The 143,483-nt window shown below is 48.9% G+C and overlaps 3 protein-coding genes, 1 long non-coding RNA gene and 1 pseudogene across 10 annotated transcripts; 3 read left to right on the top strand and 2 right to left on the bottom strand.

The window, feature by feature from the left end:
* Positions 1 to 17,199: 17,199 nt before the first annotated feature.
* Positions 17,200 to 29,660, bottom strand: TMEM179 (transmembrane protein 179). The gene is made up of 4 exons (XM_037835234.1): positions 29,310 to 29,660; positions 21,662 to 21,799; positions 19,869 to 19,947; positions 17,200 to 18,298 (listed from the first exon to the last, which is right to left on the bottom strand). The coding sequence occupies exons 1-4, from the start codon at positions 29,612 to 29,614 to the stop codon at positions 18,119 to 18,121; spliced, it is 702 nt and encodes a 233-aa protein (XP_037691162.1). The 5' UTR covers positions 29,615 to 29,660; the 3' UTR covers positions 17,200 to 18,118.
* A 31,395-nt stretch (positions 29,661 to 61,055) lies between these two features.
* Positions 61,056 to 72,927, top strand: LOC119531017 (annotated as a pseudogene).
* On the bottom strand, positions 68,634 to 123,799 carry LOC119531019. 7 transcript variants are annotated; one of them, XR_005216169.1, is made up of 4 exons: positions 123,693 to 123,799; positions 70,808 to 70,921; positions 69,775 to 69,956; positions 68,634 to 68,780 (listed from the first exon to the last, which is right to left on the bottom strand). It is a non-coding gene; the product is annotated as an uncharacterized LOC119531019 (long non-coding RNA). The 7 variants fall into 7 exon arrangements; XR_005216168.1 differs by having other exon boundaries at positions 70,808 to 71,271; positions 123,693 to 123,795; XR_005216167.1 differs by lacking the exon at positions 123,693 to 123,799 and adding an exon at positions 71,064 to 71,838 and having other exon boundaries at positions 69,775 to 69,967; positions 70,804 to 70,921.
* Positions 91,035 to 95,424, top strand: LOC119531016 (nuclear pore complex protein Nup153-like). Its single transcript, XM_037831697.1, is given in 4 exon segments — positions 91,035 to 91,637; positions 91,639 to 92,031; positions 92,033 to 95,177; positions 95,180 to 95,424. Coding segments are annotated over 4 exon segments (4,050 nt in total). The 5' UTR covers positions 91,035 to 91,355; the 3' UTR covers positions 95,410 to 95,424.
* On the top strand, positions 106,785 to 113,164 carry LOC119531018 (angiopoietin-related protein 7-like). The gene is given in 6 exon segments (XM_037831699.1): positions 106,785 to 107,422; positions 107,425 to 107,716; positions 110,173 to 110,273; positions 110,883 to 111,077; positions 111,745 to 111,943; positions 112,181 to 113,164. Coding segments are annotated over 6 exon segments (1,023 nt in total). The 5' UTR covers positions 106,785 to 107,356; the 3' UTR covers positions 112,351 to 113,164.
* Positions 123,800 to 143,483: the final 19,684 nt, after the last annotated feature.

Raw genomic sequence — 143,483 nt, 5'->3', positions numbered from 1 at the left:
CTAAAAGGAACTGTGCTGTTTTAAAACATCAATGTCTTAAAACACAACTGCTATGGAAATGCTCCGGATTAAAAAGGAAGAAAGAGACTGTGACACCACTACACAGGCGCGGCTGGAGGAAAGCAGACAGACCAGAAGAGGGCCTCCCCCGGGATCCCGTGTCCGTGCAGTCCTGGGCAGGAACGGCTCCGTGGGGGGGGCCGGAGCAGCAGCCTCTGCATGTGGGAGGGGGTCGGGGGGGTGACGCAGGGATCTCTGCGTGTGGGAGGGGGTCGGGGGGGACGCGGGGATCTCTGGGTGTGGGAGGGGGTCGGGGGGGGACGCGGGGATCTCTGCGTGTGGGAGGGGGGTCGGGGGGGAGACGCGGGATCTCTGGGTGTGGGAGGGGGTCGGGGGGGGACGCGGGTGTGGGAGGGGGTCGGGGGGGGGACGCGGGTAACCTCTGGGTGTGGGAGGGGGTCGGGGGGGTCGGGGGGGGACGCGGGGAACCTCTGGGTGTGGGAGGGGGTCAGGGGGGGGACGCGGGGATCTCTGGGTGTGGGAGGGGGTTGGAGGGGGACGCGGGGATCTCTGCGTGTGGGAGAGTCCGGTATCTTCACAGAGGCACAGTCACCCTGAGACACGCGTTCGTCATAACTTCTCCAACCGTACACATCTTATCTGTGCATTTCACTCTTTAAGAATCATACCCCAACTAATTAAAAAACACACTGAACTGGATGTCCTTCTTCATCTCTAAGTGGGACAACAATCTGTGAGTTTACTGATCCCCGTGAGGCTGTGGAGAAGTCACCACAGTCACAGCCCAGAGGGACCCAGGAGCAGCCACATCAGAATCGTCAACACATCCACCCTTGGACCCGCAATTCCACTGCGGCAAACAGCATTGCCAGCTCCCACGTGTGTGTGCACAGCAGTGTACGCAGAAGGCCGGTCACTGCAGCACCCTCGGGCTGGCAAATCGAACCCCGTGGAGCGCCAGAATCTGCACACCGCAGTGTCCTGCTGGGGATGCAATCACGTCCCGCACGGATGGCATCTTCAGGTCCCACCCCCGGCCCTGCAGGGTGGGCCGGTTTGTGCACTGGGCCTTCGAAGGTGTTCGGTCAGATGTACCTGAGCTGAGGGCGGGGGCCTGACCCAGGGGCTGCTGTCCCTGTGGGCCAAGGAAATTGGACCCGGTGCCTTCGTTTCCCGGCTGCTCAACAAATACCATGCAACGGGCCAGCTCAAACAATGGGATTTACAGGCTCACAGTTTTGAGGCTGGAAAAACTGCAAAGCAAGGCCTCATCAAGGCGGCGCCTTCTTCCCGAGGCCCAGCAGCCATCCCGGCTCCTCTGTCACATGGCCAGGCGCATGGCGGCGTCTCCCGGGCTCTCCCTTCCCTTCCGGTCCCGGTGATGTTCAGCTCCAACTGCTGCCTCTGGAATTTTCTCTGTCTGTCTGAATTTCATTCCGCTTATAAAGGACTCCACTAACAGGATTGAGGTGGGCCACACCCTAACTGAAGGAGCCTCATCAAGTCACACCCACAGGAGGGGATTAAGTTTAAGAACAAGTTTTTCCAGGGTACAGACAGCTTCAAACCACCACACATGGAAAGAAGAGACACCACGGGGAGCAGCTGGAAGCTGAAAGTAATGGACCAGAAGAGAAAGCAAAAGACACTGCCATGTGCCGTGTCATGTGACGGACAGCCAAGGAGCTCAAGACGGCCGCCAGAGATGCCCACCCCGGGAGGGAAGCCAACCTCCCAGCCTCTGAAACGTGAGCCAGTAAATTCCTGTGTCTAAGCTGACCCATCGTGCGGTATCTGTTTTATTTTTAGCAGCTGGGAAACTAAATCAACAACCTTCTGCATAAAAATGGGGTAAACAAGAATATGTTCATGTTTGTTTGTAATTGCTTAAAGAAATTGTGGAAGGTACTTAACACATGAACTACAGAGGTCACCGGTGGCCACGTAGGGTCTGTTGCCTGGAAGGACTGAATGAGTCAGGATTACCTGCTGACGGGGCAAGAGTCACAGGAAGGAGGACAGCTGTTGGGACAGGGCATTGGAGAAAGCGAATCAAAGTGGAGGTCTCTGCATGCACACCCATACCCACTGTGCAGTGCACACCCATGCACACCCATGCACATGTATACACATTCACACACACACACATGCATGCATTTCAGAAGATATCTCACTCCTCTTAAAGAGGAGCTACCGTTAGAAGTGATACAACTTCACTTCTGTGCATGAACACTTAAAAAAACACAAGATAAAAGGATCAAACATAAAAGACAAAGAGTATTCATCACGAGAGGAGTTGCCCGAAAAACATGAGGAAACTTCAGACAAAAAGATTTCCAATGCTTCAAGACAACCTGATCTCTCCAAGGGGGGGAAAGAACTCAAAGAAATCTGCATAGTTTCCAAGAAAAAATCAGAAGGTAACCAAAGTCGTGAGTGTTGGGAGCTCAAAAGAAGGTGGAACAGGGAAATCATTTTGGATGTTATTGGCCCATCTGAAAGAAGGAAAAAATACACATGACTGATAACACCTTTAAGGACGAAGTGGATGGGCTTGAGGAAATTGCACAGAATAAGATGAAAAGGACTACAATATAATAAGGAATTAAAAGAAGAAAGTAGGTGCAGATTTCAAACCAAAATAAAAAATATGCATAATTGATGTTCCTAAAGGAAATACCCAGGATATAGCAGAAGAAACGCTTCCTGACCTTAATCCCGAAGCTGCTCTCAAAGGAGCACATCCCCTGGGAGGTACTGCAGGTGGGATGGGGACAGATACAGCAGCAAGGCATAGTCTGCTGAAGTTGTTGAACTTCAGCGTCATAGAAATGGTCGTGCGGCACATCAATGAAATGTCAGAAGACAGTAGCTACAAAATCCTGAGGGTAAGGCCACAGGACCCGAGGATTCTGTAGCCATTAGTCCATCCTTACGTATGAAGGCGGCAGACAGAGCTTCTCCTGTTTGCTAGAACTTGAAAAATGCACCAGACATGCAGGAGGCTGGGGGTGCCCGGGGTGCCCTAGAACCCCACCGTGCCAGCACAGCTGGTTGTGCTTCACCCTTTCACGCCCAACAGTGCTCTAGTGTGAGGGGCACGACAGAGCCACTGAGAAAACCAGATATGGACATAAATTAGATAAAAGCACTGAGGCAAGTGCACGAAGCTGTGAGGGGATCGATCCCTCCATTCTTAGGAGTTAAAGGGAAAGGGCCATGCTGTGGGATCGCGACCTCAAATGTTCAAAAAAGTGTCTAGGTTTGTGAGAGTGAGTGTGCGAGAGTGCATGTGAGTGTGTGCACATGTGTGTGAGTACGAGTGTGTGCATGCATGTGTGAGTGTGTGTATGCGTGAGTGTGTTGCCTTTGCACAGGTGTGTGCATGTGTGTGCACATTTGCACATGTGTATGGTGTGTGGGTGTGTATGTGAGTGTGCATGTGTGAGTGTCTTTGCCTTGTGCATGTGTGTGTGCGTGTGTGTGTGTGTGCACATTTGCACATGTGTATGGTGTGTGGGTGTGTATGTATGTGCATGTGTGCGTTTGCCTTGTGCGTGTGTGTGCACATGTGTGTATGTGAGTGTGTGAGTGCATGTGTGAGTGTGTGTGTTGCATTTGCACAGGTGTGTGTGTGCACATTTGCAGTGTGTATGGTATGTGGGTGTGTATGTGAGTGTTGCATGTGTGAGTGTGTTTGCCTGTGTGTGTGAGTGTGTGCATGTGTGTGTGCAGAAGGAGAGAGCACACATGAGAAAGCAAATGGGGCAAAGTGTGTCTCTTCTCCTGGGTGGCCCTACTGAGGTCCCATGGTGGGGGTCCTTACACCAGCAGACAGCTCCCCTCTCTCAGCCAGGGCGGGGGATGCGGGGTCCACCCCAGCTGTGGGCCCACGGGGGGCCTGCCCCGCCCCCCAGCCCCCATGCCCACCCATCCTTGGGGCTCACGGCCGCAGACACCCCGCTCCCCTCGGCCTTCCTGTCCCCTCATGTCTGGGCCTGATTTCCTTTTTCCCGTGAGGACACTGAACGCAGTTGGACTAAGGAGACATCCTGACGCAGTGTGGCCGCATCCTAACCAATCCTGTCTCCAGGACCCTCTTTCCGAGTGCACCACGTTCTGAGGTTCAGGGTCACACCCCAACACATCCTTTTGGGGACACGACTTGACCCGTAACATGTGGATGTGGGTGAAGGGCCAGTGGCTGGTCCTTGGGTTAGTGTTGTTTCTGCAACTTTTCTTAAGTTTGAAATTAATTCCAAATAAAATGTTGAAAAAGAAGGCAAGTACTCCCAGTTGGATCATAAGTTATAAGGTCAGTGAATGCACGAGCCCTCTTTGACAGCTACTGGTGACAAAATCGAGCCAACCAAGAGCTGAATGAAAAGAGCGAGCTTGAGAACGCAGAAACCGTGACAAAGTCTCAGGACGAGTTTTGAGACCATTTGAAAGAAGCCGTAGAAATCCCCACACGAGAACAGAATTTAAAAGCTAAAAGTTGGCTCATTAAAAAAAAATTTAACAAAACTGGGGGCGTGTGAAGGGCGCGGGGAGTCAAAAACAGCTTCTAAACTTGGCACATTTGGTTTAAGAATACACACCGGCCCCTCCTAAAGCTTCTCGCTGCAGCTTTTAGCAGGATCTTCTGGGGTCCCAGGATGGGAGCCGCTTCTCTGACCTCAGCTTGTCCCTCAGCTTCACTTCGCTTTTGTTACATCCAAGCACGTGGCACTTAATGCCCACGTTACGAGTCACGACCCCGGGGTTCTCCAAGCATTTCTCCAGCTCTCCTGGGCACCTGGCGAGGGCCGTCTTCTGGTGAGGACAGCGGTGCCTGCCGGGCAGCGAGCTCGGGCGTGTTTCCAACTTTCTCTTGGTTCCTGTCGTCTTGGAGTCGTGGGTTGGCCGTAACAAATTACCACAAATCGGGTGGCTTCAAGTAGCGGAAATGCACCCTCCCACAGCTCTGGAGCCAGGGCTCAAATCAAGGCGTGGGGGCCGTGCTCGCCCCGCCTGCTCCAGTGGGGGTCTGTGCCCGCTTCCTCCTGGCTTTGGGGTGGCTGTCCCGAAGCCCACCACGGCATGTAGGGGCAGCACCCCAGTCTCCGCCACTGCCAGCCCCTGTATGCCTCCATCTCTGTGTCCCTCTCCCCTCTTATGGGGTCACCAGTCACGGTGGATTGAGCCCCTCTCCAGTGTGACCTCATCCTAACTACTTACCTCTGAAGAGACCCTGTTTCCAAAGACGCCACCTTCCGAGGTGCTGGGGATTTGAACATCAACATTTCTTCTTTGGGGGGGACACAATTTAACCCAAACATCTAAGTTACTTGATTTTCTTCTAACAGGGTGTGCTAGTTTGGATGTATTATGTCCCACCAAAAGCCATGTTCTTTAATGCAGTCTTGTGGGGCAGACGTGTTAGTGCTCATTAGGTTGGAATCCTTTGAGTGATTCCATGGAGATGTGACTCAATCAACTGTGAGAGAAACATTTGATTGAAATATTTGCATGTAGATACGGACCCCGCCCACTCAGGGTGGGTCTTAATTTAATCACTGGAGTCCCATAAAAGGGTTCACAGACAGAAGGAGCTCAGAGCAGCTGAGAAAGACATTTTGGAGACGGCCACTGAAAGCAGAATTTTGCTGACACTTTGGAGGTGCTAGCCTAGTGTTTGCGCCAGAGAAGCTAAGAGAGGACAAAACACCCCAAGAGCAACATTTTGAAGAACACACAGGAGCTGAGACAGGAGCTGGAACACAACCTGGGACCAGCAGATGCCAGCCACGTGCCTTCCCAGCTGACAGAGGTTTTCCGGACGCCATTGGCCTTCCTCCAGTGAGGGTAAACTGGTGTTGATGCTTTCATCTGGACATTTTCATGGCCTTCAGACTGTGAATTTGTAGCCAAATAAACTCCCTTTATAAAAGCCTATCCATTTCCGGTATTTTGCATAACGGCTACATTAGCAAATCGGAACACGAGGATAGAACTTTCTTACCAAAACAAAACCCTTATTCTCATTTAAAGGTCCAGAAGTGCCAGGACGCAGCCTCCTGGTCCCCAGGGCCTTCCTCACACAGCCGCGTGGCCGCAGGGATCTTCACCCAGGCATCACCCGCACCGGACGTGTGGTTTCGCAGCCAACGGGAGGGCAGGTGCAGCTGTTCACATCCTGGAATGATGCACATGGGCAACGGGGTCGGCTAACGTTTCAGCCCCACGGGAAAGGGGACGTGGTTTTTTAAGCACCAGAATAATGAATACCAACCTCTGAATGGCTTTCGTTACTGGAAAGTGTTCACATTTCATGCAAAAAAGTCCCCACGAGGACTGCTCCTCATTCCTAAAAGTGCCCGTCTCATCACATCCTGTCAAGCATGCAGTTTATGTTTTTATAAAATACTTTATTTTTAGAACAGTTTTAGATTGCAGAAAAATTGAAAGATTATACACAGAGTTCCCATATACCCTGCACCCAACTTGCCTTATTATTAACATCTTACATTGGGTCGGGACATTTGCCCCCATCACTGAACCAATATTAATACATTAGCATTGCCTGGAATATTTAGTTTTCCCTCAGGTCTTTTTCTGATCCAGAATCCCATCCACGACCCCACACTGCATTTAGTCCCCACGTCTCCGTAGGTTCCTCCTGGGGCAGTTTCTCGGACTTGCCTTGTTTCTGAGACCCTAGACTGAGGAGCATTTGTCGGGTGTCTCGTAGGATGTGCCTCTGATGCGACGTGTTTGCCGTTTTCCTCACGATTGTACTGGGGTTTGTGGTTTTTAGAAGGAAGCTCACAGAGGTCAAGTGCCCGTCTCATCACATCCTGTCAAGGGTGCGCGCCGTCCACATGACTCGCAACCTTGGTGTTGACCTTGATCGCCTGGCAAGGTCAGTCTGCCAGGCTCCCCGGCCATGAGGCGACTCCCCTCCATCCTTCCGAGCTGGCCCCTTTGGAAGGCAGCCTCCATACGCAGCCCCCGTCTTGAGGGCTGGGCATCCTCGTAAAGCAGTTGGAATTCTTCTGCAGTGGAATGTGTCTCTTCTCCCCATTTATTTGTTTATCCAATCATTTGTTTCTAACATATGGACTTGAGTATTTATTTTATACTTTGGATTACAGTTCAATGCTATTTAATTTTGTGGCTAAATTGTTCCAGCTTTGGCCATTGGAAACGCTTTCAGTTGGCTCCTGCGTCCCTTTGACATGTCCTGATCAAGGTAGGTTTGGGGTTTGTTTGTCTGTTTGTTTTTACTATTTCCTTACTCCAATGTTTCCTTACTTCTTATTTTTGGTATACTCCATTCTCTGCGTGTCATGCCCGGGTCCTAGAAGCAGCCATCCATTCCTCCAGTGAGGAATCCTGTGTTGGAAAATGGTCTCAGACACCAAGATGTGGATAGCGGGTGTGCTTGATGCTAACGGGGAGCCATTTCTTCTCCACCCTCCCAGCACAGGAGCACATATGTGTGTACTAACCTGCGTATACACACACGCCTACAAATACTGATTTACATGAAGCCAGACATGAGTTCGTACTGACGTCTCCAACTCTAACTGCTACCACGCGGTCCCTCCCAGGCTTCCCTGGCTTATCTGTAGCTCCCGCGCCAACGCGGAGAAGCCTGGCTCCCACTGCTTGCCGTCCACTTTCTTAACTGTTGAGCTCCAGGATTCGTGTCTATATCAGGAGAACTGTTAACCCATACCCCATACACAGGGAGACCTTCCTCTACTAGCATACAGCCCCACGTGCAGCCCCTTTAGTCTTACAGACCCCACCCGTCCCCAGAGTTGCTCAGGTCAGCTCCTTGACCCCCACCTCCTTCACTGAGGTTGCTTCAAATGCTGGTGACACAGATTCTCTTGTCACACTCTACATTCCTTCTGTGTTGCCCAACTTCCTAAATGATTTCTTTCATTTGCCTATGTTTAGGTTCACTCTCTGGGCTGCAACTTTCTATGAGTTTTAACAAACACATAATGTCATGTGCCCGCTGTTACAGACAGTATCGTGCAGAATGGTTTCACATATTCAACCCTCCCCCATCTCCCCAAACCTCTGACAGCTCTTGAGATTTTTACTGACTCCCTAGTTTTGACTTTTCCAGACTGTCATCTAGTTGGAATCAAACAGTATGGAGCCTTTTCAGACTGGCTTCTTTCAATAAGCAGCGTGCATTGAGGCTCCTCCCTGTCTTTTCACAGCTGGACAGCTCCTTGACTTTTATCACTGAATAAATATTCCACTGTAGGACCCACCACAGTTTATCTACTCACCTATTGAGGGACATCTTGGTTGCTTCCAGTTTGGGGCGATGTTCTAGTTTGCTAATGCTGCCGGAATGCAAAACACCAGAGATGGATTGGCTTTTATAAAGGGGGGTTTATTTGGTTACATAGTTACAGTCTTAAGGCCTTAAAGTGTCCAAGGTAACACATCAGCAATCAGGTACCTTCACTGGAGGATGGCCAATGGTGTCCGGAAAACCTCTGTTAGCTGAGAAGGCACGTGGCTGGCATCTGCTCCAAAGTTCTGGTTTCAAAATGGCTTTCTCCCAGGACGTTCCTCTCTAGGCTGCAGTTCCTCAAAAATGTCACTCTTAGTTGCACCTGGGATATTTGTCCTCTCTCAGCTTCTCCGGAGCAAAAGTCTGCTTTCAAAGGCCTTCTCCAAAATGTCTCTGTAAGCTGCAGCTCCTCTCTCAGCTCCTGTGCGTTCTTCAAAGTGTCCCTCTTGGCTGTAGCAGCTTGCTCCTTCTGTCTGAGCTTATATAGTGCCCCAGTAATTAATTCAGACCCACCCTGAATGGGCGGGCCAACACCTCCATGGAAATTATCCAATCAGACTCATCACCCACAATTGGGTGGGAACATTTCCATGGAAACACTCAAAGAATTACAATCTAATTAACACTGATGGGTCTGCCCACACAAGATTACATCAAAGATAATGGCATTTGGGGGGGACATAATACATTCAAACTGGCACATTCCACCCCCCTGGACCCCAAAATGACATGTCTTTCCATATACAAAATACATTCATCCCACAATGTCACAGCAGAAACTTAAATCATTTCAGTAACACTAGTTAAGTACAAAACTCCATCAAAATCAATATAGGTGTGGTCAGTCCTAAGGCATAATTTTCCTTTAGCTGTGGATCTGTGAACTTAGAACTAGTTATGTGCTTCCAATAGACAAAGGAGGGACACTCATAGGATAAACATTCCCATTGCCATAAAGAGAAAGAGTAAGGAAAACAAGGGTTAACAGGACCAAAAACAGTTCCTAAAACCCGCAGGGCAAACTCCATTAGATTTCAAAGCCTGAGAGTCATTTACAGAACAACGTTTGCATCCTTGGGGCTTGAGAGAGCGGGAGTCTAACCCTTTCTAAGGGCCTTTTTGGCAGCTGTTTCCTCTCCAAATGCTGGGGTGAGTGCTCCAACATATCCACACACTGGGGAGACCGCCTTCTCGGCCCCACCCTCCTTAAACATCGGGGCAGCTCCCAGATTCCCTTCCATCTCCGGGGCACATGCTTAACCCCTTCAGAAGAGTGTGGTGGCAGCCAGGCTCTCCCCAATTCCCCTGGGAACGTGCTCCACCCTCTTTGGGACTTGGGGATGGCAGAACATTTCCTGAGTGTCGAGGCAGAATGCCCACCCTCGACCTCCAGGGCAAACTCACCCTTTCCATGCATGTGGGCCACTCTGCTCTCCCAGCCCAAGGCCTCTTGACTCCAGACCTCAACCTCCATGGCTCTGTCTTTGAAGAAATTTTTCCTTCAATTTGTTCCTTGTCTGTCTCCTTCAGTACACACAGGCAGCAGCTCTGTCTATAAAGATCTTGTAAAAATTCTGTTGGCTTCGCATGAAGCACACAGGGGTCAAAGCCATCAGACAATAGCACTTTCCACAAATCCTTTCTGCTTAACTCCTTTTCCAATCTTGGCTTGTACTGAAATGGCAGCTGGGTTCCTTGTTTGGTAACATCCTCACGTTGGGCTGTAGCTTCTGGGATTCTACCCCCTGGAAGCCTGTAATTTTCCAAGCCATGAGCTTCTGGTTTCTTTGAACTCAAGAGTTCAGTTCTAAGTTTATCTCCCTCTGCTAACATTTTACTATAAGCTGCAAGAAGCCAGGATACATCCTCCACACATAGTCTGGAGATCTCCTCAGCTAAGTATTCCAGGTTGTTGCTTTTTTTCATTAGATCCCTTAACATGTTGATCATAGTTATTTTAAATTTCTCTCTAATAATTCCCAAATCTCTGCCATATCTGAGCCTGATTCTGCTGGTTGCATGCTGTCTTCAGATTGTGTTTTTTCCCTAACCTTGTAGAATATGTTGTAATTCTTGTTATAAGGCAGATATCACACATCAGGTAATAGGAACTGAAGCAAGTGGCTTTTAGTTGGAGGCTATATGTTAATCTGGCTGGAGTTGCGCTGCGTTTAATGTTTGCTGCAGCTGAGACGGCCAGAGCCTTCACTCTCCCCCAGTGACCTTGGTTTTTCCTCCCTGCCGTCTCTGGGTTTCCCTAAGATCCTCCTCAGATAGCGGCAGCACTTCACAGCTCCCTCAGCTACAATCCACAGTCGTTATTCTGGGGACCTCGTGGTGCAGGGGGTAGGTGTGAAGGGGAAGTGTCCTAATGGTAATTAATATTACTATTAAATCTCAGCCTTTCCCTGGGCCTGTAACCTTAGCAAGGGTTTCTTTGCTTCTTTCCCCCTTAGGTGAGATGGAAAGGCTGGCGGGGGCTGAAGTTTGGAAATTGCTGTCCTCCCAGGTGAGATAAGGCTCAAGTAAAGTCTTTCTCCTGCAGGGTGGGACTCTGAGCTGGAGAACACTCTGGGCGTGTTTCAAAACGTGTACACTTCCCCTCCCCTTGCCAGAATCAGGAAGAGACTTTCTCTTGGCTCTTCCCCATGGAAACTGTAGAGTTCTTGAGGGTAAAATCCACAAAAGTGTTGTCCCAAGCTGCAGCCCTTGGGAGATCCCACACTCACTCTAAGCCTCACTCAGCCTCCAGCAAATTGTCAAAAATTGAGTGTTCGTGTTAGTCAGCGCTCTCCAGAGAGACAGATCAACAGGCTATTTCTGTGTGTGCATGTGCATGTGCGTGTGTGTGCATACGTGTGTGCATGTGTGTGTGTGCACACAGAGATTTATTTTAAGGAACTGGCTCATGTGATGTGGAGTCTGACTGCTCTGGGATCTTCAGGGCAGACCAGCATGCTGGAAATTCTGGTAAGAATTGATGTGGGTCTTACGATAAAAATCTGCAGGGGAAGCTAACAGGCTGGAAACTCAAATAGAAGTAAATGGTGCAGTGCTCAGGTAGAATTTCCTTTTTTCTGGAACCTCAGTTCTTTGCACTGAAGGCATCAGCTGGTTGGATGAGGCCCACCTGCATTATGGAAGGTAGTCAGTCTCCTTTACTTAAAATCAGCTGCGTTAGATGCTAATCACATCTACAAATTACCTCCGCAGCAAAATCTAGGCCAGCATTTTACCAAACAACTGGTGCCATAACCTAGCCATGCTGACACATAAAATTAACCATCACAGTCTTTCTACCAGTTTATGGCTCCAGTGCCTTCTGCTCAGGTAAACTGATCTCACCTGTTGTGGTTTGCTAAAGCTGAAGAAATGCAATATACCAAAAATGGGTTCATTTTTACAATGGGAATTCATTAGGTTGACATTTACAGTTCTAAGTCCATGAAAATGTCCAAATTAAGGCATCAGGAGGAAGATACCTTCTCCGAGGACAGTCTGCTGGCATCTGGGGCTCCTCTGTCACGTGGGAAGGCACATGGTGACGTCTGCTGGTCCTTCTCTCCTGGTGCTGGTTCCAACGACTCTCTCCAAATGTCTCTGGGTGTTTCTCTCTCTCCCCTCTGGGCTTTCACTGTCTTTTATCCTCTTCACAAAGGACTGCAGTAAAGGATTAAGAACCACCTTGAATGGGCTGGGTCACATCTCAATTGAAGTAACCTAATCAAAAGTTCCCACCCACAACAGGTCTGCACCCACAGGAGGGGATTAAAAGAACATGGTCATTTTCTGGGGCACATAACAGCTTCACAACACAGCCCCCAGACCACCCCTGCCTCCCACCCTGCAGCCACCCACACGCTGAATGCCCCCACTAGGCCACCAGGTGGGCAGCAGACCTGGCAGGGCAGTACCACCCTCTCCTCCCCGAGCTCTGTGGGGGCTGAGATCCAGGCCCCTAAGCTCCTGGTCAGGAGGCCTCGGGGCAGGACCAGGCACCACTGCGGGGACCCCCGACCCCAACCCCGACCCCAACCCCAACCTTTACCCAGACCCCAACCCCAACCCTCTGACCCCAACCCTGACCCTGACCCCAACCCCGACCCCAACCCCGACCCCAACCCCAACCTTTACCCAGACCCCAACCCCAACCCTCTGACCCCAACCCTGACCCTGACCCAGACCCCAACCCTGACCCCAATCCTGACCCCGGCCCCGACCCCAATCCCAACCCTGATCCTGACCCTAATCCTGACACTCACCCCAACCCTGACCCCAACCGTGACCCCAACCCTGACTCCAATCCTGACCCCAACCCTAACCCCAACCTGACCATGACCCCAACCCGGACCCCAATCCCAACCCCGACCCCGATCCTGACCCTGACCCCAGCCCCAATCCCGACCCTGACCCTAACTCTGACCTGACCATGACCCCAATCCTGACCCCAACCCCGACCCCAACCCTGACCCCAATCCCAACCCCGACCCCGATCCCGACCCTGACCCCAACCCCAATCCCGACCCTGACCCTAACCCTGACCTGACCTTGACCCCAACCCTGACCCCCAACCCCAACCTGACCATGACCCCAACCCTGACCCCAATCCCAATCCCAACCCTGACCCTGACCCCAATCCAAACCCTGACCCCGACCCCGACCCCAATCCAACTCTGACCCCGACCCCGATCCCAACCCCAATCCTGACCCTGATGCTACCCCAACCCTACCCTGACCTTCAGGGCTACAAGGGCCCTGGGCCAGCGCAGGGAAACGCCCAGCGGCGGCACTTGCTGCGTCAGCCCTTCCCCGCGGGCCTGGCCGGGAGGAGGTGACCGTGTCGGTCCCACTGGCCCTGGCAGCCCTGACCCGCGCCCTCCGGCCCCCAGTGCCCGGCCGGCCCGCGGCCCGTGGGGTCTCCCCGCTGCTGCAGCTCTGCGCCTGCGTCCTGCTCGTCCTGGCGCTCGGCCTGTGCTGCAGCCGGGCCCAGCCGGTGGTGCTGGCCCTCGAGGGCCTCCAGGCCCGGCTGCTCGTCCTCGCCCTGCGCCTGCGGCACGTGCTCCTCGCCTGCTGGCGCTGCCTCCAGCAGCTCTGAAGACAGACGGACGGACAGTGCCAGGCAACCCCCTGGGCTCGGGACAGGGGACCCGGGCTGCCGGAGGAGAGCCCTGCTCTGCCCGTGGGCCCCGGGGCTGAGGGTCAGCAGCTGCAGGGGGCAGCAGGGAGGGGTCCAGGGCTCGAGGCCAGCGTCGGCCCCCCGCCTCGCTCTGCAGAGCCCCTCCTCCGCCACTCTTTACAGAGGGTCCACCGTGAGGTTTTCCCGAAAGAGGATTCCACGACCAAAGGTTGGGGCCCGTGTGCTCCAGCTCCCTCGTTCCAGGTGGGCCTGGTGGGCATGTCACCCCTCGAGAACGGGGGTCACGCTGGCCCCACATCAGTTAGAGTAGCCAGGGGCCTGGACCCCAGAGACCCAGCTGGCGGCTGGGCAGAGGACACCCCTGCTGTCCACGTCCCTTAGCAGCCCCTCCTGTAGCCACGTGTCCCCCTCTGTGTGTGGGGGGTGGGGGCCCCATTCCGACCCCCTTTCTGAGACTCACACCCAGGGGCCCACAGCACGGCTGGGGTGTGGATGTGGAGGGGGGCAGCGAGGGCTGAGCCGGACCCCCACAGCCTCCGGAACCCAGCCCCAGCTGCCCTGGCTCTGCTGGCCTTGCTGGGGGGCTCTGGGAGCGAGACCCTCCCGCGGCCGCCTCCACGCCCGGCATGGGGAGGGGGCTCCGACAGAGCTGGGAGCCCCAGGGCAGGCCCAGCGGGAGCTGCCGTGGCCCGCGGCCGTCTGCGCAGCACCTTGGGGTGGCTCTTCCTTAAATACCTGGTCCACACCGTTTACTGGGGGAGAAATTTCCTATTAAAACGCACTGTGGCCTCTTCCAGCCTTGGGATTTCTCTGGAAACGAGAGCGGCAGGGACAGATTTGCTGAAGTTCTGAGGGCCCCTGGAGCAGGCCCCCCGCTGCGGCTTTACAGTCTGCCGGGAAACCTCCTGGAGCCCCAGCCCCCAGGGCCACTTCCAGCTTTAGAATTTGGGGAGCACAGAGTGGGGGATCCCAGGGGAGGGGGCCTGATTCCACGAGCAGTAGCTCCGGACCCCTCCCACACTGTCTGGGCCTCAGGACCCCCAGTGGCTCTCCACCCATGCAGCAGGCAGGCCGACCCCACGTCCCCATGTTCCAGAGGGAAGTCACCTCCCAAAGGGCCGCCCATCCAGCCCTGTGTCCACCTGAGGTGCCCCATGGACAGCTGTGAGGGGCCGTGAGGGGCACCCTTTGGACGGGCCTGGCTCTGTCTCTGACGGCCAGGGCTGCTCTGACAGGCCGCGCTGGGGGCTCGGGCAGCAGCTCCGACTGTCACGCCCCGGGGCCCGGCAGGGCCGGCTCCCCCCGCCCCGAGGCCCCTCGCCCTCCCTGGGCCTCCCCTCTCTTGCCCCGGACACTGTCCGCTCCCGACCACCTGTCTCTGAATGTGCCTGTCCCAGGGCCTGACAGCCCACCCGGCTCACGCGGCCGCGTCCCACGGGGCCTTCCAGGCCTGACTAACAGCCACGTCCAGACCGGAGGTCACACCTTCCCAGGCCCCGGCTCAGACAGCTGCACCCAGGGCCACAGCCGGGACCGGACCAGGCCTTCTGGGGACACAATTCTGTCCCTGGCACCAGCCCAGTGGCTTCTGAAGAAACACTGCTCGGAGAAGGGCACGGCCACCCAAGAAGGAGCTCAGAGCTCATCCTCGCACCCAGGTCTCGCAGCCGAGCACTGAGAATCAACCCCCGAAAATGTACGGATGTGGGAGCAGAACCACGAGGAAAGCGACGTCCAACTCCTGAAACGCTTTCGAAACCGAAGAAATGAAAAGACAATGCAGTTCTTTGTCATCTTAAAATAAAATAGCTGAGACAATGAAAACGAGGGAAGGGATGAGCAGAGAGAACACCGTGACGAGTTCCACATTGTCTGGATCAGAGAGTCAGATATTTTTGCTTTTATTTTGACTTTGAAAAACAGATATATTTATGTTTATTACTTTCAGTTTAGACAGAAGTAGAACGAGAACAAGGGTGTCAATCATCAAAACCACGGCAGGGATAAAAGCAAAGGCATCTCAGAACAGCGCGGGTGGACCCCGTGGCCGCGGCCACCCCTTCCTGTCCTCTTCCTGTCTGCAGGGAGGACCCCAGCCCCCCGACACGCCTCCCGGGACCCAGCCGCCGCTCTCCTGGAGCCCCCAGAGCGCTGGTGCCTGGGGATGCAGGGGATGGGGGGGTGTCTGTGTGTCAGGGACACCCCCACTCTGCAGGTGACACAGGTAAGGGATGGGGGCTGCCCCAGACCAGCTCCTGGGAACCCACAAGCGGCAGGTGCCAGGAGCAGACCCAGGAACCTGCGTGTCCCCCAACAGGAGCAGAACCCCCTCCCGAGGGGAGACCAGATGCTCTCAGGGGCTCCCACCCCACCATGGAGCAGGGCTGGGGGACGAGCAACAGGCGGCCAGGAGCCCCGGATCTACTCTGGGGCCCACTCCGAGGACCTGTCTGCTCAGCCACAAACTGCCGGGCCGCAGGGCCACAGCCCCCCGAGATGCGGGGATGCCCCGGCTGGCCCAGCCCCCACCTCTCCCCGGGACCCAGCTGCTCCGCCCCACGCCCGGGACGGGGTGGCCTCTGCCAACTCCAGGCTGCCCCCTTGGAAACACAAACAAGGCCCAGGTGGATGGGGGAGAGCCACGGCGTGGAGAGCTCCAAGGGCCTGGGCGGCTGCAGGGAGCCCCCTTTGCAGCACGAGGGCCGGCCCGGGAGCCCGTGGGGTGGAGCAAGGGCAGGGGGACGAAGCATGGCTGGGAAGGTCTGGGGGTACAGGGGCAGCCAGCCCTGGGGGTGCAGGGGCAGCCAGCTCAGGGCCTCCTCACTGGGGGTCCGGGGCTCACAGGCAGCCCCCCGTCCCCCTGCAGGCCTCGGTGCCGCCTCTGTGAAGTGTGGCATGGGCAGGAGCAAAGGGGAGGCAGAGGCGCTCAGGGCCTCCCACACCTCCCCAGCCATGCACACACACACACAGAGCCACACACACGTGTAAGCACTGGCACATGCAAACACATCCTGTGCACATCTGCACACTCATGCACATGCTTCTATGCACACACCTTGTGCTCACACACACATGGTCATTCATGACTATTCACATGCACACACATGCATTTGCACACACAAGCATTCCCGTGCACACTCACATGCACTCACACAGACATTCCTGTGCATAGACATGCACTGTCTGCTGGTTTGGATGTATTATGTCCCCCAAAACGCCATTATATTTGATGCAATCTTGTGTGGGCAGATGTATTAGTGTTGATTAGATTGTAAGTCTTTGCTTGAGTGTTTCCATGGAGATGTGCCCCACCCAACTGTAGGTGATAACTCTGATTGGATAATTTCCATGGAGGTGTGGCCCCGCCCATTCAGCGTGGGCCTTGATTGGTTCACTGGGGCACTATATAAGCTCAGACAGAAGGAGCGAGCTTGCTACAGCCAAGAGGGACATTTTGAAGGATGCACAGGAGCTGAGAGTGGAGCTGCAGATGAGAGACAGTTTGGAGATGGGCTTTGAAAACAGACTTTTGCTCTGGAGAAGCTAACAGAGGAAAAACACCCCAAGAGCAACTGAGAGTCACATTTTGGAGAGAAGTTGAAGCCTAGAGAGGAACGTCCTGGGAGAAAGCCATTTTGAAACCAGAACTTTGGAGCAGACGCCAGCCACGTGCCTTCCCAGCTAACAGAGGTTTTCCGGACACCATCGGCCATCCTCCAGTGAAGGTACCCGATTGCTGATGTGTCACCTTGGACACTTTATGGCCTTAAGACTGTAACTGTGTAACCGAATAAACCCCCTTTATAAAAGCCAATCCGTCTGGTATTTCGCGTCCCGGCAGCATTAGCAAACTAGAACACACTCGCACACAGTCATTTCCATGCACACGCTCACATGCACTCACATACATTCCCGTGCACACACATGCTCACAGTGGCCTGGCCCCATCCCCCGTGTGTGCCCCCCAGCAGGTCTCCCCACCCTTGCCTGGCCTGAGTCCTCACAGCGAGTCCCCATGGCAGGGAACGGGGAACCAGGGCCACCCCAGCTCCAGGGTGGAGCCACGAACCTGCACTTCTGTCTGGTGCCCTGGAAAGGGCTCTCCTGGTGCCTGGAGCAGGGCCTAAGGGGGCTCGGGATGACCCTGAAGGCTGGGGCTCAGAGGTCAGGCTAGGAACACAGAGCGGGGTCGTCCCACCTGCAGGGCCCCTCTGCTCCCAGACAGCAGGTTCCCACAGGGATTGTGTCCCACACACCTGTCAGGAGCAGGGACCACAGGGAGCCCTGGCCGCTGCGGGCAGTGGGGTGGCGGGGGCTCCGGCTGCGGTCACAGCATCATGCGCGTACTGACCGGCAGCAAAGCTGCTTCACAGCCGAGCCGCTGACTCAGAGGCGGCGTCAGACGAGGCCCAGACACAGGGCAGCCCCTGCCAGCCGGGGCGAGGACCACTGAGGCTGGCTGCCCCCCAGGCTCGCCCGGCCGTCCTGCCCACGGGTGGGAGGGGCGCTCGGATGAGAGGGGCTGCCCGGTACAACAGGGAGCGCTGGGGGGACATGCAGAGCAGCTCGGCAGCTACGGGAGGCCAAGTGCCCCGGCGGTGGGGGGTCTGGGGTCCGGGCTCCCGCCGGCCTTGGCTGCCCCCCCCCATGGCCCCCTAGATGACGGCGTTCTTCTCCTCCTGGAGGGAGGCGCGGGGCGAGGGCCTGGCCAGCAGCAGCTCCTTCTCGTGGACGAGGCTGGCCAGCAGGTCCTCCTGGCGGGAGTTGTGGTAGACCTTGAGGAAGGCCAGGCTGGTGAGGGCGAGCCAGGCCAGCCACGAGGCCCAGAGGCCAAACTGGATGGGAGGAGAGGGCGGTCAGAGCGGGGAGAGCGTGGGACAGACGGGGGAGAGCGCACGGGTCGGAGGGTAGACGTGTGGGGGTCAGAGGGGGGAGGGTGGAGCCCCTGCTCCCAGCAGCCCCTGCTCCGTCCACATCCCCCACCCCCCGGCCCCACCCCCCAGGGTGCAAGGACCCCCCCCATCCCCCCACACTTTGGGGCCCTGTGCTGAGAAACTCTGCCCCTGCCACCCAGGGTCACCTCCCGGCTCCTGCCGGCCCTCCCCATACACCCCGGCTTCTGCAAAAGCTCTCGGCATCTCCGACCCCCAGTTGCACCCCCCAGACTGGGCCGGGGGTCCCCTTGTGCGAGGAACCATGGGCGCAGGCTGGCTCAGCTCTAAGGAGGGTTGTAAATAACGAAGCCTCCTCCGTCGCTGGAATAAACTGACCTTTAGCTGTTGTTTGCAAACAGGTGAAGGAGAAGCAATTGAATCAGAACCAGGCCGGGAAAGTACTAAACTGGTTCTCATTCGAGCGCGCGCGCCGTCAGGCTCCGCTCACAGCGCCCTCAATCTAACTGCAGCAACTGAGGCCCACGCGTAGCCCGCTAAACTGGCGTGAAGGTGTCTGGGGCAGTTGCAGCTCAGCCCAGCAAAGAGCCCCCGACCAGCCCAGCTGAAGCCGCCGGCCAGTGCCCACCCCAGAGGGCTCACGCCACGCAGGGGTGCCGCTCGGACAAGGCCATGGGTCATCGTGGGCCCCCAAGGCCAGCCTGAGCTCGTGACATGGGCCATGACACGGGCGGGCCCTGCTGAGAGCTGTCCCAAGCCCCCAGGCACAGACCCCCTCTCCAGGGACGGGCCAGGGCCCCCTCACCTGCCCGCGCTTCAGCAAACGGGCCCCAGGGCTGCACCCAGACCTCTCCTGCCACGTGTCCTGATGGGGGCCATGATTCCAGAGCTTGTAGGGGTGCAGACTGGGGCAGAGGGCCTCCCACCCACAGTGCCCAGGGGGCTTCCAAACTCGCTGGCCCCAGGCCCCTCACTCCCCTCCTCAGACCCCTGCATCAGCTTCTCCCGGCGAGGAGGCAGCATGTATCCTCCTGTGTTTATCCAAAACGGACCCAGTTTGTGCCAAGACCTGAACCCAAACTCCCTGCCTGGTGTGCAGCCCAGGACCCGGCGCCCAGGTTCGTCTGCACGGCCCCTCCCCACATCCCTCAGCATGCCCTTCCACCCAAACCGCCCCAGCCCCAGGGGCTGTCACACTTCTGCCCACTCTGGCCCCCTCCCCACATTCCGCCTACAAACTCCCCTCCTCCAGGGAGCCTGCCCTGACTGCTCCCTGGCACAGCCTCCACCCAGCCTGCTTCCCCTCTCCCTGGCACCACCTTAAGCGTCTGGGGTCCCCTCCTCCGGGCCTGGGGCCTGTGGGCTCCAGGAGCTGGTCTGCACCCCCGCATCTGTCTGCCCACACCCCTCACCCGGGCAGCCCTGACAGCCTCCCTCCCACCCACGTGCTGTCAGCGAGTGCCCAAATGCTTGCACCTGCACAAGCAGACGCCTTCCCCGGGCCCCCACCTACCTGGGCAATAGCAAACTGATCGTAGAAGGCCGAGTTGTCCACGCCCAGCTCCAGGTCAGTGTCCTGCAGCTCCTCGCAGCTAGAACGGCAGGACGTCAGGGCAGGAGGTGACATGGGGCCGCTGAGCCCCGGAAGCTGCAGTGCAGCCCGTCGGGGAGCAGCACAGCCCGGCAGCCTCAGACGCGGGCATTGCCCGCAGGTGGTGAGGGGGCTGTGCCCAGGAGGGGGACCCTGGGAGCCCTGGAGGGTGCTGACCCTTGTCGGGGGAGCGCAGCGGGGGGAGGGGCCTGCAGACTGCGACCCCACCCTGCCACGCCCAGCCCCTCGTCTCCTGCAGGAACCTGGCCCCTGTCATGGCCCCCACGCCCCCCAGCACTGCTGTAGCCAGGGGCTCTCAGACACTCAACTCTGAGACCCAGCCGGGAGCAGTGGCCCCTGCCCCAGCCGCCCACCAGCGACCCTGCTCACAGGCCCCTAAAGCGGCCCCCGGGCCCCCCAAGGCCCCTCCTCATGGGCCGTCTCATCAGGCCGGGTGACAGGCTGAGCTCACATGGAGCAAGCAGGAGAGCCGCCAAGTCCTCGGGGGGTCACACTCTCCCTGTCTGTGGCAGGCTGGGGGGCCTGGCTCAGAGGACGGGAACCCCAAGACTGGGCTCAGGGCCATGGGGGGTCACACCTGCCCAAGAGTGAATGCAGGTCAGGACAGATTGACGGGAGGTGATGCCTGCAGGCTGGAGGCAGCTGAGGATGGGGTGGGGGCTGGGGTGGCTGCTCCTGGGGGTCAGGAGATGTGGGGTGCACATCTGGAGAGGACAAGACAGGACCCCAGGACCTGGCCACACCCCGGGGGGCTCCTAAAGGAAAGGAAGCAGGTGGCCAGGAGGGCCCAGGGTGGGGAGGAGCCTGCTGTGGACACCCCTCAGATGGCGAGGCAGGGAGACACCCACGCCAGGGGGAGGCTCGGGGGTAGCAGTGGGGAGCCGACCGTCCCCGAGCAGGGCAGCTCTGCACCATCGGTCCTAGGCACTGTGGGCCCGTGTCTGGTTTTGCTGAAAGGAAGTACCTGGAGCCTCCGGAAGAGGTGACCCCAGGGTTCCTGCCTGTCCAGTTCTTGGCCTGGGGGTGCCAGGCGGGGCCCCAAAGGGTGCCAGGCAGCCCCACGGGAGGAACGGGCAGCCACTCCACCTGAGACACTGCCCCCGACCCCCCTGCCTCCAGAAGCTTCTTCTGCACCCGTCCTTCACCATCACCTCCTCCCCCACTCCCTCCAGGGACAAAGCCCCTCCCCGGGCCTCTGCGGACAGCAAAGGGTGTGACTTCCAGTGCCTTCGGCCGCACGGCCACAACCGACCCCCTTCCCGATCTGGAGTCCCACCTGCCCGGGACCCTCCCCTCCCAGTGACATGAGGCACCGCAGGACAGCTGAGCCCCCCACCCGCTGGGTCTCCAGGGACCTCGACACTCAGCCACTCCCATACCCAGCCTGTGGGGCTCGTGGGGCCTCCTCGACTGTGCGAAGCCGCTGGCCACCGGCCTGGGAGGACGGGGCAGATGGCACTGAGGGGCGGGTCTGGGGCAGGAGATGGCCAGGCCCGGACTGGGGGGTAAGGGGGTGGGTTCCTGAAGAGAGCCAGGTCTCCCCAGGCAGAACCCCAGCTGTAGCACACCTGGGGGCCCCAGCTACAGAACACCTGCGAGGGGGCGGGGCCCCGGCTGCGGCACACCTGCGAGGGGGCGGGGGCCCGGCTGCGGCACACCTGCGAGGGGCGGCGGGGAGGGCAGGGCTGGCGCACCTGTGCGGCCCGGTGCTCGTCTCGGTGACAGCGTCGCACCACATGGAGAAGCCCACGCTCACGAGCGAGCTGGCGATGAACACCAGGAAGACCACGAAGGCGCTCGCCAGCAGGTTCAGGAAGGCGGAGAAGAAGGAGCTGCGGGACGGGAGAAGAGGGGGCGCTGACGGAGAGCCCCCCAGGGTCCCAGCCAGCACCCGGGGCCAGGCGCCGGCAGTGGCCCTCAGACGCTGGGCTCGTCCTCAGCTCTCCACTGGGGTCCAGCTCGCGGGTCAGGCTGGGTGGGGCCAAGAGGGCTGCTCCCCCTCCTCTGTCTACCCCTGCTGCCCCCTCCTCGGAACTTCCCCCGGACAGGCCTGGGCACCCGCTGCCTGCTCGGTGCCTCACCTCAGCCTCCCAAAGACCCTGGGCACCGAAACTGATTCTATCACCATCGCGCAGAGGACGCAGAGCCAAGGCTTGAGCCCATGGCCGCTCCGCTTCCAAAGCCTCGTAACCAGCACACGTGCAGCCTCTAAAACGCAGGCCTCAGCGTCAAGGTCGTTGCCTGCAGGGTCACCGCCAAAGTCATCACCAAGGTCATGACCTGCAGGGTCACCACCAAGGTCATCACCAAGGTTGTCACCTGCAGGGTCACCGCCAAGTTTGTCACCAAGGTCATTCACCAAGGTCGTCACCTGTAGGGTCACCGCCAAGGTCATCACCAATGCCGTCACCTGCAGGGTCACCGCCAAGGTGGTCACCAAGGTCAGGACCTGCAGGGTCACCACCAAGGTCATCACCAAGGTCGTCACCTGCAGGGTCACTGCCAAGGTCATCACCAAGGTTGTCACCTGCAGGGTCACCGCCAAGGTCGTCACCGAGGTCATGACCTGCAGGGTCACCACCAAGGTCATCGCCAAGGTCATCACCAAGGTTGTCACCTGCAGGGTCACCGCCAAGGTCGTCACCAAGGTCATGACCTGCAGGGTCACCAACAAGATCATCACCAAGGTCATCACCTGCAGGGTCACCACCAAGGTCATCACCAAGGTCATCACCTGCATGGTCACCACCAAGGTCATCACCAAGGTCATAACCTGCACAGTCACCACCAAGGTTGTCATCACCTGCCCAGTCACCACCAAGGTCATCACCAAGGTCGTCACCTGCACAGTAACCACCAAGATCATCACCAAGGTCATGACGTGCAGTGTCACCACCAAGGTCATCACTAAGGTCGTCACCTGCAGGGTCACCACCAAGGTAATCACCAAGGTCGTCACCTGCAGGGTCACCACCAAGGTCATCACCAAGGTCATCACCAAGGTCATTATCCACATGATCACCAAGATGATCACTAAGGTCCTTAGCCAGGTGGTCACCGCCAAGTTCATCACCCGCATGGACACCACTAAGGCCATCCCCAAGGTCTTCACCTGCAATCCCCTGTCCACAATTCCAAAATCCAAAAATCTCTCAAAACTAAAATACAGACTTACCTTGATTTATCACACTTAACTTTATTGGGTACACAGGAACCTCATTTTCTAAAATTGAAGGTTTGCAGCAACCCTTCAAAGTCGGCTTCTGCAGTTTCCTCATCTCGCTCAGCACAGAGCACGTCTATTGGCACCATTTTTCCAACAGCACATGCTCATGTCGTGTCCCTGTCACATTTTGGGAATTGTTGCAATATTTCAAATTTTTTCATCCTTACTGTATCTGTTGCGGTGATCTGTGATCTGGGATCTCTGATGTTCCTATTGCAACCGTTTGGGGGCACCATGAACAGTGCCCATAAAAGACGGTGAACTTAATCGATAAATGTCATGTGTGTTCTGCCTGCTCCACTGACAAGCCATCCCCGTCCCTCCCCCTCCCCTCGGGCCTCCCTAGTCCCTGGGACACGGCAGTACTGGAATCAGGCCAGGTAATAACCCTACAATGGCCTCTGAGTGTTCAAGTGAAAGGAAGAGCCACATGTCTCTCACTTTAAATCAAAAGTTAAAATTGATTAAGTGCAGTGAGGAACGCATGTGGCAAAACAAGACAGGCCAAAAGCTAGGCTTCTTGTGCCAAACGGTTCGCCAAGCTCTGAACGCAAAGAAAAAACTATTGAAGGAAATTAAAACACTATTCCAGTGAGCACACGAGTGACAAGAAAGCAAAACAGCCCTATTGCTGATATGGAGAAAGTTTTACTGGTCGGGATAGAAGATCAAACAGCCACACGTTCCTATAAGCCAAAACCTACTCCAGAGCGAGGCCCCAACTCTCTTCATCTCTACACTGAGCAAGGTGAGGGAGCTGCAGAAGCCAACTTGGAAGCTACCAGAGGTTGGTTCGTGAGATTTAGGGAAAGAAGAGGCCTCTGCAACATACAAGTGCAAGACGAAGCAGCAAGTGCTGATGTAGACACTGCCGCAGGGTATCCAGATGCTCTAGCTGAGATCACTGGTGAAGGCAGCTACACTACACAACAGATTTTCAACGTAGACGAAACAGCCTTCTTTGGAAGAAGATGCCATCTAGGACGTCCATAGCTAGAGAGAAGCCCATGCCTGGCTTTGAAGCTTCAAACGAGAGGCTGACTCTTTTGTTAGGAGCTAATGCAGCTGGTGACTTTAAGCTGAAGCCAATGCTCACTTCCATTCCAAAAATCCTAAGTCTTAAGAACTATGCTGAATCTCCTCTGCCTGTGACCTGTAAATGGAACAACGAAGCCTGGATGACGGCACATCTGTTTCCGATACGGGTTACTGAGTATTGGAAGCCCACTGTTGACACCTACTGCACAGAATAAAAGATTCTTTCAAACTACGACTGCTCAGTGACAATGCACCTGGTCGCCCAAGAGCTCTGATGGGGATGTAAAATGGGATTAACGTTTCCCGCCAACACAACATCCATTCTGCAGCCCATGGATCAAGGAGTCATTCCAACTTCCAAGCCTTATTATTGAAGGAATGTATGTCATAAGGCTACAGCTCCATAGACAGTGACTCCTCTGATGGATCTGGGCAAAGCAAACTGAAAGCTTTCTGGACAGGATCAACCATTCCAGATGCCATGAAGAACATTCATGATTCATGGAAGGAGATCAAAATATCAACATTCACAGGAGTTTGGAAGAAGTGGACTCCAACCGTCATGGATGACCGTGAGGGGTTCAAGATTCCGTGGAGGAAGTGACGTCAGATGTGGGGAAATAGCAAGAGAACTAGAATGAGACGTGGAGCTTGAAGATGCGGCTGAACTGCTGTGATCTAGGGATAAAACTTTAACAGATGAGGAGTTGCTTCTTATGAATGAACAAAGAAAATGATTTCTTGAGATGGAATCTACTCCTGGTGAAGATGCTGTGAACGTTGCTGAAATGACAACAAAGGCTTTAGAATATTCCTTCAACTTGGTTGAGAAGGCAGCAGCAGGAGGGTTTGGGAGAGTGACTCCAACTTCGGAAGGAGTTCTGTGGGTGAAATGCTGTCGAACAGCATCACATGCTACAGAGAAATCTTTCGTGAAAGGAAGAGTCAATCCATGAGACAAACTTCATTTTTGTCTTGTTTTAAGAAATGGCCACAGTCACCTCAACCTTCAGCAGCCGCCACCCTGACCCGTCAGCAGCCACCAACATTGAGGCAGGACCCTCCACCAGCAAAGAGATGACGACCCCACCCGCAGGGCTGCCGCCAGCAGGGACCCCACGCCCGCCAGCCCCTGGGAATCCCTCCTTGTCAAACAACCCTCCCGGACCCCTCCCCACTTGACTGAGCCGTGTGCGCCTGCCGGGGCCCAGCAGGACACAACTCGGAAGTCCAGAGTCTATCCAGCCCCGCGGGGTCTGAATCAGAGCTTGGGGGCCTGCACCCTAAAGAACACACATCACAGCCCACTCTGCCTCTGAGGCAGTGCCAAGAGCACACGCAGCCTGGCCCGCATGTCCACCCTCTACCCCCACCCCGACCCGTGCAACCACCCCCTACCCCACTCCCCACCCGGCCTGAGTGTCCACCCCCTACCCCACCCCTGCCCCTGCCCCGTGCATCCGCCCCCACCCCCACCCTTGCCCTGCACCATCCACCCCCTACCCCACACCCCACCTGCATGCCCACCCCTACCCCACGCCCCACCTGCCCAAGCTGGCCCCAGGATAGCGGGCCGCCCACTGTCCAGCTGAGAACATGGCGCCCCCGGGAACCACAGGCCCAGCAACTGGTCCACTCGCCCAACACGGGAGGGCAGCCGGGCTGACAGCCCCTCCGCACACGCTGCCCCCCCGGGCACTTTAACCCCTCGCGTCCTGGCCCAGGCAGCCAGGGCCCCCACCAGGCCTGTCAGGAGGGAGCTGCCCCTCGGACACGGCGTCTGGCCACAGGCTCAGGGCAGACCCAACAGAAGGGCAGGGAGAGGGTCCCGGGTGGGCACCGGGTGGTCTCCAAAGGCAGACTCAGCTCTTAGGGAACGAGCGTGTGCACACCCAAGGCAGAGGGCCAACGGGGTGGCTGGGCCAGAGCCCTTCACCTGTGCATGCTCTAAAGGCCCATCACAGCCACTCGGCTTACCTGTGTCCCCTCCGCCTGTCTGTGGGCTCTCTACCTGCCATGTCCCTTCTACCTGCCATGTCCCCTCTACCTACCTGTGTGCTCTCCACCTGCTTGTGTCCCCTCTACCTGCCCATGTCCCTTCTACCTGCCATGTCCCCTCTACCTGCCCATGTCCCCTCTCCCTACCTGTGTGCCCTCCACCTGCCATGGGCTCTCTACCTGCCTGAGTCCCCTCCACCTGCCAAGCACCTGCTCACCCGGTCTGCGTGGCCCGGCCCACCACTGTGCTGACTCTCCTAGGGGAAGATGCTGCAGACCCACCCTTCCGGGCTCCAGAGCCCACAGGGGCAGCAAGTGTGGCCTCCCGGCCCGAGGGCATGTGGAGCAGCCAGCAGCCCCCTCAAGACTGAGCCCCTCACTCAGCGAACACCTGGGACCTGCACCCCAGGCCCCCTCTCAGCTGAGGACACAGTGCGGGACCAGGCGTCCTCCGCCTCAGGCTCCTCCGGCCGGGGCCCTTGGATGCACAGCTGGGGCCTGGGCAGGGCCTGAGAGCCTCAACTGGGCCTGCAGGACCAAGACGAGGCCCGATGCTGCCGACAGACGTCCTTACCGCTCGCTGACCAGCCACTGGATCTTGCAGCAGGCCAGGGGGCAGAGCGGCCAGACGCATGGGCACGTGACCCCAGCCAGTAATCCCTGTGGCCACGCAGGGCCCCAGACCCAGCCTTGGACAGAGGCCACTGGCAGTAAAACCAGGGAGCCCCCTGAGTGGGAGCAAAGGGGCAGAAGACCCGGGTGCTCCCCCAGCCAGGCCTCATCCACAGCCGCCTGGGTCTGTCCTCGGGTGGTGCCAAGGCCAGGGCACCCCCCAGGCAGAGGCCTGCCGACCACAAACCCACTAAGCCAGGACAGGCTCCTAAATCCGACTGTGGGCCGGGGACATGCAGCAGAGCCCACTGACCCTGCCTGAGCTGTGGGTGAGGGCCAGCTCTGGGCAGAACCGTGACCCCAGAGAGGCAGGCCGACATCCTCAGCCCAGAGCCCTGTTTGGAGAGAGGGCGGCTGCAGATGGGGTCAGTGAGGATATGGCCACACTGGATAGGTTGGGCCCTTAGTCCAACATGACCAGTGTCCATATAAGCAAAGGAGACACGGGGAGGCCACGGGAGTCAGAGGCAGAGACAGGAGGGCTGCAGGTGCCAGCCACAGACAGCCACGGATGGCCACGGATGGCCACGGGCTGCTGGCCACCACCAGGAAGCTGGGAGCTGGCCAGGCAGGACTCTCCCCTACAGGCTGCAGAGGGGCTGTGCAGCCCAGACTTCCGGTCCCCAGAACCGTGAGACCATAATTTCACCCCAGTTTGCGGTCATTTGTTCCGGCAGCCCTGGGGGACTCAGACGGGCAAAGCGCCCAGGTCCCACCTTCCCTACTCATGGTGGGACAACAGTGGCGATTTCACCAGGTCCGTGGGCAACAGCAGAAGCTGCTGTTCTGGAGTTTCCAAGGACTGCCGCCCAGTTTGCACAAATCCTGGACCCCTTTCTGCAGGCTCTGGGGTCACAGCTCCCGTCCCCTGTCCCTCCACTGCTGGAGGGGGACCTCGGAAATCTCACACCACCCTGAGGCAGCCCCAACCTTCCGGGAGCCTTTGTGTCCTCCCACCCGGACCGTGAAGGCCTGGGGCCCCCTCTCCTCTGGGGCTCCCAGGAGGACAGGATGAGGGGCGTAAACCAATGACTAAACCTTGTCCCCACATGGCCTCTCCCCCCACCCCCAGCTCCCGGACCCTCCTGCTGCCATCCCCACCTCCTCCCTCTGACCTTCTCTTATTCAGAGCTGCCTCTCCCGACCCGACCTGCACGGGGCCACCAGCTGGGGTCCCACCAGATTTGGCAGTGTGGGTGCAGACAGCATCTCAAATGCCACCTCGGGACACCATCCAGTGAGTGGGCCAAGGGCAAGGGGAGGAGACCTGCAGGGGGGGCAGGCCGGGCCCCAAGCCCACCTGGGTTCACCGTGGGCTGTGCTGAGACGCACACCCAGGGCTGGAGGCCCCCCAGGCTGACGTCTGATCTTCTGCAGACCCCACGTCCAGAACCTGGGGGTGCTGGGATTTCCACCCCCTCAGCAGATTCCACAACCCACGCCGGCTCAGCCCCGGCCTTCCCTCTCCTCTGCTCCTCCAGCCCTCCTTGTCCCCAATCTGGGCCCTCCTTCCAGGCCAAGGCCAAGCTTGGGGGCTGCACCCCAGCTGCAGAAGGCCTGCCCCACCACCTGCCTGCGCTCACACCCTCCATGCCCCTCTCTTCGTCACCCACCTCCCAGAAAAGCCACTAAACACTGGCAACAAATGATGAACGGGGGTGGGCTGGGCAGAGTGGGGGGGGGGGCTTGGATTTCTGCGGGAGGGGAGGAGGCAGGCCTGAGGCACTTGTGCCCCCCTCCACACACACACACACGCACACACACACACACACACACACCTCTGCAGGTGTTTGGCCCAATGGCTGGGCCTAAAGAACCCCACAGGTGGAGTGGGTGGGCTCATGGGGTCCCTCTGGCTGAGGACTCGACCCCACCCCCCAGGAAACCACATCCCACACCTTCCCAGGACGCCCCAGGCCAGACAAGGTGACGAGGAAGAGGGAGGCCTTGGAAACCGGCAGCAGGGCCCTGGCACGCTGCTGCCATGTTCCCGACACCGTCCCTGGCTGGCAGCCCCCAGCCAAGGTCTGCGCAGAGGCGGCTCCGCGAGGCCTCCCCCCAGGCTTCCCTCCGCCGCCCCTTCCCCGGATGAGGGGCTGGGGGAGGTCTCCCCAGCAAGCCTGGACCTTCCCCCATCCTGGGGCGAGCTCGTACCCCAGCCTGTGCCGGGTCAGAGACGGCGGCGAGGGCGGCCCGGCCTGCTGTGATGACAGTGCAACCTCTGCCGCCGGGCAGCGGGAGGCCATGCGCGCCGCGGGCGGCGGGGACAAAGGCCGGTGCGCCTGGTAAGGGCCGAGGGCTGCCAGCGGCGGGCTTGGGGAGGCCGGGAGGCCGGGGATTCGCGCCCAGCCTGCGGAGGGGGCCTGGGGGCGCCGTGCCCGGGGAGCGCGGCCGGGGGCCCCACTTACTCCTCGTGTCCCTTGCACAGGAGGAAGAGCGCGCGCCAGGCGTGCGCGGCGGCGAGCAGCAGCGAGAGCAGGCCGGCGAGCAGGCTGAAGCGGCAGGCGGCCGGCGGGCCCCACTCCTGCACCGCGAAGCGCTGGCGCTCGGGCACCGTCAGGTTGGCGCTCAGCCACATGCCCTCGGCGAAGAGCAGGCAGCGGCCGCGGAAGTCGTGGCCGTTCTCGGACAGCGGCACCACCACCGCGCAGCTGAGCAGGAAGGCCAGGCAGTAGCAGGCGCACTGCGCCAGGAGGAAGTTGCTGACCGCCATGGCCGGGCCGGGGGCCGGGGGCCGGGGGCGGGGGGCCGGGCAGCGGGGCCGGGGCGCGGGGCGCGGGGCGCAGGCCGGGCCGGGGCCGCGGGAGACTGCGCAGTGACGCGCCGGCGGGTCCCGGAGCCGCGCCCCGCCGGGAGACGCGTGCGCAGCGGCCGGAGGGCGGGCGCGCTGCGGTCAGCACCCCGGACAGCTCCCGGCGCCGCGGGCTGGGCGGGTGGGGCGGCCCCCGCTGAGAGCTGCAGGCGCCGAGGGCGAGGCGGCCGGAGCGAGGCCGGGGAGGGCGGGGAACGCGGCGAGGTCGGCTTAGAGAAGGGAACGGGGTAGGGGAGAGAGGGGCTCAGCAGGAAGGCGTGCCGGTCAGCGAGGGGTGGAGGTGAGGTCCGCAAGCCGGGCTGCAATGATTCCCTTCCCAGGGTCCCGGGGTCAGGGGTCTGAGCGCGGAGGGGCTGGGCTCTCCTGGATGAGGAGAGTGCAGAGGAAGGGAGTGGGCCGGGGGCTGTTTGAGCTTCGGCGGGGACTTGCCTTAGGCGGCCAGACAGGAGCAGGGCCCCAGAGTTGAAATTTGTTAGACAGACGATGGAAGCCCTGAGCAGCACGTCAAGAAGCCTGTGCCTGGATGGAATCCACTGATGAGCTAATTAACAGAATTAATGCCTTTTCTAGTTTCCTTTAAGACTGAGTCGTGTTCAGTCCAATTCCCAGTTTGAAGTCATCTTAGTATCTTTCTTTCTAAAAAAAAGTAACTTAAAATTACATCAGCACTTTGTTGCAAGCACTAATTATCTTTGTTTTTCATTGTCTAAGTAATGTACGCTCATTTTTTAATTGAAGCAAAGACAGGTATAAAATAAAAAGATAAAGTTTCTTCCTCCTCTCCCTCCCCATCACACAACCACTTTCACGAGCTCTGCCATCTACTCTTTCAATTATTTTGCTGAACACATAAACACACACACATAAATTTGCAAAACAGGCCAAACTATGCAGATTGATCCCTCTGTTCACTAATAAGTCACGGACAATATTCCTTGCTTGCACATGCAGATCTAGTTTATTCTTTTTCATAACCACACAACACCCCTCAATATGATGACTCCACCATTTGCATAGCTCTTCCTCCTCGGATGGATGCCTAATGTCTCCAGTTTTGCTATTTCAGATCCTCTGGTGTGAATATCCCTGTATATAGATGCCTGTGCTCTTGTGCAGGTCTTTCCCCGAAGAGAAATTCTTAGAAGATGAATTCCCAAATCATGGGGTTATGCACACGTCAAGTTTTGACAGAAATTGCCAAACTGATCTCTAAAACTGTGCAAATTTACCCTTACATCTATATTGTATGAGAGAGTGTGCAAATGCTCTCTCCAAAACTGTAATATCAGTTGTTTGTAAAATGTCATCAGTCTTACGTGTGAAAAAAATATCTAATTGATGTCTAAATTTGGATTCCCCTTATCTTTAGGGGGTTCAGCATCTCTTCTTATGCTTGTCACCATTTGCAATCTCTCTTCTGTGAATTGCACGCTCACTTTACAACCATTTTAAAGTGTGTGTTGGGGACCAGTCATGGGGTCTCCACACAGTGACCCTTCTCCACGGCAGCTCAGGATACTGAGCCCCACCCAGGCTCGGGCAGGATGGAAACTCAAGCCGCCATCCTCCAGTGGTTTGACTAATTTGAACACTTCTGGGTGTTATGCTTTGGGGGTTTGGCCCAAACAAAGGTGACCATGACAGTTGAGAGGGAAATGACACAGTGGGGAAACTATAGGATACATTTTATAGCTACCAGTTTAAAAGGCACAAGACTTTGGTACTTTGTACAATGAGTTCGAGTCAACCTACAAAAATCGGCAAATTCCTTTGTCACTGGAATAGTTGTACTCTATGGAAAATATAGAAAGCTCCAAATTTTACTTTGAAAAGCCAGCATTACATTGATGTCAAAATCTTATTAAAATAATGCAGAAAAGAAAGTAGTAGGAAATTTCACTTAAAAAAATCAAATAAAATACTGGGAAATTGATCACAACCTAAAGTGTTAATAAAATAAGAAAATATGAATAAGTAGGATTTATCCTACCAATGCATGAAGAGCTTAGCATGAGGAAATCCATCAAAAATTTATTACATCAACAAATAAGGAGATGACTCATATTTTGTTTCAAGAGATGCCTGAAAGGCATCTCCTACAATTGAATAGCCATTCCTAGTTTAAAAAAAAAAAAAAAAAAAAAAAACTCTACCTAAAATAAGAAGAAAACTACTTAAGTATGGAAAAAAAAATCTTAAAACAACCCCCCAAATCTGCTTTTATTAAAACCAGGAACATGACAGAAATGCCCATTATCACCACTATTGTTGACCATTTATTTGGGAATTCCAGTTAATGAAACTAGACAAGAAAGGGAAATAGTAGTATAAATACAAAAGCAGAGACCATATCTTTATTACAAGATATTATGATAATGTACCCAGAAAATCAAGGTATTCTCCTAAAATAATATTAGAATTTACAAGTGAACCTCGTAAGATGGGTATTATTACGGTTTGCTAATACTGCCAGATTGCAAAATACCAGAAATGGATTGGCTTTTATAAAGGGGGTTTATTTGGTTACACAGTTACAGTCTTAAGGCCATAAAGTGTCCAAGGTAACACATCAACAATCGGGTACCTTCACTGGAGGATGGCCAATGGTGTCTGGAAAACCTCTGTTAGCTGGAAAGGCACGTGGCTGGCGTCTGCTCCAAAGTTCTGGTTTCAAAATGGCTTTCTCCCAGGACGTTCCTCTCTAGGCTGCAGTTCCTTAAAAACATCACTCTCAGTTGCTCTTGGGGCATTTGTCCTCTCTCAGCTTCTCCGGAGCAAGAGTCTGCTTTCAACGGCTGTCTTCAAACTGTCTCTCATCTGCAGCTACTCCCTCAGCTTCTTCAAAGTGTCCCTCTTGGCTGTAGCTCCCCTTCAAAATGTCACTCTCAGCTGCACTGAGTTCCTTCTGTTTGTCAGCTCATTTATATGGCTCCAGTGACTTAATTTAGACCTACCCTGAATGGGCGGGTCAACACCTCCATGGAAATTATCCAATCAGAGTCATCACCCACAGTTGGGTGGGGCGCATCTCCATGGAAACACTCAGAGAATTACAATCTAATCAACACTAATATGTCTGCCCACACAAAATTGCATGGAAGAATATGGCTTTTTCTGGGGGACATAACGTATACAAACCAGCACAGGTGTATATGAAACAAACATACCAGATCCAACAGCCTTTCTCTAATTAGTGCCTTGGGTCAGATTCCCTGAGAAACAGACTCCAGACTCTGAGACTTGCACACGGCAACACAGGTGGAGGAGCAAAGACGCAGAGCTGGCCAGAGGGAGGAGCTGAACTGTGATGCAGTTGCCACAGAAGCCTCCAGAAGCTCTGACAGTCAGATGGTCCTTGTGGAGGCCCCAGATGGGGTAAAGGAGGCCGGCTCTTGCTGCCCTCACGTTGTCCAGTCATTGGATGTGGCCTGGGGAGGATGCATTACCCTGGGTTTGGCAGAAAGCAATTCCTGCCCATCATCACTGTGACCTGTCGGCGACCAGCAGGTCCAGCAGCTGGGACAGTGAGTGCCTCTGTGAGCAGTGCACCACGGTGTCCACGACAGTCCACCCTGAGGGCTGCGAGCCACGTGCTTCGGGTGGTAAGTTTGCTCTGTCTGGAAATAGCTCCACTAAAGCTCTGCCCATTGGGAGTATACCCTCTCGCCTCCATCTTCCATGGCCAGAAGCAGGGGTGCGGGCTACGGATTATCCCTGGCCCTTCCTCCCGTGGGTTTTCCCAGGTAGAGATCAGCAGAATCCTGCTCTTGCAGTTTGCTCGTGGCTTTGGCCCTGACATTGTCCATCCCAACGTAGCCTTCCATCTCCTGACAGATTGCTGCTAGGTGGGTGACCTCGTGTCAGTGGGCCCCACACAATCCAGCTCACGTCAGTCGGTTCTGGCTGTGTGGTCCACTGGTGTCCCACATTTACATCTGTCTCTACCAGGGCCCAGTAGCAAGCCAGGAGCTGTTGCAGAAATGCAATTCATTTCTTTTCTGCAGGTGGCATGACCTTGTCCCAGAACCCAGGAGTCTAGGCAGTGATCATCCTGTTTGGACTTGCTGTAAAGTCCTCGTAGCATCTGACACCACATGCATAAGCTCTGCCTGTTTGGGCCTGAGCTGAAGAGCTGCTTCAGCAGGGCCTTTTCCGGTGCTGAACCCCCATCGGGGCTGGCGGCTCCCACATCACACAGTGGATGCGTGGGAGCAGGACTCCCAGATGTCGAGTATGCCACCTTCAAGTACAGAGGCTTCCGCAGACTGTACGTCTTCCTTGTTGGAGGGGCGGATGCGATCACTTGCTCCCTACTTTGCACTTTGCAGAGGATGACCCAGCATGCCGTCAACCACCGAAACCCTAAAAGGGCACTGCAGTGGCAGGTCCCCGAGCCTCCTTTGGGTTTCTCTCCCACACTCTGGAGCCAATGCACTTGCTGCTTCTTGCTGGTTCAGTTGGATCAACACGATGCAGGTGCCTTGGCAGCCAGCGTGGCCATATGACACACAGGGCAGTTCCTTGTGACGGGGGAGGACCGTGACACAGCCTGTGTCCCTCCCATGTGAAGGCAAACGGTGCTCATGAGGGGAAGAGAATGTTCTCACCAGATCAAGGGCTGCACGTCCTAGGCCCGTGCTGGCAAAGACACCACATCCCACAGAAGGGCTGCAAGTCCGGGTTCCGTTTGGTTGAGGCCACTGCACCCTCCAGGACCCAGGCAGTTTATGAAGGGGCCAGACAGGGGCATCGAAGGGGGCTGTGATGGGGACACTGCGGCGGCAGCAGCCCCGGTCCTTGGTTTCCCCTCTTGATGGGTGAGGGGCAGTTTCAGAGCCTCCCACTTGTCTCTCACCCACGATGGCTCTCACGCCCGGGCAAGGAACCAAGGTGGGGTCTTCCAACCTCAGAACAGGTCCATTCCAACTATGCCTTTGAGGGTACAATAAGTGATCACTGGGGGGCCCCACTGTGCGCTGGACCTAGGCCAGAACCCCCTTTAGTACCTGGCCTTAGAGTGGGGTGAACAGTGCCCCCCCCCCTGAAAATTCATGTCCACCTGGAACCTCAGAATAGGATCTGGTTTGGAAATCAGGTTTTTGCAGATGTAATTAGTTAAGTTCAGATGAGGTCTTTCTGGATTAAGTTGGGCCCTAAATTCAAGCACTAGTGTACCTATAAGGAGAGGACAGACACACGGACATGTAGGAAAGAGGGCATGGGAGAACAGACACACAGACATGCAGGGAACAGGTCACACAAGGACGGACACACGGACATGAAGGGAAGAGACCACACGAGAACAGACACATGGACATGTAGAGAAGGCCATGCAAGGACAGACACACGGACCCATAGGGAAGAGGCCACGTAAGGACAGAGCAGACACAGAGCAGCACAGCCACAGGCCCGTGAGCTGGGGAAGCCGCGGCCCCCGACGCCCGAGAGGGGCCTGGGCACCGAGGGTCCTGGGCCGAGAGCGGCAGGGTGGGGCGGGGGCGGGGCGCTCGGAGAGGCAGGGGCAGCGGGGGGCTCAGCCTGTCCCCCGCCTCCCTTCTGCATTGACCCAAACTGGGAGCAGGGACTGGGAGTGGACGGTCGCTGGGGGGCCTGCCTCCCCCAGGGAGGGGTGACCTCGGGGGAGACAGCTCCTGGGTTGCCCCCGAGTTTGCAGAGGGAGCAGCTGGGGAGTGAACGCCTTGGTCGTAGATGGGGGGCCTTGCAGAGCACCCCAGCACCCAGCTGGCAGTGGAACCCCATCCACACTGGCTGCAAGATCCGTAAACTACAGAAGACGGGGTGCAGGGTCTAGAAGAAGGGAAACTAAACTCCACTGAAGGATGTAAAACGAGATGAATAAACAGGAACCCCAAGTTTCTGCGTGAGCCATCTAACGAGCCCTGGAATGCCCGTCCTCCCCGAGGCAGTGCACAGACTGTGTTCCAACAAAACTCCTGTGTTCAGTAACTAGATAAAGTAATGTCAAAGCTGCGTTATGAAGGAAAATACGCAATGATTGCCAGAACTTTTTGCAAAATGCTCAATTTGACCATAAAACCAGGCTGACCCAGGAGGCAAATAGGGGAATAGATGTAAGCAGGTGAGTGAAAATAAACGAAGACGCCCACGTGAGCTGAAGCAGAGCTTGCTAGGGAGGGAGCCGGGCCCCACCACCCTCATCTGCAGAGGCTCTGGGGTGGGTGGGAAATGTGGAGGCTCCGGAAGGCCCTGGTTGGAGGCAACGGCACAGGCTGGAGGCGGGTGAACTCCAGGCGGACAGCCGGGTGACTGGGCTGGGAGAACATCGGCTCTCTCTGGTTGTTCCCGGCTGGAAGTGGGAGCAAAAACACAGGGAAGCTGATGGGCTTTGACCAACACCCGAGCTTCGGGGCCCATGGCTGCAGACGGCGTGTGTCAGAGCAGCCACGTCTGGCCGTGTGTTCACTCTCTCAGGTGCACAGGAATGAACAGTGAAACGGGAAGCAGGACCAGAAATGGATCAAGTGTAAATGGGAACCTAAAACGGGAAAAACGTGGCCTTCCCACTCCGGGGGAGAGAAGTGTCACTTCCCAAAGGTGCTGGCAGAGCCAACCAACCACCGGAGAAAAAGCACACTTCACCCTTACTTCACACCCCACACCAAGATTAACTCAATATGGGTTTTAAAATAACTAGTTTATTTCTAATTGTGGTAAAATATACATGACCTAAAAATCATTTTAATCATTTTAAGTGGGCAATTCTCTGACAGTAAGTACAGTGGCAATACTGTGCAACTTTCACCACTCTCCACTACCAGGCTATTTTCATCATCCCAAACCAGAAGTCATACTCAGTTACCAGTAACTCCCCATTCGTCCCCCTCCCACCTCTGGAGACCACTATTCTGTTTTCAGTCTCCATGAATTTGCATATTCTAAGTATTTTATGTAAGAAAAACCATACAATATTTGTCCTCTTCTGTCTGCCTCATTTCACACATGATGTCTTCAAGGTTCACCCACATGGTAGCAGGTGCCAGCACCTCCCTCCTTTTTAGGCCTGAATATTCAATTACGTGGATGGACCACACTTTGTTTATCCATTCGCCTGCTGATGGGTTGTTTTCACCTTATGGCTTTGGGGAATAATGCTGCGATGGACACTGGGGTACAAACTCTGAGTTCCTGCTTTCAATTATGTAAGGGTTTATACCTAGGAGTGGAATTGGCAGATCATACAGAAATTCTGTGTTTAACTTTCTAAGGAACTGCCAAACTGCTTCCCACAGCAGCTACAACATTTTACTTTCCCACCAACGGTGTACCAGAGTTCCCATTTCTCTGCATCCTCACCAACATTTGACGTTTCCAGTTTTTTTTTTAATAATAGCCATCCTAGTGGGTGTGAGGTGGTATCTCATTGTAGTTTTAATTTACATTCCTTTAACACTAACGATGTTGAGCATGTTTTCATGTACTTGTCGGCCATTTAAATACCATCTTTGGAGAAATATCTATTCAAATCCTTGGCCCATTTTTTATTGCATTTTTGTTGAGATACGTTTACATAACATACAATCCTTCAAAGTGTACAATCAGTTGTTTATAGTGTGTATTGATCACCATAATCAATCCCTGAACATTTTCACCAATCCAAAAAATAAAATAAAAATCAGAAAAAAAAGAACACCCAGAACATTCCATTCCCCTCCTCCCCACATTGTTCATTTACTTTCTTTCACACTCATTCATTGTTTTTTTAAACTTTATCAAAAAATTGAAAAAACAACAAAAAAGCATTTCAAACAAAACAAAAACAAAGGAATAAGAAAAAACAAATAACCTAAAATAACTACATTGCTTCCAGTATGTTCCTATCCTTGACCCATTTTTTAATTGTATTTTTTTGTGGTTGAGTTGTAGGAGTTCTTTATATTCTGGATACTAAATCCTTAACAGATGTTTGGTCTTAAACTAATTACAACCTAGTTCAACTGGTCCCAACCTAGTTTCAGTAGTTTACAAACTCTGTACTCCTATATATCTCTGTCCTTCCCCCTTTTTTGTAATTGTCTCAGATTACATATTTATACATTATATGCCCATTAACACAGATTTAAAGTGCTATTTTACACATTTGCCTGTGAAGTCCTATGGGGGTAAAAACAGTTGCAATCCAAAAGTTCAACAATACAGGATATTATCTTTACCTACATACTTACCTTTACCAGTGTTCTTTATTTCTCTTATGGCTTCAGGTTACTGTCCAGTGTCCTTGTAATTTAGCCTGAAGGAACCCTTTTAGCATTTTTTGTAGGGAAATTCATCTGGTATTAAATTCTCTGTTAATGTCTTAATTTCCTCTTCATTTTTGAAAAGATAATTTTGTTGGGTATAGAATTCTTGGTTGACAGTTTTTTCTTTAAGGACTTTAAATATGCCATCCCGCTCTCTCCTGGCCTCCATGGCTTCTGATGAGAAATTCGCTGTTGTCCTTTGAATGTAACAAGTCGCTTTCCTCTTGTTGCTCAAAATCCTCCTTGTCTTTGGATTTTGGCAATTTTGCTATAATGCGTCTTGGTGCAGATCTCTTGGAGACTCTCCAGCTTGGAGTTTGTTGTGATTCCTGGATGTGTACATTCATGTCTTTCATCAGATTTGGGAAGTTTGCTGCCATTATTTCTTCATATACTCTTTCTACAACTCTCTCTCTTGTCTTTGTGGGGCTCCAATGATGCATATGTTGGTGTGCTCTGTGGGGTCCCACAGTTCCCTCAGGCTCTGATAATTTTCCTTCAGTACTTTTTCTTTATTCTCATATTGGATAATTTCAATCGTCTTGTCTTCAAGCTCATCGGTCCTTTCTTCTGCCTGTTCAAAGCTGCTGTTGAATTTATCTCATGAGCTTTTCACTTTAATTGCTGTACTTTGCAGCTCCAAAATTTTCATTTGGTTCCCTTTATAATTTCCATCTCTTTATTCTGTTCAGGCAATGTTTACCTAATTTCCTTTAGTTCTTTGCTTATGGATTCCTTTAGTTCATTGAACATTTTTAAGACCATTGATTCAAAGTCTTTGAATAATAGTTCCAATGTATGAGCTTCCTCAGGGTGGTGTCTGGCAAATTCTCTTTTCCTCTGAAAACGCCACACTTCCCTGTTCCTTAGTGTGTTTATTATTTTTTGTTGGGAACGGGACATTCTAAGCATTCTGTTGTTAAGACTCTGGAAATCTAGTTACCCCCCTCCTCTGGGATTGCCGGGTTTTTTGTTGTGGTGGTGGTGGTTGTTGTTTTGAGGACTGGAGCTGCCAACCTATGTCTTTTTCCAACAATTTTTGCTCCTAAACAGGGAGTGGAGAGAAGAGAAGGACCCCTTTTCTGGCCCCCAGCCATTTGGAGTAACTCGTCAAAGCAGTGATCATTAAAGTCAGAGTGTATGTTCACCAGCCCGTGCAGATTCATTGTGAAGAGAAAACTGAAGTTAATCAAAGAGCGTTATGGCTTGATTTAAACTGACATAACTAGGGTGTAAACACTTCAATAAGTTTGTTACGGTTAAATTTAGCATGAGTAGTATAAAGAATCAGGCTCTGAAATCCAAATAAATATTCCTACTCTGAAATTAGAGGAAATGGAATGTCGGAAACACGATAGATGAATTCAGTGGCCCAAACGTCGCCATAGAGGAGGTGAAGGTCAATGGTAATGTCCTTAAACAGTTCACGGCACAGTGTTCTCAAAGCTGGGTCCTCGGATCACTTAAGAACGGCCAGCAGAGCTGGAAGCACCGTCGGGTTTTGGTCCCCTACCCCAAACCAACTTTACTGAATTAAAACGGGCTTGAGGGTGGTCAGAGAATTTGTGGTTTTTTTGAACCAGGTCCTCAGAAGATGTTTGTGCACAATTAAGTTGAGACCTACTGATTTTGACACAGAACCTGAACATCTGCTCAATTTCCTCAATTGCAAAGCGGCGACATGGGGTTGTCGGAGGCCTGAGTGAGTTGATGTGTGGGAAGGGCTTAGAATCACACCTGTGCCACTCAGAGTAAGTGTGGCACGGCCTGTCAGCTGTGACTGCGACTGTTCTGCAGTGAATCACGTCCTGCACATCCTGCTCCAGCCTGGCCTGGTCCTGTGGACCTCTGAGGGTGTTAAGAGTTAGGGTGAGGCCCAGTGAATCAGGGACCGTCGTCCAGTAGGACCAGGGTCCATGTAAGTGAGGAAGTGTGGGCCCAGAAGGATGAGCTGCCAGAGACGGAGGCAGAGGCTGACCACGGATGGCCAGTGGCCACCGCCAGGACGTGCAGACTTCGGAGAAAGCCTGAGCCTGCGACACTGCAACTACGGACTTCCAGCCCCCAGAACCACGAGCATGAATTCCTACTAAGCCGACTGCTCTGTGGTGATGGTCACAGCTGCCCTGCCCGGCTAAAACAGCTGCTGCTCTGTTACTGGAGCTCGTGCCTGGGGTTACCGTGTCACGATGCCAGGACAAACACCAGAAACAAACCAGAAGGCTTCTCACTACTGCAGCCACAACGCCTTAAATACCAAAGTGAAGCCAGGGCTCCGCGGGAGAGCTAGTCTCCACTAAAGCAACAGCGGATGCTGAATGTGCACCCCAAGGTTTCTCTGTAGTTTCCTGTTGCACATGTAAACCATGCTTAAATGCTTAATTTCTCCAAAAGAGGAACATTTATTTTTATTATTTCAGCAATGTTAGGTGTCATTTTAGAATTCTGTTTCTTTACCTTGCACATGGAATTCGATTTTGTACTCTTCATAAGCATAATGGTATTTATAAGGAAAAAAAGCAGTGATCAGCAGGCAGACCCCACACCCGCAGCTACTGGAGGACCAGGTCCCCACAGCCCACCCTGGCACCCGGGCTGCCGTCCCCCTGCACCTGCCATGAGGGCGGGGTGGGGTGGCAGACGCTGCCAGAGGGTGGAGATCACCGATGTTCACTGCAGTTTACCAGCCTCAACCTCCAGCTTCCGCCTGGGTGCTGCGCCGTGTTCCCGCAGACGCCAGAGTGTCAGGATAGTTGGACCTGCCACTTCCTGCCAGTTGTGGTGACGGGACTGGTTCCTGGAGACTCCCCCACCTTCCTACCTCAGTACATTTAAAACCAAAATGCAAAAAAAAAAAGAAAAAACCCACAATAGAATAAAATTTAAGAACATATTTGCATAATCTTAGTAGAGGGCAACACTTCCTAGCAATACAGGAAATTCAGTAACTATAAAAGAAAAGTCAGAAAGAGTAACCCACTGAAAAATTAAAGCCCACTGCAGGGGCTACAGTTCCACTATTTCAGTTATTTCCTTATTGAGAGGTATAACATACATACAGAAAGGTGGTAACTTTCGAACTGTGAGTAACCCATAACATTCTTTGAAATTTGCTCTATACTCATTAAATCGTACTTTGAAAGTTATCAGTTTTCTGTATACATATTTCACAATAAAAACTGTTTAAAAAATACTCTATGTTAAGCAAAACATGTTATCAAAGTCAAAGGAAAACAACAGATTAAGAGAAAGTATTTGCAACCCATGTAAACAAACATGGTGTAATTCCCCAGATGTATGAATAACTCCCTCAAATTCATAAGGAAAACAAAAGGCAAAAGTTAAAAACAGATCATTCACAGAAGTGGAAACGCAAACAAGAATATAAAAAGAGGCTCACTCTCTCTAGTAGTGAGAAGAATGCAAATCAAAACAAAAATAGCAAAACTTAGGAAGACAGGTAACGTCCACTCCCGGCCGGCCGAAGCTGGGTGACTCCCGCGCGCTGCTGGGGGAGACGGCACCGTCGTCGTGTTCCCGGAGAGCAAAGCGGCAGCGCTTGATGGAACATAAGATCCGTGCAGATCCTCTGGCCCAGCTCTGCCCCTTCCGAGAGGCTGTGGTTCAACAAAAGCTTCTTTTTCATTAGGACGTTTGCACGTGAAAATTTAATCACAACTGTTTATACCCACCCAGAACGGAAACCAGAATATTTATAAACCAGGGAAAGGTGGAATAAATCCTGGTACCTCCTTCTGGCGGGAAATCACAGCAACTGCACAAAAGGCGTTGGATCCGTGTGCACTGTTTGAAGGTTTACCCTCAGGGAGGTAAATTCTCAGAGCAAGTTGCTAAGTCATGTGTGTGGAATTGTCCTGTTTTATAAACGGAAACTGTGGGTATTTGCCCGGATGCACTCGTGGGGGCACAGGGACGCCCCCTCCAACCTGCTGAGGCTGCGTGTCAGGGCAAGGGCAGGCTGGCTTTTCCCAGACACAGGTTAGTATCAGGCAATGCTGCTGGGACATGAAAGAAAAATCTGGAATTAAGGAGGGCCGTCTCCCTGGCCTGCTTCCAGGCCACGGTGCAGAGATGTGCCAAAAGGAGGACCCGGTTAAAAGGAAGGGACCCACCGGCAGGGCCTCATCCGATGACCCAGCCAGGCATTGGCACCAACATTGTCCCCTCCCTCCTGGGGCTGGGGGAGGGGCCGAGCGCAGCCCCCCAAATGGGGGAGGGCCTTGAGCCAAGTGGATGGAAGAGGTGGGGGTGCAGCCTGGAAAAGCCTCCCCGAGCCGCAGAGCCCCCATGCCCGGGGTAGGGGGGGTGTTCCAAGGCAGGGTGCACGAGGACCAACATTTGGGGTGAGTCTCCCCAGACGCTGACAGGCAGATGGAAGCAGATGATCCCTGTGGAGCCTCAGGGGTGAAGCCCCCAGCCCCGTCCCAGAGGCTGGCACCCTCCTGCCTCTTCCCGACTTGGCTCCAGCCGGGCCCTGGGGGGCTCCCCGGCCTCCTGTGTGCGCCCAGTACTTTCCCGCTTACGGGAGGGCAGGGCCTGTCCCTTCTGCTCCCGGCCTGGCCCGGGAGAGGCTGTCCCCGCCCCAAACCTGACTATGGCCCCCTGAACGGAATCCCGCCGTGCCCCTGCTCCGAAATCCCCCGTCGGGACAAAGTCTGCATGGGATCCCGAGCCTGCCCGCCTCCACTGCGCCCCCGGAGACTTTCCCGGGTCCTCTGCGGCCACCAGATGGTCAGTGGCCACACACGCTGGGGATGCCCCTCACGGCCTTGGCCCCTCCCACCTCAGCACCCGCCGCCTGCGGGGAGCTTTCCCGACACCCCAGGAGTCATGGGCCACCCTGTGCGTGAGTGAACACGACAACGCCCACCTCCAAGGGCACTACAGAGGTTGCATGGGGGAAACTGAGGCTGGCAGATGGGAAACCGAGGCTCACAGAGGGGAAACTGAGGCTGGCAGAGGGAGACACAGAGGCTCACAGAGGGGGAAACCGAGGCTCACAGAGGGGAAACCAAGGCTCACAGAGGGGAAACCGAGGCTGGCAGAGGTCAGGTAACTGCCCGCAGTCTTGCAGTTTGCCTGGGAACAGAGCCAGCCCCGCTGCCCCCACGCAGGCCGCTTGCTTCCCCCCCAGCGTGCATGGAGGACCCCGAGGGTCAGGAGGTCGGATTCCTGCTGCGGCCGCCCTGAAGTACCCACGGGGAACTGAGCCCCAAGAGGGCCCAGGAGGTCTCGCAGGGTGGGCCTGGACCCCCAGCCCTAGAACCTTCCAGGCCCCTCTTGGAAGCAAGTGGCAGGCTGCAAGGCTCTGGCACTGGGAGGGGGGGATCCATCAGCCCAAATCCCAAAGCAGCACTGAGGAACTGGCAGCCACGGTCGGTCGGGAGCCGCTGGTTCCAGATGTGACCCGCCGGGCACCGTCTCCGCCCCGTGCTGCTCTGCAATTCGCTCCATCTCCAGCCACAGAGCAGCTGCCCCAGGCGGGCGAGGGGTGCCTGCTGCCAGTCCAGCTGCTCCAGCCAGGCCGGGAGGGCCGCCTCCAGCCTGGGGACCCCGCAGTGCCCTCCCGCTGTGGCCTGCTCTATCCCAGCCCCGGGCGCGCGGGGTCCTGCCCTCCAGGAGCCCCAAGCCTGAGTGACGGGAGACAGATGCGAAGTGAGTACATCACAGGTGTAGGCACCACGGGGGCTGGTGACAGGGTGCGGGAAGAAGGAGGGGACAGCTGATCTGACCAGGATCTAGAAGGATCCGGAAAAACTGGATGGCACAGGGTGGTTGGGGGGAGTCGAAACTGCACAGTAAGGGGCCGAGTGCACCTGAGAGCTTTTTAAACGTAGGAAGACTATAAACAGGCGACTCTGGAAAGAGGTGCGTCGCCAGTCACCTCCCACCACTGCTGCCACATCTTGGTTGAAGGGGAGTGAGGTGGCAGGGGCCAGCAGAGCCCTCCACGAGCAGCGGACGCTGGGCAGGGGGAGAGCCCGTGGGGGGCACCCGGCTGGAGGGGGAGCCGGGCTGCGGGAGGTCCACGGAGAGCAGCTCCGAGCACCGGGGACTGTGGGAGACAAGCGTCTCTGTGCTCTAGTCACACGCACAGCGGGCCGTCGGTGGTCTCAGCTGACCTGGGCGACTTTGTGCCTTGGCTTCTTGGGTCCAGCATCGTCCGGGAGACGAGCGACCTCAGTCTGACCTGTGCCTTTTGGACAGCCTGGACTCTGCCCTCTTTGGGAGGCTTTAGGATTTTCTCCACATCGCTGAGGTTCCAAGCTGCAGTTCGATGTGCCAAGGAGTGACTCTGGCTTGTTGCTGGTTTGTGTGTATTGACCCTGCCTGGTGCTTAGTGGGCTCCTTCGGTGAAGCCTGTGTCCGCAGTTAGCTCTGGAAAAGTCCATCAGAAACTGTGTTGGCTTTGCCTCCCCTGCCTTCTCCTCGTTCTTTCCTCCCAGAATCCTCCTGGGTGGATGTTGGGACTTCTAGAAACATCCTCCACATCTCACTCGTCTTTCCCGCCTCCCGCCCGTTGTCCCTTTGCACTGGTGGAATCCCTCAGTGCTGTCCCAGCTCATGAAACGCCCACTCAGCCCATCTGTGGAGACGTTTTGGGGCTTGTTTTTAAAGATTTTTACGATTCCAAGACCTCTCGTTAATTCTCTGAACCGTCTCATTTCTCTCCGGGGAGACGGGTCACGCTGGCTGCAGACCCCGCTCTACACGGCTCTGTCGAGCGGCTCCTCCTCCTCCCTGAGTTGCGTGTCTCTCGCGCGTGTGGGCTTTCCTCGGAAGCCGGCTGATGCCCGACTGCTCCGTGTTGCAGCGGAGCTTTCCCGGTGGATCCTCTGCTCCACCTGCCTGCGAGACCCCTCCCGGGGAAGGTGCTTCAGCTGCTCTGTCTCCAATAGGCACAGGAGCAGGTGCCACGCCTGCGGGGGTCGTGGAGTGTGGGATGCCCTGGGCAGGGGTGCGCCACAGGCCTCCCTCACCCTGGACGCTGGACACTCGGACGCTAGGAGGAAGGCCCCGTGGTCATCCTCGCTGCCTGGGGTAGGTCCTTCCTCAGTGCAGCCCGGCCCGAGGTGGGGAGGAGGGCTGTGTGCAGGTGGCACCCCAGCGGCTTCCCCTGCAGGATCCCAACGGGACAACCTGCCAGGGGCCTCGGATATCCTCCCGGCCCCCCAGAGCAAACACACTCACGGCCCTCCCCCTGCACAACCTTGCCCTTCGCAAGCATCCTGGGTTGTCATTTCCGTCTTTGCAGCAAATCCCTTCTGATTCCTTAGCTGCCGACCCCCTTGAAAGCCCAGTGAAAGCCCAGTTGATGATGCAAAGCTGAGGTAACTAAACTTTCTGCAGCAAGTACGTCACCTCGAGAGAGTCTCAGCGGTGTCCCAGAAGCGGAGGTGGAGGGAAAACGCCTACAGGGTTTGGAGTTTGAGAGCAAGTGGTTTAGAGTGGGTTGTTCGGTGCAAGGACCTGTTTGGAACTGAGCAAATCTCATGACATAATGATTTAAATTGGAAGACACAGTGAGGGGTCAAGGATCTTAAAGTGAACCTTAGTAGATAAACTCTTTTCTGATATGTAAGTTCTTTGTTCAGGTGGGCAATTTACTGTCTTGATAGGAAAGCTGTGTGCTTGGATGACCAAATTGTTGTCCCAGACAAACTGATTTGCAAGAATTTCCTGAAGCGCAGATTTATGTTATTTATTGGCCGACTTATTTTCTTGGGTAAAAGTTTCCTGGAGCCTTCAAATCATGTTGATACGGGTGGTATCGTTTCTTAGCACCAGCAGTTATATTTATGCATGTGGATTTGATTCTTACTTTCTTTCAGGGATTCCTCAAAGTCTCTAATATATCTCATTTATATTTTCCAACGATTGGGAAAAGGAAGGTTCCATATGAGCCCAGATAACCATCCTGAGAAAGAAGTCACATTCTTTCTCCAGGTCCATTAACAACTTCAGGGAAAATCCTCTGAAAACTATGCGCCTGGGGCAACTCTGCTCTAACCCACTCAGTGTGGTTCTCCCAGCCCAGCTCTCCAGGGATGTCCTCACTTTTGTCATTTTTGGGTTCTTAGGAGACCATTTGGGTAGACGGAATGGTGACTGGATAGATGGGTGGTGAAATAGATACAAGCCTTCATGGACTGAGATGGATAGATAGATGCATGGGTGGATGGATGGATGGGTCGATAGATGAATGGATGGGTGGGTGGGTGGATGGGTGGATGGAATGGTCAATGGACATGTGGATGGGTGGATAGAGATAGATAGATAGATGCCTGTGTGGACCAGGATGGATGGATGGATGGAATTATTAAGTAAGGACTCTGATTCCAGGCCTTCCCTGTTAGCAATAATGTGGAGAAAAAAGAGCTCAGACTGAGGGAATGAGGGGATTTAAACTCAAGATTGGAGTAAGTGAAGGACACTCGGCATGGGCTGTAAGAGTGAGGCAAGACATCCCTGGGTATGTAGAGCAGTTACTGAGTGCAATCTGTCTAATGGAGTCAAAACCAGGACCCCATAAAAAGTCACAGCACCATGGCAGGCATTTGGGGTAAGACACAAAGATTGTCTCTGAAGGAACCTTCTAACTCCAAGCTTGAATGTCCTGTCAGCATCACAGATTTGCCATGTCAAAGCAACAGTTCACATTTCCACTCCTAGACATATATTCAAGAAAAAAGAAAACACATCCAGACAAAAACTTGCACATGGATGTTTATAGCAGCATTATTCACAATTGCCAAAAGGTGAAAACAACCCAAATGTCCATCAACAAACAAACTGATAAACGAAATGTGGTGCATCCATACAACGTCTTATTATTTGGCCACAAGAAGAAATGAGGTGCTAATACACAGTACAACCTGGGTGACCCTTGAAATCATCAGGTTAAGTGAAAGAAGCCAATTGCAGAAGTCCACATATCAGACACTCCCATTCGTGTGAAAGTCCAGAATAAGGAAATTTACAGAGACAGAAAGTAGATTAGTGGTTGTTTAGTGGAGGGGGCAGAGAGTGGGGGATGGGGCGTGATAGCTAAAGGGTTTCCTTTTTTTTTTTTTAATCAAAATTAACTGTAGCCCGTAAGCCCCTGAGTGTAACATCCACGAAAACAGATTGAACACCACAGAGAGACGTGCCTGCACACCACAGCTCTTGGAACAAACATAGACACAGGTGGCTCGTTCTGTGAAAACTTCTGGTAAAGCCTCATTCCACCTGGTTGTCATCCAGTTGGTGTGATCCCCGACACATACTTTGGCTACCGGCGATCCACACCCCTGTGCACTGAGATCACGCCACCCACACCAGGGTTCCTCTTTGAGACCAAAAGAATACAGAAGTGATGGCAGCCACTGCAGAGATTAGGTGTTTTTGTCATTATTGTTTCTGGGTTTCCTTTTGAGGTGCTGAAAATGTTCTAAAATTGCCCGCGGTGCACATATCTGTGAACTTAGTAAAAACCACTGAATTGTACACGTCAATGTGTGGCTTGTGTAGTATGTGAATCATTTCAATAAAACTATTTAAGACTTTTTAAGGTAAATATTTTTTAAACCCAATTCAACATATTCCTCCAAATTCTGGTGCCAAAAGTAGGAAGACAGTCGTCCATTTGATGTTGTTTCCATGTTCATAGAAACATTCCTGACTCCCGTGCTGGCCTAAGCCAAGTGCCCCAGGCTGCGGACTCGGGAATCCAGGAGGCAGATCGCTGCCGGGGTGAGAAAGCTTCATGTAAATATAGGCTCCGATTGTTACGAGGCCGGAAAACAAGTTTGTGCAGGTGGAGAGCGAAGCTTGGATGCAGTCAGAAGAAGGAATGCTGCTGGCCGGGGAGGGAAGGAGAGGCACGGGCAGGGTGTGGAAAGCTGAGAGGAGTGAGAAGGGAGCCGGCTTCCCTGCACCCTTTCTGTGCCCTGTTTGATTTAGCGGGGCTACCCCACGCCCCAGGAGGGGCTATCTCTCCCCCAGGGGTCCAGCTGACTCCAGCCATTTCTCAGAGCTGCGAGTCAACAGTAGGAATGTTGAAATCTAGCGGGGATGGAAGGATGAGGGATGGGGGGGATCCAAGTTTGGGGAATTCCTGCCCTTAATTTGGCACTTCCTTTAAAAAAAAATTTCAATATGTCTAGAAACCAAGATATGAACTAAAAATTAAGAATTGGTCTATTAGTGCTTTCCTACTGGATGGCCAATTGCAACTCATCGGATTTGTGGACAAAGAAAATTGTTCCTGAAATAGTGCAAATGGGCAAAGAAAATTGTTCCTGAAATAGTGCAAATTGCTACTTCACTGCATCGAAATGAACTGCTAATTGCTTTTTGCAAACAATATTTATGCAAATGGCCCCACACTCTGCAAAGCTGCACAGATTATGCGTTCACATTTCCATTTGTCACCACCCTTCCTTTCATCTCTTGGAGCTGAAGATCCGTAGACCCTGCTGGGAGCCCCTGGAAACACAGACATCCTTCCCCTCCTCTGTGCCCCTGCAGAGGCCCCTCTCTGCTGCCCCTCCTCCCCCACGGCCTCTGCCCCAGCTCCTCGGGCCCCTGCCGACCTTCCTCCTGAGCGCCCTGTTCTCAGCCCTCTGCCCCCCGGGGTGCTGGGGTGGCCTCCCCTCCCTGCAACCAGGCGACACCATCAGGCGCCATCTGCAGAGTCTCAGACAACCGAGGAGCTAGGAAAACAAAATTGCAAAGCATATGGCAATTTCTCTAATATGCAAACACTTTCTAAAAACCGGAAAGAGAAGGGCCAGCCAGCCAACAGGATAAAATAGTAAAGCGAGATGAACAGTTAGAGAAAATACAGTCAAATTCTGACGCAGGTGAGAAGAGGCTCAGCGTCACTCACGATAAAGAAACGCGCATGGAAGCCACCCCGAGAAGGGCGGAGGCCTGCGCTCCCGTCACCCCAAAGGGAACAACAGGAACCAACAAAACCACCCAAAAGCCACTTCCTCAGTACAGCGGGGAGACAGGGGACGTCAACTTCAAAACGGCCACAAATGAAAAAGGAGAAGAACAAATAAAACCCGGCAAGTGGTCTCTGAGTCTTCGCGGTGAAGAAAAGCCCACTGAGAACGATCCCGGGACGGAGAGGAGGAGAGCTGGGGGGGCTGTGCAGCCCCCGAACACCTCGGGCGGTGGCATCTGCCCCGGGTGCGGAAACACCAGGTGAGTGGACGCATCAGAGAGCTGCCTGCGGGAACGGGCCCTCATGGTGCTGGCAATTGGAGGCGCATCCTCGAAAGACAAAGCTGTAGGAGCTAAAACGCACGCAAGAAGGGAGGTGTGCTTCTCAGTAATCGGGTGGTGACAGCAGAAGGGAGTGAAAGAGGGAAATTTCAGATCCTGGAAGACAAAAACGAACCAAAGCAAAAATCAGAGGACATGTAACCTCTCCCCTCCCACCACTCACGTACACACACACACACACACACACACACACACACACACACACACACATCCATATAGGAAACTGCATTGCTGCACTTAACAGAAAAGAACACCACTCATTGAACCAGGAACCTTATAGACCATCCCAAATCCACAGAACAACCAGAAGAAAATTAAATGATTCTATTCAAAGTTACTACAAAAATTAGACAGTGAGAATCAACATACCTCAGCTGATAAAAATCCCCTCTCCTAAAAAAGAACAATAAAACAACAACACATTGTGGGGGTCTGGGCAGTATGTGCCCCATAAAAACACGTTCTTAAACTTAACCCATTCCTGGGGTGTGGACCCTTGGTGAGTAGGACCTTCCGATGAGGTGACTGAAGCTAAGTTGTGGCCCAGCCTAACCAGGATGGGTCTTAATCCTATTCCTGGAATCCTTTATAAGCAGAATGAATTCAGACATGAGAGAGCCACGGGGAGAAAAAAGCTGAAGATCAATGGATCCCAGAAGAGAAGGAGAGGCCGGGAGAGGCCACCACGTGCCTGGCTGCGTGCAGAGGAGCCCGGGGCCGGGGATCACCAGCAGCCAGACCCAGAGCCCCACAGTCTACAGGAAGGAAGCCTCACCTCGATGATGCCTTGATTTGGGCTTTTTCTTAGCCTCAAAATCGTGAGCTAATAAATCCCTATTGTTTAAACCAACCCATTGCATGGTGTTTGCTTGAGCATCTAAGGAAACTAAAATAAAGATGAAGCAGAAAAACTGACACAACACTTCAAACTGAATTAAATATATTCACAAAAGCTCTTGGGGATATGGGAAGCCAACTTGAATCAGAACTTCAAAATCTAAGAACATAAGTGGACAAAGCAGGTAGAAACAAAACAAGTTGGTTGAAATCAGAAAAGAAATGGAAGAAACAGACAAAATCATCCCAGAAATGAAAACTAAATCACAAGATTCCCAGGAAAGAACAGACTTAAATCAAGAAAGTCATTAGAAAAAGGTAGGAAACAATCAACAGAATGAAAAGGAGATAATAAAAGAAGTAAAAAGGGCCAATAAAAAAGTGGTGGAAATAGAAAACAAGCAAAGAAGGAATTACACATGTATAATTCTATATCCAGCAAAACTTTCCTTCAAAAATGAGGGAGAGATTAAAACAGTTTCAGACAAACAGACACTGAGAGAGTTTGTGAATAAGAGACCGGCACTACAAGAAATACTAAAGGGAGTGCTACAGGCTGATAGGAAAAGACAGGAGAGAGAGAGTTGGAGAAGAGTGCAGAAATGAAGATTATCAGGAAAGGTAAAAGGAGAGGAAAAAATAAGATATGACATATAAATTCCAAAAAACAAAATGGTAGTAGAAAAATTAACTCAGAGTGGATCAAAGATCTCAATATAAAAGACAGTACCATAAACTCCTAGAAGATAATATAGGAAAACATCTTCAAGATCTTGTATTAGGTGGTCATTTCCTAGACCTTACACCCAAAGCACAAGCCACAAAAGAAAAAATAGATAAATGGGAACTCCTCAAACTTAGAAGTTTCTGTACCTCAAAGGAATTTTTCAAACAGGTGAAGAGGCAGCCAACTCAATGGGAAAAAATTTTTGGAAACTATGTATCTGACAAAAGACTGATACCTTGCATATATAAAGAAATCCTGCAACTCAATGACAATAGTACAGTCAGCCCATTTATAAAATGGGCAAAAGATATGAAAAGACAGTTCTCTGAAGAGGAAATACAAATGGCTAAGAAACAAATGAAAAAATGTTCAGCTTCACTAGCTATTAGAGAGACATAAATTAAGACCACAATGAGATACCATCTCACACCAATTAGAATGGCTGCCATTAAACAAACAGGAAACTACAAATGCTGGAGAGGATGTGGAGAAGTTGAAACTCTTATTCATTGTTGGTGGGACTGTATAACGGTACAGCCACTCTGGAAGACAATCTGGCAGTTCCTTAGAAAACTAGATACAGAGTTACCCTTCGACCCAGCAATTGCACTTCTCAGTATATATCTGGAAGTTCTGTAAGCAGTGACACGAACAGAATCTGCACGCCAGTGTTCATAGCAGCATTATTCACAATTGCCAAGAGATGGTGCATTAGTTAGGGTTCTCTAGGGAAACAGAATCAATGAGATATCTATGAATATAAGATTTATAAAAGCAACTCATGCAACTGTAGGTATGCACGAGTCCAAATTCTGTAGGGCAGTCAGCAAACTGTCAACTCCAATGAAGATGTCTGATGAACTCCTCAGGAAATGAACTGGCAACTTCAACAAACTCCTCAGGGAATGAACTGGGATCTTTGACAAACTGTTCGATGAACTCCCCAGGAAATGAACTGGCAACTTCAATGAACTCCTCAGGAATTGCTTCACTGGTCAGCCAAAGAAGAAGTGAAGGTCCTCTATCTGTGTCACTTATAAGTCTTCAACTGATTAATTGGATTAAATCCAGCCAACTGCATTCTCTCATTGTGGAAGACACGCCCTTCAGTGAGTCATCAGTCACAGCTGCAGCCAATTGACTGATAATTTCATAAAGCAGCCTGTTGGTTTATTAACCAGCCACAAATGTCCTCGCAGCAATTGTTAGGCTAGTGCTTGCTCGACCAGACGACTAGGTACTATCACCTGGCCAAGTTGACACATGAACCTAACCACCACAGATGGAAACAACCCAAATGTCCTTCAACAGATGAATGGATAAATAAAATGTGGTATATACACACGATGGAATACTACGCGGCAGTAAGAAGGAATGATCTCGTGAAACATATGACAACATGGATGAACCTTGAAGACATAATGCTGAGCGAAATAAGCCAGGGACAAAAAGAGAAATATTATATGCTACCACTAATGTGAACTTTGAGAAATGTAAAAAATAATGATTTATAATATAGAATGTAGGGGAACTAGCGATAGACAGCAATTAGTGAGGGTGAATGATAACCCAGTAAGAACAGATAAATTTAACACTCTGGGAATGCCCAGGAATGACTATGGTTTGTAAATTTCTGATGGGTATGGTAGGAACAAGTTCACAGAAATGTTGCTGTATTAGGTTATTTTCTTGGGATAGAGTAGGAAAATGTTGGAAGTAAAGTAGTTATTTTAGGTTTGTTGTCTTTTTGTTGTTTCCTTGTTTTGGTTTGTTTGAAATGTTTTTTTTTAATTTATTTTTTGATATAGTTAATAGTTGATTTAAAAAACACACAAATATACAGAGCCCCCCTGAGGAGCTGGGGGAGTATGCAGGGGTGTTGGGCTGCCCCACCTCAATGGTTGCTGATGTGCCCACAGACATAGGGGACTGGTGGTTTGATGGGCTGACCCCTCTACCACAGGACTTGCCCTTGGCAAGACTTGCTGCAAAGGAGAAGTTAGGCCTGCTTATAATCGTGCCTAAGCATCTCCTCCTGAATGCCTTTTTTTTTTAATTTTATTTTGAAATAAATTCAAACTTACAGGAACAGTTGCAAAAACAATACAAACCCCATACACAGAACTCCAGCATTCCCTGACCCCCCCCCTGATACCCCGATCCACCAACTTTAACATCCTGTCACACCACCATTTGTTTCTTTCCCTCCCTCCCTCCCTATCTATCATCCATCATCTATTGCTCTGCCTTCTGAACATATGAGAGCAAACTGCACATATCCTTGAACAAACAATATAATTCACATATACATTTCCCATGAACAAGAACATTCTTTTATGCAATCCCATTAAGCGCAGCTAAGAAGTTCAAGAAATTCAACATTGATACAAAGCTTACATTCTATATTTCCTTTTTTTTTTCATCTGTGTCCCTTTGAGCCTCCTCTCCTCCATCCTCAGATCCCATCCAGGATGATCCTTGGCATTTAATTGTCATCTCTTTAGACTGTCTTTTTTTTTTTCAGTTGTGGAAACATACAGAGCCTAAATCTTCCCATTCCACCCCCTCCCTAGCATTCCATTAGTGGGATTAATCACATTTAGAATGTTGCAATGCTATCACCTTCCCACCATCCACTACTAGAAATTTCCCTTCACCCCAAACAGAAACCCAACACTCATTTCTTAACTCCCCATTGCCCCTTCCCCCACTTCTCATAACCCATACTCTACTTTTCATCTCTATGGTCATATTCTCTGATACTTTCTTTGTGTTTACCGTGGGGCTTAAATTTAACCTCTTAAATCCATAACAATCTTGTTTTTCTTTGATACTGACTGTGCCGGTTTGAATGTATTATGTCCCCCAAAAAAAGCCATATTCTCTGATGAAGTCTTCTGGGGCAGATGTTTTTGGTGCTGATTAGATTTGCATGGAAATACGCCCCACCCAGCTATAGGTGATAACTATGATGAGATATTTCCATGGAGGCGTGGCCCCACCCATTCAGGGTAGGCCTTGATCAGTGGAGCCATATAAACAAGCTGATGGGCAGAGGGAACTCAGTGCAGCTGTGAGTGACATTTTGAAGAGAAGCTACAGCCAAGAGGGACACTTTGAAGAAAGCACAGGAGCTGCAGATGAGAGACAGTTTGAAGACAGCCTTTGAAAGCAGACTCTTGCTCCGGAGAAGCTGAGAGAGGACAAATACCCCAAGTGCAACTAAGAGTGACATTTCTGAGGAACTGCAGCCTAGAGAGGAACATCCTGGGAGAAAGCCATTTTGAAACCAGAACTTTGCAGCAGATGCCAGCCACGTGCCCTCCCAGCTAACCGAGGTTTTCTGGACACATTGGCCATCCTCCAGTGAAGGTACCCAATTGCTGATGTGTTACCTTGGACATTTTATGGCCTTAAGACTGTAACTGTGTAACCAAATAAACCCCCTTTTATAAAAGGCAATCCATCTCTGGTGTTTTGCGTTCAGCAGCATTAGCAAACTAGAACAGATTTTGGTACTGGAAGTGGGGTGCTTTTGCTGCTGAGTTTGCAAATACCAAACATGTTGGAATGGATTTTTAAATGGATAAGGGGAAGATTCTGGAAGAATTGTGAGGAGCTTGATAGAAAAGGCCTAAACTGCTTTGAAGAGACTGTTCATGGTAATATGGACTCGAAAGATACTTCTGATGAGGCCTTGAACAGAAATGATGAATGTGTTGTTGCAAACTGGAAGAAAGGCAATCCTTGTTTTAAAGTGGCAGAGAAGTTGGCAAAATTGAGTGCTGGTGTCAGATGGAAGGCAGAATTTGAAAGCAACGACCTGGAATATTTAGCTGAGGAGATATCCAGACTGCATGTGGAGGATGTACCCTGGCTTCTCCTTGCAGCTTATAGTTAAACACAAGCAGAGAGAGATCAACTTAGAACTGAACTCTTGGGTTCAAAGAAACCAAAAGCTGATCACTTGGAAAATTATGGGCTTCCAGGGGGAGGAATCCCAAAAGCTACAGCCCAACATGAGGATGTAACCAAACATGGAACCCAGCCGCCATTTCGGTACAAGCCAAGATTGGAAAAAGAGTTAAGCAGAAAGGATTTCTGGAAAATCCTATTGTCTTACGGCTTTGACCTCTGTGTGCTTCATGTGAAGCCAACAGAATTTTTGTGAGATCTTTATAGACAGAGCCATTGCCAGTCTGGACTGGAGGAGACAGACAAGGAACAAATGGAAGGAAAAATCTCTTCAAAGACAGAGCCATGGAGGTTGAGTTCTGGAGTCAAGAGATCTCAGGCTAGGAGAGCGAAGCAGCCCACATGCATGGAAAGGGTGAGTTTGCCCTGGAGGTCGAGGGCGGGCTTTCCGCCTCGATGCTCTGAAAACGTTCTGCCACCCCAAGCCCCAAAGAGGGTGGAGCACATTCCCAGGGAATTGGGGAGAGCCTGGCTGCCACCACACTGTTCTGAAGGGGTTGAGCGTGTGCCCCGGAGATGGAAGGGAATCCGGGAGCTGCCCCGATGTTTGAGGAGGGTGGGGCCGAGAAGGTGGTCTCCCCAATGTGTGGCTATGTTGGAGCACTCACCCCAGTATTTGGAGAGGAAAGGGCTGCCACAAAGGCCCTCAGGAAGGGTTAGACTCCCGCTCTCTCAAGCCCCAAGGATGCAACGTTGTTCTGTAAATGACTCTCAGACTTTGAAATCTAATGGAGTTTGTCCTGCAGGTTTTAGGAACTGTTTTGGTCCTGTGAACCCTGTTTTCCTTTCAGGTTTTCCTTATGGCAATGGGAATGTTTATCCTATGAATGTCCCTCCTTTGTGTATTGGAAGCACATAACTTGTTCTAAGTTTACAGGTCCACAGTCAGAGGGGAATTTTGCTTTTGGACAGACCACACTTGTAACTGATTTAATGGGATCTTGTACTTAACTATTGTTACTGAAATGATTTTTTTTTTTTTGATATTGTGATGAGATGAATGTATTTTGTATTTGGAAAGAATATGTTTTTCTGGGATCCAGGGGGGTGGAATGTGCTGGTTTGAATGTATTATGTCTCCCAGAAAAAGCCATATTCTTTGATGGTCTTGTGGGGCAGACATTTTGGTGCTGATTAGGTTTGCATGGAAATATACCCCACCCAACTGTAGGTGATAACTCTGATGAGATATTTCCATGGAGGCGTGGCCCCACCCATTCAGGGTAGGCCTTGATCAGTGGAGCCATATAAATGAGCTGATGGGTGGAGGGAACTCAGTGCAGCTGTGAGTGACATTTTGAAGAGGAGCTACAGCCAAGAGGGACACTTTGAAGAAAGCACAGGAGCTGCAGATGAGAGAGAGTTTGAAGACGGCCATTGAAAGCAGACTCTTGCTCCAGAGAAGTGAGAGAGGACAAATATCCCAAGTGCAACTAACAGTGACATTTTTGAGGACTGCAGCCTAGAGAGGAACGTCCTGGGAGAAAGCCGTTTTGAAACCAGAACTTTGGAGCAGACGCCAGCCACGTGCCTTCCCAGCTAACCAAGGTTTTCCGGACACCATTGGCCATCCTCCAGTGAAGGTACCCAATTGCTGATGTGTTACCTTGAACACTTTATGACCTTAAGACTGTAACTGTGTAACCAAATAAACTCCCTTTTATAAAAGCCAATCCATCTCTGGTGTTTTGCATTCTGGCAGCATTAGCAAACTAGAACACCAACATAACTTCAATAGGACACATAAACTATGTTCCTATACTCCTCCATTTCCCCACCTTTATGTAGTTCTTGTCAAAAATTACATATTTTACATTGAGTCCAAACCACTGATTTATCATTACAGTTTATGTATTTTAGATCCTGTAGGAAGTAAATAGCGGTGTTACAAATCAAAAATACAGTAGTATTGGTATTTATATTTACAATGTGATCTTTACTGGAAATCTTTATTTCTTCATGTAGTTTCAGTCAATTGTTTAGGGTCCCTTCCTATCAGCCTGCTCAACTCCCTTTAGCATTTCTTATAGGACTAATCTACTGGTGATGAAGTCCCTCAGCTTTTGATTATCTGGGAATGTTTTCATCTCCCCCTCATTTTTACCCTCCAGGTGTTTGTGAATTCTTCAAGTGTCTGATGGTTATTGACTCCTATTTGTATTCCATTGTGGGCAGAGATTTTAAAATTTATTGAGGCTTGTTTTATGTCCCAGCATACAGTGCATTCTGGAGAAAGTCCGTAATCACTAGAGAAGAATGTGTGTCCCGGTGACCTGAGATGTAATGTTCTATATATGTCTGTTAAATTTCTCTATATCTCTCTCTCCTTTCTTTGTTTCTCTGTCGGTAGGGCTCACTTTAGTATCTGAAGTATGGCAGGTCTTTTATTAGCAAAATATCTCAGCATTTGTCTGTGAAAAATTTAAGCTCTCCCTCAAATTTGAAGGAGAGTTTTGCTGGATAAAGTATTCTTGGTTGGAAATTTTTCTCTCTCAGAATTTTAAATATGTCATGCCACTGCCTTCTCGCCTCCATGGTGGCCGCTGGGTAGTCACTACTTAGTCTTATGTTGTTTCCTTTGTATGTGGTGAATTGCTTTTCTCTTGCTGCTTTCAGAACTTGCTCCTTCTCTTCAGTATTTGAGAGTCTGATCAGAATATATCTTGGAGTGGGTTTATTTGGATTTATTCTATTTGGAGTTCGCTGGGCATTTATGCTTTGTGTATTTATATTGTGTAGAAGGTTTGGGAAGTTTTTCCCAGCAATTTCTTTGAATACTCTTTCTAGACCTTTACCCTTCTCTTCCCCTTCTGGGACACCAATGAGTCTTAAATTTGGATGTTTTATTTTATCTCTCATATCCCTGAGATCCATTTTGATTTTTTCTATTTTTTCCCCATTCTTTCTTTTGTTCTTTCATTTTCCATTCTGTGGTCCTCGAGGACGCTCAGTTGTTGTTCAGCTTCCTCTAATTTTGTATTATGAGTATCCAGAGTCTTTTTAATTTGGCCAACAGTTTCTTTTATTTCCATAAGATTCTCTGTTTTTTTATTTATTCTTGCAATTTCTTCTTTATGCTCTTCTAGGGTCTTCTTTATGTCCTTTATATCCTGTGCCATGTTCTTCTTCATGTCCTTTATATCCTGTGCCATGCTCTCATTCTTTGAGTGTAGTTCTTTGATTAATTGCACCAAGTACTGTGTCTCTTCTGATGTTTTGATTTGGGTGTTTGGGATTGAGTTCTCCATATCATCTGGTTTTATCATATGCTTTAAGATTTTCTGTTGTTTTTGGCCTCTTGGCATTTGCTTAACTTGATAGGGTTCCTTCAGGTTATAAAAAAATACCAATCTCTAATATGTCAGATCTACAGCTTGGTGGCGTACACTTTCTCCAACAAACCACCAGATGGTGTCCGTGAGTCACCTATTCCCCTCAAGTCAGTTCTCCCCAACTTTGTCTTTGTGGTGTGTGGGGACCTGATTCTTGTGGGGTTCAATTGGTGCACTAAGTTTGGGTGTGTTGTTGGTGCTGTCCGCCCTGAATGTGGGGCGTGTGTCTGGGTGGTTAGGGAGGCAGGGCAGCTTTAATAATCAAACCTCCTAGGTGTTCCCGGAGATTTAAGGCTGTTGCAAGAGTCTAAGCCTTCATTTCAGTCTTGCCACTGATTGTCTTTGCCGCTGACCCACAAGTCCTTGGTATTGGCATAGAGTCCCTGGGATTTCCGAGCGGGTCCCCCTTCTCAGCCATGCTCTTCCAGGACCTCTGCTGAGGGAGGGAGGGCTGTGCCACATCACAAGTGCGCGCCGGCCCTCCAGGGATGCCCTGGGCCGCCGGGCTGTGCAGGGGTGTTCCCAGCCTGATGTAAAGATGGTTGAATGGGGCGTGTTAATTTCCCCCTTTTCGCATAGCTCCAGCTTCCCAGCTCCGGGACAATTAGCTGTGGGTGCACTAAAGGCCTCTGTCCATGGCCGATATTGTGGTGTGTGCGCGGTGCTGTGGGAAACACTCCCCATCGCACTGGGTTTCTTGGCACGGCTCTGGGCTGTGGGTCCGGCCTCAGGCAGGAGTATCCCCAGCCCCCCGGGGAGATGGCTGCAAGGGGCATGGTTTCTTTCTCCTTTTGGCTCCCCTCTGCCCTCCTGCCCCGAGACAATCGGCAGTGGGTGTGGGAAGGGCTAACCTCCACGCCAGACACCAAGGTGTTGGTACAGACCGCTCCTGCCATGCTTCACTGCGCAGTTCTCCCCATTGTATCCACAGCTGCTCCTGGTTGTTTTTTTTTTTTAAAAAGAAGTAGTCCATCTTCAAACACCAATGCATGGTTTCCCCACAGCATGCACGGCTGCTGGACTTTCACCCAGCTCACTCACTCGTTTCAGAATGCAGACTCTCGGTTTCACCAAATGCACGGTCCCTGTGGATTTAGCAGACCTTGTCAGGCTGGTGCATCACTGGAACTGATGTTCTGGGTCACTTTCTGGTTTTTATCTAGTATTTTTCACGGAGGTGCTTTTTTGCCCTGTCTCACCTAGCCGCCGTCTTCTGAATGCCTTTTTGTTGCTCAGATGTGGCCCTCTCTCTCCAGCTAAGCCAACTTGGCAGAGGAAATCACTGCCCTCCTCCCTACGTGGGATCTGACACCCAGGGGTGTAAATCACCCTGGCAATGTGGAATATGACTCCCAGGGAGGAATCTAGACCCCGCATCGTGGGGTGGAGAACATCTTCCTGACCAAAAAGGGAATGTGAAATGAAATGAAATAAGTTTCAGTGGCTGAGAGATTCCAAAAGGAGCCAAGAGGTCACTCTGGTGGGCACTCTTACGCACAATATAGATAACCCTTTTTAGGTTCTAATGAATTGGGATAGCTAGCAGTAAATACCTGAAACTATCAAACTACAACCCAGAACCCATGAATCTTGAAGACGATTGTGTAACAATGTAGCTTATGAGGGGTGACAATGTGATTGGGAAAGAACAGAAAAGGCACCCACTGTTCTTTCTTACTTTAATTGTTCTTTTTCAATTTAATTTTTATTCTTATTATTTTTGTGTGTGTGGTAATGAAAATGTTCAAAAATTAATTTTGGTGATGAATGCAGAACTATATAATGGTACTGTGAACTGATTGTTTTGTATGACTGCATGGTATGTGAATATATCTCAATAAAATTGAATTTAAAATAATTTAATTGGAGGTTTCCATTATTTAATTTTTATTAGTGGCTGTGTTTAATGGACTGGCTCACAAAATTCCGGAACATTTAACAATTGGCCCTAGCTAGGCAGACAGCCACAGACGCGGACCATTAAGCTTCCAGAAGGCGGGCACCGACGACCGTGCTGGACACCTGGTGGGGTGGGGAAGAGGGCGGTATCTGCATGAATAGGTAAATAAACTAGAGAAAAAGGATAAAAGGCAGCCCCCATAGCATGTGACATGTGGTAACTGCACAATAAACAGCAGGAATTCTTGCTGTTGTCATTATTACTAGGGCTAATTTATTAGGCATCACTTCCCATTCGGAGATTTAATTTTAAAAAGGGGAAGAGGGGCTAATCGATCTCAGCGTGCTCCCTGCTGTTTGTCCGGTGTTTTCACCGCCGAGCCCTGTCAGCACACAGCAGGGGCACAGTGAGTGCTCGCCGCGTGAACAAGGGAAGGGCTCCCACGGCGTGTCGCGCACCGACTCTCAGACACGGCCGCCCTGCGAGGCTGAGGGAGCCCGTGCGCGCGGGTGCGGACTCCGCTGCCGGCCGCCGTCCTCCGGGGCGCCCCGCCGTCCTCCCGCCACGCCCCTCCGGTCCTCCCGCCACGCCCCGTCGTCCTCCCGCCACGCCCCGCCGGTCCTCCCGCCACGCCCCGCCGGTCCTCCCGCCACGCCCCTCCGGTCCTCCCGCCACGCCCCACCGATCCTCCCGCCACGCCCCGTCGTCCTCCCGCCACGCCCCGCCGTCCTCCCGCCACGCCCCGCCGGTCCTCCCGCCACGCCCCTCCGGTCCTCCCGCCACGCCCCACCGATCCTCCCGCCACGCCCCGTCGTCCTCCCGCCACGCCCCGTCGTCCTCCCGCCACGCCCCGTCGTCCTCCCGCCACGCCCCGCCGTCCTCCCGCCACGCCCCTCCGGTCCTCCCGCCACGCCCCGCCGTCCTCCCGCCACGCCCCGTCGTCCTCCCGCCACGCCCCGCCGGTCCTCCCGCCACGCCCCGCCGTCCTCCCGCCACGCCCCGCCGGTCCTCCCGCGCTGCCGGCCCCTGTTTCCGGGGGACTCTCCGGGCCGGCGCACAAGAGGGCGGCTCCGGCGGCCGGGGAGGGGCGGCCGCGGCTCGGCCTTGGACCCCGCTCGGGCTGGGCGCGGGAGGTCGGCTTCGCGAGTGACTCCGGGCCCCGCGTGTGTCCGGCCGCGTGTCTGTCGCCCCCGTCCCGGGACGAACCGCAGGACGGTCGGGCCCGGTCGCCTGGCCCCGGGCGGTCGCTGGCGGGGCCCGGCTCGCTTTCAGGACTGACGAGGCCAGTGCAGCCTCCATGGCGGCCTCGCAGGCCCCGGGGGAGGAGAGCAGCATCCCGGCGGCAGAGACGGCCCGGGCGGGGACCAGGGCCCGCTGGAGGGCGGCGACCCCGAGCCCGGCCGGCCCCGGAGCCTCAGCGCCTCCCTCGGCCCCGTGGCCTGGAGACCCCAGGGCGTCCGGGATCCCGGGCTGCTGTGCCGGGGCCGCGCCGGCTGTGCACGGGGCTGGCGATTTGGTGGACACTCACTGTGACTCCTCCAAGGGCGCTGACCACAGGAAGAGTGATGACGGGCCTCGGCGGACCGAACCGTGGAGCCCGGGAGGTTGTCTGCTTTGGAGTCCTCCTCTACGCCTTGGCTGTGTCTGTGCCGCTTGCCTCCGTTGCCCGTCCCCTCGGAAACCGGAGCGCTTAGCTCCCGTCTGCTTTGGAGGCTTGTCCGGCTCCTTTCTCTCCACGGGAGGTAAGAATTGGCCTGTTTCCTGTGCTGTACATCTTGGCACTGGAAACTGCTGCCTTGCAGAAGAGCCAGGCCAGGGGCGAAGAGTTCTTTTCAGAATTAGGCCACATTCTGTGAAATCCATTAACTGTGGGTTATGTTGATTTATTTTTAACTAGTGTTTTTTTATTTTAATTTTTTTAATATATTGAGTTGAAAAGATCCTGACTTGGCTTAGGGATGTTGGGAATGACTCAAATATATATGGGGAATTTTTTGGTATCTCTTTTCCTTTTGTTGGTCCTACTCAATAATGCCAAAAATTTCAGTGTTCAATTTCAGTGGAATTAAATTGGAAGAGTGCAAAATTATACAGTGGATTATTTTCAGCTAGTTAACTAGTGTGACACCTGGCAGCAGACAGATTAAGATAGGGATGGGCAGGTGGTTAAGCCCTATATTTTGAGCAGCTGTTGTATCAGGCACTATTCTAGGTGAACACAGCTGTCAGAGACGCCTGCCTCTTGTGTAACTTATATACGATAACAAGGGGAGGCAGAAAATGAAAGTAAATAAATTATAATTAGGGTGACCAACATCCTGGCAACCAAGAAAGTTCTTATTAAACCAGGATGAGGTGGTCACCCTAATTATAGTATATGATTAGGTGAGTACTATGGGAAAAATAGTAGAACCAGGAAGAGGACACAGTGTTATTCTTTTAAGTAGACTGATCAGGGTAGGCCTCCTTGAAAAGGTAACATTTGAGCAAAAATTGAAGGAGGTGGACTTGGCTAGGCAGATCCCACAGGAAGAGCATTGCAAACAGAGGCACAGCAATGCAAAGCCCTTAGGGCAGGAGTGTACCTGGAGAATCTGAGGACAAGCAAGGAGTCCAGCGTGGCTGGTAGATGAATGTGAGAGTGTAACACGAAATAAAGTTAAGAGAAGTACATTTGGGGAAGATAAATAGTAATGCAGATTATGGAAGATTTGTGGGTCATTGGTCTTTTGTCTGAAACGAGGGAGCCATTGCATAGTTCTGAGTAAAGGAGTGACAAGATCTGGCTTGGATCAGGATGGTAGTAGGAGGAGGAGGTAGGTATTCAGATTCTGAATATATATATATGTTTAAATTTTTATTGTAACATATGTACAACATTTTCCATTTTCAAGTATACAATTCAGTGATGTTAAATACATTCAGAATGTTGTGCTACCATCACTACCATCCATGATCAAAACTTTTCCATCAACAAAAGCAGAAACTCTGTACCCATTAAACATTAACTGACCGTTACCCACCCCTGCCCCTGCTACCCTGGTATATTTTCCTGTCTACAAATTTGCATATTCTAGTTATTTCATATAAGTGAGATCATTCAATATCTGTCTTTTTCTGTCTGGCTTATTTCTCTCCACATGCCATCTTCAAGGTTTATACGTGTTATAGCATGTATCAGAACTTCATTTTTGTATCTGAATATTATTCTGTCGTATGGATATACCACATTTTGTTTGGTTTCTGAATACATTTTGAAGGTAGACAGAGTTTGTTGATGCATTAGATATGAGGTAGGAGAAAACAAAGAATTAGGCATAACTCAGAGATTTTGGCCTAAGCAACTGGAAGACTGGAGTTGATGTCATGGAGTGAGATGGGAAAGGTTGAGAAGAGAATAGATGGGGGGAGGGTGTTTGACTTTGGACATCTTAATGCCTATTAGATCTCTAAGTGAGGATGTTAAATAAGCAGTAGGTTATAGGGTCTGAGTTCAGGGAAAAGATGTGGGCTGCAAATAATAGATATTTGGGAGTCATTGGCATATAGATAGGTAAGATTGTAAGACCGTACGAGATCACCAGAGGACGAAGTGTCGACAGAGAACTGAGGAGGACCAGGACTGAGCCCCAGAGCACTCCGTCCTGGAGGCAGGGGAGAAGAGAAGGAGCAGGTCATGGGGGCTGAAGGAGCATCCAGAGGACTAAGAGGAAAACCAAGAGACTGTGCTGGCAGCCGGTTGTAAATTTAGTGGAATTGCAGAAATTTCGATGACGAAAATCAGTAGGGTGCTATGGTAGAGAATATAAGGTGGTGGTGGTGGACGGGAGAGGCTCTCTCTGTGAAAGTGACATGTAAACCAAGACTTGAAGGATAAGCCACCAGGCCCGCGGTGGGAATGGGCGCTGGCTGGGGTCCTGAGTCCTTCAAGGCTGAAGCAACAGCAAGTGCAGACACCCTGGCGTGGGTGAGCAGTTGGCACGTTCTAGGATCTACTGAAAGGCCAGTGTGGTGGAAAGGAAGGCTCAGGGGAGAGGGGGAGATTTGACTGGAGAGCTAGGCAGGGGCCGAATCATGCTGGACTTTGATGGCCTCAGTCTTCTGTGCTTCACAGGGGCTGGGTGCTTCCTTCCATACGGAGGCCCACAGGACCCCACCACCCTCTCTCAGGGATGCCAAGATGGGTCCCTGGGCCAGTGGCCCAGCCTCCCCTGTCCACAGAGAGTCCCCGTCAACCTTTCAGGCGTCACATAGAGCAGCCGTCAAGGATCCTTGCTGAAGGAGTGTCCCCTTCTATCTTCTTGTAAAAAGAACTTTCCCTCCTTTTTCATTCAGCTATTCTGAGCTTTCTTTCCTCAACAGTTTTTACCTTGAACTTGTCTTCATCAGCTGCAGAAAATGCAGGATAAGTGCTTTTTCCTTTATGTACCAGTTTACCCATTTTCAGAATAATGAGTCCATGCCCTAGAATTGCAGGGTTATTTTTAAAAGATTTTAAGAGTATGTCCCATCCATTATTTCAGACGCACTTGACAGAAAAATTAAAAAAACTGTCATTGAGCTGAAATTCGGATTTATTGGGCATCCTGGGTTTTTATTTGGTCATCTGTGGCCCCCACCTGAGGCCCACTCTCATCACTGCGCCTACATCATGGGGTTCTGGTGACAGTCTGAGGGAGGTAGGGTGTAAAATGCTTTGTCAGTGGAGAAAGCCGGAAAGTGGGATCCGGAGCCTGGGAGCCCAGCGGCTGCGAGTGTGCTTGCCCTGCCCCCGTGCACCTGCTCTCTGTGGTCATCTTCGCACGGGCTGCCCCTCGAGCGGCCCGGCGAGCTTACCCTGGGGACAGCTTAGCACCTCCCGCCAGCTTCCCCGGGACGTGATCACAGTGTGGACATGATGGACATCACCAAGCAGAAGGACTGCTAGATGAAGCTGAAGAAGTTTTTGCACTACGAATACAGCACCAACCTGAAGCGAGTCCTCGAGTTCACCAACCTCAAGTTCTGTGACACTAGGTGAGTGACTGCCCTCCATCCCTCAGGGGCCAGGCTGGTGGGGGGCCACAGGGGTGTGGGGTGAATGGAGAGCAGGGCGCTGTCAGGCTGCACCTGTCCTTGAGGAAACACATGCCGAGCGTCCCAGCGACTGTACACAGGCGCAGATGTATTTCTGCTGGTTGCCTTTTTTTTTTTTTTTTACTTTGTATAAAAACAGTTTATATTCTGATACTGTCTTTTGTCATTTATATATATTAAGACATATATTGAAAACCTGACTGTATTTCTGTGTCTATGTGTGTGTGAAACAAGGGTGGCTTTTACTGTATGGAATTCCTGCAGGATCATAATTTATAGAGGTCATAAAGTAAGTGTAGGGGGGCTGTTCCTCAATTTCAATATTAATCCATTTTTTTTTCTAGTTTACATTTTTTTTCCTTTTTAATTTTTATTGGAATTGTTCAGATACCATACAATTATCCAAAGATCCAAAGTGTACAATCACTTGCCCCTGCGTACCCTCATACAGCTGTGCATCCATCACACTTAATTTTTGTTCAATTTTTAGAAACTTTTCATTACTCCAGACAAGAAATAAAGTGAAAGATGAAAAAAGAAAAAAAGAAAAGGAAACTTGAATCCTCCCCTGTCCCTAACCAATCCCCCTCAATTGTTGACTCATAGTGTTGGTATAGTACATTTGTTATTGTTTATGAAAAAATGTTGAAATACTACTAACTGTAGTATCTAGTTTGCAATAGGTATATATTTCTTCCCTATATGCCCCTCTATTATTAACTTCTAATTGTATTGTCATACATTTGTTCTGGGTCATGGAAGCGATTTCTAGTATTTGTACAGTTAATCATGGACATTGCCCACCATAGGATTCAGTTTTATACATTCCCATCTTTTGACCTGCAACTTTCCTTCTGGTGACATATATGACTCTGAGCTTCCCCTTTCCACCTCATTCACACACCATTCGGCGCTGTTAGTTATTCTCACATCTTGCTACCGACATGTCTGTTCATTTCCAAACATTTAAGTTCATCCTATTTGAACATTCTGCTCATACTAAGCAACAGCTCCCCATTCTTAAGCCTCGTTCTGTATCTTGGTACCTTATATTTCATGTCTATGAGTTTACATATTGTAATTAGTTCCTATCAGTGAGACCCTGCAATAATTGTCCTTATGTGTCTGGCTTATTTCACTCAGTACATTGCCCTCAAGGTTTTGTCATCAACCTATTTTTTTTATATGGTTTTGTTCACTCACTGTACATTCCATCCTAAGTAAATAATCGATGGTTCTCTGCATGGTCATACATTTATGTGTTCACCACCTTCACCAGTATCTACATAAGGGCATCTACATTTCTTCCACAAGGCAGGAGGGAGAGTCAAAGAAGGTAGAGAGGCAAAAGAAAGAGGAAAAAAAATGACAGCTAGCAAGAAGCAAAAGGAAACATAACCTTAAATCAAAGTAAAGAATCAGACAACACCACCAATGCCAAGTGTCTAACATGCCTCCCCTATCCCCCCCTCTTATCTGCATTCACCTTGGTATATCACCTTTGTTACATTAAAGGAAGCATAATACAATGATTCTATTAGTTACAGTCTCTAGTTTATGTTGATTACATCCCTCTCCCAGTGCCTCCCCATTTTTAACACCTTGCAAGGTTGACTTTTGCTTGTTCTCCCTTGTAAAAGAACATATTTGTATATTTTATCAGAATTGTTGAACACTCTAGATTTCACCAAGTTACACAGTCCCAGTCTTATCTTTCCTCCTTTCTTCTGGTGTCTCAGATGCTCCCAACCTTCCTCTCTCAACTGTATTCATAGTTATCTTTGTTCAGTGTACTTACATTGTTGTGCTACCATCTCCCAAAATTGTGTTCCAAACCACGCACTCCTGTCTTCTATCACTCTGTAGTGCTCCCTTTAGTATTTCCTGTAGGGCGGGTGTCTTGTTAACAAAGTCTCTCATTGTCTGTTTGTCAGAAAATATTTTGAGCTCTCCCTCATATTTGAAGGACAGTTTTGCTGGATATAGGATTCTTGGTTGGTGGTTTTTCTCTTTCAGTATCTTAAATATATCACACCACTTCCTTCTTGCCTCCATGGTTTCTGCTGAGAGATCCGCACATAGTCCTATTAAGCTTCCTTTGTATGTAATGGATGGCTTTTCTCTTGCTGCTTTCAGGATTCTCTCTTTGTCTTTGACATTTGATAATCTGATTATTAAGTGTCTTGGCGTAGGCCTATTCAGATCTCTTCTGTTTGTAGTATGCTGCACTTCTTGGATCTGTAATTTTATGTCTTTCATAAGAGATGGGAAATTTTCATCATTTCCTCTATTACTGCTTCTGCCCCCTTTCCCTTCTCTTCTCCTTCTGGGACACCAGTGATACATACATTATTGTACTTTGTTTCGTCCTTAAGTTCCCGGAGACGTTGCTCATATTTTTTCATTCTTTTCTCCATCTGCTCCTTTGCATGTAGGCTTTCAGGTGTTTTGTTCTCCAGTTCCTGTTTTCTTCTGCCTCTTGAGATCTGCTGTTGTATGTTTCCATTGTGTCTTTCATCTCTTGTGTTGTGCCTTTCATTTCCATAGAGTCTACTAGTTGTTTTTTTGAACTCTCGATTTCTGCCTTATGTATGTCAAGTGTTTTCTTTACAGCCTCTATCTGTTTTGCAATATCTTCTCTAAACTTTTTGAATTGATTTAGCATTAGTTGTTTAAATTCCAGTATCTCAGTTGAAGTGTATGTTTGTTCCTTTTACTGGGCCATAACTTTGTTTTTCTTAGTGTAGGTTGTAATTTTCTGTTGTCTAGGCATGGTTCCTTGGTTATCCAAATCAGGTTTTCCCAGACCAGAACAGGCTCAGGTCTCAGAGGGAAGAAATATTCAGTATCTGGTTTCCCTGCGGGTGTGTTTTAGAAAATTGCTTCACCCTTTGATGCCTCAGGTCACTGTGTTTTTCTGCCCAGCAGGTGGTGCCTGTTAGTCTATAATTCTTGACTGGTATGAGGAGGTATGGCTGTGTTCCCCCGGGCTCTGGGGTCTGGTTCTGAATGGAAAGGGCCCCACTCCTTTCCTCTTAGAGAAGATAGACCCCCTAGGGGGAGGTCATTAGCATTTCAGTGGTCTCTCTCTCTGCTTGTGTGGTCTCCACCCTTCTCTGAGTCACAGCCCTGGAAACTGAAAATGACTGTGGCTTTCTCCACTGAGCTGAAAAAGAAACAGATAGTCCCCTTCAGACTCAGTCCAAGGCGACCCTCCGGCTCTCCCAAGGTCAGTCGTCACCCAAAGCCTCTCTCTGTTTTTTGGGGATTTGTACCTGTAGTGAGCAGTTCACACTCACTACTTAAAACCCCAGTTGGAGCTCAGCTGAGCTATATTTATTTGCTTGCTGGGAGAGAGCTTCTCTGTGGCACCACGCGGCTTTGCAGCTCGGGCTATGGGGGAGGGGGTCTCGCAACTTGGATCCGCAGGTTTTACTTACAGATTTTATGCTGTGATCTTGGGCATTCCTCCCGATTCAGGTTGGTGTATGATGAGTGGACGGTCTTGTTTGTCCCTCCACGGTTATTCTGGATTATTTACTAGTTGTTTCTGGTTTTTTGTAGTTGTTCCAGGGGTACTACTTAGCTTCCACTCCTCTCTATGCCACCATCTTGCCCAAGCTCCTGCTGGTTCCCTTTTAATCTGTAAACGTGATAGATTGTGAAAAATACAAACAAAAATCAGGAGTGGAAAACCAAATCCTCTGGCTTGTTTCCCTAGCCACTCCCCAGAAAAAACCATTGTTAGCAGTGCAGTGTGGTTTCTTCTAGTAGTACACATGCTCACACTCACTCACCAGTGCACTCACTGACACACTCGTGATACTACCTCTCAGACACACTCACTGTCACAACCATGACACCGACAAACTCGCTAACACCTTCCTGACACATACTCAGGCACTGCCTCACCCACACACTCACACTCATTTATGGATGTGTCTACTTGATGCTCACTGACACACTCACAGACACAGACACACCAGTGGCAATACCTCCCAGACACACTCATGACACACCCACAGACTCCCACTCACTGTGACAAACTCAACACACATTCCTATGACACTTTGTACACACTCACTAAGACTGACTCACCAACACATTCACAGTCACTGACACATTTATTCACAAACACACCAACATATCCATGGCACATACTCTCTGACACATTCACCAACACATTCGTACTTGCCGACATCGAGACACCAAAACTCACGGCACAGATTAATACACTCACTGACACGTGACACTCCTACAGACTCCCACTCACTGAGACCAGCGCGCTCACTGACACATACTGGCACACCAAAACACCGGTACCTTCCCAAACACACATGGACACACTCAAATACCCACACGACAGACTCAATGGTGCACTTGCATGCTCACATGTCATTCTTACCGACATACTGCCACCTTCACATCTTCATGCAGACATTTCCACCCACTTGTTCACATTTATACATGCCCAGAGGCGTACATGCTCCCACACGGCCCTACATCACATTGACGCACATACTTAGGTGTGTCCACTTATGCACTTGCTAACGCCCATACACACATTCACACTCTCACACTTACATGCACTCACTCATGGACCTAAACACTCTCACACTCATGCTTTTAATTTGTACCTTTAAGAAACAGGAATCATACCACAGCATACCAGTTTCTTTGCAATCAACTTTTTGCCACTTCCCAGACTTGAGCCTCTTTCCTCTGGTTCAGGCCGTCTGCACTGTTCACTCATGGAATTCAGGCTGTGTGGTCTCCTGGTCTTGGTTTATTTAGTCCTTGGTATCAGCACTGGTTAATTCTGAAAAAAAACTGTTGCTTTTTGGTATCAGCATCGCGGTCCCTGCTCTTAGTAGGGCGTGTGGCTCTTCTGTGTCAAAGGTCAGTCTGATGTCAGGTTCTCATCCCACTGATGAGGATATGTGCCTTGCTGCCACCAGCCTGGCGGTTTGCCCCTGGTACTCCTCTCTGCTTCCCCAGGACAGCAGGCCCTGCCCTCGTTACCTCTCACATCTGACCTGCCCCTGCTGCCTACACCAGCCCCAAGTCCCTCTTGCCCCATCTCCATCAATCCCTGCTCCACTCTGCTGATTGCTTCGTAAAAGGCAGAGACACTCAATGGCTGGCAATGATCCTTTCCAACTTGCCTACTTCCCACAACCACTTAACCTAACAAAAGCTCCTGTGCAAAAGGCCAGGGAGGCAAACAGTAAAAGAGCTATCAAAACCCACAGTGAGTCACAAGGAGATAGTATACCTGGACAATGGATTTTGTTTGAGCATCCTGGCAGTGAAGGAAAAAAGGGAAATGGGATGAATTATGGTGTTGGATGAGAGCAAGCCTGCCTACATGTTGGTGAGATGGATTTTCTCCAAGGCTGAGTTCTGAGGATTGTGTTGCTTTGATACCAGAGATGACACTGGATCATGTCAACATGAATTTTATATGCTACACTGCCAAGGAGAGGCCTTCACAGACAGGTGCGTGGTTAAGGAAGCTAAAGGGGGATACTTTTTTGGCCTGTTGTTTTCCTTTGGGCCTCTCCCTGCCACCCAGTTGCCAGCAGAATTCATGATGCCTTCTGGGTCCCCTGGTCTAGTTGGAAGACTCTGAGAGTGCCTTGTTACAGCATTGGTTTTACACTTACTCACAATTATGCCCAGTTACACAGGCGAGTGCCAGGGTCAGCAGGAACCTCTCTGGGTTCTGTTAGTATCATCTGACATCAGGTGGGGGGTGTTTCTCCTTCATCAGAGCCATTCCTCCTGTGGGGATGGGGATTTGTTGGTCAGTGCTGTGAGTTTCCTGGGCACTGCTGCTTCGGGGGAGACCCACAGGGACTGGTGTGGCCCCCAAAGCATTAAGGGTGTCTCCCACCTCCACATGCTCAACTCCCTGTGGCTTTACCTCCAGCCCTGACTGTGCACAGTGGGGTTGGCGCGGGTCAGGGAACGTAGGGTGACTTCCGCAGATGGGCAGATGACCCTCCTAGTGGTTGGAGGGTGCAGGGAGCAGCAGCATTTGCACGGGAGAACAGGCTGGCTTTGATGTCTGATGAGCAGTCCAGGCAGGGACTCGGATTCTGGGGAAAGGGTTTCTGTGGTCTCTGACGGGTCTACAGTATGGGAAAGGATACAGGGTGTGGCTGGGTTGTGAGGGTGCCAGGCTGTCTGGGGAAGGTGGACTCTCTTCTCTTCTGGGGCCTTTGGGGGTTCCAGGATGGATGGGAGGAAGGAGGGGCCACGAGGCCACATCGTGGGTAGATGTGGGCTCCTTGGGGAGGGAGAGTGACAGCAGATGAGAACCTACAGACATCTTAATGAAGAGTGGCTGTACCTGAGGCCGCTGGGGTTGCGGGGGGCCAGGTCCTGGCCTTTGATTTCTCACTGTCTTGCCTGAGCTGATGTGGTTTTCACCAATGATGGCCGTAATTTCTGGAGTGGAGGCTGAGACCTGCCGGTGTCCTTTTTGCCCGAGGACACTGAGACCTGATTCTCAGCCATGGTGAGTTGGTCTCTCCACAGGTATTGCTGACTTGAATGTTTATAATGCAGTACTTGGGGGTTTTTTTGTTAATTCAGTTTTATTGAAATATATTCACATGCCATACAATCATCCATGGTATACAATCAACTGTTCACAGTACAATCATATAGTTATCACCACAATCTATTTCTGAACATTTTCCTTATATCGGAAAGAATCAGAATAAGAATAAAAAATAAAAGTGAAAAAAGAACATCCAAACCATCCCCCCATCCCACCCTGTTTGTCATTTAGTTTTTATGCCCATTTTTCTACTCATCCATCCATACACTAGATAAAGGGGGTGTGATCCACAAGGTCTTCACAATCACACTGTCACCCCTTGTAATCTACATTATTATATAATTGTCTTCAGGAGTCCAGACTGCTGGGTTGGAGTTTGGTAGTTTCAGGTATTTACTTCTAGCTTTTCCAATACATTTAAACCTAAGAGGTGTTATCTATATAGTGCATAAGAATGTCCACCAGAGTGACCTCTCGACTCCATTTGGAATCTCTCAGCCACTAAAACTATTTCATCCAAGACAGTGGCATTTCATTGAATTAGAGACCCCTTAACCTTTTCCATCCTCCCTGGAGGTGGATTGGTGGATTTGAATGTGAACGGAGGTGGTAGTTGTGTACACCTTGCTGTATCCCCCGGGGAGCAGCGGCTTTTGCTGCAGAGACTCTGGGAGGTGCTTGTGTTGTGCAGGAGAAACAATATTGTCTTTCAGTGCAAATTGCCCCGTCACACTCATGGAGGATGGCCTGGAAATGGCTGCTTTCTGGTTTACCTGGAAAGGATATGTTTACTCTGGGGTGACTTTTTTCTCTTCTGAGCCCAGAGCTGGGCTTGCTAGGCTTCTCCTCGTCTGGTCTTCTGTGCTTTGTATCCATCAGCCAACAGTCAGTGCTGTGGCCTGGCTCACTTCTGCCCTCCCAGAACCTCAGTCTCTTCATCTGTAAAGCTGGAGCAATGACACCTGCTTCCCAGGCAGTGAAGTAAAGTGCAGGAAGGACTTCATAGAGTACCTTTCACATCCCATTGCTTCCAAAACGGTGGTAAACATTCTTGTCGTCACTGACCATTGTCTCTCTCCCCATGACCAGAAGGTCCAGCTTCATGGAACCTCCTGACGTTGTAAAAAACAGCCTTGGGGAGAAAACTACTGGCCTGACGATGCTTTGCTGGCTAAACCCAAAGTGCCCGAGTCCTGCCTGACGTGTGTGAAGGACAGCTACACTGACTTCCTCATCGGTTCAGGAGGTGTCTCTGCCTGGTTCCACGTGCTCAAGGTGAACCTAAGGACCTTGGCCTGCCCGGGCCCTCAGCAAGCCCACAGTCCAACCACTAGATGGTCTGGAGACCACGTGTGCTCTAAACGTGGGGGGCCTAAGATGGGATGTTACCGCACAGGAGGGACTGGGGAGAATTTCAGGCACTGGGGATGGCAGGGAGTCCTTTGTGGGTGGAGGGGTGGGGGTGCCGCCCCAGACCGGAGAAGAACATGCCATTTCTCCTTTGTCTAGTGAGACAGAGGCACCTGAGAGGATTTGGTGAAAGCATCTTGAGAAATGACCAAGTGCCCAAGGGAGGGTGTTGGGGAGGATTCCTGGAAGTGCGGACAAGGTGTTATTCCCCCGGGGCATGCAAGGGCCACATCCTGGAAACGTGGGGTGGGGGCTAGAGAAACCAGCCAGGTGGGGATGCTGGGGACACTCACAAATCAGAGGAGAGCTGCGAGGCTCATCACTGGGGCAAAATTAGGGAGGCCAGAAGGAAAAACGTGATGTAAATAGCAGCAGGATGAAAAAACTTGGGGGTGGGGGGGATGAAACCCAAAGTCTGGGGTTCAACCAGCCCCAAACTGGTTTTCTCCAGAATAGATGGTGCGTGGACTGGGGGCTCAGTTTCTGACCCTGACTCTGCAAGGCTCTGAGCAGGTCACCCTGGCCACCCTCTGGGCCCATCTCACTGGGTGGCATCTCACTGTTGTGAGGGTGTAGAGCATGATGGGGCCTGGCAAATGCTGACAATGGAAGTAGTGGCCATCCTTAACCCAGACCAAGATCCAACAGTTCCAAAAAGTGGAGCTTCTTATAACTCCCTCAGTTACCGGGTTTATGTACCCCTTTGGGACACATGTCCATTTGGAGGGCTGCAGAAACGTGGGCATGTGTGATTATGGGGTGTTGCCCAGTTCCTGCTGGGGTCACGTATACCTAGAAGCTTTCTAAGATCCCAGCATCCCCAGGATGGGGGCACTGCTAATGGCCTCTTGTTGGCAGGGGGAGAAGATCTATCTCATCAAGCCGGCCTCGGCCAACTCCTCCCTTTACGAGTTCTACCATTCGGCCTCCAACCACAGTGAGATGTTCTTTGTCGAGCAGGTGATCAAATGCTACAAGTGCACTATCCCACATGGCCAGGTGCTCTTCATCTCATCAGCTGGGCCTGGGTGGCCCCAGGGACCCCAGGACCTGGGTCTCCTGCCTCAGGCTGCTGCTGCTCCTGGGAAGTGAAGCCAGCAGGAGGGAGCCGTGTGGAGGAGGGCGAGGTGGGGCCACCCCCAAGGGCAAACCCAGAGAGCTCCCTGATAGTGATGGGAACTGCACCCTGAGCCACTGGCAGGGCCGGGGCCACCCCTGAAGGGAGAAAGAGAGTGTTTGCTTACTTTAAACTTTGCAGTAAGGGATAGTTCAAGTACAGACAAAAGGAGGAAGTATGCTATAAGCCTTTGCCACTTCCCTAGCCCAGATTATGTAGAAGTCAATTCTAGACATACTGTTTCATCCATAAATATTTCAGTTTCTATCTCTAAAATACTTTTTTTAAGTAACATGATTAAAATACAGGCATCATCCCTTTAAAAAGTAACAATTAATAATAATCCTTTCATATCATCAAATACCCAGTCGATGTTCAGATTTTCTAAATGTCATATGTATTTTTTTTTTTTATTAAATTCAGTTTTATTGAAATACAGTCACACACCATGCAGTCATCCATGATATACAATCCACTGTCCACAGTATGATAACATAGTTATGCGTTCATCACCACAATCTATCTCTGAACATTTTCCTTACATCAGAAAGAACCAGAACAAGAATAAAAAATAAAAGTAAAAAAAGAACACCCAAATCATCCCCCCATCCCACCCCATTTGTCCTTTAGTTTTTATCCCCATTCTTCCACTCATCCATACACTAGATAAAGGGGGTGTGATCCACAAGGTCTTCACAATCACACTGTCACCCCTTGTAATCTACATTATTATATAATTGTCTTCAGGAGTCCAGGCTGCTGGGTTGGAGTTTGGTAGTTTCAGGTATTTACTTCTAGCTATTCCAGTACATTAAAGCCTAAGAGGTGTTATCTATATAGTGCATAAGAATGTCCACCAGAGTGACCTCTCGACTCCATTTGGAATCTCTCAGCCACTGAAACTATTTCGTCTCATTTTGCATCCCCCTTTTGGTCAAGAAGATACTCTCAGTCCCACGATGCCGGGTCCACATTCATCCCCGGGAGTCATACTCTGCGTTGCCAGGGAGATTTACACCCCTGGGAGTTGGGTCCCACGTAGCGGGGAGGGCAGCAAGTTCACCTGTCAAGATGGCTCAGTTAGAGAGAGAGAGGGCCACATCTGAGCAACAAAGAGGTACTCAGGGGGAGACTCTTAGGCACCATTACATACAAGTTTAGACTCTCCTTTGTGGTAATGAGCTTCATAAGGGCAAGTCCCATGCTCGAGGGCTCAGCACATCAAACCGCCAGTCCCAATGTTTGTGACAACATCAACACCAGTCCAGATGAGGATGTCCAACACATCCGCACCTTCCCCCAGATCCTCGAGGCTGGGGAGGGGGAGGCTGTAAATATATTTTTTATTATCTGCACAAATTACTCTAGGATGTGTCACTATTTCACTCCAGCCTATACTAACCTACCATATCTCACTTCCTATTCAAAGTTCCATGCAATTGTGGTATTTGAACAAACCGACTGTAGGGTTGTACCATTTAGAAAATTTAGATCCTGTACCAAATAGATATCTATTCCCTTGGTCTCACATGAATAAGTTGAAGTTTTAAAACACAATCAATTTCAACCTTTACCCTTTGGCCTGGCTTGCCCTGGTCTTAACCAGACCTGCTTCATTCATATCACTAATTGAAGTCTGGGCTCTTTTTCAGCTTTTTTTTTTTTTTTTTTTTTTTTTTTGACAGTGGCTGTATGCACTAATACTGACATTCATATCTGCCGAGCTCTAGCTCTGCGTTTCAGGTGTCTCGGAGATATGCATTGTTCCAGAGACCAATCAGGTTATATGCTAGGGGATCAGCATCTCAAAGTTTAGAGATAGGCCTTACAATTCAGGGATAGAGTTAACTGCTGTAAGAGCTTACAATCTAGGGACTATTACAATTATTGTGTCCACGTTAGGCTATGTTCTAAGATTCAATTCTGAGTTTACACATTGTAGTTAGTCCATATTGGTGAGGCATCATCCCTCTCACCATGTTTTCTCCAACACTTTTACTCCTATATATTTTCCTACAATTTTATAGAGTTATGTTCACATACCATACATTTATCCACAGTGTACAATCAGTTGTTCATGGTATCATTATAAAGTTGTACATTTATCACCACAATCAGCACTTGAACATACTGATTACTACAAGAAAAATTGTTTTTTTTTTAGCAATAAGAAAAAATGATAAAAAGAAAAATAACATGTCATACAATACAATATACTACTAAGGACAGCAAATAACACCACTAGCAAGAATCCCATATTACTCCCCTATATCCCCCTCTCATATACATTTAGCATTGGCGTATTGCCTTTGTTACATTTAATGGAGGTATATTACAATGTTACTGTTGACCATAGACTCCGGTTTGCTTTGATTATGTTTTTTCCTGAATACCATCCCTTTTTCAAATTTCTACATGGTTGACATTCATTTGCTTTCCCACATGCAAAAACATTTTTATATTTGTATATTTAGTAACAGTCATTGGCCACTCCAGTTTTTGCCACGTTATACAGTCCCAGTCTTTATCATCTATCTTTACCTCTGGTGTCATACATTCTCCTATCCCACCTCTTTCAGCTTTACTCACAGATATCTTTGTTCAGTGTACTTACAATACCATGCTACCATCACACAGTATTATGCTATCTATTTCTGGATCTATGCAATCAATCCTAAACATTCTGTAGTCCTTCAGCATCAAATGGCTGATCTCTGCCCTCTTTCTATCTCCTGGTCACCTGTGTTGTCAGCTTTTAACTCCCAAAGTTTGTTCATTAATGTCTGTTCATATTAGTGAGACCATACAGAATCTGTCCTTTTGTTTCTGGCTAACTTCACTCAACATAATGTCCTCAAGGTTCATCTACATTATTACATGATCCATGTCTTTGTTCTGTCTTACAGCTGCATAATATTCCATCATGTGTATATACCACAGTTTGTTTATCCAGTCGTCCTTTGATGGACATTTGGGCTGTTTCCATCTCTTGGCAATTGTGAATAATGCTGCAATAAACATTGGTTTACAAATGTCTGTTTGTGTCTTAAGTTTCAGTTCCTCTGAGTATATACTCAGCAATGAAATAGGTGGGTCATATGGCAAATCTATATTTAGCTTCCTGAGGAACCTCCATACTGTCTTCCAGAGTGGTTGCACCATTCTACATTCCCACCAACAATGAATAAGTGTGCCTCTTTCTCCACATCCTCTCCAGCACTTGTCATTTTCTGTTTTTTGGATAATGGCCATTCTGGTAGGTGTGAGATGATATCTCATTGTGGTTTTGATTTGCATTTCCTTAATAGCCAGTGAAGTTGAGCATTTTTTCATATGCTTTTGAGCCATTTGTATTTCCTCTTCAGAAAAATGTCTGTTCATGTCTTTTGCCCATTTTTTAATTGGATTGTTTGTCTTTCTGTTATTGAGATGCAGGATTCCTTTATATATTTGGGATATTAAACCCTTATCTGATACGTGGTTTCCAAATATCATCTCCCATTGTGTAGGTTGCCTTTTTACTTTTCTGACAAAGTCCTTTGATGTACAAAAGTGTTTAATTTTGAGGAGATCCCATTTGTCTATTTGTTCTTTGGTTGCTCGTGCCTTGGGTGTGAGGTCTAAGAAACCACCTCCTTTCACAAGATCTTTAAGATATTGCCCTACATTTTCTTCTAAGAGTTTTATGGTCTTGGTGCTAATGTTTAGGTCTTTGATCCACTTTGAGTTAATTTTGGTAAAAGGTGTGAGATGGACATCCTCTTTCCTTCTCTTGGAAATGGATATCCAGTTCTCCAAACACCATTTATTGAACAGGCTGCTCTTTCCCAGTTGCTTCGGCTTCACTGCCTTATTAAAGATCAGTTGTCCACAGATGTAAGGGTCTACTTCGGAACACTCAATTCGATTCCATTGATCAGTATATCTGTCCTTATGCCAGTACCATGCTGTATTGAGCACTGTAGCTTTGTAATATGCTTCAAAGTCAGGTAGTGTGAGACTTCCCACTTCACTCCTCTTTCTCAAGACATTTTTGGCTATTCGGGGCACCTTACCCTTCCAAATAAATTTAGTTATTGGTTTTTCTATTTCTGTAAAGTAAGTTGTTGGGATTTGAATTGGTATTGCATTGAATCTGTAAATCAGTTTAGGTAAAATTGCCGTCTTAACTATATTTAGTCTTCCAATCCATGAACATGGTATGTTCTTCCATTTTTTCAGGTCTTGTTCAATTTCTTTTAGCAGTTTCTTATAGTTTTCTATGTAAAGGTCTTTTGTGTCCTTGGTTAAGTTTATTCCTAAATACTTGATTCTTTTGGTTGCTATTGTAAATGGGATTTTTTTTCTTGATTTCCTCCTCTAGTTGCATATTACTTGTGTATAGGAACACTACAGATTTTTGCGTGTTGATCTTGTAGCCTGCTACTTTGCTGTATTCATTGACTAGTTCTAGTAGCTGCTGTAGATTTTTCTGGATTTCCTACATATAGAATCATGTCATCTGCAAATAGTGAAAGTTTTACTTCTTCCTCTCCAATTTGGATGCCTTTTATTTCTTTTTCTTGCCTAATTGCTCTAGCTAGAACTTCCAGCACAATGTTGAATAGCAATGGTGATAGTGGGCATCCCTGTCTTGTTCCTGATCTTAGAGGAAAAGCTTTCAGTCTCTCCCCATTGAGTGTGATGTTAGCTGTGGGTTTTTCATATATTGCCTTTATCATATTGAAAAAGTTCCCTTCTATTCCTATCCTTTGAAGTGTTTTCATCAGGAAAGGATGTTGAATTTTGTCAAATGCCTTTTCTGCATCAATCAAGATGATCGTGTGGTTCTTCTGCTTTGATTTATTGATGTGGTGTATTACATGAATTGATTTTCTTGTGTTGAACCAGCCTTGCATACCTGAAATAAATCCCACCTGGTCGTGGTGTATAATTCTTTTAATGTGCTGCTGGATTCGATTTGCTAGTATTTTGTTGAGGATTTTTGCATCTATATTCATTAAAGAAATTGGTCTATAATTTTCTTCTTTTGTAGTATCTTTGCCTGGTTTTGATATTAGGGTGATGATGGCTTCATAGAAAGAGTTAGGTAGCTTTCCCTCTTCTTCAATTTTTTTGAAGAGTTTGAGCAGGATTGGTACTAATTTGTTCTTGAATGCTTGGTAGAATTCACATGTGAAACCATCTGGTCCTGGGCTTTTCCTTTTTGGGAGCTTTTTGATGACTGACTCAATCTCTTTACTTGTGATTGGTTTGTTGAGGTCATCTGTTTCTTCTTGAGTTAATGTTGGTTGTTTATGCTTTTCTAGGAAGTTGTCCATTTCATCTAACTTGTCTAGTTTATTAGCATATAGTTGCTCATAGTATCTTCTCATTATCTCCTTAATTTCTGCAGGGTCAGTAATTATATTTCCTTTCCCATTTCTGATTGCATTTATTTGCATCTGCTCTCTTTTTTTTTGTTAGCCTAGCCAGTGGTCCATCGATTTTATTGATTTTCTCAAAGAACCAACTTCTGGTTTTGTTGATTCTCTCTATTGTTTTCCTGTTCTCAATTGCATTTATTTCTGCTCTAATCTTTGTTATTTCTTTCCTTCTGCTTGCTTTGGGGTTAGTTTGCTGTTCTTTCTCTAATTCCTCCAGGCGAGCAGTTAACTCTTCAATTTTTGCTCTGTCTTCTTTTTTAATATAGGCATTTAGGGCAATAAATTTCCCTCTCATCACCACCTTCGCTGCATCCCATAAGTTTTGATAAGTTGTGTTTTCATTGTCATTTGCCTCAAGGTATTTACTAATTTCTCTTGTAATTTCTTACTTTACCCACTGGTTTTCTAAGAGGGTGTTGTTTAGCCTCCATATGTTTGTGAATTTTATGGCCTTCTGTCTTTTATTTCCAACTTCATTCCATTGTGGTCTGAGAAAGTGTTTTGTATAATATCAATATTTTTAAATTTGTTGAGACTTGCTTTGTGACCCAACATGTGGTCTATCCTAGAGAATGTTCCATGAGCACTTGAGAAAAAAGTGTATCCTGCTGTTGTTGGATGTAGTGTTCTATAGATGTCTGTCAAGTCTAGTTCATTTATCATACAATTCAACATCTCTGTTTCTTTAGTGATCCTCTGTCTAGATGTTCTATCCATTGATGAGAGTGGTGTATTGAAGTCTCCAACTATTATTGTAGAGGTATCTATTTCTCCTTTCAGTGATCGTAGTGTTTGCCTCATGAATTTTGGGGCATTCTGGTTTGGTGCATAAATATTTATGACTGTTATGTTTTCTTGATGAATTGACCCTTTTATTAATATATAGTGTCCTTCTTTATCTCTTTTAATTGTTACGCTTTTGAAGTCTAACTTGTCTGATATTAATATAGCTACTCCCGCTTTTTTCTGGTTGTTGTTTGCATGAAATATCTTTTTCCAACCTTTCACTTTCAGTCTATGTTTGTCCTTCTGTCTAAAGTGAGTTTCTTGTAGACAGCATATAGATGGGTCCTGTTTTTTAATCCATTCTGCCAGTCTGTGTCTTTTTATTGGGGAGTTTAATCCATTTACATTTAGTGTTATTACTGTAAGGGCAGTACTTTCTACTACCATTTTGTTTTTTGGAATTTATATGTCGTATCTTATTTTTTCCTCTCCTTTTACCTTTCCTGATAATCTTCATTTCTGCACTCTTCTCCAACTCTCTCTCTCCTGTCTTTTCCTATCAGCCTGTAGCACTCCCTTTAATATTTCTTGTAGCACCAGTCTCTTATTCACAAACTCTCTCAGTATCTGTTTGTCTGAAAATGTTTTAATCTCTCCCTCATTTTTGAAGGAAAGTTTTGCTGGATATAGAATTCTTGGTTGGCAGTTTTTCTCTTTCAGTATCTTAAATATATCATGCCACTGTCTTCTTGCCTCCATGGTTTCTGCAGAGAAATCTGTACCTAGTCTTATTGACCTTCCCTTGTATGTGATGGATTGCTTTTCTCTTGCTGCTTTCAGAATCCTCTCTTTGTCTTTGACATTGGACAATCTGACCAGTAGGTGTCTTGGAGTAGGTCTATTGGGATCTATTCTATTTGGGGTACATTGTGCTTCTTGAGTCTCTAATTTTCTGTCTTTTATAAGAGTTGGGAAATTTTCAGTGAATATGTCTTCTATACTCTTTCTGCCCCTTTTCCCCTCTCTTCTCCTTCTGGGATACCCATAACACGTATATTTGTGCATTTCATGTTGTCACTCAGCTCCCTAAGACCCTGCTCATATTTTTCCATTTTTTTCACCATCTGTTCTTTTGTGTGTATGAATTCGAATGACCTGTCTTGCAGTTCACTGATCCTTTCTTCTGCCTGTTCAAATCTACTGTTGTGACCCTCCATTGTGTTTTTCATCTCCTCCACTGTGGCCTTCATTCCCATGAGTTCTGCCATTTGTTTTCTTAAGTTTATGAATTCTTCTTTATGGTCAGCCAGTGTCTTCTTTATATCCTTCAGCTCTTTTGCTATATCTTCCTTCATTTCATCGAATTTATTTAGCATTAATTGCCTCCACTCCTGTGTCTCAGCTGAGCTATTAGTTTGTTCCTTTGGCTGGTCCATGTTTTCATGTTTCCTGGTATGACTTGTTATCTTAAGTTGTCTAGGCATCTGATTTTCTTGATTAGTTTATTTTGGAGCTTGTTTTCTGTCTTTTACCTAGTGGTTTTCTTGTTGGTTGGCTTTGTTCTCTGGCCTCTGTTATTCAGTTCAACTTATTCTAGACCTCTAACTTACGTTCTATTTAGTTGATCAGAATTTTTCCCCTCTTGTTTTTTCTGTTTCTTGCTGTGCCTCTATGTAACCTTTTTGTGAGTGGGTCTCCTCAGATATGATCGACCCTAGTCAGATTCTCCCAGTCTAGTGAGGCCCAGGTCTCACTGGGAGGGTATGGAGTTTTCCTGAGAATGAGAACCTCCTACGAGGTCTTTAGAATCGGTGCTTTTCCTCTCCTGTCCAGCAGGTGGCGCTGGCCAGCCCGCAGCTCCCCCACCAGTGTAAGGAGGTATGGAGACTTTAGTTCTCCTGGTGACTCTGATCCTGTCAGGGACGTGGCTGACTGAAGCTGGAATCTGAATTCCAGCCCCTGGGGTCTGAATTCCCAGAAGGAGGACTGCCAGTTGAGCTGGACCTCCCTCCACTCTCCCAATCCTCAGAACTCCAGTTGTCTCTCAGAGGCACTATTCCCTTCTCCTCTCTCCTCTTTGGGGCCTCTCCAGGTAGATTCCTTGGTCAGCCTGAGTTGCCAATTAAAGACGGGGCTGGAGGCCTTCAGTAGTGAAAACGGAATTCAAAGACACTGTGGGTACTCTGTCTCCCCCAAGCCCAGCCCAGTCCCCCAACCTGGGCTTTTCGATAGAAAATAAACACATATATTACTTTTAGATTTAAAAAGAAAACAATAGAAAAGAAATCAAGAAAAAGAAAAAAGGAAAAAAAAAAAAAAAAGAGTCTCTTTTAAAAGTCTTTCCCCAGCCTGGAAGTTTTGTCAGTGTCAGAATAGAGCATTTAAAGATATGCTTTGGGCTGTTGTCTGATAATTACTCTCCAACCCTTCAGTTCCACCCCTGCTGGGGGCTATTGAAATGCAAAAAGATAAGGGATCAGTGAGAAGCCAGAAGGGACAAAATGTAGGGGAAAAAAAATGGCTTTTTTGGAGTCTGGGAATGGGTGCCCGCTTTTACGTGCCCCCACTTCTCGGAGCCCAGCCCTTCTTTAGCACCCCAGCTCCCAAAGTTAGTTAATTAATTTGTTAATTAATTCTGCAGTTGAGGCTGGGTTGAGCCTCCCTTCTTGCCCTCAGCAGATTGCTATTTTTGGGGGTTTTTTTCCCCCCTTTCAGGGAGCCGGCAGCAAGACAGTCTGTGAGGTCTGGGTGGGGAGGGGCGCCAGACCCCTGGTCCGGGGAACTTACAATGTTCGCTGCGATCTCAGCTTTTCCTCCAGTTCCAAACTTGCGTCCAATGTGCGACTGGTTACTGGAGACCCTGAAAACACTGTTTCATGTAGTTCTTGGGTAATTGCCAGCTGCTCTAGGGGAGAGACGAAATTCTGCTCCTCACCACTCCGCCATCTTGCCCCCTCACTTTTTGTGTGTTTTAAATTAGGATGAAAATGAGGCTCTTGCTTTTGGATTGATTTATACGCCTCAGATGGGTTCATAACACCCGGCCTCTCCCTCTCCTCTCTGTCCCTCCCTCCCTGCTTCCTGCCTTTCCTTCTCCCTCTGCTCTTCTCCCTTCTTCTACCTCCCTCCTTCCCTCCCTCCCTCCCCCTTTCGTCATACTCACATACTCATACTCACAGTCCATTTTTTTCCATTTTTTTCTTTTTTGTGAACTCTAACCTATATACATGACAGTGATAACTTTCAATGGATGATTTCACAAGTAGTTAGAAAGCAAATTTCAAAGAATGTCATGGGTCGCAGTTTCACAACTTCAGCCATTTCTGTTACTGTAAAATATCTCTTGATGTACAGCTCAACAAGTAGTCATATAGATAATTTCCAAAATTGTTATGGGTTACAGTTCCACAATTTCAGGTCTTTCCTTATGCAGTACAAGGTATATAAATAAAAGAGAAGACCTTCAAGGCACAATTCAATGAGCAGCTATAGAACAAATGCCAAGGGCTGCAGTAGCCTTCAGTTCCACCATGTCATTTCCCTCCTTGCAGCCCTTCCAACAGCCCCACTTCCAAAAGTGTATATGTAACTATATAAAGCTTCCGTATTCCTAGACCTTTGTTCATGTTACCTTGTTTGTTGCTGCTCCTTCCTCTGACTTAATCTTTCTCCATCTTCAGGAGAGTCTAGGCAGTGAGCACCCTAACTTGTTCGTATTAAAAGGGGGTGTCAATGGTATGGGGAAGGGGCCGCACCTAATAGTTGATGTTAAAGCAGCTGCTGCCTCTGGGTTTTAGGACTTGTCTGGTATGGAGTTTCACAGAGTTCACATTAGTGGTTACAGAGATGATCTCTTCTTTTGTGCCTGGCTTATTTCACTCAGCATTATGTCTTCAAAGTTCATCCATGTTGTCATATGTTTTACGACCTCATTCCTTCTTACTGCCGCATAATATTCCACCATGTGCTTATGCCACATTTTTTTCATCCACTCATCTGTCGAAGGACATTTGGATTGTTTCCATCTCCTGGCAATTGTGAACAATGCTGCTATGAACATTGGTTTGCAAAGATCTGTGCTTGTCACTGCTTTCAGATTTTCTGGTATATACTGCTGGATCATAGGGTAACTCGATACCTAGTTTTCTGAGGAAAAGCCAAACTGTCCTCCACAGTGTCTGTACCGTTGTATGGTCCCATCAGCAATGAATAAGAGTTCCAATTTCTCAACATCCTCTCCAGCATTTGTTTCCTGTTTGTTTAAAGTCAGTCATTTTAAATGGTGTGGGATATTGTCACATTGTGGTCTTGATTTGCATCTTCCTAAGAGCTAGTGAAGATGAACGTTTTTGCATGTGTTTCTTAGCTATTTGTATTTACTTTTCAGAGAAATGTCTTCTCATATCTTTTGTCCATTTTATAATTGAGCGGTTTGTACTATTATTCTTGAGTTGTAGGATCTCTTTATATATGCAAGATACCAATCTCTTATCAGATACATGGTTTCCAAATATTTTTTCCCATTGAGTTGACTGCCTCTTTACATTTTTGAGAAATTCCTTTGAGGTGCAGAAGCTTTCAATTTTGAGGAGTTACCATTTATTTATGCTTTCTTTAGTTGCTTGTGCTTTGGGTGAAAGGTCTAAGAATCTACCTCCTAATACAAGGTCTTGAATGTTTCCCTATGTTATCTTCTGGGAGTTTTATGCTACTGTCTCTTATATTGAGGTCTTTGATCTACTTTGAGTTAGTTTTTATGTAGGGTTGTGAGGTAGGGGTCCTGTTTCATTCTTCTGGTTATAGACATTCAGTTCTCCCAGCCCCATTTATTGAAGAGACAGTTATGTCCCAGTTCAGTGGATTTGAGGGCCTTATCAAATATCAGTCAACCATAGATCTGGGTGTTGATTTCTGAATTGTCAATTTGATTCCATTGATCTATATGTCTGTCTTTGTGCCAATACCATACTGTTTGACAACTGTGGCTTTATAGTAAGCTTCAATGTCAGGCAGTGTAAGTCCACAGTCTATTTGTTGAGCAACTGGGGGGTTTCCTGGAGTCTGGGCCCCAGGTTCCTTCTCTGACGCTAACATGGGCTGAGTCCCAACTCTCCCGGTAGATTGAGTGGCCCTGCCTTGTCATCCTGCCTCCCCCTGTGTGTAGAGACCAGGGTGCCAGGGCCTCAGTGCTGTCTTCCTGTACCCTTGAGCAGGTCCCCTCACCTCCCAGGCTCTCAGTGTCAGGGGCTGGATTCACTGTCTCTGCCTGTTCAGAGACAGCCTCTCTTTCCTGTGGGGCCCACCCCACCTCCTTTATAGGGTGAGGACCTCCGGGGGCATTCTGGGCAGCAGGTGCAGTAGCAGAGGTGGATGAAGACATCGAGGCCCTGGGCTGGCGGTGCTCTGTGCCCACCGGTCTGCTGGAGGTGCTGGGCCTGGTCCTGATCCAGAGTTGGTGTTGGCAGGGATCAAGCAGTCCTGGGCCCCGTCAACTCCCAGGCCCTCCGGACCTTCCCATGGGACCTTCCCTGGTGCCCATGCTGCAAGATGTGCCCAGTCTCGGTGGAGTCATGGAGAAGGGCTAGCTCCATCTCTGTCTGTCTCTCCCAGGTTGGATCGACACCACACTCATCCCTGTGGCCTGCCTGGCCTTTGCAGCACATTTCCTCCACAGCCTGAGCGTGGAGATGTAGACGAGGTACGGCCTCTCCACACGACGCCACCCCTGGGCTGAGTGTGCAGGGCTTCCCAGGCTGTGCTCTGCCTGTCCCTGTCCCCAGGCTCTACAGTGCCTGTCCTTGGGTTCTGTGGGCAGCATCTGCCCCACTGTGCTATGTCTGTCCCTCGGCTCTGTGGGCAGGGTCTCCGTCCACCATGCTGCACCGTCACTGGTCTCTGTGAGGGTCTCACCACCCTCCCCCCTGGGTCAGTGTAATGGTATCTTCCCTCTCCTTGGGTGAGGCCTGCTGAACTCACTGGGCCTCCATGTGCACGTAGATGAAATGTGCAGTCTCATGAGCCTAAGGCCTGTCTTGGCCATCTTGGTGGGAATGGAGGCTGGAAACAGGTGACCCTTTGGTGGATTTTGGGTACACTGGAAGGCACACTCTTTTCCTGGCCACTGACCCTTGCTCTCTAGTGACCACAGTCGTGGGCTTGTGTGAGAATGAAGCAGGCAGCTCCTGCCAAGGCCCAACTTTCACCCCCCAAAGACAGTCCCCGTGCCGTGGAGCTGTTCCACCTCTGCAGGGCCCCAGTGGGGGGCCCTGGGTCCTGTGGCCTTGATATGGGTTACTCTCTGCACACTACTGGCTGGTCCTCGTTGCACTAAATTGTTCTCTGCTGTGGCTTACAGAGCTCATGAAGTGGAAGGAAGGTTGAAACTTGCAGCCTGACTCAGTTTCCAAACTTTGAAATGGCCTGTTGGTACATGGGAAAGCATCTGCTTGAGGCATTCAGAGGAACCGGTTGCCCTGTATGTGTGTCTGAGCCCATGCTTCTCGATGGGGAGCAGGGGCTGGGGGGCTATTTCTTTGTGGGTAAAAGCCAGGGATGCCAGGATACTGGGAACTGGGATGGGGACCCATCCCCTTGGTGTGGATGCTGCCTTCATGTGTCCTTGAGCAGGCCCCCTCACCTCCCCAAGCCTCAGTTTCCCTATCTGTATGATACAAGGGCCGGGTTGAGTCAGCGGTGACTGCTCAAGCATGGCCCGGAGGCCTACCTGGAGGGGCCATTTGGTAGTTTAGAAAGAGCATTGGGCTGAATGATGAAAGGGGCAAGTGTACATTCTGCTTTGTGCCTTTGGCCTTGGTGCAATTATTCACTAACCCCATGCACTCCCCAAATGCCTCAGTGAGGACAGTCAAACCTATGTGATGAGAGACTTGAGATCAGCTGTGATTCTGCGTCAGCCAGGCAGGAGACCCTTTCACTGACCCCGCTGTGAAGTGGGAGTGCGTGTGCATGTGCATCTGTGTCAGTGTGTGCATATTTGGGTATGCAAGTGTGTCTGTGTGTGTATGTGTGCACCTGTGTGGTAGTACGTATGTGTGCAAGCATGTGTTCATGTGCCTGCACATTTGCATGTGTGTGTTGGTGTGTGTGTGTGTGTGTGTGCATATTTGGGTATGCAAGTGTGTCTGTGTATGTGTGCACCTGTGTAGTAGTACGTATATGTGCGAGTATGTGTTCGTGTGCCTGCACATTTGCATGTGTGTGTGTGTGTGCATGTGTGTACATGTGTGTACATGGTATATCTGCATGCAAGTATGTGTGCATGTGTGAGTGTGACTTCTCTGTGTGCATGTGTGAGTGTGACTTCTCTGTGTGTGCATGTGCACAGAGGGACATGTGTGTGTCTCTGTGTGAGAGTCAGGGACTCCCTGCAGCTTGGAGGGGACGAGGTGGGGAAGTGTGATGTGGGCTCCTTGCTCTGTGCTGCCCCCTTGGGCACCCCCTCGCCAGCCTATTGTCTCTGTCCCAGTTCCCTGCCCTGCTGAGCACTCCTTTGGGGCCCAGGAGCACTTTGCCAAACTGCCTGTGTCCCTGTGAGGGATGCTGGCTAGAGGCTTTTTCCTGTTACGTATCTTTTTTTTTTTTTTTTTTTTTTTTTTTGCAGTTGTCGTCTTCTCGGGAAGTTGCTTTCTTTCTGATAAAAGTCACAAAGAAATAATTTTATTAGGAACCTTTTGCACTTTGGGTGTAGTTTGAGCTGAGACAACTAAAAAGATTCTTTCATCTCTGCTGACCGGGTCTCAATTAAATTTATCAACAGCCCCCCGGAATGAGAAGGCAAAAGCCAGGCTCTGGCAGAGGAAGTGAGAGCCCAGAAGGGGGAGCTGGCACAGCCTGGGGGGTGCCCACGCCCATCAGTGGTCAGGAGTATGGGACTGGACAGCTAGGCAGAGGTTCAGGGTGTCACCATGGAGTCGAATCCCATGGTGACAACGGTCCAGGCTGTCCCCTGGGACTTGGGCCCCTCCTCTGCAGAAGGCATGATGATAGTCCCTGCTTTGAAGGCCATAGGGGTGTTCCAAGCTCCAGTTCTCCCCATGGGTGGCTGCTGGGCACAGCAGGCCACAGGCACCTCCTGTGTTGGACCCTCCCAGGGTCCATGAGGATGGTTGGCAGTTGGGCAGGCTGCTGCTGGTGGGGGCCCCTGGAAGTTCCTGGACACTGGGGATGCCCCTGGGCTGGGGGTTGGCTGCTCACCGGGGCCGGGCAGCTGGCAGGGCCCCCCTGGGCTAACCCTCCTCTCCTTCCCCAGCCCACCCAGGTTCTCACAAATCTGGGAAGCAGCTGCTGCCTCCTTGATTCCAAGGAGCTGGAATTCTCAATGGAGCTTGCAGATCATGGACTGAAAAACAGGTGGGAAAGTATCTCATGCAGGACGATGGGGCGGAGAACAGGGTGGCCAGGTGGGAAAGAAAGTGCCAGAGCCTGGAGGAGGGAATGTCCAAGGGCTCATTTTCCTACCCATGAGAAATGTCACAGGAGGTGCTGGCAAGTGGCACGTGGCCTGGGCTGGCCCAGAGTGTGAAGCAGCCTGAGTCAGACATCCCAGTGCTGCCCCATCCTCCTGACACTGACCTGCCCTGAGGGGTGGACGGACACAGACAATAGCACACTCCCACCCAGGGCAGCAGGCTTAGATGGTGGAAGCAGGTGGACACCCCAGGATTGCTGGGAGACGTGGGGAGGGAATGTGAGCCAGCACGAGGCCACGTGGAAGGCAGGCAGATCCCAAGGTGGGGAAGGACTGCCAGGTGTGGACCCAGAAAGGCCTGGAGAGGGCAGGGAGACGGTAGGGTGGGGCTCTGTGGGAGCAGCAGCTGGTGACCGGGAAGGGCCGGCAGTCCAGCGGGGTTCTGCTGAGCCCAGAGGTGGAGGCCTCGGGAGTGGGTCGCAGAGCCCGGGTTCAGGGTGGGGGTGGGGTGGATGACGTGCTGGTTTCACATACCTGCGGGTTTTTGCCCCTGAATGTTGGGGAGTTGTGTTTGGGTCACGGAGGCATTGCAAGTGGTAATGCACGTGCATCCAGATCTTGTTAGGCAGTGTGGCTGCATGTATTAGTTTGGGTGTGGGATTCCTGCGTTGTGAATGTTTGGAAATGTGTTGGTGGGGGGGTCATTCGCATGTTCTTAAGGCACATTGAATGGCCATGTATGCTTCTTGTATTGATTTTCAGATGTGTGTCTACATATATTGGTATTGAAGGGTAGCTGTGTGAGTTTTAGTGGGTTGGTAGGGTGTTCTGTATGTTCAGATTGTAGGATTCTGTGGCATTTGCTTTGTGTGACTCTATGCACACAGGTATGTGATGTGGGACCGGATATGTATTGATGATTATATTTGCCTACTTTGTGTGTTGTGTATTTGAGTATATTCGAGGCAGGTGGAAGCTGAATTTGAATTTCACTGATGTATGTATTTATGGTGCGTGGGCATTTGCACATTTTCTAGGACTATGTGTTTGCATCTTGTAGTAGGAAGTCGTTAGCATGCATTCTGGGAGCCGAGTATTTGATGGAAGTTTGGGTTGTGTGTTTCCAGTGATGTGGGACAATTTCATTTGTACGTAACGGAAGCATGTGATACGATTACCTTGGAGTATCTGGGGTTGTGGTAATTTGTCGGTGTATGAATTGGGCCTTGGCAGAGATTTCCTCTGTCCTCATCTCTGGCGGACTGGAGATGTTTCTTTGTGTCTGTGTAGTGTATACTAGTTTGTGTGCACTCTAGAACCATGCAGTTGTGTGCAGGTTCACGGTAGAGTGGTGGATGAGATAACTCTTCACTTGAAAGTGTGACAGGGCCTGTGTTTGTGTGGAGGTTCTCTGTGTATACGTCCGAGAAGTATTTTGGCCGTACATGGTGGTAGACGGGCATAAGGTGTGGATGTTTTGTACGGTTCTAGGTGTGTGTGTACGAATTCGAGCGTGTGTAGCATTCCCCTTAGATAGGAAGAAGTGACTGGAGTGTGTGTAAGTTGTGTGTGTCTGTTTTCCAGATATAGAAGGGGCTGTGCCTGTTCTTGTGATTTATAGCATGGTTTTGCTGATATGTTTTGGGCAAAAGTAAAAGGTCCATACTCAGTGTGCAGGTGTATTCTAGGCACATATTTTTGTAAAAGGGGTTTAGATTCACTAAAGCTGGATGGAACGAACTTGGGACAGTTCTTGGTGCATATCTCCTCCCACGGCCGGGGCTCCAGGTGAGGGCAGAGAAGGCTGGCATGCGGGGTGCTATGGAAGCCTGAGGTGCAGTCTTTGGAAGTGGATCCCACAGCCTGGTTCAGTGTGGTGGGGAGGGGTCACGGAATTGTTTCATATAGGTGGGTTTTTTTTCTCCCTGAGTGTTGGCGACGTGTGTGCATCACCTCCGGCTTACTCGCGATAAGTGCAAGTACAAGCATGTCATGTTACGGAGTGTGCACGGTCGATGGCAGTAGCACTGTGAGCTCTGTGTGCAGAGAGGGTGGGTCAGTGGGTGTCGCTGGTGGCATTAGCCATCTCAGCGCTGGCCAAGGCATCATAAGAAGAATCCCCAAGGCCAGCGTTTGAGTTGGGCCTCAATAATGCTGGGAGCTGCTCCCTGTCTCCTGGGAGAGATCTCCTTGGAGACCGCCCCACCCACAGAAGTGGAATTGTGAGGAGGCAGCATTGTCCTCTCAGAGAGATCTCCATGGAGACCGCCCCACCCACAGAGGTGCTATCCGCAGGAGGCTGCAGTACTGGAGCCACCTCTTGGCTTTCGGTTGCTGGCACCGTTGCCCACTCCCCTAGTGGGCACTGTCGCTCCACTCTTCTTCCTAACCTCGTGGTCCCTGTTGTACCTGTGCCCCCCAGCTTGGGCAGTGTTGAAGGACATCGGGCTGGGCCGGGGCCAGGGTGAGGCTCTGCAGCCTTTGCCTCTGCCTCTCCCACCCTTCTTACCGGCCCCGGAGCTGGAAGTGGGGCAGCCTCTGCCATGGCCTCTGGATCCCCATGCATAGGGGGCAGCGGAAAGATCCGGACACGGCGTTGCCACCCCGGTCCTGTGACGCCTTACTCGCAGGGGCGACGGCGCCAGCTGGGCATTCTTAGCAGGGTTACAGAATATCTTCAGAATAACGTGCCAGCATGGCTACAGAGATATTTCAACAAGAATGAAGATGTATGCAGCCACACAACAGACGCAGAGGAGACTCCATGTTCACAAGAAAATAGGGAAGATGACGGGATAGTGTGTGCCGGTGAGGAGAGCTCTAATAATTAATGATGGGAGGATCACTAGTGAGCCAACAGTCGGTAATACAGAAGATGCCTCAACAACCAGCCCTGCTTCAAATTATGCAGGTGAATTAAACAGGCCTTCCCTTCGTCGGAGCTGCTCGAATTTCTCCGTGTTGGAATCCCATGTTTCAAATTTTCAGCCGTCCACATCATCAGCATTCTCAACTGGCAGTCCTGGCTTTTCCCTTGTGAAGGAAATTATAGACTCTACCTCTCAGCCTAGTGATGGTAACACATCCACTAGCCATCATTTTGACTTTTCAGCAAGAGGTTCCGATAAAGCTATGGCAGCTCCATAGAAGACTTCAGTGCCACCTCTGTGGTCCCCAGAAGCTGAGCGGTCTCATTCCCTCTCACAGCACACTGCCACCAGGCCAAAAAAAAACAGCATTCAGCTTGTCTGCATTTGGAACACTTTCCCCTTCACTTGAGAAATCTTTGCTCTTTCAGACAAGTCAGCATGGAGATCCTCCTTGTTATCCTAGAAAAACAACGTATGGTGGGGCAGCAGCTGCTGTAAGACATTCTAAACCAGCAAGGACCCCTTATCAGGCACCAGTAAGAAGACAGATGAAAGCTAAGCAACTCAGTGCACAGTCCTATGGTGTGACTAGTTTAACAGCTCGGTGAATATTACAATCTTCAGAGAAGCTATCAGGACCTCTAGCAGATGTTCTGTCTTTTTCTGTGTGTTCTCCTCTTGATAGGAGTCGGATAGATAACACAGATTTTGGGGCCAAAAGAGATAAGGTGGATTCTCAGTATCCTGTTCAAAAACTCATGTCCCCAAAGCTAGTTTCCAGAGCAACAAATCAAAGTGTTTATTTTAAACCATCTCTGACCCCATCTCATGAATTGAGGAAGGCTAATCAAAGAATAGTTAAAAAGCACAATACTCATTATGAAAACAGTGTGACACCAGGACCAACTAGAGAACAAGAAAGTGGCTTAACACGTCAAAATTTTCATCTGCCTGCACCCAGTGCATTATCTTCTGGAGTAGGTAGTAGAGGTGGCAGAGTCAGACGGGAGAGAACACACTTCCTGACATCTGAACCACCAGTGGAGGAGGAAATGGAAGGACTTGTATTACCAAAAATCTCTCTACCAATCACCAATTCTTCACTGCCTGCATTCGATTTTCATTGTCCTTTGATGACAACTTCCTCTCCGGCTCCCATGAGTCCTTCACAATCAGTATCAGATAAGGTACAAATGATTTCTCTGAGCAGCACTGGCAGACCCGTGTCTAGATTTTCTTCTTCCACTGTAAAGTCTACTGAGGCAGGTGCACTGCCGTCATCATCTGCTGAACTGACATTTAGTATGCCTGTTGCAAAAGCAGAACTTGCAGACACCAGTAGTACTTCAGAACCTGTGATAAGTGCTTCAGCTCAAGATACCACTGCAGTGACTAGTAGAAGCCATAAGAGGAAGCTAGATGAAGATGATGAGGGCCCTTCTAGACCTGCAACAACCTGGAAAGGAGGAAGAGTCCTTGATGTTCTGAAAAACCCTGGTTTCCTGTCACCAAAGGCAGATGCTTTTGCTGCTCAGCCGACCACGACCAGCCCGGCAGTTTATACAGGACCAGCCGTATGTAGGTTTTCCTCTAGTGAAACTGGACTTGGGGGAAGTTTAAAAGCTAGATCATCGTGGCGCTGTGACACATGTCTACTCCCAAACAAAGTAACTGATGACAAGTGCGTGGCCTGTCAAGCCGCCGAGTTGCCACCGAGAGGTTCTGTTGAACAAACAGCAGTTGGGACAGCAAGAAAAAGTGGGAAACCAACCATTTCTGCATCAGGGGCAGGCTTTGGGGACAAACTTAAACCAGAATTCAGAACTTGGGAGTGTGATGCATGTTTAGTGCAAAATAAACCCGAAGCAAGAAAATGTATAGCTTGTGAAACAGCCAAACCTGGAACTGGTGTCAACCGGTTCCTTCCACTGCCAGTGGTTTCAGAAAGTGACACAACTATGCCGGCTTCATCTTCTAGCTGCACTGTGACCACTGGTACCTTAGGAATTGCAGATGAGCTGAAAACACCGAGAGGATCTTGGGAGTGTCCAATATGCAGTGTTTCTAACAATGCAGAAGACAATAAATGCATGTCCTGTATGTCCAAGAAAACAGAGAGCTCAGTACCTGCTTCAAGTAGCAGCACTGTATCTGTCGCTCTTTCTTCTGCAGATACTCTAGGATTGGAGAAGTTGAATCCCGAGGGAAGCTGGGACTGTGAAGTATGCCTAGTACAGAATAGAGCAGATTCTGCCAAACGTGCAGCATGCGAAAGTGCCAAGCCAGGCACAACAGACACAAACTCTGAGTTTAAAGGCGTGGGCAGCTGTTCCTCACATTCAAACCCAGCAGCCTCATGTTTCAAATTGGGAAACCCATCGCCCGCTTCTGGGCCTTCTCCGACTTCAACAAGTACTGGAGACTTTCAGTTTCGAGATCAGGGAGGCTTCAAAACCAGCGTGTCTTCAGAGTCTGGATCCACAGATGCCATGAACAGAAGTTTTCAATTTGACAAATCCACCAAGATACCTCGTAAAGTTGCCTCTGAAGTTATTAGCTTTGGCACAAGTGTTATTAATCATGATCCAGCTGCTGCTAATACTGCAGCGACCTCTCAGAACAAGAGCGGCGTCAGTTGTAGAACAGTAGAAACCAAAATTGTTTCAATGGCTCCAGTCACATGTCAGACATCAGACGTAGAGAGGGAGGAATTGCCTCCAGCCGAAGGAGGGTCCGCTTCTGGCAATATGGGATCTGCCTCTGTGCCACCTGCCTCAGCGTTCACTTTGGGAGGGACAGGGGAGAAACAGCAACAGCACGGCACTTCTGCTGCTCCTGCGTATGGGACGAAAACTGATAAAGAAGACAGAAAGTGGAAGGCAAGCTTTCCCTTCGGCTGTTCAAAGCGAAGGAGAGAGGAGAGTTCAAAGCGAAGGAGAGAGGAGACTTGTTCACAGTTGGCATTTGGTTTCAATATGAGGAAACCATCTGAGAAGGCATCTGAGCAGCCAGGAAAGGCCACTTTTGCTTCTGGAGCTCAAACCAATACTGCAGCTGATCAAGGAACAGCAAAGGCAGTTTTCAGTTTCTTGAACAACAGTTCCTGTGGTTCATGGACATCAGCCACTTTAGCAGGTGGTGGCATATTTGCTAATTCCACCCCTTCCTCCAACCTGCCTGTGGCCGCTGGTGCACTTGGACAGGCCAGCAGTCCCGTCATCAGTCCTGCCCTTGGTAACTTTGCTGGACCCAGCACATCTCAGTCTTTGCAATTTTCTCAGCAAAATAGCACTGGTACAGCTGTCGCCCCAATTGTCTCAGGTCCTGGAGCTGTGAGTAATAATACTTCAACGTCTGGTTTCAGTTCTCAAGCTACAACCTCATCTAGCTCCGGAGGATCCTTCGTATTTGGCACTGGACCTTCAACACCATCTGCCGGTCCAGCGTTTGGTGCTAACCAGACCCCAACACTTGGACAAAGCCATGGTGCCAGCCAGCTTATGCCACAGCATTATTCGCGACTGGTTCCCAGCCTGCACCACCGCCTATTTTTGGTGTGGCATCAAGTGGTAACCAGCCTGCTGTGTTTGGACAGCAGCCTAGTCAGAGGGCATTGGGCTCTGGAGCAACTCCTAATTCCAGCCAAATGGATGAACTATGTTCTCTTTTTCAGCAAGTTCATTTTCTGGACTCACAAAAAAAGACTGCTGTTAAACACAAGAAATAATGGTCACAATGCTGATATACACAACAGTTTTTTTTTTCTTTCATAGTATTTCTTTAATAAAAATGTACAGTAAAATAGTTCTATTATATTAATACATTCAGAACAATTCTTCCTTTTCCTTAATTTTCAGCATGCTTTACAGTTAAATATGATCAGAGTACTTTGCTTGTTTCTTAAACATAAATAGTACCATCATTCAAAATAAAACCCATATGTTAAAAACATTTATTTCTTTCACCATCAAACATCAGAGATGACTCTGAATTATGTATAAAAACTTTTCTGTAGTAAATTATTTTTTATCTTAGAAAATTAAGTAGTTTTTAAACTTATATACATATTAGTTTTTAATCATATAAGTAGCAGTAAAAAATTGCAGTAAGCCTATAATATAAATATTTTTTCCTTTGTGTTTAATAGATATTTCGTGTTTTAACAGGTATAAAGCATTCACAGCCTTCCAGTGATTCACTGCTCTTGGAAGTAGTAAAACAAGTAAAAGTTAGTGAAATGGAGGAGGATAAATTTGACCTTTCTGAAGAGGACATGACAGCTAGAGTAAATATGTATGTATAGGCACTTGAAAGAATTAAAAATGGAGCTGTCAAATTGAGGACGATATTTGCTTGAAATTCTTATACTGCATATTTCTAAGGTCCTACAGTTAATGCTAAGTAAGCTGCTAAGAGTCTATCAGTATTAACTGGTATTACTGAGGAAGATTTCTCTTAGAATTTGGATAACTTGGAACTGGACCTTGAAATTAGAAAATATGTTGAACTGAATGATAAAAAAAAAAGTCAGATATTTGTGGGATACAGCTAAAGCTGTGTTTAGATTAGAATGTACAACATTAAATGTAAATTCAAGCAAACTAAATGTAAATTCAAAAATAAAACAGAAATCCGTGAAAGAGAAAATAAAACCAAAGGAAAGATAGATGAAAACAAAAGCTGGTTATTTGAAAACAAAAAAACATGAACTTCTAGCTGGAATAATCAGTTAAAAAGAAAGACAACATAAATTACAAATATCAGGAATGAAAAGTGAAATATCATTACAAATATTAAAACTATTACAAAGGAATATTGATAAGTTTATGTAAGTAAGTTTGACAACCTAAATGAAAAGGACAAATTCCTTGAAAGGCAAATTACCAAAGTTCCCCTAAGGAGAAACAGATAACCTGAATAGCCTGCTATTTTAAAATTTTGTATTTGTAGTTGAAAAACCTCTTCCAATTAAATATAAAATATATATCCATTTTCTCATCTCTCTTTGTGTTATTATTGTCACATATATTAGACCTTTATATGTTAAAAGTGCAACAATACAGTTTTATAGTTAATGTTTTGTGCAGTTGTTTTTGAAATCAGTTAAGGGAAGAAAAGAGGAAAAATATGCATTTTATACTTTCTTTTATATTTTCCTCCATAATTACCTTACTTGTGTTCTGTGTTACACAACAGTTTTAATAATGAAAACACAGAAATACCAGACAATTACTAAACAGAGAAGTTGACAGATCTGAAAGGCACTTAGCATGGACATCTTTAATCAGGCTTCCTCCATCAGAAAACTGTGGTGCACTGTACACCCAACTCACTCACTTCACACAAACCCAGCACAAACTCAGCCTGGAAGTCATTCATTTCAGCATCCCCTAATCTGTACTGATGACTGAAGCTTCAGAAAGTAACCGATGATCCAGCAGATCATTCACTGATCTAGTCTGTTCTGGCTGTCCCCAGAAGAGTGCCCAGTTCCAACTGGCTGTTCATGGAACCTCTTCATCTGCACCACTCATGTGCATTGCTGTGCATTTGTGGAATGCTGTGAAATTGTAATTATATCTGAGGAATTCAGTAATTATAATTTTACAGCATTCCACAAATGCAGAGGTTCTATAAACAGCCAGTTGGAATTTAAGCCCCATGGTAAACACAAAGAAAGTATCAGAGAATATGACCAAAGAGATGAAAAGTAGAGTAGGGGTTCCAAGAAGTGGGTGAAGGGGCAATGGGGAGTTAAGAAATGAGAGTAGGGGTTTTGGTTTGGGGTGAAGGGAAACTTCTAGAAATGGATGGTCAGAAGGTGACAGCATTGCAACATTCTAAATGTGATTAATCTCACTAATGTAATGCTAGGGAGGGGGTGGAATGGGAAGATTTAGGCTGTATATATGTTTCCACAATTGGAAAAAAAAAAAAAATAAGACAGTCTAAATAGGTGACAATTAAATGCCAAGGATGATCCTGGATGGGATCTGAGGTCGGAGGAGAGGAGGCTCAAAGGGACACAGATGGGACACAAGAAAAAAAGAAAAGGAAATATAGAATGTAAGCTTTATATCAGTGTTGAATTTCTTGAACTTCTTAGCTGCATTTAATGGGATTGCATAAAATAATGTTCTTGTCCATGGGAAAGGTATATGAATTATATTGTTTGTCCAAAGATATGTGCAGCTAGCTCCCATATGTTCAGAGGACAGAGCAATAGATGATGGGTGTTAGGGAGGGAGAGAGGGAGAGAGGGAGGGAAAGAAAGAGACAGTGGTGTGACAAGAACTTAAAGGTGGTGGATTGGGGTATCGGGGGAGGGGAGTTGGGGTATGATGGAGTTCTATGTATGGGGTTTGTACTGTTTTTACAACTGTTCTGTAAGATTGAACTTATTTCAAAATAAAATTTATTATAAAAAAAAGAATAGGTATATCCACTCTTATGACTATAAAGGCTAACACACATCTTATGAAAGATTAGAGGAACATGGAAATAAGTAAATGGCTTCATGTTAACTAATTTTTTTCTGTAACTTTATTTACATTTCTATTTAAACAAACAAAACAAAACAGAACAGAACAGCTGTGACAAAAAAAAACGTGTTTCCCTGTCAGTCCCTCCCTTTTCTCTTCCAGGGCTTTTATAGGTCTCTGTCTTCTGGCATCAAGAATAATGCAACAGTATCTCTGACTGCTTTCTCTTTGTTCCAGGTCATTCTACTGCTGCTGCTCTTTCCTACCTTGGTTCTTTACTTATGTGCCTCTTTCTTAAAAAACGCTCTTCAAGTTTGCCTTTTTATGTTATTTTATTGGTTACTAATAATTTTATTTTTATTTTTTGGCAGAAAAGAGCAAGTTATTACCCTATGTGAAAACATCAACCTCGTGGAGTTGAGACTCATTCAACCATATGAACATGTTATAACAAACTGTATCTGTGAGATCAAACTCCAGAGCCTGGAAATGGAAAACCTGGCCATTGCCGTGAAGAGGTGTCGAAGTCATCCCTTCTAGGTGGTCCTTTAACTTGCTCTCTGACCCGTGTGGCAGACAGACTGAGCTACGTTATCACCTTGTGATGGCGCTGAGAGGGGAAGTTGATCAGGCGGTAACTTGTGGGGTCAGCCAACAGTCAGTAGGGCTCTGTGATCCCATTGTATCAACTATTCTAGGCCAGTAATTAGATGTGAAACAATTTGGAGACATTTTCAAAAAAATCCTGCATCGAGCTAATTGAACCATACAGGAAATGGTCTGTCCCGAGAGGTAAGCATAACTCCCTTTGTAGCCTGGCTTTGTCGCCTACAGGTGTGTGACCCTGGGAAGGTTATTTCATTTCCCTGAGCCTCAGCTTTTACATCTGCAAAAGGAGGATGACAATATTCACCTCTTCAGGGTGTTGAGACTATGTAGATGACATCAGGGAAGCAGCCCCTTCCACAGCACCCATCACATGGCAGGTGTGGAGCAAGGCTTCTTTCCCTCTTTCTAGCCCTGCTCACCTGGCCCTCCCACCTGAGCTAAAGCCAAAAACCTGTTACACCCTCACTATAATACAGTAATTTTATCTAAGCTGTAACTGGCTTGCAGAGGATGGCTTACTGGTTTTAACAGCAACCCCATGTGGTAGCAGCATTTACATTGTTGCATTACAAGTGTCAGCCTCTCTTTTCCCCAGCAGGACCAAACCATTGGGAAAGAGAGGGTACTTTGTCTGTCACACATCCTGGGTGTTCTGCTGCATAGACGCTTCTCACTGCCACGTGCTTCTCCCCACACTGCCAGCTGCTGCGCACCCCACCCCGCTGGTGTCTGGAACTCATAAATACACCCCCTGGATGGGATGCTGCTCATACTGCATTGGGGGTGGGGGAAGTGAGTGCTGCAGTTCCCACTTTTTTTTCATCTCCTCTGTCTCTAGATTACAGTGGAATTAAAATCCTATCTTTTAACATTGGAATTTTATTATGGAACACACCTTTTCTTCATATTGTAGGAACTCTTTAAAGCTGAAAATTGGATGCAGCCTCAGTGATTTCCACTGAAGAAACAATTATCTTTTTTCCTTGTAAAATATCTGTAGGTGATTAATGTTTACTATCAGCAGAAAATAGACATATTTCTTCGAGTAGTTAAAGGTTAGGTTAAACATTCCATTTTTGTCTATTCATTTGTCCCATTAACTCTGAGAGGCAGTAGAATAGATCAGAAATGCCTGAGCATTGACATTTAATAGACCTCAGGTTGAATCCTGGCTCAGTCCTTCCCTAGTTTAGGTGGCACCTGAGAAATAGCCTCACCTCTGAGCCTTTTTTGTCCCATCTTTAAAATGGGATCATGCCATGTTTTAGTTTCCTGGCTGCTAAAACAAATATACAATGGATCGACTTAACAACAGGATTTAATTGGCTTGTGGTTTCAGAGGCTAGAAGGCTTGCATCTTCCCCAGGTCGGTGTCTTCTGGCCGGCAATCTTTGGGGTTCTTTGGCTTTTCCGTCACGTGGCAGTGCACGTGTCAGCATCTTCTCCTTTCTCTTCCTGGTTCCCTCGAGTTCTGTCTTCTGGCTGCTCTCCATGACTTCTCTCCCCGTCTGACGTCCACTCTGCTTATAAAGGACTCCATAATCTCGATTAAAATTCGCCCTGATTCAGTGGGGCCATGCCTTAACTGAAGCAGCATCATGAAGAGCTCCTATTTACAGTGGGTTCACACCCACCAGAATGCAGACCAGAACCAAGAGCACGTCCCCTCTGGGGTTCACAGTTCTGTTCCCTCCTTCCACCTGCCTGCTTTAAAGGAGGCTGGAGTGTGATTCTCTGTAGCAGGGGCCTAGCTCCGTGCCCGAGAAGGGGTGGGTGTGCTGTGCCCGCTCCTTTCTCTTTCCCTGTGTGTTCTCAACTCCTTTCAGATGCTTTACCTGAAACTGCTTTACCACATGTTCTGGTTTGCTAATGCTGCCGTTACACAAAACACCAGGAATGGATTGGCTTTTATAAAGGGAGTTTATTTGGTTACAGATTTACAATCTGAAGTCCATGAAAATGTCCAAATTTAAGGCATCAACATGAGGACACCTTCCCCGAAGTTAGGCCGTTGGCATCCAGAAAACCTCTGTTAGCTGGTAAGGCACATGGCTGGCGTCTGCTGATTCTGGTTTGTGTTCTACTCCTCTCTCAGCTCCTGTACTTTCTTGGTAAAGAAAAACTTATGAAAGAGGACCAAGACACACTTTAAGAGGATTGCTAAGAATCATGCCCAGTGAGATGTCCAAAAATTTTGGAGAGGGCAGTGGTGTCACCACTGAGATATTTCATCTTTACTGGAACAGGCTGTGTCAGAGGGGGCCAAGGGAAGAGTCCAGAACCTTTGTATTTCATCAACTCTGAGACACATGCTTTTTCACAGTTTAACATCTCTGAAATCATAATGCAGTTTACAAGTCAAGGTTTAATGGCATTGTAATACACACCTCCAGTGCTATGGCTGATTTAGGGAGCTACTGGCAGACACATCACTCCCAGCATGTCAGCCAGTTAACTATTTCCAACTTTATCTTTCTTGTCAACACTTCTTAACAAATTGGCCATTATCTTTTTATTCTACAATAATGAGCACTGCTCAGTTTTCTGGTGATGCCTGGAGGTTTTACTCTCCCTTTCCACTTTTTTATATCCAGAGAGAAATGAAGAGCTCTGAGAGAGACTGGTAGAAGAAGCTGTCAGGAAAAGAAAGGGGAAAGGAACAAAAGTAGGGTGCAGGGGCTGGGGGGGGGGTTGGAAGAATGGAGGTTGATAGGTTGAATCCAATTTTTATCTACCTTGACTCAAAGCAGAGTTTATATTTTGGGTACAATCCTGATCTCTTGGCTTATGAATGTCCAAGAGCTCTGACTCAGTCTATTGTGTGGATGAAGTTGGGAAACCTGTTAAATGAGCCACAACCTAGTTAGAGCTAGCTGGATTCTAACTCTCCACATTTAATTGAATAAGCAGATGTGCGCTGGCTTTGGTTCTGTTAAGGAGTTAGCCACATTGTAGGAATACTGATGCCTATTCTGGGATCAGGGAAAGGAAAAACTAGGCCAAACTTCTTGGTAAAGAAAAGTTTATGCAAGTGGCACAATTTAATTGGATTGCTAAGATTCATAGCAAGTGAGATGTCCAAAATAATTTTGGAGAGGGCAGTGGTGTCACCACTGAGATATTCCATCTTTACTGGGACAGGCTGTGTCAGAGGTGGCCAAGGGCAAGAATCCAGAACGTTTGTATTTCTTCAACTCTAAGACACTCACTTTTTCAGAGGTTGGCCTCTTAGAAATCAGGATATGGTTTACAAGTCAAGGTTTCAGATTACTGTTGTATATTGTGATACTGTTTATATTCCAGCAGGTCTTCTTTCCCCATAGTAGTATCTAAAAATCAGGAACGGTTTTTCTAATTCACCGTAAGAGTTGTCCCATTAAATCTCAAGGTATTCCCGAGGATGAACTCAATGCTGTAGGAGAGTAGCGGTTTACCACTGAAACACAGCAAGCTTCTCCCTTTAGAATGGTCTTGGGCTGTAATAAAAGACTCTCTGGACTTTTGTCCAGCTTTATAGAACCCACCAAACTCTTCACTTTGTACAGTTCCTCATTGTTGCCAGCTTTCTGCATGCATCGACAACCTTCCTTGGGGCTTGTATGCTGCTTTACAAAGGCAAGCTGCTATACAGTGAACCTAAAGGACATCCTTAGACCAGCCAGAAGTAAATTTATAATTGGTGAGAGACTTGACTTCTGGGGTATGGCTGAAAATAAAAGGGCATGAAAGGAAAGATGGGGCTAGGAACTCTAACCACAAAGGCACAATCTGTGCCTGTGCGTTCACTACACAAGGGGTTTCCTTTGTCCTTCTATTTTTTGCTGTTTGGAGCTTCCTAGGAGGGTGGAGATTACTAGTGGTACACTGGCACTTTTGAAGATACCATGAACCCAGAAATTTGGAATCGGTTGTTGTTGAGAAGTGAGGAGCTTTGAGCAAATTCTCAGCACTCTGGACTAAGGGCTTTTTCTTCCAGCAGAGGTGCAGGAAGAAAACAGGACTATGTACCTTTTCTGGAAGGAAGTGAGGAGGGATTAGAACACGGATTTGTCTGATTCTAGCCTTATACTGTCTCCTTAATCCTAAAGCCAGCCATCCCCAGGGAATTTAGTAAAAATGCAGTAAGAAATTAAAATGTTCTAACTCACCCATTTTCTAGTTAAAAGTCTTGTTTGGCAGCTACAAAAATCCACTTTCCTGCTAAGATGAAGGAAAACAAAGCCACCAAGAGATAAAAGCATCTCTGTGTTCCTTCCACAGCCCCTCTGTCAGCAGAATCACAAGGCCCCTCCTCACCTCCCCAGCTCCAGTTTCCACCACCACACCTCTCCTTTCTTTCCTTGGAAGCCACACTCAACTGCTCAGGTTCCTCTACCAACCAAGGCCTTTCACATATCTGCACCTCTGTCCCACTCTGGCTTCTCCTTTGCCTTTCAAGCTTCAGGAGGCCTTTGAGGACCTCACCTGGGGTGGGCACTTCTCCTGCTCTCACCCCCCTCTGCCCTAGGCATTGGGTGCTCCTACTGGACCACAAGGCACTTCAGGCTGGGCTGGCATTGCTACAAAGTCCTGGGGAAATCACAGAGACTTTCCTTAGCTATGTGCTATAATTAATTCAGAGTCTCTGAGAAACAATTTCTGAGAGGTCCAGGGCACACTCTTTGGTAGCAGCAGCAAATCAGAAGGCTTAGGAAAGAGAGGGGAAACTTCTGTGACAGACTTGGGCTTTCAGATGACACTGAAATGAGATCAAGTGACAGAAGGGTTAGCTACTGAAAGAGTACACAGTAAGGCAAGCTATGACTCATTGAAAGACTTGAGAAGTAAAAGATTCATATGAAGAACACAATAAAACGAACAACAAAGCAGGCTCTTCTGAGATTTATTCTTTCAACAAACTCTGAGAGTCTGGTGCTGAGGGAGCTGCTTCTTCCCCTCAGCAATTCTGAAAGTGAAAGTTTAAGGGGAGGCCCAGGCAGGAAGACACTAGCAAACAAGCAGCAGTCTCTCATGTGGGGACTTTTAAAGAAAATGAAATGCCTCTCCTATGTGGGGGAGAGGGAGAGACCACCTCTAGGCCTTTCTAGATGTGCAGTCCTGAGGCTGTTCTGCAGGCTCCAGTCCTTGCTGCCAGCCTGAAGGCAGTCAGCTCAAACACCATAAGGCCTGAGAACTCCCCGACTAAGTAAAAGCTCACCAGCTTTTTTCATTAGTAATATGAACCTTATTTTCATAAACATCTCTCCCAGAAGCACCAAGCTGACCCTCTTTCACCACCAAGATATGGGAGAACAGGAGAAACTGTAAGATATCCAAAACAGGTGTTCCATACTTGCTCAGGTAATTCACTTTTTTTATGCTTACTCTGTTCAATGAAAGGCAGAAGAAAGGATTAAAAGCCTCTCACAGAAGGGGGAAAGTACTCTAGTCCTCTACATTCTTCACTGTTTTCTCTGTGGGCTTAGGTGTGCTCAGAAAAGACTTACTTTTCCTTCTTTTGGAAATGCAGAATCTAGGATATCACAGGGCTGTGGCTGCTTTAGCAAATAGATAATCTGGCATGGGAAATTCCCTTAATTAGCTGTTTTTTTGTGGGGGGAGATAACTGACATTTAGGCAGATTAGATAGTTGAAGAAAATTGCAAACAACTTACAAAAAGCTTCATCTCCAAATTATGCCTCATGTTAGAAATTTCCAGAAAATAAATGTCAGAAACTAGTTATTCAAAATAAGGGTTAGATGCTTCCTGTCCAAATTTATAAAACCTCTCTTACCTTCCCTAGAAAAGATTGTTTCCTGGTAGGGACATACTAGAAGCAATAAAGTTATTTTAGGTTATTTGTTTTGCTTATTCCTTTGTTTTGTTTTGTTTGAATTATTTTTTTTTTTAATTTTTGATAAACTATTGCATTAAAAATTAGACCAGTTCACTTATAGGTTATTTGGTTTTTATTATGCCTTTGTTTATTATGGTTTGTTAATTTTCTTGGGGTATGGTAGGAACATGTTGGAAGCAGTGTAGTTATTTTAGATTATTTGTTTTTCTTATTCCTTTGTTTGCATACGGTTTATCAATTTTTGTGGCGTATGGTAGGCAAATGTTGGAAGCAAAGTAGTTATTTTAGGTTACTTGTTTTTCTTAATCCTTTGCTTTGCTTTGCTTGAAATGGTGTTTTTGTTGTTGTTGTTGTTTGTTTTTAATTTTTTGATAAAGTTAAAAAAAAAAAACCTGTCTTACCTTCTGTATTACTTAGGGTTCTCTAGGGAAACAGAATCCACAAGCGATATCTATAAATATAAGATTTTATAAAAGTGTCTCACATAACTGTGGGGATGCACGAATTCCGTAGGGCAGGCAGCAAACTGGCACCTCCAACGAGGATGTTCCATGAACTCCTCAGGCAGTGAAGTGGCAACTTTGACGAACTCAGGAAATGTTTCGCTGGTTAGGAGAAGAAGTGGAGGTCCTCTGTCTCGCTTAAAAGTCTTCAACTGATCGGATTAAATCCAGCTGATTGCATTCTCTCATTGTGGAAGACACTCCCTTCCTTGATGTAATCAGTCATAGCTGCAGCCAATTGACTGATGATTTAATAAACCAGCCTTCTGGTTTATTAACCAGCCACAAATGTGCTTGCAGTTACAGTTAGGCCAGTTCTTGCTTGACCAAACAGCTGAGTACCACCACCTGGCCAAGTTGACACATGAACTTAACCATCACACCTTCCCTAGAAACGATTGTTTTGTGGGTTGCAGATAAGAATGACTGGTTCATTTTCTGTCCAGATATGAAAGTCTATTCATAACTTTTGGGTGAGTAGTGAGGGGATGGCTATGGGGAAGAGCAAACAAAAAGCTGGTTGGGAATCCACAGAGCTGCAATGTTCCTTTATGCTTTCTCTTCTGAGTCGCTCGATGGAGCGCCAAGGCAGCAGAGTCACATGGCAGGTCCAGGTGGTGCACAGCCCTTCTGTGGTCATGGTTTAGGCTCAGTCTTAGCTGATGGCCAGATAGCTTTGAAGATCCTCATGGAGTTTAGCATATACTGTCAGATGCTGACAACTTGGGGCTAAAACTGGAGTGCCCGGCTGGGCTAGATATTTGCCAAAAGAGAGCAGGGACTGGCAGACAGTGCCAATTCTAAATGGAATCTTTTGAGCAAAAAGTCAAGTTGCTGCCGGGTGTCTGCAAATTCCTCAGCCCTTAGCAGGTAAAGGCGACTAAGGATGTGAGGAAACTAACCCTGGCCCATCTTGAGCTCCTACTGGTCTTTGATTTAGAGGGAAAAAAATTGGTCACTCTAGCTGAGGAAACAGAAATTACTTTCTGAGAAGCTAGAAGCCCTGACTGGAAAAGGGCTCTGGGGTGGATTATGGCATGGAGGAGAGTTGTCAAGCATCAGGCTCGTGTGTGAAAATCTCACGCTGAAATTCCACATTATAAGTAAACTCTGCTCCAGTGTCTCAGTAACATGGGATACAGCAATAGCACGTTCCAAGGACAAAGGACTGTTTTAAGGACAGAATGTGTACATTCTTAGAGAAAAGCTTATTCCAAGGGTATCTGCTGTAATTCCAGGTTTTTACATTTGTTTTCAGAGCAAGAGTATTCTTCATATATGGTACATGAAAAATTAAAATATCCCTATTTTAAGATACAAAATCATAAATGTAGAGGGAGAGGGAGAGGGAGAGAGAGAAAGTCAGAGAGAGACAGAGGCAGAGAGGGAGGAAATACAATTTCAAATTGCAAATCACATTGCATGGAAGGAGGGAATTAGACTCTGGACATGTACTTATTTGGTAACGGGGATTCTTTAATATATTTTCCAAGTTTTGAACCATGGGCATATATTATTTATATAAACAGGAAAAAAAAAGATAATATACTCCCTTGCCTCAGAGATGAGCCTGTTCTCTATTCTGCCTAAAGCCTGAGGGAAGTGTGGGGGATCAATCCCAGGAACAGGCCGGGCACTTCCGAGTTTTCATCTTTCCCATATTCCTTTAGAACCTTTAGAACGGGATCTGGAAATTCTTCTGATGCTGCCCTGCTTGCTGACAGAGTGGAGCCTGGGGCTGGCAGGGTCATAATCTAACAAACAAAAAACAGTGGAAATACACAAAGTCACAGTCCTCCTGTCTCAGCCCTGACACTGTGCAGGCAAGAAAAGAGAGACTCACCCCTGTATCCCTCCCCGCCTCCCCTGCTCTGGCCTAAGATGACGCTGACTTCACCCAGCAGGCCCCTGACCCTCCCCGAGGAGCTGGGAGGGCCTGAAGCACCATGCAGGGCCCTGGTGGGGGTGGAGGTTAAGGAAGCAAACAACATTTAAGATGCTCAGTTTGCAGAGCATTCAGGCTTCAGAAGGAGGGCTTTGAGATACCCAATTAAGCTCCACTCTCAGAAACTCTGACAGCTCTGAGGAGGACCAAGAAAGAGCAGGGAAAGGAAGAAAACAAGGAGGTGGTGAGACCACCAGGAGCGAAGGTAAAAGATGATAATTTGCTGCCGCTTCTCAAACGTAACTGGCAATCCTGATTCCCTTAAAGGAAGATCCTTCCTCAGCAAGCCCAAGGAAGATGCTTAAAAAGACTCTGTCAGCCATGACCTGGCTCTGCATTCCCACGGCGGCATTTGCCAACCACCCCCAGTGAGGCCACAGAAGCCGTCTAGTCACGGGATGCCCATACCACTCCAACCGGCTGCCTGCTCTGAGGAGGTGAAGGAGCTCAAGGCCCAAACTGCCAACCTAAGCAGTCTGCTGAGTGAACTGAGCCAGAGGAAGGAGACAGCCTGGGCCAGCGTTGCCACACAGCTGATGGAACTGGAGACCAGTAACAAGCGCACAGAGTCACGGCTCACAGATGCTAAGACCAATTACTCTGAAATGAACAAGCAGATCGACATTATACAGCTGCACATAGCATACACCTCGGCAGGTAAGGAGAACGTGTCCACCTTCCCCCCAAATAGCCGAGTGCTTCTCCATCTACAGCGCTGCTTCTAAGTGACTACTGGGGTCTACTTTCTTGAGTACGTGCCACCAGCTCTATTTCCCATTTGGTAAAGTCTTCAGGAAAACTTCCTTTGACTTCTAAAGTTCTGTAAATTTACCCTTTTATTCAAACAATGCTTCAAAATAAGGAAGGTGTGAATTCCTGTCTTGGAGCACAGGGAGATTTCCTGGTTCGTTCCATTTCACAGAGCAAGTCTCAGAACAGAGTTCAAGTTTCCCTTGGTTGGTCTAGCCTTGCTGCATCCTGACCAAGAGATGACAGGCTGAATCTTTGATCAAGGGAAGCAGAAACAAACACCCAAACCTTCACATCTGTTGCTCTGGGAGCAAAGTTTTGTCAAAATGCTTCTCTGGTACTCCTACGATTTAGTGGGGATGGGCATTACTGCAGTTTTGTGTCAACCCTGAAACTGACTCTTCTTACTGGCACAAAATTAAGTGTTAGACACTGCCCACAGCCATCTGAAGAACCCCTCTGTGTTCAGGAAATGACAGGCTCTTCAAGGCTCCTCAATTTTAAGCTTTCTATTTTTCTTCAGGGTCTCAGATAAAATTCTCAAATAATACAGAAAATACAAAAATGCCATCCTGAAATCAGGATTTTGAAAGGTCAAAAATAAGATATATTTTAAACTATTTTCTTTCACCAAATAACTTTCAGTTTCTGGCTCGCTTGGTTCCAATAGGCTTACAGGTAAATTTATCATTTAGATATTAATTTAGCTTTCTGAAAGTGTCAGGAAATGATTAGGTGTAAGAAACATATTCTATAGATACGTCATGTCTTGCTGACATAAAAACCATTAGTTACCTTACACACCAAACTGCGAACAAAGAAATGCTTAGCTTCTTGGAAAAGAGGATGGCTCTAACAAGTAGGTTCTCTTTATCCTCAGTTCAGATGAAGAAAAAGTTTTAACATGAAATAAGCTTGAAAATTCTGTTATATAAACCAGAGTGTATAGATCATTTTCTTAGCATTTACTTCCTGACTCTCAGTTAGGATTAGAAAGGTATCCTTAGGCCATTTTCCATACTAATGAGTCTTGACTGGGCCTGGGAGATGAAACTAGATATGCAGAAGATAAGGCCAGAGAGAGAAATCTGCCAGGCGACTTCCTGCTCCTCCAAACAGTTGATTTCCCCACCACCCAGAGGGAGTTTCTTGGGGGACCAAAGGCAGTCCCCCAGTCTGCCTCTTATACTTCTTGCAGGGGGTCATTCCTTATTCTTCTGCATTACCAGCTGCTGGCCACCTTTCTACTCTATAAGGAGGTGCCCTTGGAAAAAGCAGTGAGTTGAGATGCTTTCATCAGTAACAGGAAATGAAGAACTCTGAGGGCAAAGGCACGTGTGTCCTGTTCCCCCGCCCCAGTGTGCTCGGTAAGGGAGCCAGGCAGCCTCTGACAACTCCTGGGGCAGGAGGCATCCAGTTGCCATCATTGGGCTCTTCTCCCAGAGCCCACAGGAGTGGCCACCAAGAAAAAGTTCCCAAGACACAGAGACAGGAAGCGTCTCCTGGACACTACGATTTCCCACACTCTGGATCCCATCAGGGCAGGCTGGCTCTCTCACAGAGCTCTCTGATATTCACAATAGGGATACAAAATCCAGCATAAAGCAGATGCCCACTGGGCAGCCAAGTAAGCATTTAAATCAACCCCAGAGTGAAAATCACGCTGTCCAATGTGCTTATTTTTTTGTTTTAATAACACTGTCAGGGGAAGACCTCAAAGGGTCTTCGGGGTGTTTTCATTTCATTCTGCCTTTCTTAGACTAATGGGGGAAAGATAAGATTGTAAAACCTATCTCCCTTAATTGAGGTCCTGGTTGGTAGTAACCATTACCCTCTAAACAACAATAACAACCAAAACCAACCAACGAGCAAACTAAACAACCAACCAACCAACCAACCAGCACCAAAGCCAGACCCTGTGAGATACTCATGACTTGTCTGGTAACAGGCAAACTGGCTGACAAGTCTAAATCTGTCAAACAGAAGCATCGGTTACAATAAATGTCATAATCCGTGGTCTTCACACAATGTAACATTTCTAGAATTCATGATCCAGGATGATACCTAGATAATTCATTCCATAGTTAGCCTGCAAGTGCCTGTTTGAGTGTTCTGTTGATGCCATCCAGGTGCAGGGCTTCCCCACCCCACTGCCGTACCACTAGTGAGGCTAAAATCACCTTCTCTCTATCCACTTCTCTTCCTAATCCAGAGACTGCCCAGCAATTACAAGCAATGTCAATTCTCTGGTTTTGAAATTAAGTCTCGGTTTTGACACATTCAGTTTAGATGCAGCAGGAACATCCTGCCTGCCCTGGAGCCCTGAATCTGGATGCTCAGCCTGTGGTTTGCTCCTTTTCTAGATGCCATCTATGACTGCTCTTCCCTGTATCGGAAAAACTACTGCACATCTGGAGTGTATAAGCTTCCTCCTGATGTCCTCGTTGGGAGCCCTGAGCTGCAGGTGAGGTCCAGTAAGCACACTGTTGATGTTCTACCCTCTGTCCTCCACCCCACTCAAAGGTATGGAGACAAAAGGTATTATTTCTAGTCTAATGAAAAGGAAACACAAAACAGAGATGCAAAGACACCAAATACCAGAAACACTAAACACTCAATTTATAGGCCAGAAAACCCTGCCAAAAACCCAGGCATGTATTTTACCCCTTTATTTCAGTAACAACTAAAACCAGACCCTCTAACATACATTAGATTATTCTTGTTACCAACACCATGCTAGTGTAGATCTCTTCCCATGTCCTAGTATAGTTATTTTTGTGGGGAGAAGAAAAGAGAGAACATGAAGTGGGCATATCAAAAGTACCTGGATTTCTCCCTTTGAACTATATGTGCTCCCCACATCCCCAATTCTGACAATTCTTCCCCAGTAAACCACTACCCTGCCCCAGCTCTGCCAACACTGGGGTAGAGTCGTTGCTGCCAGTGAGCCAGTATGACTATGGAAGTGCATGCACCCACTGGCTGTGAGGCTGGGAAAAGATTGTGACTCCTACCCACACACTCCTGCCACCTGCTTCTGCTAGGCCCTGACCAGAGCAGTTCTCTCTGCTAGGTGTTCTGTGACATGGAGACTTCAGGCGGTGGCTGGACCACCATTCAGAGACGAAAGAATGGCCTTGTCTCCTTCCACCGGGACTGGAAGCAGTACAAGCATGGCTTTGGTCGCATCCATAGGGACTTCTGGCTGGGGAATGAACACATCCACAGGCTCTCCAGATGGCCAACTCAGCTACGCGTGGAAATGGAAGTGAACACTGGGCCTGGGTCCCTGGGACTGAGCCAGGGCCACCACACGTCTGTGCACAGATCTGGGGTCACCATTCCTAAGCTTATCCACTAAGATGTGAATATTTACTATGATGGTTTTCCTGCAGGTTGTAGGACAGTTGAGGAAGAATAGTTTTTTCCCTTTTTTGCACAAAAGCGGGGCTACAGGTTGCATGAAGAGGCAGCCAGCCCAGGCCAGAGCAGAGCAAGTCCAACAGGCAGCTCAGCTGAAACACTGCTGACTCCAATCTGGCCTGGGAACACAGTTCTTTACCAATACTTGTTAGTGCCCCTTCTCAAAGTCTGTGAAGTTCTCACATTATATTCTCACATTACTTTTTTTTTTTTTTAACAAAACTGTGTGAGACACAGTGAGATTGTAAATCTACACCTTACATCCAGGGAAGTGAGGGAGTACAGATAGACTAATCAAGGTCATACGATGAATCAAGAGAGAAGTCTGGCCTTGGACTCGTGCTTTCTGATCTCCAGGTTGGTATGGAACAGAGGTAAACTAGACCCAGAGCTATGATAAAAGATGCCTGGCTATGGGCCTGCAGAGGGAGAAGAGGTACAGGGCTGGGTCTTCTCTGTGAGATGCAGTGAAAGCCCAGGGCAGTTTCTAAGGCTCTGACTCTTCCTGACAGGACTGGGAGGGCAACGTGCGCTATGCTGAGTACAGCCACTTTGTTCTGGGTGATGACGTGAGCAGCTACCGCCTCTTCCTGGCGAGCTACAGTGGCCGTGTGGGACATGACGCCTTCCTCTATCATAACAACACAGCTTTCAGCACCAAGGACAAGGACAATGACCACTGCTTGGAAAATTGTGCAGAGATACTTAAAGGTAAGATGGGTGCATGTGGAGGTGGGGGGGGAGTGGGGATTAGGCATAAGCCTGTAATCCTACTTAAGAAGAGAGAATGAATTTAGAACTGTACGATTGGTGTTCTGGCTTTGGTAATTAATTTTTGATATGGGCTCTGACAGCTTACCATCAAATCCCCGATATCTGGGCTACCATCTATTTTCCAAGGGTGTGGGCATACTCAGCTTACTGGCTATGATCTGCTTCTTGTGTCAGGTGGATACTGGTACAATTGCTGTGCAGACTCGAACCTCAATGGGGTGTACCACCGCCTTGGAGAACACAAAAAGCACATGGATGGCATCAGTTGGAATGGATGGCATGGGTCTAACTACTCCCTCAAACGGGTGGAGATGAAAATCCGCCCGGAAGACTTCAGGCCCTAAAAAGAGACCTTCTGTGGAAAAATGATGCAGAAATAGAGACAAATGGAGGTTGGGCAAGGGCAGAGAAAGGGAAGAAGAGAGGATAGAAAGGGTAGGGATGGAAAACAGCCTATAATCTCCAATAAGAGGATACATCTCTGAGGAGGACAACAAAAGACATAGAAGCTAATAGGATGAGGCATTTAATCATAATGGTTCCTGAGAGAGACTTCTCAGGGGGCTGCACTGGGTGGGCTCTGCCTGTGATCCCTGACAGCAGCAGCCTGTCTTTTCCACATGAGTTTTCTGTGGGAAAAAAAAACAAAAAACTGTGTGCTCACTTAATCCATTTTCACTACATTTAGGTTACATGAGGGCAGAAAACAAAACATTTTGTTTAAAAGAACTACATTATTTTGATTCTCAAGGGAGAGGCCTTGGGTGTTAGGAAAAGGTATAAAAGAGGAGGAGGAGGCAGTTTCCATTTTTAAGTCTTGTGTAATATCTTTCTGTCTACACACTTAGTTTTCAAAACACAAAAACTGTGCTACTGGGGCTGAGCTGGCACAGGTCGGCGCTGCTTGGAGGAGGCTCCAGGGACCCAGGCCCCGCACTCAGCCTCCCTCAGGGCAGAGCCCTCCCGGGAATGACGGGGCCCAGCAGTGTCAGAGGAGCACCCACGGGGTGAGGAGAAAGCTTCCAATCTATTTTTATTTACTTATTCTAAGAAAGGGTCTCAAAGAGCTTCATTTTATACCTTGTCTATTAAAAATGCCTGAAAAATGAAGGTAGATGGTGCTATGGTTAATAATTCATGCTGTATGTAAGCATCTTCCTTTATAAAAATAAAATGTTCTAGCTTGTGTTTTAAACATTTAAAGTTTCTTTTCCTTTTGCAATAAGCTTTGTTTAAATTCATTTATATTGAGCTCTATTCACATACCATACAGTCATCCATCATGTACAATCAACTGTTCACAGTACCATCATATAGTTGTGCATTCATCACCACAATTTTTGAACATTTTCCTTACACCAAAAAGAATGAAAATAAGTATAAAAAGTAAAAGTGAAAAAGAACACCCAACATTCCATTCCCCCACCTCTCACCCTATTTTTCATTTAGTTTTTGTTCCCATTTTTCTGCTTATCCATCCATACACTGGATAAACCAATGTGAGCCACAAGGTTTTCACAATCACACTGTCACCCCTTGTAAATACATAGGTATACATTCGTCTTCAAGAGCCATGGCTACTGGGTTGCAGTTCGACAGTTTAAGGTATTTCCTTCTAGCTATTCCAATACACTAAAACCTAAAACGGGATATCTATATAGCACCTAAGAATGCCCTCCAGAGTTAACTCTCAACTCCATTTGAAATCTCTCAGTCACTGAAACTTTATTCTGTATCATTTTTCTTCTTCCTTCTTGTCAAGAAGATTTTCTCAATCACACAATGCTGGCTCCAGGCTCAACCCCCAGGCTCATTCGTGGGAGTCATATCCTGCATTACTAGGGAGAACTACTCCCCTGGCAGTTAGGGCCCACGTGGGGGGAGGGCAGCAAGTTTACCTGCCAAGTTGGCTTAGCTAGAGAGAGAGGGCCACATCTGAGCAACAAAGAGGTTCTCTGGAGGAGACTCTTGGGCACAATTATAAGTAGGCTTAGCCTCTCTTTGCAGTAGCAAGCCTCATAAGGGTAAGCCCCAAGATTGAGGGCCCAGCATACCAAAAATCAGTCCTCAATGTTTGTGAGAATATCAGCAATAATCCAGGTAGGGACATCCAACATTTTCGCATTTTTTCCCAGCTCCTCAGGGGGTCCTGCAGACACATTTTTATTCTCTGCCCAAATTACTTTGGGGTGTATCACTATTCCACACTAACCTCTACAAACCTACCAGATCTCACTTCCTATTCAAAGTTCCATGTAATTTCAGTGTTTGAATAAACTGACCATACAAGTTAAATTATTTAGTGTGCTGTAGAAGACACATATCCTGCACCAAATAAACATCTCTTCCCTTGGTATGACAGTGAAGGTGAAGTTTTAAAGCACAGTCAAAATCGTCCTCTACCATTTGGCCTGATTTACCTTAGTCCTAACCAGATCTGCTTCATTCATATCTCTAATTGAAGTCCAGACTCTTTTTCAGCTTTTTTAACAGTTGCTGTATGTGCTAATACTGACATTCATAGCTCTGAGTTTCAGGTGTCACACAGATAACCCCAAGATCCAGAGATCAACCAGGTTATACACAAAGGGATCACCATCTCAGAATCTGCACATAGCCATTACAATTCAGGAAGAGATGTGACAGCTGTAAGAGCTTACAATCTAGTGACCACTACAATAAGCATTCTCCTGATAAGCTGTGCTCTAAGATTCAATTCTCAGGGTTTATACATGGTAGTTAGTCTATATTGGTGAGGCTTTACGTTTGTCTTTTCATATCTGGTGTACTTCACTCAAAATGCTATCCACAGGATCCATTCACCTCATTGTGTGTCTCACAGCTTTACTCCTTCTTGCAGTTACTCAATATTCCACTGATGTCTACACCACAGTTCACCATTCTGTTCATCAGTCAATGTACCCTTAGGCCACTTCCACCCATTGCAAGTCACGAATACTGTTTCTATAAACACCAGTGAGCAAATGTCCATTTATGTCCCTGCTCTGAGAACTTCCAAGTATATACCCCATAATGAGGTTGCAGGACCTCATGGCACCCACATACTTCGCTTTTTGTGGAACCACCATACTTGCCTCCAGATAGGCTACACCATTCTACTTCCCCACCAAGAGTAAACAGGTACATCCCTCACTCCAGGTTTTCTCCAGCACTTTCATCCCTATTTATATTTTTTCTACCATTTTAAAGAAATACATTCACATACCATACAATCATCCCCAGTGTGCAATCAGTTGTTCAGAGTATCATGTAGTGGTGCATTCATCACTACAATCAGCACTTGAGCATATTCATTACTATGAAAAAAAATTTGTTAAAGAATAATAAAAAAGATAATAAAAAAATACCATACAATACAATATAATAATGTCAGACAACACCATCACTACCAAGAATCCCATATCCCTCCCTTATATCCCCGTCTTATAGACTTTTAGCTTTGGTATATTGCCTTTGTTACAATTAATGGAAGCATCTTACAAGTTACCATTAACTATAGACTCCAGTTTGCACTGATTGTATTTTTCCCCTATACCAACCGATTTTTCAACAGCTTGCAAAGTTGACATTCATTTGTTCTCCCTCACATAAAAACATTCTTATGTTTGCACTTTGCTACGATATATAGTCCTAGTTTTATCCTCTATCTTTCCTCCTGATGTCATACTTGCCCCTAGCCTTCCTCTTTCAACCATACTCACAGACATCTTTGTTCAGTGTGTTAACAATATTCTGCTACCATCACACACTATTGTGCTATCCATTTCGGGGTCTATATAATCAATTCTGTTGAACATTCTATACTTCTTCAGCATCAAATGCCCACTCTCTACCCTCTTTCTGTCTCCTGAGTGCCTGTGTGCTCAGCTTTCAACTCTCAAAGTTTGCTCATTAACATTAGTTCATATTAGTGACACCATACAGTATTTGTCCTTTTGTTTCTGGCTAACTTCACTCAACAAAATGTCCTCAATATTTGTGCCAGTTTGAATGTATTATGTCCCCCCAAACGCTATTATCTTTGATGTAACCTTGTGTGGGCATACCTATCAGTGTTAATTAGATTGTAATTCTTTGAGTGTTTCCATGGAGATGCGCCCCACCCAACTGTGGGTGATAACTCTGACTGGATAATTTCCATGGAGGTGTTGGCCTGCCCATTCAGGTGAGTCTAAATTAAATCACCGGAGCCATATAAATGAGCTGACTAACAGAAGAAATTCAGTGCAGCTGAGAGTGACATCTTGAAGAGGAGCTACAGCCAAGAGGGACACTTTGAAGAAAGCACAGGAGCTGCGGATGAGAGAAAGTTTGAAGACGGCCATTGAAAGCAGACTCTTGCTCTGGAGAAGCTAAGAGAGGACAAATACCCCAAGGGGAACTAAGAGTGACATTTTTGAGGAACCACAGCCTAGAGAGGAACATCCTGGGAGAAAGCCATTTTGCAACCAGTACTTTGGAGCAGATGCCAGCCACATGCCTTGCCAGCTAACAGAGGTTTTCCGGACACCATTGGCCATCCTCCAGTGAAGCTACCCAATTGCTGATGTGTTACCTTGGACACTTTATGGCCTTAAGACTGTAACTGTGGAACCAAATAAACTCCCTTTTATAAAAGCCAGTCCGTCTCTGGTGTTCTGCATTCTGGCAGCATTAGCAAACTAGAACAATATTCAACAACGTTATTATATCTTTAGTGACTTTGTTCTGTCTTACAACTGCAAAATATTCCATCATGTGTATATACCACAGTTTGTTTATCTACTAGTCCAGTGATGGACACTTGGACTGTTTCCATCTCTAGGCAACCATAAATAATGCCGCTATAAACATCAGTTTACAAATGTCCATTCATGTCTTAGCTTTCAGTTCCTCTGAGCATATACTTAGTAATGGGATTGCTGATCATATGGCAATTCTGTACTTAGCTTCCTGCAGAAGTGCCACACAGCCTTCCAGAGTGGCTCCCCAAAGTCTGGCTGTGGAGGATCATCCCCCAGCAAACTGTCAAGGTAGGCGGATGGGAGTGGAGAGCCGCTGCTCACTCCCTTGCCCAGTGGCGGTTTTGCTGCTGCTGGCCTGGCGGATGAGGGGGGGCTGTGGGATGTCCCCTGTGAGGAACACTCTATGGCTGGTCACACCCTGGAACTGTGGTCCCTGGTGTCCTCTGGCCCCTTTGTAGTTACTCTGAAGGAGGAAAACCCTGTTCTGCCTCACCTACTCTGCCATCTTCCCTGAATTCCTATTTGTATACATTTTGTAAGAGGAACCAAATAAGAAATTATGGAAATGCCAGAACCAAGAAACAAATTTTTATTGTAACAGAAAAGAGATATAAGTTAAAATCAAAGAAGTAAAAATTCTTTAATCTTAAATTTGAATTAGAAATATCAATATTACTATAATTTATTTTTCTCATTCTTAAAATTACATATTTCTAGTTCTCTTCACTAGAAAAGATCTAGAAATAATGATATTGCAACAGCAATGAACATCCCAACAAAAATTTGGGGTACATCCAAACTAAAAGAAACCAGAGCTCCTTGAAGAAGTGGCCATGCCCAGGTTTAAGTGACATGTATTTGATCACCTTTTTTCCAGAAAGAAAGAAAGAAAGTAATCAAAGTAAGACTACTCTGCTCTGTAGAAAGGACACAATAAGTCAGGTTGATAGTGGTCATTAGATTGTGAAGAAGAAAAAAGTGAACACACCTGCAACAAAGTGAAATACACCAGACATACTTCAGTCCATGAGTTAATAAGGATACTCAAAAAAAAAAAAAAAAAAAATGGGTGTGTGCGTGTGAACCTTGGTTATCTTTCAGAGGTTGCCAAAGCCATGACCCATTATTGTGAAAAACTGATAAAGGGAAAGAACCATGCATTTGCATTTATTCTGCCTTTTCTGCATGAACTGTATTTCAAGTTATCTAGGTAACGATACAAAGTTCTTTATAGATGATTTCTAGAAAATAAATCCAGAAGCAATGAGAGAATTAGAAAATCATAATGTTATAGTTTCTAATGAAATAATGGATCTTGGAAACAGTCATGAATGGACCGTAAAACAATTAGAAGAAAGAAAGATGAGGAACTTTATAATAGATGGGATCACAGGATCACAGCACCTGAACCAACTAACTCACCTCTTTGTAAGTAGATGATGTAAAAAATATTTGCTTCCTATTATGTTGGAACAGGAAGTTTTCAACAATACCTAGGATGTATTTTTTGCCAAAGGAATGGAACTGAATCTAATCAAGCCTCTAAATCTAACTAGTTCACAGGAACTTAAAATGTACCTGGATGATTCCATGAGTCAAATCCAGAATGGGAAAATCTATAGAACAAATGATCTGGTTTCTTCCACAAATCCATGGTATGGGAAAGAAAAGAGGGACAGATAGAAAGAGAATTAGATATACCATGGTATAGATAAACCAACCAATTCCGATAATTCCATGGTATCACTTCTAAATAACTTAAGGGTGAAAGAAGAAATCATAAGAAACAGAAAATATTTCTTTCTAACCAATAATGAAAATACAGTATCATTATTCAGCAACAAAAAGAAATGAACTACTGCTACATGCTATAACATAGATGCACCTCAAAAACATTGTTATGTGAAAGAAGGCAGACACAAAAGACCACAGGGTGCATGATTCTGTTTATGTGAAATGTCCAGAAAAGGCAACTCCAGAAAGACAGAAAGTAGATTAGTGGCTGCCTATGGTTGGGATAGGAACAGGAATAACTAAAGTGGCTTGAGCTTTCTTTCTGACGTGATGGAAATTTTCTAAAATTAGACTGTGGTGATGGTTTCCAAACTCTGTATATACATTAATAATAACCAAATTTTACACTTAAAAGGGGGGATTTTATGGTAGGTGAATTATATCTCAATCAATAAAACCTGAGTTTTGGAATGCAGTTAGCAACACCTGTGATATTGAGCCTTAACAGATTACAACAAAAAAGAAAACACTTAAAATTAACGAGCCAAAATTCCAATATAAGAAGTTAAAAAGAAAAGCAGAAGAAAATAGAAAGTTATAATGAAGATAAGAGCAGATTACTGAAATAGGAAACAAAGATAAAACTGAAAACACCAACAATGGAAAGTTGATTGTTTGAAAAAGAAAAATAGTATAGTCAAATTTCTCAGAAAAAAGTTTTTAAAAAATTAAAAAATAAGAGAATAGTGTAAACAACTTCATGCCAACACTCCTTATCATTTAGATAAAATGAATAATTTCCTAGAAAAATGTGACCAAAACTTTAAGAAGAAACAGAAAAGCTGAACAGATGTGTGCACCTGTAGTTAAAAAAATTATGGGCTAATTCCATTTAAGAACATAGATGCAAAAATTTTACATTAAATACTACATATGAAGTCAATGTATTAAAAATACATCATGACCAAGGTGGTTTTAACATTAGAACACATACAAATGTAATTCAAAATATTAGCACATGGAAAGAGAAAAACCAAATGATCATCACAATGGATAAAGAAAAAGCATTTGAAAAATTCCATACCCATTCAAGATAAAAACTCTTTAGCAAACTACGGCTATAAGGGGATTTTTATAATCAACAAGCTATCCATCCAACCTACAGTAAACATTATACTTAATGGTGCAATGTTAACAACAGTCTCATTAAAATCAGACAGGAGTTTAAAAGATCCCCACTCTACTAGAGCTAGTCAACACTGTGGTAGAGGTCCTAGGAATGCAGTTAAGGAGAAGTAATAAATGGTTTATAGATTAAAACAAAAAAAAAAAATAAACTGTCTTTCATTTTTTCACAGACTATGTCATTATCTAGAATGAAAACCTGAGAAAATTTACAGGTAAATTATTAGAATCAGTAAGAGGATTCAGTGTGGTTGCTGCTTATTAGCATAATATACAAAAAGAAAATGCACTTCTATCTTCCAGACATGAAGGAGAAAATGCAATTTCTAAAACCATACTACCCCTTCTAAATGTGCATCAAACTGATAATCTGATCACAAAAGGAAAAATAATTCAAGTATCTTTTAAGCCCAGGCCTCTGACTGTATCCTGCTGGGGGAATATATTTCTAAGAACAGGAGGTTTGTGGTTGGTAGCAGTATGGGTAACCATGGATGTACTCTGCAGACTCTCTGTGGTTTAGGGCACATCCTGGTGAGAGGTGATGTCTTCCAAAGATTAGGACCAGAGAGGTTGACAGCAAGTACAGTTCAAACCAAAGACAAAGCTACTGCCCATTACTACAGCTTTAAACTACATGAATGGAACCCATAATTGATCTGTTCATTTAACAAATCTTTATTAAGTATCTACTCTGTGGTAGGAAACATCCTGTCCGAGGTTCTGCCTACTGCTTGGGGTACCAGGATGAACAAGACATTGTCCTTGACTTCATGTAAAGTCTCTACTTAGACAGCCCCAGACTATCAACTTCCCCAACCCATCCCAACCACTGTAATCAGGAGGAAAGAAGTGAGCGTCTGGTATGAGGTGGGGAAAAGAAGCAATTAGAAGAAACAGCCTCTACTCTGACTCCAAAAATGTTACCACGAACACAAGAAATGCCAGAGAAATGTGAAACCACTGCAAAGGAAATTGCACATTCTACGGACATTAAAGTTGGTTGTTTTTCCAAAACAGAATCTCCGCATTTTCCAAAGCCTCCTTAGCTGTCAAAAGGCATCTAAAACAGTGATGACAATTTAGCCCAAACACCCTTCTCACTTGCTCAAATCACAGAAGTCTCCAACCTCTTGTAGCTCCATGGTGACAGTGTTGGAGCTCCTTGGCAGCTTTGGCCCTGGTCTCCTCATTCCAGCTCTTCAGACCACTGGCAAACTGCTGCAAAACGCTCACATTGTTCAATGTAGTGGTAGTGTGGTGTCAGCAGGTCTGGTTCAAAGCATCTTGCCCTGAGACTCTTTGGAGATAAGGTTCCTTTAATTCTCTGAATAATGACCTATGACAATGAATTTATTGGACCTCCTTTCACAACACAGATCTCCACCCTATCTTAGTCAGGTAGGGGATTCCAAAAAGACTGGGAGACTTCACTGAGGAAAATGTAGAAAACCTAGAAAACATTCATTGAACAGTGATTGACGTTTAAAAGAGGCAGCATAGTACAGTGTGTCAATCTGAGGGCCATGGAGCCAGACTACTTGGGTTTAATTTCAGTTCCAAGGTTATATACCTTGAGGAAAACACTTAAAATTTCTACATCTGTTTCCTTAACCACAATATGAGGATAATATACCTAACTCATAGGTTTGATGTGAGGATCAAGTCAGTTAATATATGTAAAAAAATGTGCTTACAACTTGAAAGGTGAAATCACTGCCCTCCCCCCTACGTGGGATCAGACACCCAGGGAAGTGAATCTCCCTGGCAACGTGGAATATGACTCCCAGGGAGGAATGTAGACCTGGCACCGTGGGACGGAGAACATCTTCTTGACCAAAAGGGGGATGTGAAAGGAAATGAAATAAGCTTCAGTGGCAGAGAGATTCCAAAAGGAGCCGAGAGGTCACTCTGGTGGGCACTCTTATGCACACTTTAGACAACCCTTTTTAGGTTCTAAAGAATTGGGGTAGCTGGTGGTGGATACCTGAAACTATCAAACTACAACCCAGAACCCATGAATCTCGAAGACAGTTGTATAAAAATGTAGCTTATGAGGGGTGACAATGGGATTGGGAAAGCCATAAGGACCAAACACCACTTTGTCTAGTTTATGGATGGATGTGTAGAAAAGTAGGGGAGGGAAACAGACAGACAAAGGTACCCAGTGTTCTTTTTTACTTCAATTGCTCTTTTTCACTCTAATTATTATTCTTGTTATTTTTGTGTGTGTGCTAATGAAGGTGTCAGGGATTGATTTAGGTGATGAATGTACAACTATGTAATGGTACTGTAAACAATCGAAAGTACAATTTGTTTTGTATGACTGCGTGGTATGTGAATATATCTCAATAAAATGATGATTTAAAAAAAAAAAAAAAAAAAAGAAGGAAAAAAAAAAAAAAAAAAAATGTGCTTAAACAGTGCCAAACACACTGTGAGTTCTCAATTAGTGTTAGCTACTTTTATCATTACCACCATAGACATGGCACAGTGCCAGTAATAGAGGTAGGGAGGACTGGAGAGAATAAAAAATGACTAAGACTGCCCCTTTCCTCAAGGAGTTTAATCTAAAAAGAGAGATTATTATTCTATAGCAGCACTGTCCAATACAAATATAATATGATCCAAAACTGTAATTCTAAACATGCTAGCAGAATATTTAAATTTAAAAAAAAACAATTAAATTAATTTTAATATATTTTATATATATTATATAAATATCCCAATATATCCAAAATTTTATTTCAACATGTTACCATTCTAAAAAATTACTGACCTGTTTTCCATTGTGTTTTGTAGTAAGTCTCCAAATTCTAGCATGTATATTACACTTACAGAGATCTCAATTTGGAGTAGCCAAATTTCAAGGGCTCAGTAGACGGATGTGGCTGGTGGCTACTGTACTGGACAGTACAGTTCCATAGAATACCAGACTCTCAGAGGTAAGCTAAAAGAGAGTGATTAATTTTTGAGATGATTCATACATTTCTCAATTATGTACTGCTCCTTCCCTCAATGAGCTTCTGATCCAGTGGGAAATACACAAATGATCAGCAACCACAATAAAGTGGCCACAGCGGGACTCAGTGCAGATTGCTTTGGGAGTAACACATATACCTATCTTGATATGTCCTCATTATACCATAAAACCAATTACTCAAAATTCTTATTTTTTTAACCCATCTGTGACACGCAGAACAAAACACACACACACACAAACACACACACACACACACACAGAATAATTCCTTATTAAAGTTTTCAAATACTCCAGTGCCAAGAAGACTGCAGAAGGAAATGCCAACTTTTACAGAAGAAAAACCACAAGGATCCCTCCAGAGAAAATACGACACCGTGTGTGTGTGTGTGTGTGTGTGTGTGTGTGTGTGTGCGCGCACGCGTGTGGTGGTGGCGGCGGCGGCGGCGGCCGTGGTGGTGGTGACTGGCTAAGATTTCCCATTCTCAGGAAAGAACCAGTCCGCTGCTCCAGGCGGAATTGTTAAACTACCTGAAGTCAAACGTCCCAAGGGTCTTGGTGTGCGCTTGAAGAAACCCGCTAAGTTGGGTGGCTGAAACTAGGGATGCAGGGGGGAAAGGCAGAGGGGATGAAACCCCGGGAGGAGCCGAGCTCAGCTCCGGGTCCGAGTCCCTGGGAAGTCCCCAGGGTGGGGACAAGCGGCTGCCGCTGCGGGCGTCCTCTCCGAGGCGGAGGGCCCCGGATTTGTGGGGGCTCAGCAGGGGAGCCTGTGGCAGGGCACGGAGCCCCGCAGAGGCCTCAGCGGGACCGGGGTTGACGGCAGGCCTGGCGGGCGCCTGGGAGTCACGGCGGGACAGAGGGCGCTGGGGGTCGCGCGGGAGGTGGGCGCTGCCCCGCCGGGGGCGCCCAGAGGCGAGTGCCGGTACTAACGGGTTCCCGCGCCCCCGACAGGCGGCTTCCCGGGACCCCACACGGACCCGGCTGGCCGTGGGTCCGGACATTCCGCCGCCCTGAAGGGGTCGGTGCCGGACCCCAGACTCACCGCGCGGCTTCTGCCAAGGCCTCAGCTGCGCCGCCAGCGCCGGTCCGGCCGCTTCAGGCCCCCAACCCCGCCACCCGCCGTCCCCGCGCTCCTCTAAGCCGGGCGGGGGCGGGGCTGAGCTCCCAGCCCTGAAGACCAATCGGCAGGCGGAAGAAGAAGATAGGCTGGAACACAGTCCAATAGTAACGAAGGAGAAGTGAAGCCTCGGGACCCGGCTTCTCCGGAGGGCGGGGACTCTTCAAATAAACAACCCACCCGACCAATGAGAGTCGAAAGCAGTCTGAGGTCCACGCGGGAGAGCCAATCGGTCGTGAGTAGACTACAGTCACTTCCACTCACACACCCGGTGCGCTACTGCTGAAATTCCCCTCTGCAGCGCGGTTGTGGTTACGTTGAGTTCGTTTTCTTGGGTTCTGCGGGACCGGCTGAAGTGGCGGTTGGTGAAGGTTCGAGACCGCGGCTGGGAGAAATCGTGGATGAGATCTCACTGGGAATCTTTGGGCTGGCTCTATTTATGGCCCCCTAAATTCTCTTTTGGTAAATTTAATGGGCATTTGAAAATGTTTATAAAGTTGGATTTTCTCAGTTTTCAAATGTTTGGGGAGGGGCTCACAAAATCATTCTCGCGAAATCTTAAATAAGCTAATTAAATGAGCTACTCGTAATGTTAAAACAACATTATCGTTTAAAGATCTTTTTAAATTTCAACAACTACATTTTTAATCGTTAAGCATTTCCGAGTAGGTGATATATTCACCCTGTGTGCATGCAGTGGGATATTATGCAGCCATCAAAAGGAAAGAAATTCTGATACATGCTATGAGATCGATGAGCTTGAAAACGTTATGCTGAGTGAAATAGCCAGACACAAATATTGTATGCTTTTACTTCTATGAAATATCTTTTATGAGATAAGCAAATATCTATATCAAGAATAAGCAAATTTACGGGGACAGAAAGTAGATTAGAGGTTACCAGGGGCTGGGTGTGGGTGAACGGGGAGTTAATGCTTAATAGATGCATTTTCTGTTTGGGGTCATCGAAAAGTTCGGTAATGGATGGCGGTGAAGGTCAGTCAACATTGTAAATATGGGGCATCTGATTTTTTGTACACTTAAAAATGTCTAAAATGGCAAATTTTGTAATATTATGTATATACACACATATATATATACGTATATATACAACCAGAATAAAACATTCTAAGTAAAAAAGACTATTCACTGTTCACTTATCAAAATGAATGTCATATGTATCATGAAAAGTCATGCACTAACACCTGTCCTTTAATATTTTTTCTCATAGTTTCCTATATACCTTCTAGAGTATCTTTATACAAATACAAGCAAGAATGAATATTTATTTTTATTTTACTCCTTTCTTACACTATATACATTGTTCTGCACTTTTTATCTTGGAAATCTTTCCATGTCAATATGTAGAAAGCTTCCTTGTTTGTTTATGTGTTTTATAGCTGCACAGTATTCTATTACACGAATGTACCATAATTTATTTTTTCCATCTTCTATTGATAGATGTTTGTGTTGTTTCCAGTTTTTTCCTCTTACACATGAAGCTGCAGTGAATGACCTTGTACATACATCATTTTGTTCCTGGAAAAGTGTACCAAGATAAATTCCCAGAAATGTGATTGCAGACTCAGGATAGTGTAGTTTTGATGGATATTGCCAAATTGCCCTAATAAGAGTTGTACCAATTTTCACTCCCACCAGCAATATATGAGATTTTTGCCTCTCTTCAGATGTGACAAGTCCCCCCCCTTTTTGTTTAATTTAAAAAGATGTTTTTATAGTAACAGTAATCAGTTCATTTGTAGCTCTCTTCAGTTTACAAGGAGCTTTATTATATATTATGTAAAATAATAGCTAATATTTATTGAGGGTTTAAATTGTATCAGACATTCTGGTAGGTATCATAGGATAGTGCTTGAAAGAAGCTTAGAGTCAAACTGAATCTGCAACTTGGCTCCAAAACTTACTATTTGAGCCTAGTCACAAATAATCTCTATATGCCTAATCTTTAACTGTAAAACAGGAATGATTATACTACCTACCTCAGTAGACAGTTTCATGGGGGTTAAAGAATAATACCTGTAAAATACCTACAACAGTATCTGGGATTAGTTACCAGTTCACAAATGCTGGGCTGTTATCCTTGAACATTAGTATGAGGCAGGATGTATTGTTTCCCGTTTATCCAATGGTAATATGAAATACCGAGAGATTGAGTCATAGAGCTGGTAAGTGATGGAGCCAAGATTTTAATATATCATCTAGGGTTTGGCCAGAGCTGAACTTGTAAATGTTTAACTTTTTTTTTTTTTTCTTGGATTTTGGTGGCACGGGGAGGGGGGTCGTGGGTGTGGGGGCAATGTATGCATCTATAAAGCCAGCTTCATGGGCTTAGGACCTGTGATGTCATAATGTTCTGTGTTGAAATTCTTAATGATTTTTGAGCAAGGGGCTCCACCTTTTGAACACTGGTGCTGCAAATTATGTAGTCTCTCTTGGGCACATATATGTGTATTATAAAATTTACGGATACAAAGAATGTGTAGGACACAATTTGAAAATAATAAAATATACAGTATTCTTTATTATAAGTTCCATATAGCTAATTGATTCTCACCGAATGCTTTCCACAATAATTGTGGGAGACTTCAACACATCACTGTCTCTTATAGATAGGTCAACCAGACAGAAGACCAATAAGGAAACTGAAAACCTGAACAGTCTGATAAATGAATTTGAATTAACAGACATATATAGAACATTACATCCCAAATCACCAAGATACACATTCTTCTCTAGTGCTCATGGAACTTGTTCCAGAATAGATCAAATGCTTGGACATAAAACAAGCCTCAATAAATTTAAAAAAAATGAAATTATTCAAAGCACATTCTCTGATTGCAAAGGAATACAATTAGAAGTCAATAACCATCAGAGACTTAGAAAATTCAAAAATATATGGAGGTTAAACAACACAGTCCTAAATAATCAGTGGGTTAAAGAAGAAATAGCAAGAGAAATTGCTAAATGTATAGAGACAAATGAAAAGACAACACAACATACGAAAACCTATGGGATGCAGCAAAAAGCGGTACTGAAGGGTAAATTTGTAGCACAAAAATGCATACATCATAAAGGAATAAAGAGCTAAAATCAAAGAACTAATGAAGCAACCAAAGAAGCTAGAAAATGAGCAGCAAACTAATGTTAAATCAAGTAGAAGAAAAGAAATAACAAGGATTAAAGCAGAAATAAATGGCATAGAGATCAAAAACAAAAGAGAATAAATAATGCTAAAAGTTGGTTCTTTGAGAAGATCAACAAGACTGACAAGCCCCTAGCTAGACTGATGTAAACAAAATAATGAATGAGAAAGGTGATGTTACTTCGGATCCCAAAGAAATTTTACAAGAGGATACTATGAACAACTGTATGCCAACAAACTGGATAATGTAGAGGAAATGGACAATTTCCTGGAAACATAAGAACAACCTAGAATGACTAGAGAAGAAATAGAAGACCTCAACCAACCAATCACAAGCAAAGAGATCCAGTCAGTCATCAAAAACACTTCCCACAAATAAATGTTCAGGGCCAGACGGCTTCACAGGGGAATTCTACCAAACTTTCTAAAAAGAACTGACACCGGTCTTACTTAAAACTCTTTCAAAACATTGAAGAAAATGGAACACTACCTAACACATTTTATGAAGCTAACATCAATCTAATACCAAAACCAGGCAAAGATGCTACGAAAAAGGAAAACTACAGGCCAATCTCCCTCATGAATATAGATGCAAAAATTCTCAACAAAATACTTGCAAATCAAATCCAGACACATTAAAAAAAATTATACACTATGACCAAGTGGGGTTCATTCCAGGCATACAAGGAATGCTCAACATAAGAAAATCAATCAATGTATTACAACACATTAACAAATCTAAGGAGAAAAATCAAATGATCATCTCAATAGATGCTGAAAAAGCATTCGACAAAATCCAACATCCCTTTTTGATAAAAACACTTCAAATGGTAGGAATTGAAGGAAACTTCCTCAATATGATAAAGCTCATATATAAAAAAATCACAGCCAGCATAGTACTCAACAGTGAGAGACTGAAAGGCTTCCCTCTAAGATCAGGAACAAGACAAGTTTGCCCGCTATCACCACTGTTATTCAACATCGTGCTAGAAGTGCTAGACAGGGCAATCCGGCAAGACAAAAAAATGAAAGGCATCTAAATTGCAAAGGAAGAAGTAAAACTGTCATTATTTGCCGATGATATGATCTTATATCTGGAAAACCCTGAGAAATCGATGACACAGCTACTAGAGCTAATAAATAAATTTAGTGAAGTAGTGGGATACAAGATTAATGAACATAAGTCAGATATGTTTCTAAACACTAGAAATGAATGAAGTGAAAAGACACTCAGGAAAAAGATAGCATTTTCAACAGCAACTAAAAAAATCAAGTACCTAGGAATTAACTTAACCAAAGATGTAAAAGACCTATACAAAGGAAACTACTTAACTCTACTAAAGAAAAAGAAAGGGACCTTAAAAGATGGAAAAATATTCCATTTCATGGATAGGAAGGCTAAATGTCATTAAGATGTCAATTCTACCCAAACTCATCTATAGATTCAATGCAATCCCAATCAAAATTCCAACAACCTACTTTGCAGACTTGGAAAAGCTAGTTATCAAATTTATTTCAAAAGGGAAGATGCCTCAAATTGCTAAAAACACTCTAAAAAAGAAAAACGAAGCAGGAGGACTTACACTCCCTAACTTTGAAGCTTAATATACAGCTACAGTAGTCAAAACAGCATGGTACTGGCACAAACATAGACATATTGATCAATGGAATCGAATTGAGAATTCAGAGATAGACACACGTATCTATGGCCAACTGATCTTTGTTAAGGCTCCTAAAGCCACTGAACTGGGACATAAGTCTTTTCAACAAATGGGGCTGGGAGAGTTGGATATCCATATCCAAAAGAATGAAAGAGGACCCCTACCTCACACCCTACACAAAAATTAACTCAGAGTGGAAAAACAGGCAGGGACAGATGGCGGAGTGGTGAGGAGCAGAATTTCGTCTCTCCCCTAGAGCAGCTGGCAATTACCCAAGAACTATATGAAACAGTGTTTTCAGGGTCTCCAGTAACCAGTCACACATTGGACACAAGTTTGGAATTGGAGGAAAAGCTGAGATCGCAGCGAACATTGTAAGTTCCCCGGACCAGGGGTCTGGCGCCCCTCCCCACCCAGACCTCACAGACTGTCTTGCTGCCGGCTCCCTGAAAGGGGGGAAAAAAAACCCCAAAAACAGCAATCTGCTGAGGGCAAGAAGGGAGGCTCAACCCAGCCTCAACTGCAGAATTAATTAACAAATTAATTAACTAACTTTGGGAGCTGGGGTGCTAAAGAAGGGCTGGACTCCGAGAAGTGGGGGCACGTAAAAGCGGGCACCCATTCCCAGACTCCAAAAGAGCCATTCTTTTTTTCCCCTATATTTTGTCCCTTCTGGCTTCTCACTGATCCTTTATATTTTGCATTTCAATAGCCCCCGGCAGGAGTGGAACTGAAGCGGTTGGAGAGTAATTATCAGACAACAGCCCAAAGCATATCTTTAAATGCTCTATTCTGACACTGACAAAACTTCCAGGCTGGGGAAAGACTTTTAAAAGAGACTCTTTTTTTTTTTTTTTTTTCCCCCTTTTTTCTTTTTCTTGATTTCTTTTCTATTGTTTTCTTTTTAAATCTAAAAGTAATATATGTGGTTATTTTCTATCGGAAAGCCCAGGTTGGGGGACTGGGCTGGGCTTGGGGGAGACAGAGTACCCACAGTGTCTTTGAATTCCGTATTCACTACTGAAGGCCTCCACCCCGTCTTTAATTGGCAACTCAGGCTGACCAAGGAATCTACCTGGAGAGGCCCCAAAGAGGAGAGGGGAGAAGGGAATAGTGCCCCTGAGAGACAACTGGAGTTCTGATGATTGGGAGAGTGGAGGGAGGTCCAGCTCAACTGGCAGTCCTCCTTCTGGGAATTCAGACCCCAGGGGCTGGAATTCAGATTCCGGCTTCAGTCAGCCACGTCCCTGACAGGATCAGAGTCACCAGGAGAACTAAAGTCTCCACACCTCCTTACACTGGTGGGGGAGCTGCGGGCTGGCCAGCGCCACCTGCTGGACAGGAGAGGAAAAGCACCAATTCTAAAGGCCTCATAGGAGGGTCTCATTCTCAGGAAAACTCCATACCCTCCCAATGAGACCTGGGCCTCACTAGACTGGGAAAATATGACTAGGGTCGATCATATCTGAGGAGACCCACTCACAAAAAGGTTACATAGAGGCAGAGCAAGAAACAGAAAAAACAAGAGGGGGAAAATTCTGATCAACTAAATAGAACCTAAGTTAGAGGTCTAGAGTAAGTTGAACTGAATAACAGAGGCCAGAGAACAAAGCCAACCAACAAGAAAACCACTAGGTAAAAGACAGAAAACAAGCTCCAAAATAAACTAATCAAGAAAATCAGATGCCTAGACAACCTAAGATAACAAGCCATACCAGGAAACACGAAAACATGGACCAGCCAAAGGAACAAACTAATAGCTCAGCTGAGACACAGGAGTAGAGGCAACTAATGCTAAATAAATTTGATGAAATGAAGGAAGATATAGCAAAAGAGCTGAAGGATATAAAGAAGACACTGGCTGACCATAAAGAAGAATTCATAAACTTAAAAAAACAAATGGCAGAACTCATGGGAATAAAGGCCACAATGGAGGAGATGAAAAACACAATGGAGGGACACAACAGTAGATTTGAACAGGCAGAAGAAAGGATCAGTGAACTGCAAGACAGGTCATTCGAATTCATACACACAAAAGAACAGATGGTGAAAAAAATGGAAAAATATGAGCAGGGTCTTAGGGAGCTGAGTGACAACATGAAACGCACAAATATACGTGTTATGGGTATCCCAGAAGGAGAAGAGAGGGGAAAAAGGGCAGAAAGAGTAATAGAAGACATATTCACTGAAAATTTCCCAACTCTTATAAAAGACAGAAAATTAGAGATTCAAGAAGTACAACATACCCCAAATAGAATAGATCCCAATAGACCTACTCCAAGACACTTACTGGTCAGATTGTCCAATGTCAAAGACAAAGAGAGGATTCTGAAAGCAGCAAGAGAAAAGCAATCCATCACATACAAGGGAAGGTCAATAAGACTAGGTACAGATTTCTCTGCAGAAACCATGGAGGCAAGAAGACAGTGGCATGATATATTTAAGATACTGAAAGAGAAAAACTGCCAACCAAGAATTCTATATCCAGCAAAACTTTCCTTCAAAAATGAGGGAGAGATTAAAACATTTTCAGATAAACAGACACTGAGTGAGTTTGTGAATAAGAGACCGGCGCTACAAGAAATACTGAAGGGAGTGCTACAGGCTGATAGGAAAAGACAGGAGAGAGAGAGTTGGAGAAGAGTGCAGAAATGAAGATTATCAGGAAAGGTAAAAGGAGAGGAAAAAATAAGATATGACATATAAATTCCAAAAAACAAAATGGTAGTAGAAAGTACTGCCCTTACAGTAATAACACTAAATGTAAATGGATTAAACTCCCCCAATAAAAAGACACAGACTAGCAGAATGGATTAAAAAACAGGACCCATCTATATGCTGTCTACAAGAAACTCACTTTAGACACAAGGACAAACATAGACTGAAAGTGAAAGGTTGGAAACAGATATTTCATGCAAACAACAACCAGAAGAAAGCGGTAGTAGCTATATTAATATCAGACAAGTTAGACTTCAAAAGCGAAACAATTAAAAGAGACAAAGAAGGACACTATATATTAATAAAAGGGTCAATTCATCAAGAAAACATAACAGTCATAAATATTTATGCACCAAGCCAGAATGCCCCAAAATTCATGAGGCAAACACGACAATCACTGAAAGGAGAAATAGATAACTCTTCAATAATAGTTGGAGACTTCAATACACCACTCTCATCAATGGATAGAACATCTAGACAGAGGATCACTAAAGAAACAGATGTTGAATTGTATGATAAATGAACTAGACTTGACAGACATTTATAGAACACTACATCCAACAACAACAGGATACACTTTTTTCTCAAGTGCTCATGGAACATTCTCTAGGATAGACCACATGTTGGGTCACAAAGCAAGTCTCAACAAATTTAAAAATATTGATATTATACAAAACACTTTCTCAGACCACAATGGAATGAAGTTGGAAATAAATAAAAGGCAGAAGGTCATAAAATTCACAAACATGGAGACTAAACAACACTCTCTTAGAAAACCAGTGGGTAAAGGGAGAAATTACAAGAGAAATTAGTAAATACCTCGAGGCAAATGACAATGAAAACACAACTTATCAAAACTTATGGGATGCAGCAAAGGCGGTGCTGAGAGGGAAATTTATTGCCCTAAATGCCTATATTAAAAGAGAAGACAGAGCAAAAATTGAAGAGTTAACTGCTCACCTGGAGGAATTAGAGAAAGAACAGCAAACTAACCTCTAAACAAGAAAACAGGAGACTACAGCCATTTGAAAAGTACATGTACAAAGAGAACCACCAGAATAAAAATGTGAACCTTCCTAAAAAAAATGCAAACAAAAAAGGAAAAGCAAAGGATACACATGAAACAGCAAATACAACAAAGTACACATAATTGTAAAATATTATAACAGCTGACACCAAGCATGGAAGTCATAATAATAAAGGTTAACGAGTTGACTCACCTATTACGGAATATTTCGAGAGCATGGCGGCCACGGCAGAAACAGTGGCCCCGGGAAGCGGCTGCCCAGGCCTTCCCCAACCCCACCCACCCGGCTATGGAAGCTTCCAGCCTCCGGCCCGGGCCACGGCCCGACGTGAGCGTCCAGGAATCCACGAGAGCCTCGCCCAGGTCTCTGGAACACAAACCAGGCTTCAGAACCACCGGGTGCCCTGGAGTAAGAATTTACAACGACTCCATCATAACCCCTCTCGAGGATGGGGGGGCACAGAACTGGGTATTTCCTGAGGCTCGGAGGTTCCAGAGGAGTGTGGCCCCCGTCACGGGCCCCCCAAGCCAGGGCACAGGACCCCCTAAGAGACGCCGTCCTGGCAGGCCATCCCCTGCGGGGATGGGGTACCCCAATCCCAGGGAGGCTGAGCCCAGCCCCGCCTGGCTGTCCACACCCCCAGCCTTCCCTGTCCATGCCGCTGACCACCTGCCACAGCCCAGCCGGGGGCCCCGAGGCCGGGGGATCCCCACGGACAGCCAAGGGTCATCAAAGCGACCCCCGAGGGGACAGGAGTGGCCGGCTCCAGACACAGCCCTGTCTGCCAGTCTGGGCCCCTCAGTGGGGCAGCGGGAGGAATGGGGTGTTGGCCTCGGGGTGAGTGCTGGGGACCCCTACAAAGGAGGAGTCATGGGGGGGACCCAGGGCCAGTCCCCCCAGGGCAGGCAGGGTCCCCTTTATGCTCTGATCAGGACATGGGGCCCTTGACCGGCCAGGCGGGGTGGGTGGGCCAGGGGGCCTGGGATGGCTCGTGGCTGGGGGGGGGGTCTCCCAGAGAGATAAAGGCGTTTGTTCACACGGAACCTGCACACAGATGTTCACAGCAGTTTCCTGGTAATCCCCCAGCCCCGCGTCAGCCGGCGGCTCCCACCTGGTCTTCCGGAACCCCCCTCCAGAGAGCACCGTGAACTTGGCCGGGGCCCAGGCGGGGTCGGGCAGCAGGTGACGGGGCGTCCTGGCCCCCCATGGGTCAGTCAGCCTGAGCTGTAGGCACCTGTGCTCAGGGGTGGGCCCACAGCGGCCCCCGCCCCACCCTGGACCGCAAGACTAGAAGTGCCCCCCCCAGATCAGCTTCAGGGGAACAGACAGAGGTAGGGACAAAGGAAGAGTGAGAAGGCACGGCCCCAGGACCCCACCCTGCCAGACCACCCCCTGACACCCCGACCCGCCGGCACAGCCCCCCAAGAGGCCCTGGGGTTTCCTGGGTGCTCTGTGTCCACCGCGTTGGGGGGCCAGACGGCAGGAACTGGGTGGAGCAGGGACTGGGTGAGGACACTGTCCCGGCTCAGGGGAGAGCGAGGCCCCCACGGGGACAGCTCCAGGGAGAGAAGGCCACAGCAAAAGGCCCGGGGAGGGGTTCCAGTGGGGGGCTGTGCCTCCCCAGCCACATATGCCCCCACCCCACCCGCACGGACTCCGGCCCCCATTACCTCCCTCCTGTCGGGTCCCAACCCACCCACCCCTCTCTGGGCTGTTCAGAGGCCCCGAGTAGTCCCCGGGAGCAGCGATGCCCCCCCATCAGGGGGGCCACGGAGGCGGGGGGGTCAGTCCCACTGGAGACCACAGCACACCCCAAGGCCCCAGTGTACCCCGAGGCCCCACTGCACCCCAAGGCCCAGCCCACCCTGAGGCCCAGCGCACCCTGAGGCTCAGTGCCCCCTCAGGCCTCCAGAGGTCGGCTGGGGGCAGGGACAGAGGAGGAGGGGGTACGGGGTGGGGGCTGGCTGTAGGCTTTACCCCCAAAAAACGGGCCAACCGAGGTGAGCAGCCCCAGGCGGGCAGGGACACACACCCCCATCGCTAGCCCAAAACTCGGCCTTTGAGACAAGGCTCCTGGGCCCCACCCCCCGAATCCAGCCCACCTTGGCCAGACGGGCCCTGCCCTCTCCAGCCCCCACCAGGACACCCACTGAGCCAGCGTCCAGGTCTGCCGTGTGGACAGGCCAGTGGGGCCTGGCTGCACCCCCTCAACTTCTGACTGCCTCCTGCCCCCCCGACCCTAACCCAGGGCCCCCCCATTTCCCTGCCCCACCACCCAGGAGGGGAGGAAGTAGCACTCCCCGGGCCCAGTGCAATGACTCGAAGTTTGCTGCCCCATCCTACAGAGAGGGAAACAGGCTCAGAGAGGGCGGCTACGGGCCAAGCTCTCACCTCTTCCCTGGGGAACAGAAGGCTAAGCGGTCCCACCCCACCCCACCCCCGGCCAGAGCCTGCCCCTGTGCTCCCCACCCTCTCCAAACCCGGACTGCTCCCCACTCCTGCACCCCACCCTTCCCGGCCCAGCCGCCCCTCCCCTCCTGGCCCCGAAAGGCCCCGCAGGCCCCGCCTGGTGCCACAGAGCTGACTGGGGACATCCTGTCCCGGGACAGCCCACAGGGGCAGCCGGAGCCTGGAGCCCGTGTCAGGAAGGAGCTGGCACAGGTCTGAGCCCCCCGTGGGCCTCACAGAGGCTCGGGGACACCTCAGGTCCCCGCCCAGCACACGCTCCGGACAGACCCGCAGGGGCGGCTGAGCTCGCAGGCCGAGCACGTCTGGGGGAGCTCTCAGCTGTGGGGTGAGGCCCCCATGCCCCTGCTGCGCCAACAGAGGATGTGGGCACCGTTGGCAGGCCCACCTGTGCAGGTGAAGGCACGAGGGCCGGGCTGCTTGTTACCGCAGCGCAGCCTTGCTGTCCTGACCATCGCGGGCCTGGGCGGCTGCTGCTGTCTCCTGCGCCACCTCCTCCCCGGCGTCAGAAACACGGTCGGGGGGCTCCTGTTGGCACAAGAAGTGGGTAAAAGTCCAGGAAGTTCTGATGTGGGGGCCCCAGGGGCAGATGAGGACTCCTGGTGCATCTGTGGGGCCGGGGCGTGGTTCCCCAGAGACCCCCCGGGGCCTCCAGCTGCTCCCCCAGCCCAGGACGCGCCTCCCGCCCCTGCCGCACGGACCCTCAGCCCCTCGCCCTCCGCTCAGCGCCAGCCTCCGTGACCAGGCCGCCCCTTCCCCTTCCCGAGGAAGCACCTCAGGTGGGGGCTCCCCCATGAAGGTCCGGGCGCTGTCCCTGGGGGACACGGAGCCCCTCCCTGGGGCACAGCCGCTGCAAATAGGCCTCCCAGGCCCCGTGTGGTGGGGGGCTCCGGGTCCTGTTTGCCCCCTCCTCGCTGCCCCCGTCCCCTCATCCCGCCCAGCAAATACTTCACACGGTATTTTGAATTTAATAGTTCACACAGGCTGCCTTTTATTTTATGACTAAATTAATATTATATACACAAGAGCACGTTTAAAATACCCACTTGAGTAGCAAGAATGGTGGCTGCACGGAAAAGGATAAATTTATACACACACGTCGCAGGGCCATTAACCGGCCAGCGTGTCCATCCGTCTTTCCCGCTGACCTTTATTCCCAGCCGGCCCCGTGCGGCCCCTCGCTCACTCTCGGAAAATCGCCGGCGCGTCTGCTTTACGGCTCACTAATTTGCCCGCACTGCAATATATTGGATTTCATAACTTTATATGCAAATCAATAAAAAGTCCTATGCTATCTCATTTAAATCACTGAATAATTAACCAGGCCCCGCCCCACCCCTGGCTCTCAGCAAACCCCGGGAAGGGCGAGCAGCCGGCCGGGAGTCACGCGGGGCCCGGAGAGTGGGCCCAGGAGGTCACGCAGCCCGTACCCACCCAGGACACCCCTCGGTCTCCCGGTGACCCGGCGGGGGCTGCGCTGGCCCTGATGCCTGGGGATGGGCGAGCCCGGGTACCAGAGGGTCGTCTTCTCACCCAGAGCCCGTGACACGGGACCACAACCCTGGGACACGGCCCTGGGCAGGTGACCTGCGCCCTGACCCCGACCCCTGACAGGGGAGACTGCCTGGCAGCGGGCCAGGAGGGGCGGCATCTGCAAACCCCACAAGGCTCCAGGGAAGGCAGCTCTCCCCCCATCAGGACTTCACACCGCCCCAACTCCCTGCACCCTCCATCCACCTTCCTCCCGCCTCCCTCTTCTGTCCTCCCTCCTCTCTCCTCCCTCCTCCTTCCTCCCTCCTCCCTCCTCTGTTCTCCTTCCTCATCCTCCTTCCTCCATCCCTCCCTCCTCCTTCCTCCATCCTCCCTCCTCCCTCCTCCTTCCTCATCCTCCTTTCTCCATTCTGTCTCCCTCTTCCCTACTCCTTCCTCCCTCCTCCCTCCTCCATCCTCCTCCCTCCTTCCTCCGTCCTCCCTCCTCCTTCCTCCCTCCTCCCTCCTCCTTCCTCATCCTCCTTTCTCCATTGTCTCCCTCTTCCCTACTCCTTCCTCCCTCCTCCCTTCTCCATCCCTCCATCCTCCTCCCTCCTTCCTCCGTCCTCCATCCTCCATCCTCCATCCCTCCGTCCTCCTTCCTCCCTCCTCCCTCCTCCCTCCTCTGTCCTCCGTCCTCCATCCTCCTTCCTCCTCCCTCCCTCCTCCCTCCCTCCTCCGTCCTCCTTCCTCCATCCTCCCTCCTCCTTCCTCCCTCCTCCCTCCTCCTTCCTCATCCTCCTTTCTCCATTGTCTCCCTCTTCCCTACTCCTTCCTGCCTCCTCCATCCCTCCATCCTCCTCCCTCCTTCCTCCGTCCTCCATCCTCCATCCCTCCATCCTCCTTCCTCCCTCCTCCATCCTCCCTCCTCTGTCCTCCGTCCTCCGTCCTCCATCCTCCGTCCTCCTCCCTCCCTTCTCTGTCCTCCTTCCTCCATCCTCCCTCCTCCTTCCTCCATCCTCCCTCCTCCGTCCTCCCTCCTCCCTCCTCCCTCTTCCTTCCTCCTTCCTCCTTCCTCCTTCTTCTATCCCTCCATCCTCTCACCCAGCAGCTGCCCTGGTGTCCACCATGTACCTGGCCTCTCAGAGTCTGGGGTCACGGGGGCAAATGAGTGAGATGCATCCCAGGCACTCATTGGTCCCGCCGAGAGGGTGAGCCTGGCTCACACTTCAGCCACGGGCACACCCACGACTCACAGTTTTCTCCACCGTGGTGCATCCTGCTCATGCTGGGGGAGGCTGTGCCCACACAAGTACCTGGAACTCCGCATCGAGGCCCAGCCAGGGCTGCAGGAGGCAGGGATGGCCCATCCCTGACCCTGCACTCACAGGGCCCCGGTGTCCTGGGATGAGCAGCCGGGCATTTGGCTAAGCCCACAGGAACCCACCATGGCCCTAACAGGAGGTTCTAGCAATTTCCTGTTTTGCAGGCAAGGCACCAAAAGTAGAGGGCCCCTAGGTGACCTCCTAGCGGACGCACAGCTAGACAGCCGCGCAGCTAGGGTTCGAGCCCTGGCACAGGTGGAGGCCACTGGGCTCAGAGCCCACTCTGGACACACAGGCTGCACAGGAGGGGCGCCCAGGGGCACAAGGCTCGGGACACCTGCAGCTGTGACAAAAGAGGGGCAAGGGCATCTGAGCAGGACCGGGAAGGAGGAGCCGGGTCCACGGGGTGCAGCAGCGAGAGGGGCAGCAGGAGCAGGAACAGGAGGTGAGAAATGTGTGGCCCGGCCTGGCCGGAGAGGGGGTACCCAGTGGCTCGGGGGAGGAGGAGGAGAAGGTGCCAGGCACGGGATGAAGGGCTGGGAGTACCAGGCTCAGCAGCCCACCTGGGTGGTCTGGGCAAGGGGAGCGAGCCTGTGAGAGCCGGCGGAGGAAAGAGCCCTTCTCGCCTTTAGGAAGTTCCCCGCGGAGGACGCGGTGGGATCTGCTCACCCCCAGGTGGGACACGCTCGGCCTCACCTCTTCCTGCCCCTCTGTCATGGCAGCTCCGGTGGGCACGGCCTGAAGCCCCCCACAAGGCTTCTCCACTGACTTGCAGGTACGGGGTCCTGGGCACTTGCTTGGGTTCCTCAAAAGCAAACTTGTCGGTCAGTGAGGCCACCCCCGGCCAATTGGGGCAGCGACCGATGGGCGCATTTATTAGTCAGAGTTCTCCAGAGAAACAGAACTGACAGGAGATGGAGAGAGAAGGAGAAATCGGTTAGAGGAGTTGACTCAAGCAACCGTAGGAATCGGCAAGTCCAAATTCCACTGGGCAGGCCTCAAGCTGGAAATTCCGATGAAGGTGAAGTTGAACTCTCCTGGAGAAGCTGGCTGGCTAAAGGAGAAGTAGGAAATCTTCATTCTGACTTCTGAAGTCCTCAGTAGTTCTGGCTTTAGACATCCAACTGATTGGATGAGGAGCCTCCCCTCACTGCTGAGGGCAATTTCCTTTGTTGATTGTAGATGCAGGCAGCTGTAGATGCAATCAATTGACCATAGTTGCTAAGACATCTGTGAAATACCCTCACAGTCACAATCAAGCCAGTGCTTGCTTGACCGAACTGGAAACCAATACCTGGCCAGGAGGACACATGAAATTAACTGTCACAGTACATATTCGCTCTTTCTCCCCATGGACGTCGATTCTGGGGCACACCTCATGCAGCGTCCTGGAGGGTGGTGCACTCAGCTGACCCCATTGTCACCAGCTCAGCGACACTCTCCCCCCTCCCCCTGCGCCCACCATCCCTCACCCCTGCCCCTGGGATTCCAACCCCAGCAAGGTGCTCCCACCTGCCCTGGGACCCAGGTTCTGCTTTCTACAGGATTGGTGCTCCAACGGAGGAGAGCCGCACGCTCATTTCACGAGGCCAGTGTAGCCGAGTCCACCACTAAAGAACGAGATCAGGAAAGCAAGCGAGTCCTAGCTCATGCTACGGGGAATGCTGAATAAAGGAGAAGCCCCTGAGCCCTCGTCCGCTCCCACGGTCCTTCCTCCCCGGGCTGGTGGCGCAGGCCGGGCGAGCGGGCAGCCCAGGGGCGCAGCCACGTCACGCACACAAGCGGACCCGGGCTGGACACCCAACGAGCATCTGAGGAAGGAGCCCGAGTCCGGTTCTGGCTGAAAGCCTCCCCTGCCATGTTCCAGTGCGAACAAGAAAGTCCCAGCATCGAGCTTGCAGGTGGGCGTCCGCAGTCTGGAGGGAAACCCCAGAGCAGGGGGACGCGTCTTCCCAGAAATGCGGCAGTGCCCTGGCTGCCCGCGGCACAGAGGACGATTCTGGGCAGAAAAACAGCCACGTCTCCCAGGGCAAAGTGACCCTCAGGACTCCAGCTCTGAGAGAAGACATTTGGGGACGACCTTAACTAATTTATTTTGCCTTTATTTTCCTTTTTATGTATGCATAAGAGTGGCCTGTGATAAAATCCTATGATTAAAGACGTCTAAAAGAGCTCTTTCCGATGAATATAAAGTAGGGATTCTGCATGATAAAGCACATGTCATGGTTTTATAGGTCACGTTTTTTTTTCTCTTAGAGGTACATAAAGTTACAGCACATCCTACAGTCAGTGGCATTTAACAAAATGTGGTTAAAAATAATAACGTGTCCAGGCGAGGTCTGCCCGAGTAAAGGGGGAGGCTCACCCCAGGACAATCCCTCAGTGAGATTCGCTGAGCCCTTCAAAGGGACTAAAGGATAAAAGAAAACTCAGGAATTATCTCAACAGACACAAAAAAAGCTCTGCATAAAGCTCAACACCTGTTTATTAAAGAAAAAAAATCAGAAAGCCAAGGAAAAAAGAGAACATCCTTAACTTGATAAAATCTATTTTCTCAAAACCCTCAGAAGATGTCAAACTTAACAGGGAAATCTAAGACACCATCTTGACAAGATTGGAAATACACCAAAGATGTCCCTTATCACCACCCTGCTTCACTTAATCCCGAAAGTCCTGGCCAGCGCTTACGAGAGGCGAGAGGCGGAGTGAAGCGGGGGCCGAGGTCTGAGGGGGGCGGCTGTGATCCTCGGGCCTGCGGATAATGGACCATCCACGCAGAAAACGCAACCGAACCACCTACTAGAACTAATAAGATTTACAAGATAAACCTGCAAAAATCAATGCTATTACTCTACAGCAGCAATAATCTAGCAGAAAATAAGATGCTATTCACCAAAGCAAGCGAAACCATTAAGTAGCCAGGAATTAAATTTTCAAAGAACGGCTGGCCTCCAAGGAGAACACCTTAGCTCTCCCTGAAAGGAGCCTCGGGCCACGTTCAGGTAGGCGCAACCCGGGGCAGGAAGCCAGCAGGGCTCCCCAGGTTGGTTTCCAAATTAATGCCACCCAAATCAGCATTCCAGCAAGCTTAAAAAAGCCAAAGTGGCAACCTGAGCACACTATGGAAGGATAAGTCCACGACTTGCCGTCTGCCCCACAGAATTCAGAATTGCCATCCCCATGGCGCGTGAACCAATTCCTAGAATAAGTCTCATAATATTTAGGGGGAAGAAAGAATAAGGGTCCATGAATGAGAAAACTGTTGAAAAAAGCCAGGAAAGGGCTCGCTCCTCAAGAATGAAGGCAAACGAGAAAGCCAGGTAACTAAATTTGAAATTAAAAAAATAATAAATGAAAGCAGTGCAGTGCCCAGGAAGGAGCTCACGCACCCGGACAGGCCCGGGACAGAGGGCAGCTCACACGGTGAAAGGCCACCCCGCAGATCAAGGGGGCGCTTGGTGTCGGGGAGAGTGGCTCATCATCTGGAGAGAAATGAAGCCAGGTCTTGGCACTACACGATATAAAAAGTTGGCTCTGGGTGGATAAGGGGCTGCGATGTGAAAGAAAACGTGGGAGAAGACACGTGGCCCCAGCGCGGGGAAGGAGCACGGGGGGCCTCAGAGGGGAGCCCAGTGGTCAGGCTCGGCGGGGCGAGGACAGCGCGTTAAACCGGAGGCGGCTCGGCCCGGACTTGCTGGGGGAGCTCAGGGGGTGCGTCACCGGACTGGGGGCACATGGCGGCCCCATCTTGACGGAGGCGTGTGCCCGTCTGGAAGGAAGCTGCAAGAGGCCTGGTCGGGGGGGGTCTGTGAACCCCCTGTGAACCTGAACCCCCCGAGGACTGTCCAGCTCGGAGCGGGTGAGGGGAGGGTCAGGCAGGAGGGACCGTGGCCGGCACAGGCCCCTGTGGGAGCCGTCACCCTCCGTGCACACCCTTCACCCCCGGGAGTCCGGCCACCGCCCCGGGCAGCAGGCCACTCGGGGGTTGCAGGCCCGGGCCCAAGGGGCAGCCCGGCCGAGGGGGACAACCCGCCCCCTGCCCGTTAAATCCCGCTAGGGTGTGAGTGACTCGCAGACGGGTGAATCCACTCAGGGCACCCCCGTGGCGCAGGAGCCAGGGTGCTTGCCCCGGGGCTCCACAGGTGTCCTGACAGCGCAGGGGACACCGCGGGACGAGGCCGCGGAGAGCAAGGGCCGGCGGGGGCCACAGGAGGGAGCCCCGAGTCCTCGGGCCGAGCCCAGAGACCGGCTCCAGCCCCGACCCCCACCAGCCACCGCGCAAACGGGTTCTCGGGGGCAGGAGAAGCAATCTCCTTCATATAAATGTTTAATTGGAAATTAATATTTATGAGGCCGCTGATGGCGGGGCTGTGGGTTTAATAAATATTAACAGGGAGCTCCCCCCACCCCGCTCTGGCCTCCCTTTATTCCTGTTTGCGCACCATCCATTACCCACGGCGTCCCTGGACTCCAGCCCCCACCCCCGGGGCTCCTGCAGGGCCGACCCCCGCGCAGGCAGCGAGGGCTCTGACACGGACGCCCGCCCGCCCCGCGGGTCACAGGCACCCGCCGACCTGCGGACATCTACACCCGCGGAAATCTACACCCGCAAACGCACGCTCGGCCCCACGCGGGATCCAGCCGGAGATGCCGCCTCCCCCAGGAAGCCCTCCGGACCCGCCCTCCTCGCTCTGGCCAGCTGCGCCCCGCACGGGCTCGGGAAGCGGGGTGGTGCCAGGCCCCGCGCCCCCGGCGCTTCCCCGCGCCCCCGGCCCGGGAGGGGTTCCTCGGCGGCCCCCGGCGGGGCTCTGCTGCCCTCGTGCGGCCCCGCGGGCCATTGCGCCGCCGCTGGGGGAGGGCAGGTCCGCGACGACGGGGCCCCGGCCGGGAAGGAGCCCGACACCCCCGCAGCCCCCGCCTCACCCGCCCGGGCCCCTCCCTGGCCCTGGTCCTGCCCAGGGTCTGCCGAGCCCCTGCGCCCCCACTGCCTCCCGCGGCCCTGCGGGGCGGGGTGTGGAGGCGGGAACCCCTGACCCAGTCCTGAGGTAGCCCCTCTGCAGACTGGGGGCCGGGCAGCACCCCAGCCCCCCTCGACACCCCTCTCCGGTGGCTGTGCCCGGGCCGTGGGCCCCCTCCAAGGCCGGACTCCGGCCGTCTCTAATGAATCCCCCACAAGGGCCCCGAGGTCCCCTCTGCTGCCCCTCAGGGCACCTGGGTGAGTGGACACCCCCCCCCCATGGATTTCCATCCAGGGGGCAGAGCTGACGGGGCCATCAGGCTCCTGTGCTCCCCACCCCTCCATCTGCCACCCCCACACCCCAGACCCCTAATGCCAGGGAGGCAGGGAGCAGGGGAAACAGCCCCTCCAGGGTAAGAGAGGTGGGCTCCTCATGACCCCCTACCCAGCCGGACAGACAAGGGCCCTGGAGACCTGCAGCAGGGAGCAGGGGGTCGCAGGTGGACAGAGACCTTGGTAAGGCTCCCCAGGGAAACGGGGGGCTTCCTGGAGGTGGAGGCCCTCAGGCCCACAGGCATCCGCTGGGCAGGGAGGAGGGATGCCCCAGCCCCACAGGCTGCAGGGGAGACAGAGGGCAGGGCCAGGGGAGTCGGGGCCAGAACCCCCCGCCCCAGTGGGCTTCTGAGCAGCTCCCTGAAGAGGCCTTGCTCTGCCGCCCACAGCCCGCCCCCAGGCCCGGTGCCCCCAGATCCCCTCCTCGGGCCTGGGAAAAGCCTCCCCCAGCTCCCGGCCTTCCCCTCCCCCCACCCCAGCCTCCCCTGGACCCTTCAGGAAATCTCTGCTGAAGCCGGTTCAGCTGGAGCTGATCGTTGCAAGGGAGGAGGGCACAGAAACCCAGCGCCTGCTCTCCTCGCTCGCCAAACCCGGGT

Source organism: Choloepus didactylus, chromosome 4 (genome assembly GCF_015220235.1).
Source record: "Choloepus didactylus isolate mChoDid1 chromosome 4, mChoDid1.pri, whole genome shotgun sequence".
Classification (NCBI taxonomy): domain Eukaryota; kingdom Metazoa; phylum Chordata; class Mammalia; order Pilosa; family Megalonychidae; genus Choloepus; species Choloepus didactylus.
The sequence above is the reverse complement of the archived record's forward strand: the minus strand, read 5'-3'. Positions and strand labels throughout refer to the sequence as shown.

What these genes read in the sequence shown, in the direction of transcription:
- TMEM179 (XM_037835234.1), bottom strand. Translation starts at nt 29,614, where the DNA reads ATGGCGGTCAGCAACTTCCTCCTGGCGCAGTGCGCCTGCTACTGCCTG. An exon ending in CTGTGCAAGGGACACGAGGA is followed by an intron (nt 21,800 to 29,309) that starts GTAAGTGGGGCC and finishes CCCGTCCCGCAG; the next exon opens with CTCCTTCTTCTCCGCCTTCC. An exon ending in ATCAGTTTGCTATTGCCCAG is followed by an intron (nt 18,299 to 19,868) that starts GTAGGTGGGGGC and finishes CCTCCCATCCAG; the next exon opens with TTTGGCCTCTGGGCCTCGTG.